Genomic DNA, 144,179 nt, shown 5'->3' on the forward strand with positions numbered 1-144,179 from the left:
TATTTCTTTTTCGAAAAAAAAAAAAAGATCATTAGACTTTAAATGAGCTTTAAGAGCTGAAGAAACTGTTTGGAAGGGTAAATCAACCAAAGCAAGACAGCAGAAAGTAAAATTAAAGCTTAATGATAGCTGAAATAAAGTAGCAAAATATATTCATTTCCTAATCTAAATTTTAATACATAAACTGCATAACACATTGCACGATTAAGGATCCATACAGGCGGAATAAAAGCCTCAAGTGTTTTGTATGGCAAGCTTAAAAGGTCAAAGTGGCCTCAAACGAAGGAAACCAAATGCTACTGTTTGGAAGGAGAGAGGAACAGCAGCGTCGGCGGCAGAAACCGACAATGAGAAGAGCTGAACAGAAAAGCCAGGCCTTGGTCTCCGCTCTAATAAACATGTTAAGGGAAATAGAGGACCCGAACAAGGTGCTACTTCTTATTCTTGTTAATATTCCAGGTATATGAGTGAGAGATTAAAGAGTTGTTTTCCACCCCTTGAAGAAATGACCTTGGTCATACAGGCAAATTGCTCCTGGTAAGTCTCTGAGAACAAACGTTCCTGCTTGGAAATTAAGAATAAAGCCTGTGTCATTGACGTTCCTTTCACGCCATTCTCAGGTCTAGCAGAAGCACCCCAGGGCAGAATTGTATTTCTTTTTCAAAAAGAAGAGAGAAAATAGCACCTCCTCATCTTATTTTTGAAGTATTCTTATAAACGTGAGAGAACTTTTATCCTCTATACAATATTTTCAAAGATGTGGGGGACCTTTAAATCCCCCCCACAGCAAGAGTTTAATTATGAAGTTTCAGAGATCCAAATCATTCCCATCCTAATTAAGCAGCACAACATTTTTCCATCTGCTTATTAACTCTATTTTACTCCTGCTTAGTTCTTACCTTGTGTTATTACAGTCCCTCCCCTAAAATAAATGTCACAGACCCTCTAGAACTCTTCATCTCCAAAGGAGCACCTGTGCTTTTCTCGCTGTACGCGATACAGCTTTCAACAAGGGGTCTGCTCTGGCTGAACACGGCAGCTCAGCCTTCAGGGCAGCCGACCTCGTCTAATCATTCCCACCATTTCCATATCAGAATAATGAATTTCTATTGGTTTATTTTGAAGCAAAGATTCATACCACACAGCTCTCATATTGTGTGTTTACTTCTCCCATAGATTGTTTTCAAGTACTTAATCCTTAAAGGTGGCAAGGGGCTGCTCCTACAGACCCTGTCCGCCAGCCCAATTCCAACACCGACACGAGGACAAGCTGGCTGCCACAGCAATATAACCTGGACGTTATCTTGGAGCTACTGCAGCAATTATTGGGGTTATGGATGTCAGGGGACCTCAGATGGATCACCTGACACACTGAATTTACTGACAGGTTCAGCACAACAACCATCTGGGACTGCATAGTTTCATGCTGGGGAATTTATCTCATACCTTTTATACTGCATGTTTTTGGAGCTTACCGGGAGGTGCCCGGGTAAGCGGGCTGCTGGGCCTGCTGGGTGCTGGGCCTGCTGGCCAAGCTGCAGGAAGGGGCTGCCGGGAGTCCCAGCGGGCAGATGAGGGATGGGAAAACATAGAAGAAGAGGCATCTGTGCAAGTTCCCTCTTCCAACGTTAGGTCAACCGAGCCCTCGTAGCAAGTGCAGCATCGAGCCCTGAGCCGTGAAGAAACAGGGGTGAGAAACCCCTGAGAGGATCTGCAGTCACAGGTGTTATAGAGGTGTAGTCATAGGTAAGAATGCACAGCCCTTGCCATCAGGGATGCTGCAGGAGAGAGCCTCTGGCTGAGGGTTAAGGAGACTGATAACAAAGCAGACGTGGTGGGTGTCTGCTCTTCGGCACCCACTGGAATGAGCTATTCCATAGGCATTTATAAGGAAGGCAGTGGATATAATCTTTCTGGATTTTAGAGAGGCCTCTGAGTCCCTCACAGCACCCTTCCGGGGTCCATTTGAGATGAACAGGTTCACGTTATGTCGGGTGATGAACTGGCTCAGCAGCAGAGCTCAAGGGTCGCAGTGAGTGGGGTACATCTTTCTGATGGATGGTCACCAGGGCTGTTCTCCAGGGCTCAGTCCTAGGGCCAGTTCTGTTCAACAATTTTATCAATGACCTTGATAGAATAGCTCAATGCATGGTAAACAGTTTGCTGATGATACTAAACTCTGAGGTGCTGCTGACCTGGAGGGACAAGAAGTCTTGCAGAGGGATCCAGATACTTTGGGGAACCAATACATGAGGGAACAGCACAGAGCTGCACCAGGAGAGGGTCAGACTGGACATCAGGAAAAATTTGTTTCCCATGAGGACGGTCAAACACTGGAACAGCCTTCCTAGCAAGGTGGTTGGTGCCCCAAGCCTGTCAGTGCCATGAGGCATTTGGATAATGCCCTCAGTAATATGCTTTAACATTTGGTCAACTTTTAACATGATCAGGCAGTTGGACTCGATGGTCTTTGTAGGTTCCTTCCAACTGAACCTATCCATTATATCACAAGTTTTCAAATTTTCCTTTTTATGGTGGTTGAAACAAAAATCTGTCTTCCTGGTTAATTGAGCTAGGTACTTACAAGAAACAACAGTTTTCAATTTTGTCATGGACTGCAAGTATGACTTCAAGCAAGCCATTTAATGTGTCAGCATTTTACAGAAATGGCCATCACTATCTACGTTTTATTTACAATGTCAGCTCCTGAGGTGAGCAGTCCCTTACTACATGTTCCTGGCATAACACACCCATATTTTCAATAGAGGGTACCATGATAAAAGGTGTAGGTTACTATTTATTAGGAACAGTTAAAAAACAAAACTAAACAAAAAAAAAAAACAACTGCAGAGAAGGAACAAAACCAAAAAGAGAAAATTGTTTTTTCTTTTAACATTGTTCAACCAGAATAACTCTTCTGTTATCTTGGGTAAATATATATGTATTTGCAGACCGTCTCTCTCTTTCACCCCTCGTCACAAAAGCTCAGCGAAGTTGTAGATTACAATACGCTTCAAGGTTTCATGTGGTCTTAATGGAGATTTCCTAGAATACTACCATAAATATTTAATAGCTGGAAACCAGCAAATATATTACAAGGCCAAAACCTATAGTCCATCTATCATACAAAAAAAAAAAGAATTCACCACTGCGCTCATGCATGTGATTAACTTCTGGGAAACCTTCAAAGAACATTGCTTATACGGTAGTTTAAGATCATCACTTTGAATCAACACAGTGTTGTACTTCTATTTTCTGCAGTTCCAGTACAGAAAGCTCTTTAGAGTAATCATTACCGCAAATAAAGAACTGTTTTCAGCATCTGCTCACATCTGCAAAGTACGTGTGATATGCAGATAGATTTAGATATAAAACCTAGCAAACAACACACTAAATAACCTCTATTTTTCAAATAGTTTCACTAGAGAAAGAACCTCTGCTATTCTAAACTGCCTGTCCACCCATTCTCCACAAGCAATTTCTTCACGGAAAGCTAACATAAATTTGAAGAAGGCACATTAAAAAAAAAAAAAAAACACTTAGCAAATCCTAAGAAATTTGAAAGTTTCCCTAAAAAGCTTCTAAATTACCTCAGCCTGTCAGTGCTCTGGTCTAGTTTCCAGCTTATACACATGGAATATTTTTTCATGACTAAATGAAAAAGCCATTTGTCACAACGAAGGAACTGAATGGGAACTTGGTATTTCAGAAGCAGCACGTTCACCCCCACCTTCTACCCTCCTGCTATTTCAACCATATTTGAGAGTGGGGGATGTTGGAAAACAACAAAAAAAAGTTGAGACTTTTACAGCATTTTAGATATTTATGTGGTTTTATTTATTAAGATCCAAGCACTGATGTCACGGTGCATTCCCTTTGCTATCTAACAGTTACAACCCTACACCCTGAGAGCTGAGGCTGGCAGCACCACAACACTCACTTTCTTCCAGTTAACTGAAGATGACAATCTAGCTAAACTGAAGGAAGAAGACTTTACAGACAAGAGGTACTTCTTTGCCTCCTAGCCCCCCTAACACAACAGCGCTTGCATATAATGCCATAGGATAGGAGAAAGCCCTCCTTGGGAGCAGGCAGCATCGCCCCTTTGCAGCTCTGCTCCCACCTCCCAGCATGGCACCCTGCAACTTGTCTCACTTGGTACTTCTGTGCAACAATAGTTTTCCTAAAAGTGCTTCTTTTTCTCTCTCAACAGCCTGAAAAGCCTTGTAGCTTACACAACGATGAGCATTTGAGTGTCAGCACAGCCCTGTGGCAGTGGTATTTGCACCTACTAACTGCATTTCTCAACACAGCTGAAAGGCACTTTGATACTGCTGGAGGTCTGGGTCAATGGGGGGGGGGGGGGGGGGAATTTGGGATAATTAGTACAGAAGGTACCTGGTCCAATTATTCGAAACAAAAGGAGTGCAGAAGAGAAGGAAAAGTACACAATTTATGTGCAAACCTGTGTAACCAGACAGCGCTCCTGCTCTGGATCTGAAATGTGCTATCAGTTATTTGTTTCAAACTTCTCAAACACTGGCATTTGTTCACTTAAAAAATAAAAAGGAACAATAGTAATGGGAAGATAAATATACTCCGAAGTATATCAAATCAGATCACAAATGGGAAAAAATAAAACCATCTGCAGAGTTCTATTACAGAGAGTGATTATTAGCAGATACATGGGCACTTAGGAAAGTCCTTCATGTCGATCAGAGGGGTAAACAACACAGATCTCTGCAGAAATAATGCCAGGAGGGATTTTCCTCTAAGCTTCTCCAGGAACAGTGGGCACTGACCCTTCACAAACTATTTGTTTGGGTTCACACGTAGTGAGAAACGAAAGTCCTAGCGACATAATTTCTGATTTCACTGCTAAACAGCTCGAGACATGCAGAAGGACGCTGGGCAATTTGTTCGGCTGAGCAGTAAACAACCCTTACACGCAGCAGGAACATGTGCAAAGCAAACTACACCTGCACGTTCCTCTCCAAATTGCCAAAGGCTGTTAGAACAACTGCATCTCATTTTGGGGAGGAAGAAACAAAGAAGCACAAGAATATTGCATCATTTGCCAGAGCAAGTTGCTAAAGCTCCACATAAAGGGAAGTATCATCTGATGTACCATCAATAACTAAAATTAAACTCACATTAAATGTGACAATAACAAAGCAGGCAGCCAAGCCTCTGTTTGGTCTTTGCAGATACGCTTAAGGTTTAAGCTTGTTCAGGTATTACACCCCATGGCGCTGGCTGTGGTATTGCTACCAGAGCCTGAAGGCTTACCCTGCATGCCACTGTTAGCCTAGGGCTGGAACCAGAGCCCTCCTGCACATTTTTCAGCCTCTCCAGAGCTGCAGCACCAAACCACTTGCTCTTGGAGCATCGTTCTGACTGTGACACCTCGCTGATCCATATCTAAGGCAACACAATGCCACTGCAGAAATAAAATGCTGGAAAAATGCACTAAAAGCTGAAATCTGCTCCCTGGCAATAAACTCTCTGCCTGCCTTCCCTCACCTCAGGCAACCTCCAACCTTGCAAGGAGCTCCTTGCTGCTCCCCTGGCATCATCAGGCCCCACAGCATCCCCGGCCTGCTGCCTGGCTCACTGGGGAGCTGCACAGGCCCCATGACCTGGAAAAAACATCAGAAAATTCATCTTGTTACATGGTATTGACTTCCATTCAGAACAAGATGGGGAAACCATACAAAAGCTACAGAGCAGAAATGAAAAACAAAACCACAGCAACCTTGCGCAGATGACACTGAATTGCTCCGGTAAGGAAAACTGCAGGTGCCAAAGGTGTAACAATTCAAAGTAGAGTTTTCAGGTCACTCAGAATAACTTGCATTTCTGGGAGATATTTATATAAACCTGGGACAACCTATGTTTGGCACTTGTCCTCTTCGGTGAGCCTTGGCATTCGCAGTAAGTACAGAGCCTGAGGCTGCAGGAGAGAACTGCAGGTGTCCTTGGGCACAACACCCTCCCCCCTTCAAACAGCACTCGTGCAGCTGCCATGTCCTGGGCACCCATGGGAGCACACCCAAGCTGGCCCTCAGACATCAGGTGTAGTAGTTCTCTCAGACACAAAACTTCCTCTTTCATTTCTGTGTTTTTGGAACAGCTAACAAGGTGTCTGTTAGGAGCTCGGCACGCTCACAGGGAGGGAGCTGAACTGCAAGACCAGCAAGAAGAGCCAGCTAAGAGCCACATTTCTCAGATCCCTACCAACTATTTTCAGTCTCAGTCTCTCTCCACTTCCTTGGCATGGTGTTGCTGATGGCTGAGGAGCTCCTATTTGCCAGTGTGTGGGGTCATCCACACGGGACACACCTTACTGCTGACATCACAGCTTTTCTTAGGATTCTCTAGCACAAACCTCTGGCTCCTGCACCAACACTGCTGAACATCATTTGAAATCCCCCTACCACAGTCAAATGCTCATCTGTTGATCCCTTTCTTAAATTATCTATAGCACAACAAGCGGATTGGGCATACCCCAAGGTAATAATCCCATCCCAGCTGACTTTTGAGGAGGAGCGAGGTTCAATTTATAAAGCCAGAATTCTCCAAATGTCCCTGAAGGTGTCTGCTGACCTCTGATGAGGGAGGTCTTTACTAGAGTTCATGGACCCTTTCCTTGCCCTAAGCCTTCGTTCTGCACACTTCCCTGTTAAATAACTGAAGAAATGCAGTCACTTAAACATGCTTTCTTGGCTCTGTGTTTGTAAGTGTTTTTCAATCATTCATCTTCCTGCTTAACAACATCTAAGGGAATTTTCAGTCTACGGTCTCCCTTTCAAAGCAATTCTTTAGGCAAAAATCTGCTAATTATCCCATGATCACAAATGATTTCATAATATTAGCAAGGGAACACACAGACAAGGGCAATTTTTCTTATTCATTATTATGACTCTGTCAACTGTATGTTTTACAGAAAAGAGACGTGTAACCTCTGTAATCCATGCATTTTACTGCACCTCACAGGAGGAGATCTGTATGTGTGAGCAGTGACACAGCAAAATGAGAAAACATTTTCCTCTAGGTGGATTTGTAAAACTTCTGAAGGCCACTTGTTGTCCTGCAGCAATAGCACAGACAATTATCGTAAGGACAATAATCCCTAGCCATTGTAATAATAATTTAATTGTTGCTCTTCCAACTAAAATTATTCTATTGCTGCTCTCTTTATATATGTGCCTTGCACAACCGATGCACAGCACGATACAACTCTGGCAAAACAAGACCTGCAAGTCTTTGCTACCAAGATGTGCATTGGGAAACCCAAAGACGCTTTGAAAGAAAAATATCTAAGGAGAATTCTTCCCAAGACCATTTTCTTCCCAAGACAATATAGTTCATTTTCATCTAGTCTCATTTGTGATTGATGAATTAAATGCCTAAGACATATTTACTGCTAATTAGTTTTTGTGCATGTTTTTTTTTAGCCATAACTTCCGTGTAACCTAGATATAAGTTTTATGTGATAAAATTATATTGGTACCTCACATAGTAAATTTCATGGGACAGTCTGATGGCTGGTTAGCCAAACAGAATTTAGAAAGAAAATACACCTATTTTATAGAACCAGAATACATTAAAGAACCTGTTTTATAGCTGTATTCATTGTGTCGCAATTTTAACCTCAGGATATGCTGAACTGAAGGACACTTTATGTGAAATCAATGCCTGCTATGTACACACAGGCTTTTCCAAGTATTAGCATGCAGACTGCCATGTGTTTTAATGGAAATGTCATTGACTGTAAGCAGCCAGACCTAACAGTGTTGAAAGGCACGTTATATTGGCACTGGTAATAGCGTTATGATGCTGCAAGTGTCCCGATGCGCTTGTAAATACCTAAAGCTGTAATGGCTTAAGGGAACTAGTCTCATACAAGTTGAATTACTAGGGACTAATACTCAGTCAATACCCCTCTACAAATTAGGAATGAGACCTGACATCTCTGTTCTGCTACATCACTTGGGGTAAATCCCCTTGTATATGGGCATTTCACAATGCAGTGACACCAAACTCTATGCAGACGTAATTAATGATTTCTTTGCATCATATTTGCTATTGCTTACCTATATGCAGCAGATTGTTGGCCAGAACAACTGAAATGACTTAAAGGCACCAGTCAGTTTGTCTGGTAAAGCCTCAGGAAAAAGGAGTAGTCGCCAGGCTAAATGCCAACCTGTTAAAAACCTTCTTAAACACAACCTGCACTTGTAGCTCCACAACCTGCTGCCACATGCAAGCTGCCTATGAGAAGAAACCCCTACCACTTGCCCAGTTGCCTTCAGGAAGGTCTTAATAATCTGCAGGATGAGCTAATTAAACCCATTTAAGTACTGAAGTGCAATCTTAAATCAGACACAAGTTGAATGAGGTTGAGAACAAATTAAAAGGTCAGTATTTAGCTATATGGTTACAGAGCTAGCTGTTCAATGGGAACAGTAATAAATTCAACCATTTTATTTTCTCCTGCAACTGCATCAAGCAAAACATGCATGTGTCTACAAGGAGAGATCCTGGGAGGTGCCCTGGGAAGGACGGTGTTCAAAAGAGATCAGCACTACAAAGAGACAGGCCTATCTTGCAAAGCCCATGCTTCCCAAACTACTCCTTTTAATTTGCACAAATCTCCACGTTTCTGTGTTAAATAACACACAGTAGCAGAACAGAATACAAGGATGTGCTTGTGCCACTATTTCTCTGTCTCATTTACTTATTTGGGGCATGCTTAACCATAATTAAATCATATTGATGTAACGTTTAAACAATTTCTGTGTGAATTTGCCCATAGGGCTGCCAGTGAACAATCTTTTCCTATTCAAACGAACAAAACAATTTAACAGTTTTCATCAGAGACATATTTAACTCTCTTTTAATGACAGAATAATGAATATTTTATAGTTGCAGTTTCTGGTTTTAGGTGAGTTATTTTTATTGATGTTGGGATTGTCATGTAATGGTGTCTATTCAAATCTGGTAGGTCTGTAATTAGGTATTTTTCTAAATATTTGGTACTTTTTCTAATAGTTCTGATAGGTACAATTTTCTGATACTTTAATATCCTTGACACTGAATAAGCCAATCATTAAAATGATTCAGTGGTAAAGAAAATACACCTGTCAGATCAAAATACAGTATAACTATTTGGAATCTTTTCAAAATTGCTTATCAAATTTGTATTTGTACCATTGAATATACTTCTAAAACACACATTACAGTAGAATAGGCAAATTTACGTTTTGAAAATCATGCTGAATTTTTGTTATATTCATTAAAATCTATTTTTTAATGTCACGAAGAAAAATAGAGCAATTTTTTAATGTTAATGTACAGAAAAGATTTTGTGTGAAATGACAGCAGAGCCAACCATCTGGAAAGAAGCATACATTCTCTATAAATCTATTTAATTCTGGAAATGGGCGAGTTCTAGACACTGAATTTTTCTCTTAAGAATATAGTGTTCTAACAAATTTGCAAGAAGTGAGTATATACATATGTTTGTCAGGAACTAACAAGAAAGTAGATTGCTGAATACCGTTGCACTGAGACAACTGGCCAAATCCCTAGTTTTACTGGGAAAAAAAAATCACATTATATATCACATGGTAGAATCCCCACTTACTGTCTTAAGGTTTCATGTAAGTATTATTTGCTCAGATCAGCACACGCATGTGGATAGTCTGTACATGTTTACTCAGGTAGAGATTCCCACTGCCATGATCAAATACACAGGGAAATAGTTAAGCCTCACACTCCCTTTCCACTTCTCTCAATGTCCCCCTGTGTATGTGATACCTCACTATATCCTTTTTCCCCATCAAGACACGTAACAAGCCCTTCTGAAATACGATAAAAGAATTATTTAGGGGCATAAAAAAGATAATGAACCTGTGGAGCATATAAATATATAAATACTCAGAGAGCAAGCTAGTTCTTGGCACTAGTATTCAGCATGTCCAGATCCGTTAGTCTGGGTCCCTTTACCTAGGGAATATGTTAGTGCCATACTTTTAAACTTACTTGGGCAACACATAATATATGCAACCTGTGAGACTTCCAAAATGGCTGACCACGTACCTTAGCGGTGCTTCAGAACTGGTCTACACGTGCAAATAGTGTTTAACTGTTCACCTTCACCACTCTTTACACAAGCAGCTTAAACTGATGAAGCAGTCCAACCTGCAAATGCCCAACACCCAGCATCTCAATTACCTGCTAATTTAATACCGCTTGGAAAAAGAAAAATTGGCCTGTGGCCTAAGGTCTTAATTAAAAAAGCACTTTGTTATTTAATCTGTATCATTCCAGGACAGTAATTGCAGAATTCCACATAATAATCCTTCTTTCAGTAATTGTTTAAAGCTAGAAGCTACAGAGCACAGACGGGAGGCACCTCTGCAGAGCTCACTGCCTCGTCCACTCCTAGGGCTGTGTGACAGCACTGCGATGGCATGCATGCCACTGCTGCTCTCAGCAGGAGCTGTGCTGATTCTCTTCTGCACCAGGCTTTGCATTCTTCTTTCCATTAAAATAATAGCAGTCCTTTGGGACTGGAGCGGGAGTGACCATCACACCTCACAAAAAGTTGTGCCCTACTCTCAGTAAAGAGCTGCAATGCAAAAGCCTTATAAACCCCAGCTCTAATTAATTCCATAGTAATTATAGGCAAATAGGATGCAGACAAGTCTCAGTGCACACACAATGTGTACACGCACTTCAAGAAAGAACCTCAATACACGTTATTAGAACAGTTTTTTCTCCAGCTACATGCTGAAGTAGGGACCCCCAGCTGCAAATCACCACCATGCTCATCACTCTGGCTGTAAATCATCACTGAGCACCTGAAGGCACCAATTTCACTGTTAGCATCAGGACCGATGGCCAGGTACTGCCCTGTGCTTTAGGAAGAGGTTGAGATAAATGGTAAAGGTGGAAGAACACGGCCTTGGTTCCTTCTCCTTCCTCAGAAGCTGTTATTGCTTTTCACACCCAAGCAAAGCTCCCACACTGCCCCATGCAGGCTGTATGGATGTGACTGATTCCTTGGGACTGCACTACAGGCACCGAGGAGGCATCAGTAATCCCCAGGACACTGATGCTTGAAGTTTGATGTGGTACAATTCCAGCTGCTGTCTTTGGGATCCAAGAGAGAATGAAGGGTTCATACTACGCCTGAAGTCCAAAGGGCCTTGTGAGAAAATGGCATGGCATACAAAGGCGATGCTACAAGATGAATTGTTAATACCTAGTCCCCAGAATGGGATGTGGGAGAAGGTTAGTGAGGGGTACGACCTGAGCACACAGCCGTGGCTAATAAATACCAGTGGCAGTAGCACTCATTTCCTGGACAACAGCAGAACAATGCGGCCTGTATTAATCCTACCCGCATTAGCACCATCCATTGGAAATCGCTACTACAGTGGTTATGACAAGATAATTAAAATAAAATAAGTTACTAAAAGATCCCATCAAGTTTGACCTTGAATAATTAGCTTTCTAATGCATAGGAAGGCCACTAATAACAAGACACCATGAAAGCAGAAATTCAAATATTTTTCTTGCAGGCAGCAGGCAGAGCTGAGAGGAAACACATTGTATTGAAAATTAAAGACACTGGAAAAACAGAGTCTGCAATGAGCTGCTAATAATCATACACTGTGCCATCAGGGTTTTTTGCCTATTTACATATAAATAGTTCTGACCTGACTTGGCTACCAACAACGGTTAATTTAATTTATTGTCCTTTGGCAAGTGAATAGTCATTGGTTTTCTAGCACTTTTAACCTTGGCAAACCCTTGGGAAATAAAAATTAGATTGAAAGAAAATTACTAGTGGTGGAGAACTGTAAGAAAGTGACAGTAGTATATATAAACCTCAGGCAGCAGTGGAATAAAGTGTCATATTATTGTATGCTGTCTTCTAAAGTTCAATATTACTTTTTTGATTTACACTTCTGTAATTTTTTCCCAGTAATTCTTCTTGCTTTGGGGACTCTTGCACCTACCTTCATGTTTTTCAGCTGGGAAGATGGATTAGCCTATCTAGCATAAAAAATCCATCAGAATTCATAAGAATAAACCAGTGATGTGCAACCAACAACAGCTAAATGAGGTGACAGTTATTGACCACTAATGACTGAATATTAGAGTAAGATTATTTGACCATCACTGCTATGCCACTTGCATGATAACTCATTTGAAGTGCTGCCTTTCAGCCCTTGGAGTCTGGTGAGAAAATACAAAGCCCAGAAGCACTGCTTTCCTCTTGCAACACATACAGCTGCCTTCTGGCTTTCACTTCAAACATGAAGTGCTCGATTGAGTGCACACATGATGATTCACTATTGACATTGTTATCGCAATGAAGTCTAGAAAATGAAGATCAGGAGTGCAATAATAGGAACTGACAGTTCTACAGCTTGCTGGGAGTGCTAATCTTTGGAAAAACTTGAGTGAAAGTTTTTATGGGCTGAAAGAGGCACCATTTGTAAAAAAAATAACAGAAATGAACACAGGAAAATGTCAGATGAGTTCAACACAAGCAGCACTGCCTCGGGAAGTGCATGTGTGCCTTGCTCTCCTCAAACTGGTGCTGACGTGCAGCGCTGTGGGTGAGATGGAGGGCGCTTGGCAGGTACCAGAGAGGATGTGAGCCACCTCCTACCCTCACAACACTGGCTCTGGGCAGAGTGACGGAGGCAGAAGTGTGGGGGTAGAGATGGTTGGAAAATGGATTTCCATGGATTTCTTTTGAAGTCCTCAAAGAGACCCACATGGTTGTTGCAACGTGCTTTCTCAGCAACCTTCCTCAAAAAAGGAAAGTTACGTGAAGTACATCCCTTGTATGATGTACCTATCTGTGCACCTAGCTACAAAGCAAAAATCCAATAAAACCCAACTGCACAATTAAAATATTGCATGGTAACGGTTGTCTGAGAGGATCATTCTTGCTCTTTATCTGAGATCACTTTAGGAGTAAATTAATAATCAACACTGCAAATAATGACAGACGGTGCTAGGTAAAATCCAATAGCTCATAAAAACTGTCGCAATGACTGCACTGTGCATTAAAAACAAGCAAAAAGACATTTTTTATGCCAGGGTTGAAACAGATATACTGATGTTTGCAATACTACCAATGCTGTTCGTTTAAGGGTACATTTTAAAGGGAGAAAGTGGAAAAACTAACATTTCTAGATCAAGGCTAGCTATAAGATTTGTGTCCTATTACCTGCAGAGTTCCCAAGGCAGAAAATATGGTTTAATGAGATGCCAGAATGATATTACTTGTCAACTTTTGGTGTTAAAACTATCTTTTGAGTACATGTTGCTTTCAAAGGGATCCATTAAGGATCCTTTGTGCTTTCACGTTGCATGCTATTTTGATGCCCTTTGCAATAACCTCATTGTGTCACAGTGTGCTGAGAGTTCTCAGCTTCCCTACAATTCCCCTATGAAGACACAAAACTAAAAGAAAATATGTTTAGCCATGTAGAATCCACAGTGCTTGATTTTAGAAGCCCCTAAGGGGTCTGCATTTTTAAAAGGCACCAAAATCCCATCCTGCTGAATCCAGCCAGAACAATGTCTCAGGTGGGCAATACAGCACCAGGCACTTTTGAAAACAGCCTACACAGGAATGCAACTTTCCTACAGCCACTAACACAGTGGTTTGGGGTTTCGATTTAGAATAGTTTTAAGAACATTTACTTCACTATTTCTACAAAAAGTAATTTGGAAAAAAGGTAAGTCTGAGGTATTACTGGCAGTATGTATGCACATGAAACTGCTGCACAATTCAACAATTGAAAGTAGGTGGACGAATTCAGATAAGAAGGAAGTTGGAGGTATTGTCTGGCACTCTATGTTACGTTGTCTGTCAGAGCCACAATTTCTAAGGTGGCCAATATGCCACAGAAGTGACACTCAACCGTGGTGCTAGTGGGTAGACACACGGGCTTAATCTTTTGGGGGATCAAGAGCTTGACTTAGCTGACTCTTTGGCTACAGCTGATGATGAAACAAACCCTGCCTTCCTAGTATTGGGATCAGGGGAGCCTCTGCAGTGCTTGTTTGTGGTGATGGTTGTTAAAGTTTCCTGCCACGGGCTTTCACAAAATTGATTTGTTTCTTCCCAAGGTGTTTAATCTTACCCTGTACTTAAAATCACGCTAACAGACGTTGTAAGGCAAATGTCCTGCTCAGATGATATTCTCCCATTTTCAGAGGTTCCTCTTGCCTTACATGGGCGTTTTACAAACACATGGCTCAAGTATATGCATTTGTCTTTAGCTATACAGCAGCTAAAATTCATGGCACGCATCAACAGGCCCTACTGAATTCACGCCCCAGGGAGTATGACCTTACTTGTCAGATCGGGCTTATACCTTGGATTGTTTGACATGAAAATTGACAGAATCTATAAATCCTCACGCTACAGCTAAAGTGACGGGCAATTATATGAGGGAAATCTTAGTTATATTTTAGTCATCAACACTGATTAAGTGGTACACATGTACAAAATTATAACCACCTTCAAGTGATTAAAGAAACCCAAAGACTTTCCATGTTTTCAGTCTTTTGACTTCAGTACTGTTCTCTAATCTGGGATTTTCTTAACATTTTGTTCTAGTGTTACATTCTCCAGCCTGTTTCTTTTCAGGGTCTCTGCTTCAGTATTCCTAGCTGTCTGCAAATTTTCAAAATCTTCTGCTCCTAAGCCACCAGCCTTCTTTCAGTCCTAAGTGTTCTGAGACCCTTTTTCCATTTTTTTTTCCATTTTTTTGTATCTTCTCTTTTTTATTTTTGAATTGTGCCTGCATATCTCCAGCAACCCCTGATGAGTCTCTGTTATTTATTCCCACAACTCTCAATCTCAGTGCATTTTAAAAGTTTTACATCCCATTACAATCCACCCGGTAAAGTTCCAGCTAATTCCCAAATTAGTTTTTCTGGATCACTTAACCATGTATTGCAGAGTACTTACAGTTGAACAAAGAGAAGACTGTGCTGACAGAAGCTGCCCTCCAAAATCCCAGGGATTTCAGTTATCTTTTCATCACTAATTATTACGATCAGAAAAAAACACATTTCTCCATAATGGCTTGATCTGGAGAACATCTGAACTTCACAAACGTGACTGCAGGCTCAGGAAATGGGAAGTCCTGAAATGTTGAAAAAATGAATTAAATTTTTATGCCAATATGTTTTAACTAAAGTATTTTTATGTCAGACAAGTGTTACCAGCAGTGCCTTTTTCATCTCTCAGGAGATTTTTGTTTAAAAAAAAAAAATCAATACCATTGTGCCAGAAAATAAATTCCATTTTCAGCTTGGAAAAAATTTCCTTTTCTGTACCTCTCTAAAACCGTATTTTGCTTCTTAGTCAGCTCTGGAGAATCATTTTGAAAATAAACTTTTACATTTGTGATATTAAAAGCACAAACGTATTGTAAGCACTTGTTCAAACAGGCCAGTGTTATATGCCTTAGCACAATCTTACTGGTTTGTCTCAGGTACTGTCCACTACTTTATCAGAGGTTGACTCACAGTGAAATGCAAATGCTGTTTGATATCACATTAGTTATAATTCACCATCATGTTCCTAAGATTTTAGCACGTTGTCATTTTCTGCATTAGGTACTAAAGCTATTTGCTTCGATAATACAGCATCACTTCGTGACAACTTCAAAGTGATTAAAAACCTCTGCACAGTAAGAAAATATTGACAGTTCCCACTCTACTGATGGGAGATCCAAGAGACATTCAGGAGAAATGATGGTACTTCACCAGGAAGAACTGTGGAGCACCAAGGCCCATGACCTCCATGGAAATCAAACACAAACACAGCATCCAGGCTCTTTTGAACACCTACCTGATGCAACTTGGGGTCTTCAGGTAATTTTGCACATTTACAAATAGAGCCTAAAGACAAACTATGCCCATGCAGCTGAGACTGCTCTCAGCATGGTGCAATTTGTTCTGCTTTTCAACATCCAAATCAGACTACAATATCATCCTGCTGCAATTTTACTATGCCCAGCATCCAAATAGCTGTACTTTAAAGCTAGCTTGGCGATACCTACACAGTACTCAAAGCAGTGCTTCGACTATGGTACAAGCATGCCTAAACAGTAAAACACGTACAGTTCCTGTGTTAGCATGGAATGACAATTTACCATTCTAACAATTTCTGACTAAAAACAGTTTCTACTGAATCAACTGTTTTTCAGAAAACAATCTCTTTCAACATAAAGAAAATTTTCTTTTGGAAAATCAAATTACTTTATTTCACCTGAAGCTAGATGACAGTGTCCTGTTGTTGAACTAAACCAATATGCTTAATATGTGTACAACACATAAAGCTACACGAACAAGTAATCTGCTACTTACGACAACTGAATTTAAGTATGAAACTAACTTAAAATACTAAATTTGATTTCATTTAAGAAAAATCATGCTATTTCCAAATCTATTTTTAAACCTTTGCATTCTATTAGGACAAAGAAAATCATAAATTTTCAATCTTTTCAAACAATTTGGGCTGAAAGTACACATTAAGTATTGACATTGCTTCCAGAAAAAATTTTAAGTTCTGGTCAACTCAGGCAGATTTAGGCCAGTCCCTTTTTGAAAAGAGTCTCAGGAGTCCAATCCTACTGGAAGTAACTGAGATAAGCTCCTATAGTCTGTGTCACTTTTGGAAAGGGAAAACAAGCTCCTATCTGACCTAGACATTTTCAAAATGGTCTTTAAGGTCCCTTCCAACCCAAGCTATTCTGTGATTCTATGATTCTATGAATTAAATCAGGTTTCTTGTCGTTTGCCTATTCTGAAATCAATAAATTATACCTCATCGCTCAGGACTATCCTCTTTTTAGGTCTTCATTCAGCTGAGCTGCTGGTCACAATTCCAGTCATTCCTTTTACTAGAAGAAGCTGTTGCATATAGTTTGACAACAGGAAAGTGAATATAGATTAATTCTCCCTATTGAAACAAGCGTAATAGCTGTTTTTGATTACACCAATTCCTTAGAAGATAGCAGTCTTGCTACTATTTTGGCCGTAACACAAACAGTATCATGAGCCACAGCAGCTTCCAAACAGAAGATTTACTACAAATTAGGATCTGAAGGGAAAGAGGCAAATGGCAAACTGAGGGGATTATGAGTCGGTGGCTATATTCTGACATGTATTAGATTATAAGGATTTGCATTCATTAGGGAAGCTGGAGTGGCATTTGTTGAGTATGATATATTGTGTAGTACAGGAATGTCCCATAGCTACTATAAGAAAGGTAATTGCAAGCTTACTCTTTCTGATGAACAGCTATAGATCTTCCACACTATTTTAAACATAGTGCTTATGGTTTGTTACACCAAGCATGGCTCTGATCCTCCACAGCCTCTGAACCCACAAGAAACCAGTGGAGTTTTAAGAGATGTAGGAGGCTGCCTGCTCTGTTTCGTAGAAACTAGCCCCTGTGAAAACTGCCAGCTTTCATAAAGTATTTTGAAGGTTAAAGCTGAGTTTCAGCTAAAATTCTGTGTAAAGTTCTATTCATGTTGAGGTGTAGGGATTGCACTGCTGTAATGATAGGCTTTGTAAGCTGAAGTGATATGCAGACTATCTAAATTAGTTAAATTACTGATTCAATAAATTGGAATCTTTAAGAGAAAAAAATGTCCTACTCTTTATCTATGCGTTTTCTAAATATTTGGATAGACCATGGGAACTACTTACATGGCCTCTAGGGTCCTTAGCTATGGATATTGTTAAGCTTGATTTGCTCACAAATTAGCGGAATTCAGCATTGTCCTAGGAACTCAAATACATTAGTCTTCAAATTAAGGTCTGATGACAATGATGATTTATAGCCCAGAAAATCCTCTCGCCACCGCTGTGAGCTGCCTGGCAGGCAGGCAGACTCAGAGCTCCTCGAAGAGCTCCGAGCCTCAGCACCAGCCCTGCTGCACGTCCTGCCGTGGCGCTGGGGAATCCACTGCCACGGGGCAGCACAACGTAGGTGGGAAAAGCAGAGAGCAGAAGCCAAGTTCTGCTGAAGGCTGAACATTGAGGGTTAGACTGCTAAATGCACTTTCATGACAGGTGAATAATGAGCTCTTACTGGTGAGATGCTGCTCGTTAGACTTCAATATTTAAAAGGGTTTATGAAGACTTATTACTAGGGACTGCATTAATAGCCTATGTGGGTCTGCTCTCCCTCAGCCCACCTCCTGGTGTTGACGTTTTCCTTCCTTTCTTTCATCAAAAGTAAAAATAAATAAATAAATGCACAGATACAGACCTCCCTATTTGCTTTCCAGAGCTGAAGGAATAATTAACCGTGTGAGCAAGAGGTAAGCAGGAAGAGCCCCCATGCTTTGGTTATTTGATTGCAGAGAGAAGCAAAACTATTAGCATCATTAATACTGAGAGATCAGAAGCCTTGCTGTGAAGGCACTAAAAATGCACACAATACTGATTGACAGGTTTGCCATAATTATGTGGCAGAAGCTGAGTCAGCTGATGGCGCTTTCAGACATGCTGGGTGACGTATCTCCCAGCTCATGAAATGCAGTCTGATGGCATGAGCACTGACTGACAGCTTCATTTTAGTAATTTGCCATGGTACACTGGCATTTTATTAGAGCTCAGTAGAAAATACATTGAAATTAATGGAGGAAACTCTCTTACTTTTAGCTGGCTTTGGATAAACTAACAGGCTTTATTTCTCGTAAAATGACAGGAGACCCTCATAAAACCACAGTAGCTTCAAAAATTTCAGAAAATGAAAACCAGTGGCAGTCGTGTGTCTGAGTCCCATTTATGCTTTTGAACACCTTTCTTCTGTATAATTACACAAAACATTTGTCAGGATGGAAAGGCAAGAGAGAAGCACGCCTCCTTTCCGATACATCTCTCCACCTTACTTTGCCCCCTCTTTTCCCATTCACTTCCCTTTTCCAGTCTCCTTCTGAAGCAACTATTTTCTCCAATCCCTCCTCTAGTTTTAACTTCTCTGTCAAGCTATTTGATACTATTTCCATCAGTGCAGCCAAGAGCTATTTCCCTGCTAAGCAAGATGATTTTCGTCTTTAACCATCAGTCCCATTTCCTAGGCTCTTTTCCCAGACTGTTCAGCTCTTCTGAGCTGGCTTTGTCTGTTCAGCTTTTAAATAAGCACCAGAAAAGGAATCACCAAGGGCAAAGGAGAGACAGCCTCCTTCACCTGATCCATCATCCATCCAAACTTCAGCCTAGAGCACCTGGAAAAAGGCATTACAGGAAAGTGACTTGGTGTCCCACAGCCCTGGGCAGTACTTTGCAGAGATGGTGGGTCTCTATTCTGCCCACCTGGAACAGCTGTGAAGGGCTGGAGCAGACTGTCAGGGACCTGAGCAAGCCACAAGGGCTCTGCAACCTCTCCCCTTCCCTGGGGTTTGGCTGCTTGTGCTCCAAGCCAGCTCAGATGTGGTGCAGTTGTATAACCTTGGGTCTGACTGCTGTGGGAAGAGCTGTGCAGGAAAAGTTACGAGATGCTTTCATGACAAAGGTCTCTCCAGCTTTGCTTGAGAGCTGCATTTAACCTCAGCCTCTTGGTTCTCCAAGCCTTATTGCAGGCAGACCTGTACCTGACTTGCTGACTGAACACCCCAGCTTGACCTTGGCCCTGCCTCATCACCTCTGATCTGTGACAGACCCTGGTTTGTATCACCAGACCTGCTCTGCTCTCCCTGTTTGGGTACCAGGGGACTGCACCCTTGCAGGAGAGGACCCTGTCTCTGCCTGCCCAGCATGCCCAGGCTCACCTGCCCTGGCAAAGCAGCCCGCCCAGACCTGCACAACGCTGGCTCTGGAGGAAAGGAGAAGTTCAATATATGGAGCAACTTCGGGAGATGTAACAGCCTAACACTCATAGAATTTATAAATCAGCCCATAGGGTTGGGGTATGGCACAGATTAAGCGAGAAGAGGGGAGACCTTGACAAAAAGCACAGAGCGTGACAAAGCACAGGCTGAACACAAGCCCTGTCAGGAATACGAGTTAGCTTTCCACCCCTATCTGGTTCACAGCTCAGTCTAAAGGTATTGCAACTCATGCTCTGTCTCGATATAGTCATTGGCCAGACTCACCTTTTGTTCCCTTTTACAGTGCAGATCTGTGGTTTCGAAGGTGACAGCTTCTGATCTGCACATTCACCTGCTCTTCACGGCTAACAGTACTGTTGGAGTGCCACAGATCCCTCCAATTCAAGCAATTTCAAGGCAGAACTCAGTCCCTGAACCAGACCTATAGGCCACTGAAATCAAAAGAAATACTGAGATTAACCCCAGTGAGGGCTGAATCAGTCTATTAAAGAAAAGTTTCAATAGATACTAGCGTAGGATTGACTCCCTTATCAAAGTGAAATCCCAAAGCACATTTGTTATTAATCCTCCTTCCTCCTTAATCCCACCCTAAATAGCTTCAGTTTCACTTCACTTCACTCTACCCTCGTAAAGTTAAACTTCCCAAGGTTTTACGGACACTGTTTGCCAAAAGATCGCTGGAGGGACCCGTGGAAGTTTAGGAATTGGGGAGGAGGACTAAAAGAGGATGAAGTGCCATTAAGAATTGCCCATCTGTGAGTGTTAATTCAGCAGCTACTGCTGTTATTTTTCTCTGCTGGGATGGTATTTGGAAAACAAGCTGAGAAAATAAAAGGCAGAAGAAAGCAAGAGGGGAAAAACACTATGAAGCTTATCAGGAGAAAATGTTAATTACACTGTAAAGTCCTTAGTCACCCAAGCTTCTATTTACAATAGAAACAGAAACAGTCCAAATTATCTCTGCATTTTTAAACTGTGATTACAGTTCTATTTACTACTTTTCTCTCAACGTCTTTATTCTAACTGGGAAAATATCAAGCTTTTGTAATTTCTGGATATTGTTTTGTCACTCCTTATTGAATTTCTTATGTGTGACAGACACCCAGAGGTGTGTGCAGCCATGGGCAGTTGGCTGCAAGGGTCACTGCTTGCAGGCTAAGGCTAATCACAGGTGGTGCCACCACAGCCTCAGGCTACAGGATCCTGGAAATGAATCCTGTCACGCCCTCACCTAAACTTCATTGCAGAATCCTTCATTGTCGTGAGCTGTGCTGCAAAAATGGCACAAACCAGTATCACCTCTATATCTCGGTAATGTACAATTTATATCTATGCTTGCACTGAAATACATCAGAATTTTGCCAATGAATTCACTGGGAACAAGATTATCCCCACAGCCCACAAAGCTGGCAACAGCTGTAAGCAATGCAGTCTGCTCTCCAGGGCTGCATTCATATATGCCAGAGATAACAACAGCCCGTCTTCCTTTAAATAACACTGTGTTCATTAACAAGGAATACTTAGCCTAAAAAAAGCAGTGACCTTTCTAAGATGCACCAAATCCCAATTCCTAAGCGAGGCAAGGCCTTTGTCTTTAACTATGGTCATTTGTTTTCTGACTTTCCAGTCTGAACGCTGTGCAAGACATCGTGGCGTTCAAGGCTCCTGATTTCACAGCTATGTGTAGTTGCAATATTCTGATTCTTCACTTTGAAATAATTATTTGGTTAAATATTAGGAAAAGGTAACTTTAAGATGATTTCACAAACCCTACAAACACAAATCCTAGCGCATTTCTATTCAAAAGAAAGCTTTTGATATGAAATTATGTATTTACTTAAATAAGAAAAAGTATGTTCATTGTAGGTTTACTTCTCAAATTTCTGTGGGCTTATAACAAAACAAAAAATGCTAACACTAAAATGTCCTTCACCACTACAGCTATCAGTATGGTTCTGTCTCTCTCCCCATGGTCCAGGTCTTTGGGTGTGTGCTCTCTGCATGCCACTGTTTAAGAACAGCAAGGATTAAATGATCAAGTAAAATTTAACGTATGACAAAGCCAGGAACTTCAGTTTGAGATAGGGTATGTATAGATATACATGCCAAGTGGTCAGGAGCACACAGTTCGCTTTCAGATGTTCAGATTTATTAGTGCACATGCACTGGACAAGAGACAGACGTGCAAAGCCCTAAAACTTGAGACACTTCAGGTTTGATTTATTCAATGTCTTGATCTGAGTTTTGCAATGCTAGATGCAAACTCATTGGATTTTTCTGGCAATAGTCATAGGCAAGGCAAAATGAAATTTCTCTCTAGCTATGAATGCATCCTAATTGCTTTACTAAAACCCCTTGCTAGAGGAAATGACTTCTGGCTTTGCAGCCTATCAAATTTCTCGAGAACATTGATTCGTAAGCAGAACTCCTGGCTGAAATGAATGGCACAAACCTTGGTGTGAACCCTGATTTTTAATATTCTGCCTGCTTTCCGCCCATTCTCCTCACACTCCTTTCTTCCCCACTCAGCCCTACTTCTGTCGAACATCCGATCCTTGCAAACATCCTTAAGTGCAAGAAGTAATTCATATGTATAAAAAGAATAGATGCTGAAGTATGTCCATGTAAGAGCACATCATCACAGGATCTAAACAAACACTATTAGCAAAACTGCATTACTGCTGGAAACAGCTCAGACTTCATGTTCAATAGAGCAGCCCGTCCCTCGCCAGGGAGTACTTCCGTCTACATGGAAAGAAGGGGAAAACCAGCCACAAGCCCTAAGCAGGGCTGCAGAAGGCAGAAGAAATAATGCCTCCTAACACTGCAGGTACTCACCCCCAAGGACTGCTCCTGGCAGCTCCAAAAACCACCATGCTAACGGGGCAAAGAGAATGCTCCCACCCACCTGTGTGCACAGAGGTCTGAGCCAAAATGTATCCCTTCACTGTACGGTGGGCTTTACTTTGTTGTTATTGTGGCTCTCATTCATCTCCCTCGACGCAGCTGTTCTGGTTTGCCTGATGCTGCCACTGAACCCTCCTATGGGGACAAAGGGAGGCCTCGGTATCACCTCTATCCAGCTCACTCACCTCCTCTGGGAAGGGCTGCTGGACCTCAAGAAGCTAATACACATTTGATGATTCTATACGATAGCCTTGGAAATGAATATTTCCGTAGCAATGAATAAAAGGCACTGTATGTGTGCACCAAGTGAAACCAAAGCCCCTCCTGCTGCAGGCTGCTGCGAGGATTGGGCATGAAACATTAAAAAGCAGCCTTCATGCCTGGAGTCCTGACCGGGTCACCGCAGCCTTCAGCTACCCTGCCAGCTCAGTCCTCTCCTTGGAGTGCAATTAAGTAAAGGAGAAATGGTATGAACCCACTAATGGTTCGCATTACCTCGAAGGAAATCACTGAATTACCCTGGGATGCTGGCTCTGATTAGGAATAGCACTCGCTTGATTGAGGGACTTCATTTGGCAGCAAGACCAATAGCGTATAAGCAGTGAAAAAGGAGCCACCTCAGACTACACTCTTGCAAAGATTAGCAAAGGTTAAAAGGATCACAGTCTGTACACCCACATCCTGTCTGAAAGGCCAGCAGACAGACTCCGGTTTGAAGTTGTCTGGTGCAGGTAGCTGAGCTGAGTGCATTACCTGGAGGTACATCAGCATGGCTGGGACTGGGGGTTAGAAATTAGAAGTTTGTTCCATCAACAGACTTTGACTCAGAAAGTATCTTCCTAGCACATGTCAAGTATTAAAAAGGTTACAAGAAGTTCTCTCATTGGGCAAGATTATTTCACCTCTGCCTACTGTAGGATTTCTGGAATTGTCTTCTGAGGCCGCTGGTGCTGGGGCACCTTGCGGAAAGGAGAGAGCATGGGATGAGTGTAGCCCATCCACACTCATGTTCTGTGCTTGGAGCGTGGTGCAAGCACAGGCAGAGCTTGTCCCTGCTGGAAAGAGAAGATTTATTTTAAAACCCCATGAAAAATAAGGGAAAGGGTTTTGACGGCCCTTTTTTCAAATGCAATTATTTTCAAAGTAATTATCTCTAGAGGAGTGTAGCTCTGCTCTTTCATTGCATTACACCAACTTTGTTTTTTCCTTTTCAGAAGCAGCCAAAATAAAGAGTAAATTTTGATTTTAAGGACCATATTTAGAAAGTGGGGATGCCACAATCTGTAAGCATTACCACCACTTCCCTGAGCTGGATGGATCAACTGCTGCTCCACACTGAGGTCATAAGAGATGAGTTAGAGCTCAGGCCCTACTCTGTGGTTTATTCTCCAGGTCAATCTCTACTCTCTCCTCTCCTGCCTTAAATTATAAGCAACACAGAAAGGTTCAGCAAGTTAAGTCCATCCATACACTTACCTCCTAAAATAAAAAAGGGGCCGAAAGCCTTGGAAGGCTTGAGCACATTAAATTGTTTTGCCTTATCAAAATCCTTAAAGCCCCATGCGCAGACACCCGGAAGCTGGACACCCAGCAGCTTGCTGCAGCACATCTTCAGCGCTTATATCAAGAACTCAAAAGATTCTGCTATTTCTGAGCCATGTGAAAGCACAGTTTATCATCAACTTTGAACCACAAAACCACTAAGGTTACATACACAGCAGGAAAAGGCCCTGCTTGTATGCGTACGAACGAAGACCCATATCTTCAATCTAGATCGTGAGCGCTCCTGATCACATCTAATCTCTGCAGCTTGCTCTCCTGTGGCATCTCTGCCCTTCTTAAAGCAAGCTTTGCTCTCCTCATCCAAATCTCTTTGGAAATCACTACCAGGCACTGAACCCGTGAGCCTGCTGTTTGTCCTTAACCCGCACACGACTCCTGCTTTTGGGCTCCCCAGCGCAGTGACTGTGTGCCTGTACTTAGCCCTGCGCCCCGCAGCGCTGCCACGCCAGCATCGCCCCCTGAAGCCAGTTCCCTGCCGGTCGCTTTCCTCCTCGCATTGAACAATTCAGCTCACCCTTGTCTCATCAGGCACAAGTGGTTTTCCAGGCCATTAATGGTGGAATTTGGTAATAAAGTGCATGTTATTTGAGTCTGAACAGGCAATCAGACTTCTTCATTTCGTTTTTAAGGCTTTAACCGCCTGACACTAATGTGAATTAACCAGCAGCCCACCCTGCTGCACCACTGCCATTAATGCCAGTGCAACGTGCACAGTAACGATGACATATTGTGTCACTGGCAGCTCATCTCCACATCATTCACCTCTTTTTGCTCAAATTGGTCTGACGGTAGGATCACACATTCCCTAATTAACACCTTCTTTCTGTGGTTTCTAATGAGTCTGTTGATACCACTTCTTCGGGCTGCCTCTATTATAATAAAGTCTTGTGGGTATATCCGGCTCCAACCGTCCGCTTTAATTAAGAGACAGATGTCATTGACTCGCTTTCATTTAACACTTAACAGACACATAGCCCCCTGGACAGTACCTGAGCAAGGGAAATGCTTCATCTTTTGACTCTTTCCCCACCTTATGGGGCAGGACTCTGGGAGATGGATTGGGTGAGGAACTGGGAAATGAGAGTGATACTTGAAACAGCCCAATCTGGGAGAAGGTCAGCCTCAGACTTTTTTCTTTAAAAGAAAAAAAAAATGGGGCTAAGGCAGAACACAGTGAATTTATAGAGGGAACGGGTGGAAATGATTAATGGAGAAGGTTTAACCAAACCTCAAGAGAAAACACCTCCCCCATTTAACATGACCTCTCAGGTTCTCCTATGGCTCTTTTTGCAGGTTCACTGGAAACCAGGAACAGCCAGTTGGGTTCAGTTACTATTTTGGGGACAACTGATCTGATCCCAAACCTAACAAAGAATGGGAGCTCATTTAGCTTTGTCAGGCTTTGGCTGACCCTGGATCACAGAAGTGGCAATTCTCTATGTCCATGCTGGTTATAAAACAAGGACAAAAATTGGAAATACAACGCCTGCTATGGAGCTTTTTTCAGTAAACTACCATAGTGCCTTGGCTTTTGAAAGCAATGTTTAAGCTAATCCTTCAGGAGGCAAAAAAGATGGAAATCGATGGTATTTGACTGCATTGTTTTAACATTGAAAAAGCTACTCAGGATGCAGCATTCATACGAAGCACCTGGACTATTCCTTTTAAACATCTTGTATCTTTTGATTGCTTGCTTACAAAGGGGGGACATGTAGACAAGAAAATACACCTTTCAGAAGAGCAGCCATTGGTTTGTGATATATTTCTTTTGTTATTCGACGGCATTATTAGAAGCACAGTGGTTTATTACTTCATAAATGTAAAATAATACAAATTCCAAAGTCTATTTTACAGTTGAAAAACAGAAATCAGAATTGAAATCACAAATGCTTATTTTATATTTTGGTTGCTTTTTGAAGTAAAATTCCAACCTTTGAACACAATGACGTTTTGAAATTGTGCCTGGTTTTGAGCCCAGTGCTGAGCTACCAGAGGGATTAAGAGAAGGGTTAAAGCCAGTCCTGTCGCCACTTTCCAATTCAGCAGCTAAGCCTTCAACAGCATTTGGTGCTCAGGTTTGGGCTACTTCTGTTTCCTCTGTGGCACTTAGAATCATTTCCAGCATCTCACCTGCACACCGCCTTACTCAAACGCACAGAGACTCACAGCTGCATTTCTCACAGCCCCAGATCTCTTACTAGATACATTTTTGTAAAGAGGAGTGAACTGTAAGAGTTTACAGGTACTCTGATGTAAACAACTGTTTGATGTAAGATGCAAGGGAAAATCAGCCCATGCTGATCCCATGTTTAATCCATTAGAGAAATAAACGATACCTATGTATCTTTTAACGCTAATGAATTGATTTCCAAGGGCTCAGAACTGAAGCCTTGAAAAAGACTTTCAAATAAGGGGCCCAGTGGAGGGCGAAGGCAACACATTCGCACATCTGGTGTCCTGTGGTTCTTCTTCTCCCCAGCACAACAGGCCTGAGCCTTTGTCTCCTTGGCTGTGCATAATGAAAGACTCCCAGCGGGAGAAAATGAGTTAGGTGGGAAGACATGATAGTGCTGGAAAATTATTAACAGGAAGTACAGAGAACACAAAAAATGCTTACTCAAGCAAAGCAAAGGGGAAGAGTGGGAATCTGTGCCCCAGAAAACCCAGAAGAGTGGGTGATGCCCTGTGAAGTGCACTATCCCTCATTCCTGCTTCAAGTCACAAAGCGCCTTTGTGCACAAGACTTTTTATAACAGATAAGCTCCTTACAACTACAATGCAGGGATGCAGCTTATTAGTTTTCTATAAAAAGAAAGACAATTCAGCATTCAGTTTACCCCACCTCCGGATTTAATATCAGGCTATTGTACTGTTGCATGTCTAAGTTTATTGTCTTCAGCAAGAAGAATATAGGTGAGGATCAAAGCAAGATTTCCACTGATGCTGCTCTGAAATAATAATCAATTTTAATAATGATGAGGGAAAGGCTTTCACACTTGGATTTAAGATGCTGACACATTTTCTTGAAGTGGACATGTTAGTAACTTGTTTGTTTAGTTTTCTTCAAACACCGTGTTTTATTTCTCCATTGCAGGCTCTCAGTATGATTTGTGCTTATTAAACCAGTGCCCAATTACAAGAACGTGGCAGCCAAGTATTGTTTCTGGATACACACACCGTCAACTTTCTCCCTTTTTTGCTTCAGGTAGCCAGCACACTAAAACACTTATTGTCCTGGCCTTGTATCCAGGTAAAGCACCCTCTTCATTCTGCGGTTTTGTTGTTTTTTTTTTTTTGATTTATTTAAGTAAATTGTGGCTATTTACCCACAGCAGACCAGTCTGAAAAGTCATGCCTTATTGTTAACATTTGATCAGATTAGAGCTTCACCTGGGAAATACACGGCTAGCTGCTTCCTTACCAGCTGAACAGACAGTACCTGCTTATTGGACACCTCCAATCCATCCATTAAACACAACCATTTGCTGTTAGTTCAGAATTTGTGAATTGTGCTGGAGTGCTCTTCTCCAGAGGTCCAAAATAAAGCAGATATTGTCCCACTAAGCTATTTCATGATGGTTGTCAAAGAGAACATTAGTTGGTTGGGTGGGTATCTCCATGTCACAGTCACATCTTCCTTTGCAATAGCTGCACAACCTAAGCCACACTATGGCTCTGGTACATTCATTTTTGGAATAAAGATATTTTTGTTTGCAGAAAAGTTCAAGAGTAAAATTGCTCTTTTAGTGACAGCGCAGCAACTGTCTAATATATTTATTCCCCAATGATGGGAGTTATTAAATCAAGAAGTCTCATTCTTCTCCACCCTGCCCTGGCAACAGAAATATTCTGTAAGTGTGCAAGTTGGCTATGAGTTGCATCGAGAACAGAGAATGCAGATCACAGGCAGCCTTTAAAGAATTTGCACTGAAAGCATCTGTAAGTATAATCTACAACAAAAGATCGTTTTTGTTGAAAAGAAAACAGTACAGAAGGGCTAGCTGGGTGGCTGGCAGGCTCTGCCCTCTCTCCCACTCCAAAAGGGACAGGCAGAGAAAGGTCGGGGGGTTACAGGAGCGCCCATTTCACACTGCACCTCTCCCTATATCTTTGCTGTCTGGCAAATAAAAACCACATAGTGAGCATATCATTTGCTACCACACTTCAGAAATTGTTACACCAATTTCTATGGAACCTTGCTAATTACATAGGCTTTCTAATAGTAGAGGAAGATAATAGTTCCTTTGGGGACAAAAATAAGTAAATAGGCCATTATACACACACAAAATATAGACCTTCCTTTGTATATTAATCTCAAACTATAGAACCCAACTATCTCTGCTGATGCGATGACATTTCCTCCTCAGGAATACGACTAACAAGCCCAAATGATACAAGCCTTCAGTACAGAAAAAGCTCCAGAAAACAGAAAATTTCTTCTGACAATCCATCGAACTTCGGGTGACTTCAGACATATTCTCTTGATCGCAGGAAAAAATAAGGGAAAAAGTCTAGGGCTCAAGCCAAAATGGGAAAGGGATTCTGCAGACTCGGTTCTGCCCCTGTGAATGTTAGCTCACGTGGGGAGGTGCAGGGCCCAGAGCAGGGCTCCTGGGGCATCAGACCCAGTCCTCTGGGCCACTGCGTGGTGGTGAGTCAATGAATAGAGCTGTCATCTTCCACCGGGAAATCCTAGCTGCCACACTCACTGTAATAGTTTTAGGGCATTCTAGGAGCTGCTGGGTCCATCAGCACCACATCCCTATGGTGCTCTTCCCCAGGCAGCCGAAGCAGGAGGCTCTGCATGCCTGTTTTCAAGCACCTGTGTTAGCTTGCACCACAGCAGGTGCAGGGGCTGAGGGATGATCTGTCTCCAACTTTAAGGGACAGACCACCACATCCTGACTTAAGACAGCAAGTGACAGAGGCTATAAACTAGAAAATAAAAGATTTTGTGGCCTGAAGTCCTATAGACAGGATAAATCCTTCAAATTACACAAGATTCTGGTTAAACACATTACTTTGCTGTTCACAAGTCTTCCAGCATTTTTCATTCTTTGCTAAAATTATCACCACTAAATCCCTTCCTTAAGATCAAAGTCTTTGGGGATACAGAAGCTGAAAGACTTAAAAGAGCTCTGATCCAAGGGGACTCTATGATGAAAACAGGCTTCAGTAATACAACCTCTTAATTGTTCCTGTACCTCAGCACGATACGCTATCTCAGTGTCATCGGCGACAAAAGACTTCTCAACAGGAAATTCTGATTTAGGGGATGCATCTGGCGTCTCACATGCATTTGTAAGTGTCGCTGAGAGAGGCAGCCTTGTTCAGAGGTCTCAGAATAATTAATTTTAAAAACACAGTGATGAGATTTTTCCCTGGATCATCTGAATAGAAGTTCTTTTGCAGTACATCTCACCTCCAGTACCAGAGAGAAAAAAAAAAAAACAACAACACATTTCTCCATATGCATTTGTCTTCATAGCAATACTTCACATTTTAAATAGGAAGGCTTGCTTTCCAGTGGAGGTCCAGTTCAAAAATCAATTAAATCAATTGGAAATTATGGAGGAGTTAATGTATTTTTTATTTTCCCTGGTTGTTTTAGAAACATTCGAGGAATACAGTATCAGCCAAGGGGAGAGAGCAGCACTCACCACCACAAAACCCAGCCTGTCAGTCCAACATGCTTCTCTATCGATCACCTCCATAGTACCCAGACAATATGCTCAATACCCAGCTCAAAATACTAATTCAGTTAGGCATTCCCTGGTTTTGCTTTCCATTGGGGTGCATCACTGGCATTTTTAACAGACATATTAATCATCCAGATTTTGCATGACTTCCAATTCCTCTGTATATTTCAAACACGAGACAGAACTAGACAGAACACAGGTTTTGACTTCAGTACAAAAAGGGGCAAATTTCAAGGTGGCTCATTTATTTCCCTGGAGAAAATTAAGTGTATTTGGAACAGACCTACCAAATATTTGCTTCCCAATCTTTCTGCAAAGCTACTCCCTACAAGTCCCCCTCCCTTCCCACTTTGCCTCAGTCAGCTCCCCAGGAGCCTGCACACCTCTGCGGACCTGACACCCGACCTTACCAGTTTGCTACTCCCAAACTGCACCAGTACGACAGTAGAGAATAGTGACTGCTGCCTATGTTGTACAATTCAACTCTTTGTCAACATGAAATAAATGTTTCATTAAAAAAGCTAAAATCCATAACAGTAACAAAAATGCTGTCTTCAGCCGTGTTCTGACCATACTCTTGCTAAAACAACGGTTTCTATACCAAGTCTGTTGAAGACAATGTTGCAGCACAGGGTTTGATGGACTTGGAAATCTCCAAAAATAACCTTCTGCCTTTACTCAGGATCAACTACAGCTATGCAAATGATGGTCTGTTCTGACAGGCACCCACGGACTAACTGGAGGTGCGCTGGGCCCCATTGTCAGCTCATGTGAAGAAGCAAACTTACTGGGCAGCAGCTGATGTCAGCCAAAGAATCAGTTCTGAGAGTTCTGCTAATCAGTTCTCGCTAATTTGGAAGCTCGTACAGGTGAAGTCCCTGTTCCCAGTAACCTCCTGCGTCAATCAGGATGGACCGCGTGGTTGCTGGCACTCAGGCAGCTGTGCTGAAGGCGTACTGAATGGATGCAAGCAGCGTGTGACCCTTCTGCCTTCCTGCCTGCTGAGTATCCGCAGCACTGCATTCTTTGCCTTCCTGCTGAATGTGGTGCAAGTCACCAGGGGCTAGAGGCCTTGGCTTTTTCTTGGCTTTATCCTGGCTCTTTCCAGAGGTCTGCTGGCTGTTTTTTTCCTCTCTCTTTTTTTCTTCTTTTAACCAATATCCGTTTCTGATGGGATTGCTAGCAGATGATATTCCCCATGCCTGTGACTCATCCAGGTGCATATACAGAAATATCTGTGTGTCAAGCTAGGCTAATTATGCCACTATTCCCCAGTTGTGGATTAGAGCAAAAATTCAATTAAAAATCCAGCCCTTCTTCATGATACTTTAAGCATAATTTCTGAACCACGGTGTTACCCCAGTAAGTGCCGGAATTTGATAAGAGCCAGGTGGGAATTACAAAGTGAATTCTCACTACGCCACAGTGGGAGTGGGAAACCTAACTTTTATTAGGATTTTGTTAGGATTGTCTGCGCTTTTGACAATCTCCTCCTCCATTACTAAATGGCAGCATCTAGAAACAATGCCTGCATGGCAGCTTCATGATGCCAGAAGGCAAGCAGCTTTGCATTGTGTGAACGCAGTGATGGAGATAAATAATGCAGCGCTGTTGGACCTCTATCAGGGCCTGCACATTTACAATGAGCTGCGGTACCCTGCAGAAAGGAGCTTCCACCCAGCAGACCCAGCCCTGTGCCTCACAGCGCTGTGTACTGGACATACAATACTGAGGTTCTTGGATTTGAACCCATTTTCCTGCCAATACTTTCTAAATTCTACAACACAGGTGATATTTTTGTTGTTTCTATCCAGCCAAAGATGGTTGTTGTGAACTGGTTCAGTCCAATAAGGCCTAATCCCCAAACCAGTATGGAGAAATAACACAGCTGAGATTTGGTAACAACCTTAATAATGATGTACTGGTGACAATGGCAAGTTGGGACTCAAAACATTCAGGATGCTTTGGTAGCAAGAAATACTCAGTTCTGAAAGTACTTTCAAAGGAATTGTTATCCCAGCTGTGGGTTTGGGAAAGCAAGGCATTGTACGAAGCAACAACATTTGCAACTTGGCTACTGGATTTTGTGGTGCTCCTGTGTCTGAGTGCCCAGCTGGAGCTGAGGCCTCATCTTACAGAAGCACCAATTCCACCCAAGTCCAGCCGAATCACTGGGAGCTGCGGGTTATCAGTATTTCAAAAAAATAATTAAATGGAGCTAAACGAATTTACTGCAATAATTTGTACATGCAAAAGTAAGCGATTGCTTTGGAAAAACCATGGCCTACCTCTCACCGAAGGTCACACAGTACATCTACGGCACAGGAGGGAGCTCAGCCCAGGTCTCCCAACGGTGCAGAGAGCAGATTATAACACAGCTGGGTGGAAACTGGGCTAATGAGTCAGCTGTGGGCTCTGCAGCATCACATCTCCAGTGCCTAATCTGAATGACACTGATGAAGCATCATTATCATTTCATAATCATCCACACCAATGTAGACTCTGGAGTAACGAGAGATATTTATGAGGCCCGTTAGGAAACACACACGGGCTCCTTCCCTGTGGTATGAAAACTCACAGTAACCACATACTGTTACTTTTTTCTTTATGGCTTCTTTGAAGCATGAAAAACAGACAAAGAGGAACTACAAATTCTTAAACTGGAATGAGAAGAGAGAAAACAACATAATTTATATACACAGGTATGATTTTCTGGTAACTAGAAAAAATCTCATATCCAAGCATCTACAACGACATGTTTTCCCTTTACTATTTTTTATAATATCCATGTCTTGATAAGCCTACTCCAAGCATACAGAATTGTTCCTGCATAAGCACTGCTGTAAAATAAGCTTGTCAATCAGACCCCTGATGAAAACCAAAGCAAACTTTTTTTTTTTTTTTAATCAAACCTGGTGTTTTCAGACAAATATCATGGAAATTCTGAGAGAACAAAAATTGACACTAAAGGTCAGGCACCATGAAGAAACACTAAGAAAACACTTCCTGAATATTGCCAGAGCAGCCTTTCCACAAACTTGTCCTTTATAAAGGAGGAAAGGACATTCAGTATCCTAGAGAAATGCCTTAAAGAAAGGCAAAAAGAGCAATAGTTATGTATTAGGTACTTGTAAGAAAACTACATTTTGTTATGCCTACGTGGTATCTGATTATAAGATATCACTTTCATAACTCCAAGTAATAAACCTAAAACCTAGAGAGCAGGAAGCTTTTAATTTAAATAAATAAATGAGAGGTCAATGTGGTGAATGCCTTGAAAACCTTCTCCTCTTCTGTTCCTCTGCTTCTCTCACTCAGAAAATGTGTGTAATGGGTCTCCAACAAATTACATCGAAATTTAATACAGAAAAAAGGACATGGTAGTAAAATGTATTTTAATATATATGCAAAGGGTAGAAATTAAAAGTGTTTCATGCTCACACAAGTTAATCTTTTGTAGGACCCACTGCTCTTTTTGCTCGTTTAAGAACTTCTGCAACTGCTATGAGGCGAGGGCTAAAGTGCTAATACTATAAAGCATATGTGTACTGCTGAAATTCTGAACAGCAATCATTTGTAATGCAAATTATCTCCTTCCGACTGACATTTAATATTCTGTAAATAGATTTTAAGAGGCTTCCCATTTGGAAACACTGAAATATGATTAAAGAAGAAAGGAATGGGTTAACTCTCTTTTTAGTTGCCCTTTTCTATTATTCATAGTTCCTCTGCATAATGCTGTTTAGATGTAATTCTTTACAGGTTTTATACTGTCTGCCATTAGTATTAAAACTGAAATTTATTATAGGCCACATGCTCTTCTGATGTAAATTAGAGTAGCTACTGAAATAAAAGTTACAGTCGGCAAGTAATGCTAAAGACTAGAGCCATAAGGTCCTCTATCTTTTCCTGACTGAGAACAAGAGCTGTAAACTTTCTTTAAAAAAAAGATAATAGAGAATATTTATTCACTAAATATGCTTCTCTTTTCCTAGCAAAAGAAAAAATGTAAATTTTCTTCCGCAGAATATATCCACTGAAAATAAACTGCACACAGCAAGCAAATAAATGCTACATAAAACTACCTCTTAAACCTTGGGTATGCTCACAAAAACAAAGCCAGAGCAGCTAAGAATGTAAAGTTGAACACAAAGCAGGTATATAACAAAAGTCATCAGACTTTTCTTCCAGAATCTCTGAGAAAGCTTCTCAGAAATTCATTTCTAGAAGGAAAGTGTGTATGCACCAGTGACTCATCCTTCTAAAAACGTCTCAGCTTTTCTATCAAACCTCCTAGCCACCTGTTGCATTAACCCGGCTTACACAGACAGGAACCTTATACAAAGTAAACCAATCTGCCTAAAATCACATTGTCTTGGGGACACAGCCAAGAACCGAATCATCCTTAGTTGCCATCCAACTCTGAAGGAGAAGACAAACTCCGCTCTCCAGCATTTGGTGGCTCCCATTACTTTCAGCCATCTCTCTTGCTGAGCGTGAACTCACCCCAATAATTGCACCAATTGCTCACCAAATAATGAACCTGGCGGTGGATCAAGACAACATCACGTCATGGCTAACACCAAACCTCTGACTGTGCTCTACTAAAGACCCCATGCATTTGCTGCCACTAAAAATGGAGCTGTGGCACCTGAAGTGGAAGAGTTTGTTTAATTTAGCACTAAGCAGCCGCAGTGTGCCTTGCCTCGCGGGCAGGAAGCCTTGGGCCAGTGAGCCCTGCTCCAAGACACTATGCTGAGCTGGCTTCCCAATCCCATCAGCAAGGTCCAAGCTTCTCAGACTCCCCAACGAGTATCAGGTTATCTGTAACTAATATAGGCAAATCCCATTTCCTGTATAACAAACACCTAATTCCCAGTCCTAATCTCAGCTTTAATTACCGTGCTTGGACTTGAAACAACACAAACAAACGGTGAGTCCTCCGTGCAGGCTGGTGCAAGCCTCTATCTTTGTGACATGCAGGAACCCAGTCCTACAAGACCTGTTTTTTCTGATGCTAAACTGAAACCTGATTTTGTTTGAATTAGTTTTCTGTGCGGTGTCAAAATCCATAAATAAGAGATTAGACCTTCATGCTGTTTGGAAAGGAGCTTCAATTTAAATTAGGTAACACTGCAATATTCAGGAATCCACTGGTCTTGCAGCTCCTGCTTTCCTGGAAACTGTTCCTCACCCTAGCCTTATCCTGAGTGATCTTGGCAACACAAATAATGTCCTCTGAGCATATGGTAATCCTCAGCCCCAAGAGGGCTTTATTGTCCTCTCAGAATGGGAAGCCACACGACGTCCAGCAGTTTGCATGGCCCAGCTTTTCGTTGTTTCCCCTTTATGCATGTCCCTAAGCCTATCCTGAATTCCTGGATTTATACAGGCAGAGTCAGAGTGCACACACAATTATATCTCCATCTAAAACCAAAATGTGTGTAAACCATTTTCAGTTTTCAAGGATGAGTGACATTTCATCAAATTTCAGGTCACTTTGCTCTGCTCGGAAATGAGGCAGTATATCTACGCTTTAACAGGAGGCAGGCTCAGGCTTTTAAATGTAGGAACCAATGTGGTAGAAAACATCACAGCAACCTGAGCAGTAAAGTTAGGGACGAGATGATAAATGCATCAACCTGCAGCAAGGCTCTGAAATAAGTAGTCAGATCTTTAGAAATAATTGTACATTAAAATAGTGATATTAGGGCCTTAGCAATAACATTACCATTCATGCCATTATGTATTAGAGAGAGCTAATGGAAATAAAACCGATTACATCTTTTGCCTGTGTGTTCAAAGATGGGTTTTTCAGCAAAATAGAGAAGCATCTGATTAGCTTTAAGTGTTTTAAAATATTTCAGTACTTGATTTGGGAATTAGCACTGATTACCAAGACAGCCATCTCAGGTAATCTTCATTTCACCTGATATGCTTCACCTTCAAGTTCAAACACAGAACATCCCTTGCTGAGGACGTACCTCCACGCTAGGAAGCTGCCAAGTACTGGCTGTGTGCAAAGCCAGCCGCTGACAGCTGGAGCCTCAGAAACATTCCCAGATATTCATACAGATGTACCTCATGTATCTGTATCTCATGCTCAGAAAAGGACACAAGAGAACAAGCCATGTCCTGGTCAGTCCCTCACAATTGGTGTGCTGCTATGCTATGGCTGCTTCCATGCACAAGTGCATTTAACCTGCATGAAAGGCTGTGTTGCCAGAAGCTGTAATAAAACATATTGTGCCCTCAAACCTCAAATATTCATCACGATTATTCTCTTGTCTCATAATTTAAAGAAGCTATGATATTAAAGCCAATGCCACACACCATTTTTCAGATTTTCACACGACAGGTAGCGTAATTAAGAGCAGTGGCTGATTAATTGGAGGCTGTGCTCTCCCATAAATAGGGAATACTGAGAGAGCAGTTTGTAGGAATGGCTATTGTACTTGTAATAGAGAGCACTGCCACAAAGAGCAGCCGTGAGTCACCCTGCAAACTAGTTCCAAAATGGTCCTTAACAGGTTACACATACTGAATGTATTTCAGGGTATTGCACTAATAATATTACATTTTACATGTACAGAGGGACACAAAACATTGCAGATAGCCCATCCAGGTTCTAAACTGTACCTAAATATGCTTTGTTTTCCTGTCTTTGGAGAGCAGAAAGACCCATCTAATGAAAAATTTCATCTAAAAAATTACACCTTTTAATTTTTTAGTCATTTGCATGAAGCAAATTTCTACTTCCAAATAAAACTTGATTTTTAAGTATCAAATTCTGTTCATAATTACACTCCTAGATTTCTGCAGAGTCCTGGGGTCTACAAGCCTATGGTACTAGAGATCGATCCCTTATTCTTCTGAAGTGCTACGTGATGTCCCAGCTGATCAGAGAGCCACAGGACAGCTGCTGTAGGCTCCTGGAATAAACACATTAGGAGTCAAAACGTTTCCTGCTGAGCATAAAGACACTGTGACGGATCTAGGTCAGCCAGCATCAGTTTTGATGTATCGGTGTGGCTTCCTCACCAGCACACGAGCTGGGCATGTGCTGGAGTCCCAGATCTGCACGTCCAGCAGTCCCAGCCCTGGCACTGCAGCTGTCAGGGCTCGGAGCAGAGAGGAGCAGAAAACTCCATGGGAGTTTTGAATCAGAAGGGGAACTTCCCCTTTTACATGCCATCTCCCTCTTCTCTTTGCAGCTCTTAGCCACAGAAGGAGTGTGCCCAGCGAAGGGGAGGACAAGCAGCTGGGGAGGCAGAAGAGTCAGGAAAGGGATGAGGCACCATTGCCTCGAGCTCTCAGTTATAGCACAGCTGCCTTAGCAAAGCCTGTGGCGCCTCCCAGACTCCTTCAGCACTCTCCAGGCATGGGTTTCCATAAAGAAAGACTTGCACCTGTACCAGGCAGAGAACGGCAGCAACAGAGATTTGCTGCTATTCCACCAAGAAGGATCCAGCCCTTGCCCCAGGACTCAAGAACACCAGCCCTACCCTGCCAAACTAAGCACATCTTTCCACCGACAAGGCACCCCTGGCTTGGGTGTGCTTCCAGCCCCGCGCGTTAACAGCAGGCTGCCTCGCCAGGCTGCTCCTCGTTTTTATGTTGCTGTAGCAAGAGCACAATCTGGAGGAATAGTTGATCCTAGACTTGTGTTCTGTTTGGGGAATGGGTAATTGGTTTTATAGCTTTTTATGAAGTCTCATTTATAATGGCAGCCAGCTGCTTCTGCAAACACTACATCCTCTCGTGCCCCCTCTATACACTGACAAATTTTACTCTTGACCCCGACTCCGTGTTCCTGAGACACATTCTCTTATGTCAAGTCTCCCTCAAGTGCTGTTTTCACAAAATCCTGCATAGCACATGATACTCTAAAAGAAGAAAGATCACAGGCTCAGTAGCAGTCCACTACCTGTGTTTCCAGAAAGCCACACCTGGGTTACGGTAACACATTCTCCACGGCTACAGAACTGCAGTCTCTGACCTTTTCTGCTTATAAACTGATTTAAGCATCACCTGGAATTTGAACTTCCCCTTCAGAGTCTGTCCCCAGGACAGTGCACACTGGGGCTCAGCACCGACCACGCAGCTGTGAAGCTGCCTGCCCACCTCCCTCCTGTCTCACATTGCCCCTTGCTGAGACCTGCACTGCAGAGCTGAGCCTGGCACTTACACAAAGGCCCGGGATGGCCTTAGGTACGTGCAGTCAGAGCAGTGAAATCAGATTGCCCAACTCAGGCCACTTGTTGACTAAGTGAGCTGTAATGTTTATCTTGGGGGTGGCATCTCCTCCCTCTAGTCGCCTTCCTTGCTTTCTGAACACAAGGCGCTCTTTCTCCCCAGCAGCCTCGTGCAGATGCAGAGATAAGGGTGGCTGTTTGTTTGTTTGCTTTTCCTGGAGGAGAACATTAGGAAAAGCTCCAGCTATTAATTTGATGAAAGAGGTGCTAGAAATTACAGCAAACGGCAACATCAATCCATGTAAAAGCTCTGCGATGGTTTTATTCCAGACTCACAGAGCCAGGCAATACAGAGCATGTGCATTTTTCACAGCCGCTCTCTTAGCCCCTCAGTTACCTCCTGTCAGGTGCTAGTGGCACCCATTTCCCATGTCATTATTTCAGGCGTTGCTCACATTTTGTACCACTCTCTGGAGAAGGACAGGCCGTCACTCGAAGCTTTAATATGATGTCTGTTTGTCTAAGTAATGAGTACCAAATACCTGCCTGTAAAAACGGACCCAATTGTGTGATAGGACACAACTGCACTCAAATTTGAAAATAAGCTGTTATTAGCCTAATAATAGATGGAATCTCTACAATGGAGGATCTTCTCTTCTGCTGCAACACAAAACTCTGAAAGCAATCGGTCATTCTCCTTGGTTTCTGTTTGGAAAGGATAAATTCCTTGGGCCCAATTTTGTTCTTATGAGGCCAGAAGTCCTACTCCAAAGAAAAGGTAATTGTTTCAAGCTCAGAATATTCTGTAAAGTAGTGGAAATAGTGGTATTAATGGCTTAAAAAAGAAAGAAAGAAAAAAAGGGAACAAATAATAGATGGAAAAAGAGGGTGATCCCTGGTAACGGAGCCACAGATGCAGTGCAAGCCAAGAATCCTGAAATGGAGAGTTGTTGCTCTGATGACACACTGCTTTAGCTGGGTAAAACATTCGCTGACATCAAGTCCTGATATGCCTCCACACAGGCACTAGGGTCATATACAAATCCCCCAAATTCCCACCTGGCGCCCACCAAAGGGCAGCATTAAACATCTGGATTTCTGTGGAATTAAGGCCCTGCACTGCCCTGCCCTTCTTATCTCCTGGTTGAACACAAACCTTTTGGTGAAACCTGGGAACATTTGCAGTGGGTCCAAGGAGTTAACTCCTTGGTAGGCTCCTGGCACTGATGTTGCTGCAGGCGACGTCTCTATAGAAACGGCATGCAAGGATAAATGGTCTGGACAGTGAAAGCTTTTGCTGACAGATCTGACACCAAAGAAAATTGTCATTAAGGGAGCATGTAAAGTGCTTATTCGCAGCACAAGGTCTCTTTACAAGTCAGTCTCACACCAACCAGACGTGTTGCACAATGAGTCTGCACCACCAACCAAGGATCGATTCTGTGGCCATGCAGAAGCACGGCAGCTGGGGTGGCCAGGCACAGGCCTGCCCCCAGCTCATCTGACACAAAATCCCCGAGTTTGTCGGAGGAGCTGGGACAGCAGCGGGCACGTGGCAAGGAGCTCCTGGGAACTGACACAGCGCAGAAACCACCCCATTGTTTCAACTCCCAGAATCACCATGCCTGAAGACCTCTGCCCCCCACATCGATCAAACAGTTTATGCCCAGCTAAACTGTACTTGCTAGGGTAAGTCTGGAGGCTGAAGATGTATGAGTATTAAATAATTTATTATTATTATTATTTGCATCATCAATAAGAAAGGCTAACGACGAGAGACACAAAAATTGAGGGAGTCTCCCTTGCCAGGGTGAGTGCCACTTAGGAGGGGACTGCAAAAGGGAATAAAATACAATGGCACTGCATGGGTGTAGCACGGAAACTGCTTACTGGGAGCTCATGGCACGGAAAGTTAGAGATTACGGACCACAAATGACCCCATAGGTCACAGCAGCTTCCAGCAGAAACACTTCCCAGGTCATCAATAATACTCACAAGCAAATCTACCCATGAGGACATTTCCCAGCTCAATCACATTTCAGAAGATAATCTTCAATGATGACAAAAAGCTCTCTCCTTCAAGAGCTGACACTATAGGAGAGTGCAGGTGGGAAGCCAGGCTGCACCCATGGCACCTGGGTGGACACACATGTTCCCCGCAGCACACACTGCTCCCTGCAGACACAGTGTTCAATCAAGCCCTACCCCCAAAAGCAGGGAGACCAAGTTCTGTGGTCACAGCTCCTTCCCTGGCAGTGCCTGGTGTGCTGGGGACCCCTCAGCCTCCACTCCGCCACCACCGGGTCTCTGCAAGCACCTGAGGCCCCAGCACAGCCCTAGAGAAATTTGAACGTTCACAGGAGATTTTCCTGCTTACCAAAGAAATTGGGACATAAAAAAGGAGCTCCCCAGTTCCTTATAAGCAACTCTTTTTCAAGACTGTTGCCTGCAAAAAACTTTAAAGATTCAGACCAGAGTTTTGAAAAGTTTCCAAGTTGACATCATTAAAAAAAATAATCCTGAAATGCAAGAACAGCTTTATCATATAAAATGAAGGTTTACTTATTAGGCTGTCAGTGCTATTTGCCTGTATTTGGTGGTGTGGGTGGTTATCTATGTGAGAGTTCTTCCTGTGTGCAGAGAAAGAGGGCAGTGTCTGCTGTCAGAACTGATTAACGGCAGCTGAAACTTTACATTTGTTTAGGGACTTCAATTTTCTTTCCTTTTAATTGTGTTTTGATATAAAATAAACATATTTTGGTGCTTGGAAATATATCTGCATATACTGAGGGTAGTCTGACTCCAAGCAGAACACCTTTATTTATTATACCCTATTTATTCCTGTCTGTACCATCCAGTTCCCTTAACAACCCGATGGTGTTTTCATGGTGAAATGGCATGCACGTCATCTCTGCTGTGTAAGTTTTATCCAAAGTTCTACTTTGTTTGGGGCAGTTGTTTAAGCTTTGCTACCCAGACTGATGTAATTCCTTGTGAAATTAAGTTCTTCCCAGTTTTTAGCCCTCCAGGATGCTGAGAAAAGGTTACAAAAATAAGACGTGTATGCAGACTGAAAGTTCAGGAGCAGAAAGACTTACCATGACCAGGTGAGCCTTAACCACTGCCTGTAATGCCCCACATTCACAGAGTGCTGTTCAGTTTCAAAATACAAATTTAGGCTCAGCAGAGCTGCAGAAACCAGAGATTCCTGAACCGTGAGAGGACAAGGGGTGCCAAAGCCTATTTAGCAGACGAGCTGATTGCAAATGAGCCTTGGAATTTGAGGGGCTGAAGACTCGGCCATCCCTTCACTTTCTTTTGCCCTTAGAAGTACCTCAGGGCTCTTCTTTGATGTTCTGACAAAGGTTAGCCCCTCTACAAATAACTGCTGTGCTGCAGCTGTCTGAGCAAGTGCTATGGTCCCGCCAAGGACTGCTGGAAACTGCCGTTACTGTGATGGCCTCCAAGATGTTTGCTGTGGTTTCTCCATTCCAAGTGGATTCTCCATTCCATTCCTCACTCCCTGACTTCTGTGTTCTCAGTCTTTGCTCCCTTGCTATTTATGCTCACTTTTCTTTGCCTGCCAGACTGCTCCCCCTCCAATTCTTCAGTTTGCTACAGATATTTGTACATGTGTGACTAGGACAGTTCCTCCTCCAAAGACGACACCTTTCTTAAGCACCAGTCTATATGATGACTCTGAACATACTTTAAATAATTAAATTTCTTATATAAGTCAAATTACCTGTGATGAAAGATCAACATAAATTCTAGAGTGAATTTTTCTGACAAATCTCAGGGTCTTTCAGAAGTTGTTTCACTCTTCTGACCTCTCGACCTTTCAGATTTCATTATATTATGTTAGTCACCTCTCAGAGGCATCACTGTTCACTTAATGCTTTGCCATGCTCTAAAAACCGTAACAAAACATTGTAAATCATCCTTAAAATTACCACCATGATACCTGAGGAATCTTGTTACCCATTTTTTCAGAAGCCACTAGCTGATCTTAGGAACCAGAGACAGACAGCCAAATTTCATTGCTACCCGGTGTAAGTTGAGAGGGTAACACTGTCTCAAATTTCCTTAGAAGAGGTCCTGAGAATTAAAACACACTCACTGTATTTTAGCTAAGTTCTCTGGCCATTGATCAATGATAAATCTGCAGTCTTTCTCTGTACAATACATCCAAACTATGAGCCAAACATGAGACAGGCTGGAAGCATCACTGCTGTCATCAAGACTGCACCCATACTGGAACGCGTATTATTTCAGCGACGTGCTGCAAGCTCCACGAGCTGGCACGTACTTGACAACTGCTCTACAAAGTGTGACCTTCAAAGGATTCAGGTAACCACTCTCACAAGTGCCAGGTTTCCAGATCCCAACTGCATCCCTCTTTTAATTGTGTTGAGTCCCATTTCACTGCCCCAAAGCCCAGAGGCCCTGTGACTGTGCAACAGCCCGAAGGCAGCAGATGCTGCTACATCTTGCTGGGTAATTTTCTCCCTTTTCCATTAAAAATAGGATATGAAATTTTCTTACACCTTCTAGTATTATTTCATCCAAATTATTTTTGCCATTTGGAATACAACCTTCTGTGACAGGCTCATCAGTTTGATGGCAAAGCCTGCAAGTTAAGAATAACACGACACAACACAGCACGTGTTGCTTTTCTCTGCAGTTATTTCAAAAATAAGCAACGAGAAACTAAATCCTGACCCCAGTGTTCATTGCAAATTAGCTAAAGAAATCTTTCCCAAGTTCAAGTTTCCCAAGTCCCCAAGTCCAAGTTCAAAGATCAAAAGTTCTTTGCTCAGCCTCTGTTCTAGCACTGGACCATAGCAGCTGATCAGTAATTTCCTCACTCTTTGTGCTTCCTCACAGAAGAGGCCAAGAAAAACCCAGCAAATGCTCAGAAAGACATCGTCAGCCTCAGGCTCGACCTGCTCAGCACCACCTTGAGGGACTCCTGTGCTGGCTCCCTCCCACTGCCACAGAGCTCCGCAGCAGAAAGGTATTTTGCATTTAAACTGTGGAACATTGCCACTGAACTAGCACTATATTTTACCTCCTAAAAATATTACAATGTGAATGGCTCCAGCTGTCTGATGATTTGGCTTGGCTAGCATGGGAAGTAGGATAAAGATACAAGCTCGCTTGAAGACTATCAGAAAAGTATACGCAAAGCAAGAATATTATGGTAAAAAGGGATTAGATAGCATCCTTATTAATTACAATAACACCAATTCAATGATTCATTGACTAGGCAGAAGCAGCATTTAAAAGATCAGAGATGTAGCTTATCCTCAAGAGTTATAAACAATCATTACATCTGTATACAGGTTTTTTTAACCCTTAACTACAAAAAGGGGATACAGCATATTACCTGTAGTTGTGGAGACATGGAAGTGTTATAAATAATTATCTTAACAATAACTATTGTTTCCATCGTCAAGGTGAGGCTGAGGTTACATCCCTCATTCTAGCCAGCCTGTCTGACTCCAAAAGTAACCTGTAACCATTTTGCTGAAGGTCCACCTAAACTTGCAATCAAACTGGAGATGTAGATAAAGAGATTTAAGAGAAAAAAGCAAACATGCAAACCAACAGTCTAAGTTTCTAAAAAGGAAACAGGACATATAGTAAGTCAGAGTTGTTTTGGCAGAAAGTCTTTACTATTTCTCCACGGAGCATGAGAAGAAAATGCCCAAGCACGGACTCAGAGTTTCAAACTCCCCAGGTTTTCCTACCTGTTCCCCGAGACCACAGAGAGAAGATTTGCTAACCAGGCTAATGACTATAACACTCTTCTTATACAGACAAACAAAACAGTTTCTTCTGCATCCCTCTGTGAAAATAAAAGATAAAAAGCAGAACTGGTAGAACTTCAGCTGCCAGGAGAAAACAAGCCCAACTGTTTACTTCTCTGGCTTCAGTAATGAGCAAACACTGTCCAAGGAATAGACTGACTTACAAACATAATCAAGCTTCAAGATACCTGAAGTCAAAGGAAGGACTCTGGATGTTGGTGACCTTTGGCTCAGCCTTTGAGGATATACTATTCTAAAGTGACACCAGCGTAAAAGCAGCAGACAGGAAAAATAAAATAAAATCCCAAAGCTTTGAAGTAATGTTTTATGTAAGACACACTATTCAAAGAAGTAATCTGGACTTCTTCAGTTTCTAACAACAGGTACTGCAGATGGACAGGACTAATACTTGCACTGTTTGACTCACAGTGTCGTTGCATACCAATACATTTTTTACCAATGTCATTTTGCAGCTGGCTAGTAAGAAGGTCTATGCGGAGTATTAGCAACAGGCAAGTGTAGCAAAATTCCAATCTTCAATGAAAGTATGAAGCTCTGAATCAAGGACTCTGCATAACACGATGCAGTGCACATTAGGATGTCTAATCTGCATGTACTTGGTTTCTGATCTGTTGTGCAATGGAGAAGCAGGCAGGTAAGAGCAGGGGGAGGACTGCCTCACTGCTGCAGCACCAGTTCAGGTTAGAGGAAAGGCAGATCCAGACACCAGATTTCACACCTGACCTTGAGCAAGACCTTCCTCTTGGGATTCTGCATTCTTTCCCACCTAACTGGGATTGCAGGGAGCACAGGCAGCTAACAGATTATTTGGAAATTTCTCCTATGGGCAGAAGGGGTTTTCTAATATGATTTACTGCAGCACTGAAAACAATAAGCTTGCTGTCAAGGAGAGGTCTCGTAGGTGCAACTTACACTCAATACAAAAATAATCAGTTGTGATTTAGCTTCTGTGCTCAACTAACCAGAGAGTTCCATGGCTTCTTATACATTATCTTTAATACAAAATATATATTTTCATTCTTGCTGGCTTCCTCCGCAAGGTATTCTATTCATATGGGATTTTTAGACTTATAATTTAATCATACAAACAGCTTTTGCCAATTGATGTTCAAGTCCCATGATGATATACTTTTAGATTGGAGCTTTAAACAGCTTCAAGAAATGTTTATCCTGTCAATGAAGAGTTTAAGCAATGCACAATTTATTTTTATCTTCCTGGTGCAATGAGGGCAGGTGAAGGGGATGATAACCATTTTCACATTAATTATAAATACTGCATTACAAACGCAGGCTGCGTCTTCGGCTTTTCAGGGTCGTTAGATCTCTCTGTGTGCCTGCAACCCAGAAGTTTTTACTTGCTTTATGTTGCTTCAAGCCAACCTTATAAAACTAATCTTTCCTGCTTTCTTGTCTTATATAAGCTCCAATCACTCAAGCAAAATTGTTTTCTTTTAGTTTATTCTTCACCACTTACTGTATTCTGGCAAACTCCATTTGGGTTCAGATTCTACAGCTAGGACATACTGTCTAACCTTACAAGGCCAATTTTCTCAAAATCCTTTTCTTATTGGAAAGAAAAATATATATGTTTTATCCACTCTTCATTTAAGGAAGCTTAAATATGGGTACGTTATACAATAATAATAAAATATGCCTTAACAGATACATGTTGCACAAATACTCTGAAAGCATTTATTCACCTCTGGCATTCACCGGTTCCGACTGCAGTAGTTTCTTCCAGCCGGTCAAGACCGACATGCTATCAGCATGACTAAGGAAAATTTGTGTTCGAGACTGGTGGGACTAGCAAGATGCCATTTTTTAAAACATGAATTGTAGTTTCTTTCTACAATAATTTATTTCAATCACATACATTAAATAATTGGAAAGAGATATCCCAAATTGTAGCAGTTTCATTTTGTGTATATAAGCAAAGAGAATAAAGAATATGAGCACCGATTTACAGAAACGACACAATCTACGTCATGAAAACATGTTCACCAGTCCTAATGCTAATTCTAATCCTTCAAGAAACAGCAGAATAGACTTAAAACCCCTTGTAAAATCCTCTGTAAATACATTTGAACGGTTCATAATAAAGGCAAGATAAAGGCTGATATTTCTTTTCATCCACTGGAAAAATACCTACTCTGTTTCTGAAGGGTTTGACTGAACAAGTGCACCTTACCAGGACATAAAACATTCACAAGGTATCCTGGACAGCCTGGGGATCCTGCAGAATCTGAATTTTAATTTTATGTTGTTAGTCTCAGGATTTATTGCATAAAAATGTAATTTGCACTGTACTTCATATCTAAAGTTATTTTGATGCTATCAAGATTCCACTTAAAATTGAGAACTGGGTATTGCTCTTCCAAAATCTGTTTCCTTATGCATCGCCTGGCCCACACCAGGTTTTTGGAAGATGTGCTGGACTACGCCAGGGACTGGGCAGATTTATCTGCTTGAATATTGCTAGACCAAACAGAATGCTCTGAGGGAGCATTACGCTCACAGGAATCACTCGGATTCCTCTGCAGTACTCAGAAGCACAGAGCAGAGGTCCCCCAGTGACTGACCTCAGCAGAGTGGGGGCAACTAAATAAAGATGACTGGGATGATGACATGCTTTTATTTGTAATTATCCAGGTACGGTAACTTGATGAAAAAGCAACATTTCCAAGGACAGATCAACTAGATTAAGTATCTGAGACTAGAAAATATACACAGGTGCTAATAAAATTAGAGAGGAGAATTGGACAAAACCTAATTAATAGGAAACAAACGACTACATAATTTAATTGTAGGCCCTTTGCTTGCACTTTAACTGGTAGAGCATCTGAGGAAGTATTTGCAAGTACAAAAGCAATCGTAAACTGGCTACAGCACTATAGTAATAACTTACATCTCCCAAGGAACGCAGGATGCTCACAGATGTTTCAAAATGAGGCTTTTTATAGAAAATAATTTGAGGTAACTGCTATTAGAAAGATAGAAATCTCTTTTTATAAGTCATACTGTGTATTTTTTGTGGATGGAATTCAAAAAAACTTTTGCAAGTCAAAAGATCCATTAAAAGTAAGAACACAGGGGAGAAGAATAAATTATCTTTTTATAATATGAATCCTATAAAGACAGGACAGCTGTACACGTAACTTGTCAAGTAAATCTAAGTTAGTTCACACAAGGTAAAACTATATGTACCTGAGCTCTAATAGGATGTTAATGTATACATTGAAAACAGAAAATAAATATGCTTTTTTGGGTCTTGTTTTCAAGAGATCTTTGATAGTTTTGACAATCTTTCTCTAATCTTTTGTTTTCAGAAGAAATAGTGTTTCAGTTTAAACAGAGCAAAGGGATTGACTGACACCCTAGCATATTACTGCACAGAAGACACAAGACAGTCACGCCTAAATTTCAATGACCTAAGGTACAAGCACAGCATAAAGGAACTTCTCAGATGAGCCAGATGATTGAGTTTCACTTATAAAGGACAATAAAGCATGTAAGCATCGATTTTTTTTTCCTAAGAAACTCACAATCCTCCTTGTGAATGTGTGATCAGCAGTTTAAATTCCATTTTATATTGGTCATCTAAAGAAAGAGCTGGTATAGATTAGAGTGAAACCTAGTTTCATAATGTTGGAAGAGATGAGAAAGGGGTTTTGTTCATATCATTCATTCTGAATTGCAATTTAAAAAAAAAAAAAAAAAAGCTGTGCCTATTCAGGCTGTGTGTATAGTTGAGATGGTTCCCAAATGAACACAGACAGAGGTATTCTGAGCTCCTGGATACGAATTTTGTTTTTACTTCTATGGCTCCTCAAAGGCCATTGGGGCAGACTAAAATCAGCACTTGAGGACTGTTTAAAAATACTGTTTTGGAGTCCAAAACACCATACTTGTTTAGCAGCCTTTAATAAATCAGGGCTAGTTCAGATTGATCTCACGCAAGGCTACTTTGGGGAATGTGTTTTATGAATCAACCACTATTTATCAGATAGCCATACATGTAAGATTTGTAGGACTCTCCAGATTTTCAGAGAAACATATGGTTCAATTCAGTGGATGCAATAACATCCCATATACAAAAGACAGCTATATAGGTACATAGGTAGATTGATATAAAAACAAAACACAGTTGTACCAGCCATCTAACTGAAAATGCACAACCAGCTCAACAAGGATGCTAATGTGAATGCTTGTTCTGTTCCTGAGAGGAGATTTGTGGTGCCTTTTTCTGCCAGGTGAATTTGACCTGGTTACACCTGAGCTCATCCACACATTCAGCCTGTCGGCCATGAGCAGAGCAGGTCAGGGTCAAATCCACGAAACACCACTGCAGCTGCAAACTGGGACCATTTTTCAGAGCAGAGAAAAAGCCAGACACCTTTCAATAACACGTAATTTTGATTTGCCTTTTTTAAATATAATTATTATTCATTTGCTTTTTTTATTACTCATTATTATTAGAAATTAGCTTGATTCCTTTTCCTTTATGAACTTTTACTGCCATTTTTTGCAATGGGTGGTTATGGACAAGCACAGAATAAATCTGAGGATGCACTAACTGCTTAAAAATAGAAGCCCCCAGCTATTAAAAAAAAAAAATACAACAGCAGATGTTTCTGCTCCGGGCCCAGCAGTATATGGCAGCAAATTTTCAAACTCACCAATAAATCTCTCCTCATTCACAGAAGTCAGTGAGGTCTGAAGGAAACCTTAATTCAAAAATGTATTACACCATCAGAAAAAAATACTTTTAAGATTCAGAAAATCTAGCATGAGGCAAAAATGGTTTTTCTACTCCTCTCCTTCCACATGTCATCTCTCTCTCTTACACGCCAATGCTTCCAGGCACTGCTGAATCAAAGCTCCCCTGAGTGGCTAACATGTGACTGAGCAAGGACCTCAATTTAATTCCATGAGAGCAAAAAGGGATAAAGCTGTTAAAATTTCTGGCATCTGCAACTGCATGAGAGCACTGGAGGTTGACTGAGCCTGCCCAGGACAGCTGTGCTCCTGCAGAGCTGGAGTCGGGTACCCAGCGCTGCTGCACTGCTCCTAGCAGGCCCCCTCTGTGCTCACATCCAGCACTGAGCAGAAGCTCTACAGCTAATACAAGGAAAAAAATCGATGGGAAAGTAAGAGGGATACTTCTTTGTATATTGCTATTTACTACTGCAAAAATGCTGGGAGCAGTAAGAATTTACAGAGAGAGAAAGAGAGAGGGGGATTTCCAGAATCAAAGGCAATCGTTTTATGAAGTCTTACCATCTCTGTAGGGCAACTGAGAAAGTGCCGCAACCAAAGCAGGCTCACGAGAGGGCCAGCACCAGAGCCTGAGGTCCCTGCTACATGTCTGCATCATACTGAACCATCCCCACCAGGTAAATCAAACACCACACAACCAGCTCATCTCTAGACTGGAAATAAAACCTCAGAGGTTAATGCTAACGTAACTCAAACATCCCTCCTCCCAGTTCCCTTTTTGCTGTCCACCTTACTTGCTGCAGGATGCCCAGCAGGCCCCAGATAACTAGCATTGCCACGTACACAGCTCTCCCCAGATTTAAAGGATGAAAAGCTGGAGTCGGCGTTGTTCAATCTGTAAATGGATTAGCCTTGACATTTACACCCTCAAAGAAAAGGAGGTGTGGAAGTTGCAGGGGAAGACCAGCCCGTGAAGTAGAGCTGGTTACAGGCGCTTCTGGGCCCCGCAGGGCTCTAACCACAAGCCCTACCGCCACAGCAGCCACGCCCCTCCCCATCTCCACAGGCCTGAGGAGAGCCCTCACCTCACGGGGAGCCCAGGGCTGCCGGTGGCGCAGGCCGGCCCTTCTCTTCTGGGACAGCATCGAGCACATCCCACCCACAACCCGCCTGTCACGCTGAACGTCCCCAGATGCTAAGGGTAACTGCCCTTCTGCCAGGAGTTCATGATTTACCTGACTTCTTCCACCAAACCACCTCAAAGTCTTCCACCCCAGCTGCTGCTGTGGAGACCGCCGATCTCCCAGTGCATCACTGACATTTCAGATGCAGCACAAAGTTTCCTAGCAAGTTCAAAGCTCTTCTCCCCAATCCCTTTGAAAGATGCATACACTTCAGAAACCGCCAGGAAGGAAATGAAAAAGGAACAAGAATCAGCAAAAATGCTTTATGGCGTTATAATCCCCAAAGTTGTTTATGTTTCTATCAGCTCCGAAGTTTACATTTACATTACTTGGGAAGACAGGTCTGTAGCACAGTAGGTCAGGACACATTGGAAAATAAATACATCCTAGGCTTAGTGCTGATACGAGAAGCAAAGTTTGATACTTCTGTTATTACTTTTCTAGTTCTCCTAAGGTTTACCTTTAGGCATATGGTCCTCACACTTCTCACCCTTACACATATGTAGTTGAAGTGTTGGCTCTGGAATTATATTCATATCTTTCCATATCCCACTGCATAGCTAACAAATAACTGCAGCAGAAAATGTATATATTCTTTCCTGGGTTGTTTCAAAACCTCAAGCAGAATGATTATTTTCATTGTTTCTCAAATTCCTGGCCTATAAAAAGGAGACAGTATTTGCCTGCTCCCAATGTAAATGATATAGAGCTTCATGAATTAACTCGTATAAGGCACTTTCAGAGTTCTTCAGCACCTTCTGGCTGAGGATCTCAAAATATTGTTATTTTTTCCTCTTACCCTAATGTCCCCTTTGATTCAGGAACAGGCTCACATCTCTCATACTTTAGCAGTGGTACTGGTGTATAACCTTGCTAGATACCATGATGATATTGTCTAGGATAAATTCCATTATTGTTTTTCCTGAATTCCCATCTCCAGTACCAACAGCTCAACATATTTATCAATTTTCTTTTCACAGTCTGCTCACCTGCTCCAAAAGAGCACAGACCCTGCTTAAAGACCCTGATCCAGAAAACCATTTGTTTTTGTTAAATTCAAACGTATGCTTTAATGCTTCCCCAGAGGAAGGCTAAATTTCAGTGGTCCTGGAGAAAAAAAATGGAAGATTTCTAAAGAGCTGTTCTGCTACTCTTTCTCTACTTCTGCTTAGAATGGTGCAGATTAAAAACCCCACAAAGCTCACATGCAACCTAACAGGAGTAAGTGTGAGGCCAGAACCAGGCTGCCAGACCCAACAACAGTCACTACCTCATATCTTCTTCCTCAGACCACCACCACCAATCCACTTTAGAAGTGTGGCATACACGCTCCTTTATTGTCAATGGACAAATTAACTAATTGCCAGCTGTGAGCCAAAATTGATGTCACCCCTAATTGCACAGTCCCAGCCCAAAAAGAGAATATCAGAGCAGACAGACCCTCAAGTGAGTCTCTGCAGCTCACAGAAGAAGAAAACCTTCAAATTTTCAGTGTACACTGACCTGTGGCTATTACTATTGCTCTCATTATTTATTAATTTGTTAGCAGTTAATTACTGCTAATTTCATCCTAAGGATTAATGCAAGGTGCTGTTAATACTAAGAGCTCGTTTAGTGTTTTTCATGTTGAAAGCACTTGACAAGTGCTATCTAAGCCTCACTTGAACAGTGTACTACCAAGACAACGGAAAATACTTTTATCTTCTTATGCCCCATGCTGGGAATTACATCAATGATTCCCACACGCTGTGAAGGCCCCGACTATTCTCTCTGCTTTTATTCATCCAGTCAGCTGTCTAGATACCTGTTGTCTCTGGTCCAATTCACCACACTGTCAGCACCTTGTGTTATCAAGTACAAGCATTCTGAACCTACTACTGTTGTACGTGCCAGAAGATATTTTTCTTGCGTTTGCTTTATGATCTCGTCATTCACTTATCCAAATATGATGGCTGACACACCATTCTTCCACTGGTGTTTATACTACATTCAACCCCATGCCCCTGTTACTTCAGCAGAAACATTTCAACTCTGCTGCTTCCAGTGCTCTCCTTGACAAGAAAACAACCCAGTTTCAAGTCCCTATTTTCCAAATGCTGTCCATGAAAGACAGCTTCACAAGACTGCTATCCACAGCAGGGATACAGGAGTCCTGCATTTAAAAAGACCCCAGCACATCACAGCCTCTGAAGTCTAGGAGCTGCATCATAAATGAGACTTCGGGGTCAAAGTCTACCATCCTCTGAATTAAACAGTTTCTTTGCTGAAACAGAGAGGGAAACATGTCTAAATCTTCCAGCATCTGTGTTGACTGAAGCTGATCAAAAAGTAATTCTTTTGTGAAGTTCCCCCTTCCTTTGGAGCAAAAGGAACCCATCTTCTAGCAGCCAGTTGACCACTAACAGTTTCTCTCCAAAAGCGCTACCAAGTGCAACACACGACCACACTGCACCCTGTCCACGTCAGCTGCTTCACTGGCTCTGGCACTGGGAATGTGCAGAAACAGCCTCCGAGGTAAAAACCTGAAGCTCTGCAACAGGTCGTCCTCATGCACCTCTGCCAGCACAGCGGGAAACTCATCAGTGCACGCTCAGAGCTGTGACAAGTGCGCGTTGGAAAGGCCTGGCGTTTAGGCAATTTCTCTTGATGTTAATACAACTACTTTTCTAAATCACACTCTTTGTAATTTAGTGTCCAAACTTTATCATCAGCTGATTGCTTTCACAGAGTTCTTGATGAAACTCTAAATGGTTCATGGCACAGTAATTTTTCCTTGTTAATATTCTATTCTCTTCTAGAAACCAGACAATGTTTTAAAAAGAAATTGGTAGAACGATTTATAAATTCATGAGTTAAAGCAAATCTTACTCTTTGGCATATGGGGAATAAAAGGAGCTTGCTAAATCAAAGCTTTAATTTCATATGATTCCTCTCTGTGCAACTTCTGTCTGACATTTGTAATTAATGTTTGCTATTCAGCTATAACTACTCTAGTTGATGCGTCAAAGGCCTCCATAGCATTCATACAACCTCCTCCAGGATTTAGGATATTTCCCCTGTCATAAAACTACAGCTTGCTGCAGAAGCATCCCAGACTCTGATTGAGACTGCTGCCTGTTTTTAATCAGCCTGTCCATATTTCCACACCAGATGTGAGTGCTGGCAAAAAAACTCATGAACCACTCAGTAACTGGGCACCAAACAGGACCCCAACCGCTGCTCAATGTGGGAAATAGGACAGACTGGTGAAGGAAAGAAAAAGATCCCAACAGACTCAGACGTGAAACTAATGAGGAAAGGTGGGAACCAGCTTCTTCCTTCACCTCTGCTTCCCGTGTAAATCATCTTTAAGCTAGATACAACTATAAATCTGCAATAAAATAAGGACTTAAGAACAATTATATGGCAAGATTTAGACATAAATGTGATTGATGTTCCACATGAATCACTCGGTTTCCACAAACACCTCTTTTGCTCACTCTCTGGGCTTGAGCGGCCAACCTGCTCCTCATACAAGGAAGAAGATAATATTCAATTGGTAAGAAAAGAGAGACTACTGCCCCACCAGCACTAGGTGGTGAGGAAGACATCTAAAACGTATGATGTAGAAGACAACCCACCAGAGTGCCTAGATTGTGCCTAACCCAGTGGTTTGACATAGGAGGGAACCACACTGGGCTACCCTACCTACAAGGGCTTTCAGAGAGACGGCCACAGCACTGGTCCCACCAGGGAGCACAGACATGCCCACTTTTGGAGGGGTTGGGGCAATGCAGCAAGCCAAGGGCAGAACGGTTGATACAGGCACACTGCAGCCTGTAAAGGAAAGACGCATCCTGTAAAGCTGGATTCCAAAGCCAGTGTGTGAAACAGGATTGCTAATAGCAACAGAAGACCCGGGTGCGCAATTTCTGTAGATACGTTTTATTGATTGAATCAGAGAGGCCAACAGCAGCAGTTCACATGAAGCAGTGCCCTTCAACAGCAAAAATATCTCCAAAAAAATGAAAAAAGCAAACTAACAGCCTGGCATTGCAAAGACATCATGTGTCCAGCTCCACCACCCCAACAGGTCCACTGGCACAGAAAAAAACGCACAGCAGTGCTTCCTTCCCAGTGATGGGCACAAACACACTACAGGCGTAGTGTATTTGTGCAATGCTATTTTAAACATCCTTCTGCTTTAAAAGTGAGTTTTGTCTGGAAAGCACGTTTGCCTGCACTGACTTTTCCAAATGGCTTTTACTGAGTTACTGGTGGGAGTAAATGCAGAAGTGATTGTATCTGTACAGACACCTAAAAACCTGAGCAAGTAGCTTGGAAGACAGATGTATTGTTATGGTGACAATCTAGATTAAACAGAAATTTGAGTTTTCTGAACAAAATAAATACAAGTTAAAAAAGCATGGGCAGTAATTACCTACCGCTGCTGAAGTCAACCACTCTCTTTTGCCCTCTCCTTGGACTGAAAACAGAAATTATCCAAATAGTTATTCGAGAGGACTGCAGACAAGCAATCTGACCCATTCATTGTAAACCAGATGAGAACAAAATAAAATAAAGAAAAGCTGGCCACAAGTTCAAGGAAACTATAAAGCTTTCTGACAACTGAATGTTTTTCCCGATTCCTCAATACAAGCACTGAAAAACATGTATTTTGATTTCCTTGTAAGCAGGAAAAGCAAAGCAAATAATTATTTAATTGAAGTTTAAATGGTCACTGCAGTAAAAAGATATTTTAGGTACGAAGCCCATTTTGTGTAACGGACATGGGTTTTGGCTTTACCTATGCTGTTGCATTACAGACCCAGGTTAGAATAAGCTTGGGACAGAGATGGGATCACCTGCAGGCAGCAGGGCAGCAGCTGGCATTTCAGCCCAAGTCCCGTTGCTGGTGACACAGAACTTGAGTAGCCATGGAAACTGTCAGCCACCCCTTAGTAATCAGTAATTACGGGACTCTGACATCAGTAATGAAGATATGTGATAACACACCAACACGTATTAGATTGCACGTGAAATCTAGGATCCAAAGTCAATGCATTCTGATATTATAATTTCATCAGCAAATCGTAAGGACAATGATATTAGGGGAAAAAAAAGGTTTGCACACAGGGTAAAAGCAAGCTGTATTTTCTGAAATTAACATCTCAGTGAAAGGAAGAAATAAAAGCAGTAAAAGGGGTTGGGCTTCAGTTGCACACACAAAGCCTTTGTTTCTCTTAGTTGGCAGCAATGCATATAATTCCAGCTCCATTTCCTTTCCAAGATAGAGACTGGTCCGTAATCAAAGTGAGCAAACAACAAATACATTCAGGGCCATTTCAGCCACTTAAAAACAGTTTTGCCCTGGCTCTTTTCTTTCAGCAAATATTTATGAGCATTATGTTTTGTTCAGACAACTGCTTGCTGAAAGCAAAGCCCAAGACTGTATCTGAAACTCACTTAAACAGCAAACAACTTGTTTGCAAAAAAAATTAGGCAAAACTAGTTTGCAAAATATGTATCATGAACAGGGCAGCAAAACAGCAGCATTAGTTAGCAAATGCCCAGAGGCATGAGGAGCTTGAGGCCATTTAAAATAGGAAGTGATCCTATGAAATAGGTGATTGCCATTCTCCTTATCGATGTCATCTCTTTTCTGAGACAGAGCAATGACTTTTACGGATTTAATTCTCGAGAGCCAGCTCAAGACTCTAGAGAAGCACGAGCAAAACTCTGCAGACGCTTTCCCCCTCCTCCAGCCCTAGCAACCCTTTATTGGGGTGGTCGTGTGGGGGAACAGCTGCCCTGTGCTGCCAGCTAAATGTCACCCTGTAGGCAACAACAAGCATCGCTGCATGCAGATGGGATTAAATACCAGGTCAGCTATTTGCCGCTAATCCATATCTGCAATCGACACCCAGGCTCGCATACCTGAGTCCCTGCACACACACACACAAAAATAATATCAGCCTTCTTTTCTTGGCCTTCTGTAAATTAGACATTGGGCTGGGATTTTGACGTTCACTTACTGCCAGGCCTCAGCGCAGTGCCCTGCAAGCAGCTCCGCACCCAGCCCAGCCGCTGGGCACCGCTCAGCCTCTGCCAGGACAGGAGTGGCAGCAGAGCAGCAGAATTTGCTGCGTGTCCGTTCGATGCTGGCATTTTCATTTTTAATATCAAAAGCATTGTATAAAGCAGCCAGGGGTCACCTCTCCTCCACACTGGGCTGCAGCTGCTCTGAAATATATAGCTGGCTTGGCCAAGGAGAAGGACCTAGGAGCAGAACCACTACGTGCTTCGAGTTGGTGACTCCCAGTCCATGCACGGCATACTGAAAAGCAACAGCCGGGCACGATTGCTCACTCTGATCTAACAAAAGGCAAAGCTGTGTGGGGAGGAACACGAATGCTCCCACCACAGCCAGCTGTGCCACAAGCTTTGCTCCCTGGCAAGGCTGCTGAGAGCCCTGTGAGGGCACCGTGGTCCCCAGGCACAAGCCCTGGGGTGGTGGCCGTGCCAGTTTTGGACACGATGCCCACGCTATTTATGTATTTATTTAATATTTTATCGTGGAGCAACAGGGAAGGAGCTGTTCAATACCATCATTAACAAATCATCGATCCAATTATCTGCCTTTCTATTTCATTTCAAATTTACAATCTCGTTACTGCTTCTGTGACAGGAATAGATTTTCAGATGATTTCAGAAGTAGTTAGGATGCCATTAGGACTCAGTGCATGTGACAAAACGTCTTTCTGAATGATTCTGTTGGATTAATGTAGCCATTCAATGAATTAAACTTAATATTCCTGTAAAGAGCAGATGACCATTTCAGAATGGGAAAGATTTCTTTCACACGTTCCGGTGTTTGCAGTGTCATTGAGTATTAGGGACAAGTTCCAGTTCTGCGAGGCTCTGAAAGCTGACACACAAGGGGGAACTCCCTGGCCATGTGGGGGACCCGTGCCTAAGGGCTGCTTCCCCCAGCCACAGCCGAGAAGGCAAAGATACAAGGTGGGTCACACACCACAACCTTAACCCACACCTAAAGCTGAGCCCTCAGATTCACTCAGTGCAGCGGAAGGGACTTTTTGGACAGGTTTTATTCCCTATGAAATAAAAGCTCCAGAGCTGAACTGTCTGAATGTGTTGACTATGTTATTTAAGCTATCTTGTCAAAGCACTGTGCTGCCATATGAAGTGCGTTTCCAGAAAGAGAATGAGATTATAGCCCCCTCTGATGTCCTTAAAGCCATAGTGACAACAGGATGAGCCAGCCTGGGCTCTCTACAGGACTCACAGTAACTCCTCTAACTCCTGAATTTGGGAACATAAGGGCGACTTTCAGATCTACTGTGGACAAACTCAGGCTCTCATTGCGTTTTGCTCCCCAGTCAGGCAGTCTGCCCTCCCAAAAGGCAAACACAAAATTTGCTGAAGCAACTTAAATCTAATACACGTATGTGTGAAAAAGTATGCAAATATTAAGTAAAGATCACACAGGTAAATGATGGGTATCTGAGATAAAACGCACAGGATCCTGACACTCATCCCGCACTGCTTTGTCCTGGTGAGAGTGAAAAATGAGTCTCTTTGCTCCCAGGAACTGTGCGGAGCCACGACATACCACCTCTGCTGTCCTTATACAGCACCACCCCCAAAGCAGAAGTGAATACCCCAACACAGCATCAATGTAGGAACAAAGTACTACACAGCAATTCTCATCCCTGGGTTGCATCAGATGCTCCTATGCTTTTACTGTTTGAAGTGCCTGAAAAGAGAGAATACTTGACCTAGTAAGGATTTACAAAGGGTTGCAGAAACTTGACAGGATTGACTGATTCTATATCGCTCGGCAACATCTCTTCAGAACCACTTGATATCAAAACTACTTCAGCCACACTTAGGAAAACATGCATGTGAGCAAACCTCCTCTTAAAAATAAAAAGCTCCCTAGAGAAAGGAATAGGAGGTATTTTCACCTGCAATGTGTTCAGATAAACTTTATAGGTATACCTTAATGGGATACACACACCAATGTGTGTGTACATAGCATAAGTACTCCTTAACTCCAGAAATCTGCGGGCCACATCCATCACATGCTCCTCACCTCCCCAAGCTTGCAGTTGTACAACGCTACCTGCTGCAGGGTTTGATTTTAAAGCCTATAACAACACACGTTTCCATGTTCCAGAGAAGTAACAAAAGTGTGAAGACAGTGATTAATTTTGCCCCAATTCACCCATAACTTCACCCACCCACAGTGTGCTGAAGTTAAACGTAGGCCCAGCCCATTTGAATAACCCAGGAATCTGAACGCTGCATCCCCAAAGGAACTGATTCTTCAGTTTCCTGAAAGGCTTTTGCAAATATTACCCAGAATGGAATTAACAAGCACAGCCATTAAGAAGCAGCAGCAAACAACATTATTTGGCTAGTTCCAACATCAATCACCACAGGTAAGGGAAAAGTGAGGACCTGGTTCCGATCATCTGACCAACTCCTCAGCTTTGCATCAGACCAAAATTTTATTAATACAGGAGATCAAACGCTACATTTTTAATTGGATGCATCTCTTCTAAGCCTTTCAAAGATTTTGATTTTTTTCTTAGATGATTACATAAGAAAGGACTTTAAAAGTTTCTCCCTTAATGCACTCTGGTAATAAAGCACTTACATGCACATCACATTCCATTATGATTTTGAATAAGGACAAAAACCCTGACCCAACTCACCGTTCACATCACTGGGGTTTGCTAGTGTGTACAGCATGTACTTGATTTCAGACACAGACAGTACAGATTTAATTTGTCTTCAACTATTTTCTTATACTCTGTTGTCTTTTTCCCTTTGGTAGAGGTGAGCCGAGATGAACCAGCAAGTTTTCTTGCCTTTTAGTGTATAACCATTGTAAAGGCTTGGGCATAATATATTTCATATTTACAGCACTGTAACATCCCTGCATAGTAATTAAAGCTTATAATAGAAAATGGCACACTAACTAAAATTACAGCAGGCCTGAAAGGTCCTTTCTATGTGGATGGTTGTTTTGTAAACGCAAAAATGAAGATATGAGCTCAGACAGCATTAGCAGAGGAAATGCTGAAAGGTGAGGTGCGTGTCCCTCCAGAATTGTTTGAACAGCCTGAATTCATGCCCACGCGAGCAGGGACTGAAATCACCACTGACTAACGTGCCATCGGATATACCTTACTCACAAATTCTATTTTGCAGAGAAGAGAAGCTGCAGCGTGTTGTCTCAGGTGTGTTGCTGTCCATTTGCTCTAATTGTATCCCACCTGCAATGTCAGATACAGTGTCTAATTTCAAACCTGTGCTTTGAACATCTTCAAGCTGCCCACCCAGAAATCAGTGAATCCTGCAAGTTCCTTGAATGTGGAAGTTCCCAGGGTCAGATCCTCAGCAAACCGTCACTTCAGCAGCTTCCCAACACACTGACTTGCAGTCCAGGAAACAGAGGCAGCCTTGGAGTAGATTAAAGGTGCTGCATGAGGTCCAGCATTTTGTGAATGCCCTGTGGGCTGCTAGGAAAAAGTACAGGCAACACAGAGAAACGGGGTGAGGAGGGCAGCGTGGGGAGCATGTAACTCATGGTGCTTAGGGACATGGCTTAGTGGGTGGTATTGGTGGTAGGGGGACGGGTGGACCAGATAAGCTTGGAGGCCTTTTCCAACATTAATGATTTTAGGATTCTATGAAAATCCCTACTTTTCGCCAGACTAGTCTCTTTGTAATTCCAAATACACATATTGTAAAGATCTGGTCAAATCTGTCCCCCTGCTAAAAGAAACCCAAAACTGAAATGGATGCTTCAAGGCTGAGATCTGTGTTTCTTCATCAGGATGGGCGGAATGAAAAGATCCGACAGTTGGTAGAGTTTAAGCTGTTTGTTTGAAACTCAGGGCATACAGCACTGAGCAAATCAAATGCAACATTGACAAAGGTGCCATTTAATGAGTTTATCATCATACCACAGCCTTCCAAACAAATTGCAAAGCATGAAGAGCAAAATGCAGTCATAACACAGCGCTGCTGCGCTTAATTACCTCTGAAGTGCAGAGACAGGAAACTGTTCACATTTGCAGTTGAATTTTTTTTTTTTTTTGCTTAGCTTTAACTTAATCTCTTCCTAGGAAAAAAAAAAAAGAAAAGAAAAGTAACTGTATTACCAAGAAATTTCAGCCCTGTGTGAAAGACAAACACCTGCTTTTGAGGGCCTAGTTGGACAATTTTATTAAGTTTTTACCTCCTGTACCTTAACCTGGATCTTGGAAGATGGAGCTGAACTAAAGAGGTAGTGACAATTCCATATTTATTCAGGATAGGGAGACTACTTATTTTTCTCTGTTTCTGTATGGATGTTATTTCATTGCATATTAAAAGAAAAAAAAAAGGCTTTTATCCATATACCCATGTAGATAGATATTAAATAAAATGATGTTTTTATTAGATAAGTGGTTTTTTTAGTTTCTGTTTCTTACTGTAATGCTGATTTATTTACCATATTTGCCACAAAGTCAGTCATAGAAAAACAGCTGAGTTACAAAATAATTTGGTTTCTTTTTTTTTTCTCCCTCGCATTTTTCCGTAGCGTTTTCCTCCCTTAGGATTAAAAAATAAACGACTGGTGTCTCTTATTCCTGAAGTTAGCAGGATTTTGGTATATGGGACTCTATCTAGATACGTTGAAAGAAACCCTCATTTGATGTATATAACCTGGTTGAAATACAGAGACAGAAAGGATCTGGCTTTATTTTAAGATCAGCTCTACCACAAACAACTGGACTTATTGATCTAGGCACTAAAATTTAATATAGAGTTTCTCTTGGTGCTGAGCTACATTTCAGCTGCTCAGCTGCCTGCTGCTAACCCAGCTGACAACCCAGGTTGCCTTTTGGTGTGTACTCAGCAGTTTGGACATCTAATTCTGCTGGTCATGAGCCTGGAAATAGGATTATTAACAACTTCACTTTTAATTTCCAAGTCCAATTTGGGTTTTCTGTATTTGATGGTGCTTAAAACAAGAGTAAAATCCCTAAGGGAAGAATTTTTCTTCTGCTTAAGCCCTCAAGGAACTGCAACAAAGCAAGGTGAGCAGAAGGCAGGGAGAATCACACCTTCCAGAAGGTTTGAGAGACACACAAAAGATAACCACGACGCCAGGGGCGGAGGCAGCTGTCACATAGGACCACACAGCTGGTTTACTGGACTCTACCTGAGTTTCAGGTTAATGGAGAAGCACTTGTACAATCAACTTAAACACCCAGTTTAGCTAGCTAGCCAGCCTTCTTGGACATTTTCTGGAGGGAGCGGGGCTGCTCCAGGGGTCATTTAGGATGAACAACATGCGCAAGCACTTGGCTTTGCCTTTTGGAAGAACATCCAGGTCCCTCAGCCACAAAGAGTTCAGACACTCTAGACACTCATGTTACACCCCCTATTTAGACTGTATTCATAACCTCTAAAGGCTGTACAAGGGATGGACCCTTCACAGTGCAGAAGTTGAATTACTTAGCTGATGGGTGCTAGGTGACTGGTGTTAAGGTCAAGCAGAAATCTGGTGACTGTGCTAGGAACACTGCCCAAATCTTCTCAGGTATAAACCAGCTCTTCAGGAAACACTGCATCTTAACTACAGGATATGGACTTCTCCGAGCCAAGTTTCCTCTGACCTCTGCCTGCTTTGCAACACTGGCCTGCAACTGTCTAGAAAAAGCTTGGTCAATCAAATCATTGGGAATTTGTGGTTTGGTTTTTTTTTTTTCCAGAACAGACCACCACCACTGTTGGAACTTCAGTAAATTGATTATGCTCTTTAACTAAGCTCGTTTTTTCTTTCCTCCCTGTTTTAGCATTTGAAGCACTGTTTTCTTTTGTGTCTGGCTATGTTAGACTAATCAATAAGAAATTATACTTTTGCCTTTCTACATTCCAAGAAAAGCAAATGCAACATATTTCTCACTCATTTGTATCGATTGCAAAGCAAAACCAGAGAAAACTAATGGAAATTCCTTGCAGTGACCCTAAAGCTGCCATCCTAATGCTACTGGGGAATTGCCCTGTCAACGCTAACTTCATTTGCAGAGAGTATTATTTTTAACAATGTATACATCTGCAGTTGTATACAGCTTTTTTTGCTTCTCAGTAAAATTAACTATCGTAAGATTAATTTCACTTGAAGAGACTTGCTCAATTAGGACTCAGCCCCGGTGTGCTAGCTCCTTACCCCGAGGGCTGAGCCGACCGGCTGTGACTGCTGGCTGCTGCTCCATATAGGTGAGAGCATCTCCTCCTTACGTTAGGTGACTGCTACCACCTGTAGCTTGGTGCTCGAGACAATAAATGTGGAAACTCAATTATTTTGATATTTTGGGATAAAAGAATCCAAAGTAAGGCCAGAAGCAGAATGACAGGCATGACATTTCTAAAGGAAGTGTTCTGTAATGAGAATGTTCTCCTAACTCTTTCACGAGTCAGATTGCTAAGCTGGTACTGCAAACAGGAATCCCCAGTATTAAGCTCAATGGTTTTATTGGACCTCCAGACTTCTCAACTGTCCTGTTTCCACAAAATAAGGTATTTTGTCCCGCTTTAACTGCACTGAGCTACTTGTCTTTCCTCTGAGCCCACACACCTGCAGCTGTGCAGCCCCCTTGAGCCCCTGGCTGGAGGCATCAAGCTGCTCCCCAGGGAGCTTCCAGCTCCCCCTGCTTGCTGGACAAAAGCTGCTGAGTAGCACTTTAATATATTTCATTCCTTTCCCTTTCCTGGACTCTATTTTCTTCTAAACTCTTTTTTTAGGGGAGGTATTTGCAGCTGGAGAAAAAGCTAGGTCTCACCGTGCAACCAGGACACCAGCAGGCAGAGATACATAGTGCTGCTCCTATCCAGAGTGCTCCTGAGCGGTACTAACACACCGCTGGAAAAATGACTGTCCATGGTGAGATTGAAAATGGGGGAGGACGAAATGAGAGCCAAAGAAATACTCTTTGGATGGCTTCCCCAGCAATGAATTCATTGTCAAATGCAGACTCCATCCCCCTCGATGGATGCACCCAGCTGAGTGTTAGCCTTTGAGTGGCTCCGTTCACGTTAGCGTTAGAGAGCAGAATTCATCTCAGAGATAACGAGAAAGTAAAGAAAGCAACTGGTTTTCTCCATCAACGTCACTTCAGTCTTTTTTACAATAATAAAAGCCTCACGAATAAGCAGGAAAAAATAGCAACAGTGAATTTGCATCCCAGAGAAAAGTTAATGTTCCTACTTGGCTAATTCATTGCTGAATATTGATACACTGACAACACTGACAGAGTATTTATATAGCTTAAAATGCAAACATGCTGGGCCAGATTTCCAATAGAGCTGAGGATACTGGATGCCTTTGGAAAGCTCTCTGTGCCTTATTTAGTGCTAATTTGGAGCTCAGCTCTTAGAAATGCAGACCCATTTATGGACAGTCAGCGAAGTCCAACATTGATTTCTTTTCCAAGCTTATCCGTAAGAAAAGAATGCAAGGAATTAGGAATTTCCCTCCTGTAATGAGTGCACCGAGTAACAAATCCATCACCTGGCCATCTATGAGTCCTCCCAGCAATGAAAATCCTAAGATACAACACAGGGAAATTCACACAAATACCAGAAAGGTTTACATCAATGCACTGAGAGTGATATGAAAATCGCTATATAGCACTATTGGTGAGGGTTTTATTTAAAAATATTAATAATGTATAAAGTACAGGGGAAAATCTTTGGTTGCAGAAACGGTCGCTAAGAGATGATGGAGCAGCATATTCACAGCAGAATAAACTCAGTACCAGCTGTGGACACGGGGCAGAGTCTGACACACAGGCAATTTCAGTGCCTCCCTTCCTCCTCCTCCTTCCTTCAGGGGTGCTTTTAAAGGATTCCTGGCAACAACGTGGTGAATAGTTCAGGAAACCCAATGAATCAAAATAAAGGACCACAGCTGCACTGGGGGTGAAAGTCTTGCCTGTATAAAGCACAACACCTGGGCACAAGCACATTAACGCTCCCAGAACAGGACTTCAGGGAGATTTAGGCAGCGAGCAGACCTCACGATTGCCCCTTGCATGGGAGGACAGCCAGTACTGTCACAGCCAGTATTGTCCCAAGGGGTCAGCCACCATGAATCAGGCTGCAAGGCAATCAGATTTATTTTCATTTTGTTTTGCTTATTGTACACTTTTTAGCCACACAGCCTGGGCTGTTCCAGGCACGGGCAGCGTGGCCTGGGCCCGACTCCCGCTGCCGCTCACCTGCTGCAGCCCAGCACAGCTCTCTGGAGCAGCCCTGTACTGCAACAAGCCTGGCAGGAGTCTCTGGGAGAAAAGGAAGAGGCTGTGCCTTAGTTCCTCCACTCAGAAATAGGCAGACAAGAAAACCTTTTACCATTAACGCCAGTTAACTCCTATTCCGAAGCAAAACAATGATCCGAGCCTCATCAATATACTCACAGCAGAGAAGACCACAACAGATGCCAGATATTCCAGATCAATAATCCAGCTACAATTTGTTACAGCGTTCTGCAATTCATTTCAGGCTGTCCATATTCATTTACTCTACGCATCATTTTATGCTTTTCCTGGTAAGCCTTTTCTTAAGCAGTAGATTTAAATAATTAGAATAAAATATTGGTATAAACATCATTAAAGTTTGTACATCAGTAATGTATGACCTGTACTGTAATTAAGCCTGTAACCACAGTTATTGCTACAATAACTAATTGTATTTCATGACAGCCAGTAACAGTTAACTAGCGCTAAAGCCTTTTGCAGTGGTTCAAGCATGGTCCAATTCTGAGTTTCACATGTATTTTATATTTAGTGTAAAGCTTTTCTGTTTCTAAAGCTGTATTGCTCAGGACCGTGCATTATTATTATTATTAGCATTAACATTTACTATAAACATCATACATTTACAACTACTACTGTTGCCTGGAAGTTTACCTGTTTTACCTGGTTGCATTGGTTGGCCCAAATACACAACCTCACTGTGCGAACATCACATCTTCTACATCCTTAGAGCACTGCAGCTGCAAAGCCATTGCAACTGATTTAAAACACTGCTAGGGCAGTCGTGAGCAGAATTCAACACAGCCTGGATCTCCTTGTGAATGGTACCATAAAATTACATAGAAAATGACATTCCCTGCTTCCATCTGTTTTTATGATTAAAAATTGGCTCTAGTTTGGACCACTGGATTTTGAAAGCAACCTTAGACTGACAGAATCATTTTAAATACGGCCCTGTCAATGGCTTCATTTCTTTCCAACCAGGTGTGCTATAACTTAAACCATCTTGAGACAAACATTAAGTCACCGCTTGAAAAAATAAATGGTCTTTCAGGTGCTCGGCACCTAAACCACGCACAATTTGAAAACCCCAAATCATCCCCTTAAGTTCCACTGGTTTCTTCCAATTCAGATTAAAAAGCACTCATGTAACATGAGGAGAGAAGGCAGTTTTAGGAAAAAGTGTTCCACCATCTTCTGGAATGGCTCTCATATAGAGATTAATGCTATAAATGATTCACAGGACAGTGAAGTCAAAGCGTTCATAAACTTTTACAAGAGTGGAATTAGACCAGAGCTGAGTGTCACAGGACATGTCACCCTGTCCACTTAACATTCCCTTGGGACCCACTCTATAATAAAAGCAGAAGAGAATATAGCATACGTGGCGATGTATGTACAGCGAGTCATTGCATCCAAGGATCTCCCGTCATATTGCCAAGATATTTCGGTATCATTACCCTCGCCTTAGTAATGGGGAGATTACTGACAGGCACACAAGAGGCCACAGACTTGCTGAAGGTCACACGCTAAGGCAGCAGCAAGGTAAGTGCAGAGCACACACAGAGCACCCCGATCAGCTGCCAGACTGCGCTGAGCTCCTATTAATGCAGGAGTGCTGTATGTGGTATTTTCACCATTACTGAGTTATGGAGATAAATGAACCTTTGAAAGAACTGGAGCTGGTTAAACAGTCACATATCACACAATAGGAGTTCTTTTACAGAGGTGAAGCCTGATTCGTATGGAGAGAAATGTATTTAATAACACTGGAAAGTGGGAAGGCAAAGCTGAGTCCTTTTACATGCAAATACAGAGAAAACTTCTCAGCTAGCATTTCCAAAGTTGTTGTTGCATATGCAAAAGCCATGATGATATTTTCAATTCCGTGTTACTCATCTTTCCCACCTTAATGCTAGGTTGTTAGAAACTCCGTGCAGTGGGAGGAAAGAGAAAGCTGCGAATGAGTACATTTTGCAAAATATCAGCCCCAGAAATAGAGAATGTTTTTCAAAATTTGTCTGAGAATGAAATATGTCTTGCAAGATCATAATCAATCACCGCAAGTACTTCATCTGGAAATCCTAGTGAATAGAACCATATTGCAAAACCTTCCTACAAAAAACAACGTCTGCAACAAACCAGACCATGAAGATTTGTGGGGATGCAAAACAAGTCACAATATGTTTCCTGAATTCCTTCCATCCATCTTTTGATGACATCTCACTCCAAACAGGGCAGTCAGGAGTTGCACCACACCCTCTACAACTGCACGCAATGCAGCAAGGAAATATGCTGCACCAGCAGGCTTTTTTCCCTTTTCTTCTATAAAATCGGGGGGGAGGAGGAAGAAAACTTCTCTAAGCACCCTGCTAGGAATGTATCACTTTCGTGCTCTCCAATACAAGGCTGTACATCTTGGGCTTGATACCATTACTAAAATCAATGGGCAGCTTCGTATTGAATAAGCTGCATAATTAGATGTGCAATAAAAATCTGCTCGCAGCAGAGGTACCATTCCGAGAGGTACTCCGAGGGGGAGGCTCGGGAAGCCCTGCAGCACACCTTAAAGAACGGGGGAAGCAACATATGCAGGTGCATCCAGGAAGGCAGATGTGTTGGATCAAGCGCTCCCAGACGGGCTGTGCGCTGCTGCTTGCCGTGCTAACCCTGCCGTGCCACATCCCCTTGTGACACGTCGGTGTGCACTCCTGTAAAGGACCCACACATGCCATATGCCTCCCCGAGCAGCTTACAAGAACAACATCGCGTAACACCATGCAGGCAGCTGGACTGGTGGGGCTTCGCATTATCTTTATGCTACACGGCAGGTGTGAGACCTGCACGTTGGCTAAATCTATATTGTACTCTTTTGGTCATACATCATTAGCTCAAATAACTCTTGGAGTTGGCTTCTAGTGGTAAATGAACCAAAACCTTCTCTTTTATTGCTTGTTAGAGCTCTTAGCAGATGAGAACTAAGAATTTTCTTTGCTGACAAGGTCGTATATCATTTCAAGATGAAATGTAACACTGAATAACCACCATTACCATTGCCATTTTATAGGAACCTCTTTGTTTTCCTACAATCTTATTTATTGATGTATTTCTACCATAGTGTTGAATATTCCACTTAGGTTTTCATAGCTGTTTTTCTAGAGTGAGCATATTTTTCTTCATTCCCTATGCAAAACTATGGGGGGTTTAATACCTCCGACTAATAAAACATTAGCACTTTTTCTGTAAAATCAAAAGCAACAATGAAGTCACCGGACTATATGCCTTTGTGAGATGGACATGGATGTGTCCAGAATTACTCTCCTGGACACGCTGGAGCATGGCTGATCCTCTAAATTAGGAAAGCAAACACATGCTGAAATGAAATTATTCAGACTTTTTTTTCCTTGTGGCCAGTTAAATCTTTGGGTACCGTGAGCATGTTGTTAAATAACAAAACTGGACTGGATCAGACCAAAAGTATGTTCAGTGGCATTTTTATATTTACTAACCCCTCATCAGTTTCACTTCCCCCTTCAGGAGTTTTAAGAAAGACTTGAAAAGCATGTGTTTACGATCCTCAGCACTTCTAGATTTCAAGAGTAAGTCTTGTAAATGATGTGAAGTGCCAGTACATTGTCATTCAGGCATAGTCTGATGAGACAGCCTGATCAAAACATTATGAACCCACTGTTCTACATCTCAGGTACTGACTGTACTGAAAGAATGATAATACCAGTTACTGCATCTGCACTATGTAGGTACTGTGCTCGCAGCACAGTGCACAAGAGATATATATTCACGTTAACCAACTGAGAATTAAATGCATCCATTCATGGACACAGCAATTGTTTCCGTAATAATCTACACTCTAAGGCAGATGGAAAAAGTAAATTTTCATAAATACTTCTGACATTTGGTTTCAAACTCAAGGAGCTGTACATGAAATGCTACCTGTGAAGAGCAAGTCAGAAACATCTGTTCAGAAGCCACATACGGATTAAATAACCAATTACTATCAATAAACTCAAACGTTCCAGTTGGTTTTTGCATGGCTTATACATTGCTCAGTCTTCAGCTTGATTAAGGCCTTCAGGAAACTGTGGAAGGACTCGTCCTGTAGTTGAGCAGAGTGATATGGACAATGTCCACTTGTACTGAGATACAGTTAATTAGCTACCAGATGACTGTACTTCAACATGCAGCCTGGCAGGCATACAGTTAATGAGCAGCTCCTGTCAAACACAATTCTTTCCAGTTACCAGAAAACGCACTACTTTTCCAGCAAGCTGCTTGGCTACTTTGCAAGTATCTACAATCTAATAACGTCACTTTTTTCTCTCTCCAACAGAAAACGCATTTGACATGAGATTTGCATTAAAAAAATACATATCCCAAAATAGAAACCAAGTGGAATATTCTGACTGTTCCTGCTAAAAGACATTGAAGCAAAGCTCCCCCTTTTCTCTGCAGGAGAACAGCCCTGCTGACAGCTCCAGGAACCGTGTGCTTGTCCCAAAGGTTACAAGTCACGGCCAGAACCTTCAGAGACTGGCACTCAGCACGCTACCTTTCTGGCAGAGGCAGCTCTGGCAATCAGAGAAGCAGGACTCGAGGATTTGGGAACCATGGAGTATAATTGAAGATAGTCCAAATCAGACAACAAGCAAGAGAGAACATATTACAGTGACTCTAATCCATTGAGCATGACTTCCAGGGAACTCATCTGGGACAGGTCTGGTGTTGGTGCCAAGGACATTTTTGTCCAAGGACACTTAAAATGATGCTCTCCTTGGGGAGATGCCTCTACCTTCATCTCAGCTCGCTTTTCATTTTTGTCTCTGATTCATATCAATCCTGTGTTACTTTCTGAACAACAATTTTACCTGAAACGATGGCCCAGCTGAGGGATGTTCAGAAAGCACCGGAATTCACCTGAGTCAAATCCTGACTCTCTTAACCACTCCACTATTATTCAAATGTAGCTGGGGGACAAAGAAACTTCACACCCTAGTATGTTTTAACATCATCAACAGCCTCTTGTGGACAAAAAACAGCCAAAGTGCCCAACTTCAATACAGCAGTCAGGAGTGTGGATCCTAAATCCTTGCTGCCTTCACCTGCTTGCTTGAGAATCCCAACAGATGTTTCCCATTTTTCGTGTCACCTAAGCAGTAGTTCAGGGCAGTGGCTTTCACCCTGGGGACAAGGTGCTTGTGTCCCTCTGTGGATACTGTTTTTATTTTAGGATCTGCTGATATTTTTTCTCTTTTGCCTTCTGGTGATAATCACAGCCACTCATCTCACCACTTACCCCAAAAGCAGATGGAACTTGGTGGTCCTCCTTACACATTTTATGAAACATTTACTTCAAATGCTGACTAGACTTAAATACCAGTTTCTAAAGAAGTTGTAAGCCTAAAATTCTGCCCAGCAATCAATAACCTCTTCTTTTAAGGTTTTTTCTTCTATTTTGAGGATGGGTAGGAAGGAATCAAAATTACACACTACAGTGTAACTTCCTCTCAAGCAAGAAACGCTGTTGATTTTTGGTAGGAAACATGGAGAAGAAGAAAATAAGGAAGAAACAGTTTGATACCAAAAAATGGTTATGGAAAAGTTGTAAAAAATAAAATAAAATAAAATAAAATAAAATAAAATAAAATAAAATAAAATAAAATAAAATAAAATAAAATAAAATAAAATAAAATAAAAATAAACATACCAATATTGCCCAAAAAAGATTAAGACTCCTACCTTTGCCATTGATGTTCTCCCTTACATGCAGAACTGAACAACAGGTACAATGGTGCCTTTCATTCTCAGGCCAGCAGCTCTGCTGGTGGCAAAATGTGATTGTTTGTGAAGTGTAATTGATTTTTCTAAAGGTCTGAAGGTCTGTTGTTCCTTTATATTATTGATGGGTGCACTTGGATTACTGTGTGCTCACCGCTGTCCTTGATACAGGCTGGACTGAAAACTGTGTCTGATTATCTGTGCATCTGAATGCCTCTGCTCGGTTAGGTCACTGGGGTCCCTGGAGGCACCTTCCAAGAGCACTGGGTTCTCTCCCCACTCCACTCTCCCAGTTCCCACTCCACTAACAGCGTTCCAGCTCTGTAAATGCTCCCCCCTGGTTTCAAACAGAGAAGGTCTAACTGCAACCTGCTGCCAAGGCTGACACCAGCTGCTAAATACCTGTCATGCCTCACTCCCAGGAGCCCAAATAAAACATCCTGTGTGCCTCTAAGTGCACCTCAACTTGTTCTACCTGGAACCTGGCCAAGGTCACTCCATTTCAGAGGCTCTGAAGGGAAGCATTACTATTTTTCCTCATGAGCATCAAACAATTTTAACCTCTTACCCATCATCCAGACAGGTAGCTAGCAAACTGAGCCCACGTGTCCCAGAAGGAACCTGCTGTCTAACTTCTTTTCAGGCATCTGGTGCCCGCTGAGACCAGCGGACTGTCCTGTCCCCCAGTGAAGATGTCTGTATTATGTATAAAACATGTAGTACATGCTCATAGGATTAACCACGTAGGAGCTTAAAGAGACGGGCAGACAAGAGGAAACTTGTCAGGCAGGGCTATGAAACAAATAAATTGGAGGAAGAAAGAAAATTAAATCACTAAAGGTTTTGCCTGGGAGACGGAAAAACTTTGCAACCTAGGTTATGTAGAGAGCTTCATTAGAGGCTTCATTAGAGTCAGCTGAGAAGATTCAAAGTAAAATCAAATTAATTAGGGGGGAAAAAATGATTTGTAATTGTTTTGTGGAACAATCCAGTCCAATCCCTCCTGACAAAGCATAATGTTACCTTGCAGGAGAGCTGACCCATTTGAAGTCTTGGTCTAAATCTGATTCAGCTTTCAACTTTCCCTCTCCTGGGTTGGGCAGACACTGCAATAATGCCTGGCAAAGATGACACTATCCAGAGGATGAACTGCACCTCCTTTGCCAGGGACTGCTGTGGGCACCGCTGTGACTAGGAGCAATTGTTCCTTCACAAGTTATCCATTTACTTTTATATTAGACTCTGTTTTTCAGATTTACCTTCAAGCATATTAAGAACAGGATCTGTTTTCTTTTCAAGCTGGAAACATCTGCTGAGAAACCTGGGTAGCTGATCATTTCTATTTGCAAAGTACCTAACAGTCTTGGTCACCCAGTCCTGCTCCCTCTCACACACTCACCAGGATGGGTAGCATGGTTCTGCTGAAAGATGAGGAATTGGGGAGGATTCTAGGGAAACAATTTCTCCTGCTGTTCATGTTTTCCCCCATTTTCAATCTCACTGTTCAGACAGCTCTAATAAACTCAGTCTCCCTAACCATGTGAGTCCTCCCTTCTGGAGGTGGAGGTTTGATCCTACTAATAATAAAGACGTCCCCATTTATTCTTTTATGTTTTGATTCCTTTCACACTCCTCTGTGCTGATGGTGACCCAGACTGCCACATCTCTGTGCTTTGCTTGCAGTTCACTAGGCGCTATATATCAAACAGCCCTGGAACAGAGTTACAGCCAAAATGGTAAGCTTACTACAGGAAGGCTGGTGGTGCATCAACCTGACTGCAGAACTTCCACACTGGGAACTGGTGTAAAGGGTGCTACAATGTTAACCTGCTATTGAGGATTCCATTTCTGTTAATAACCATAAGATCCTGCTATAATTTTCTTTCCAAGTGCTGGCATTTCAAATGAGTTGATTACAAAGGTCAGCTATGTTTTGGGAAAAAATAGTTTAATTGATTCTATTATTGCAGAAAAAAATAGAATAAACAAGGCCACTTTTGTTTAGGGGATAAAAAAAATTATTGGTTGAATACAGCTGAATTAAGCACTTAAAGTTCAGTCTCTACAGAATGCTGACAATGTAGGCTCAGATCAATACAGAAACAATTTACACTTTAGGAGCACTGGCTCTAGCTATTAACTTGTAATTATACCAAGTTTGCTCTTAAATTGTTTTAACCGTTTCCAAGGTGCAACTGAATTATGGCAAAACTTGTTAACTTTGTCAGACTGGGAACTCACCTCACTGTCCTGAGCATGCACTTTCTGCAGTCTCAGCTTTGACTCATCACAACTGTTCCTTCCATTTCTTCTTCTACTCTGCCGACCTACAGCTCTACCCCAAACTTCCTTCAATTTCAGAGCCTGGCTCATCAAAACAAGAAGAGCTATTCAGCAGAGTGAAGAAGGAACAGGCTTTGTCTGGGGAAGATGCTGCAACCAGCACTGGTCACGGCTTAGTCCCACATTGGCCTTGAAATAGCACAGGAGGCGGTATTGCTGTAGGGAATGGGAACTTGGACTTGGACTCTGGACTTGGTCTCCAGACTGCAATCCCTTCCTTTCCAGGAAACAAAGCCTAGAGCTTGGATTTGGCTCATGCAGAAAAAAATTGCTTTCCTCTGTTAGCAAATAAAGTTCCTAAAAGACAACATGAAGACACTAACATTTAGAGTTTATCTATAAGCAAAATCTAAGACATCACCACTTTGTGAGGTCGCTTTGTACCCTGTATTTCCCCTGCAACAGCTGCTGAAACAGTTGGAACTTATCCCTTCTGACATGGAAGGACCAGTTCCCTTCTTCACATAACACCCATGTGGGGATGGGTACAAGCATAAAAACAGTTATACACAAAGAAAGGCAACAATAGAGAAATGTGCGAGTGAATCTGCAGTTATTTGAGTGGGACCAGCAAGACCAGGTAGAGGACAACTAATTGTCTATCGCAGAACGTGCTGTCTGTCCCCCGTGTCTGGCTTTAACAAAAATACATTGCGACACTAATTAGTTCTCAATATTCAGGATACCAGCAAGTAACTGAAGAGTTTGCTTTAATAATATACAAGTCAATGTGTACCAGAGACTCACCTGAGCATATCGCAGTGCATGGAGGAGACACTATTGTCTCCTCTAACAAATGGCTCATGCTGTGGACTTCACCTCCCTCTTCTTTCCACAATATTTCTACCTCGAAAGTAGCCAACATTTCACATATAGAACACGTACTTTCAGAAGCAGAGAAGTATCTTATTTTTATACTTGCTGATTATCTGCATAGCTATATATGTGACTTGATCATATTAAAAAAAAAAAAGCTGATGAGAAGAAACATCCCCAACACTTTATACACATCAGATCCTCACCCCCATTTTCCCTCATTTGACATGTTAACATTACCCAGAGCTGTGCGTTGCTTTTCAACAGCTTAGTAAAACCAGCTCTAAACAGTCAGAAGCAGCATAAAACACATCGAAAAAAACATTGACTGAAAGGGGAAAAGAGCCTTTGCCCAGGTTTGCTGCTGCACTTAATCTGGATTATGGATTATGCAACTAATAATGGCGGCCAAAAGACACCAAGCCAGACAGAGCTGATATATTCACTTCCTACTATAAATAAATGCTCTGGTTATTACAGCCGTATATGACCATTTCAGATTTTATTGTCTGGAAATGTTCATTTCCCTCAAGCACTGCATACATGTCCGTGAGTCCCCATGCTGTAATGCTAATGACTCTGTGAGCGCTTTCATTACCATGCAAATATTGTCCGCGTGGGCTGGCAAGCATGCACACACATACAGCATAAGCATCCTTAGCTACACAGAAGGTAAAATCATAGGGAAAATAACAGTCATGAAAACCCACATCTAAATCCAACCCCACAGCCCTCTATGAAGCACCTACATCCACACCTCCAGCTTTCAGTCTGGCTTGTTTATAAAGACAGCGTATTTGCAAAATACCGATCTAGGTTTGAATTTGGATAGGCGGGAAGAGAAAGGAGGGAGGAAAAAGTAGCCCAGACACAGGCTTTCAGTCACACGAGAGCAGTATTTAATTCATGCCTGGGATGGTCACCACAGGCCACCCTGCTTACACATTAACCATCTCTGCTGCAGCTGTTCCTGGCCTTTTTTCAGCAGAAAACCCAATCGTGCAGAAGAGTCTGACAGTCTACAATGTCATTCCCGGGCTTGTTCCTTGGTAACACATTTTACTTTCATTTGCTGCTAGTGCTGACATTATGCTTTTCATCAGGAAACAGACTTCTGATCTCTGCCCAGCTTGCAGCAGTAACGGGCACCACACGCGGATAATGGAACTCGTGGTTTATAAACGAGCATTCGTAGCAGGTAAGCGTGCGCCCGCCCTGTCGTGCCATGCAAAGACACGCCAGAGGGCTCTGAGCAAGCGAACTCAGACTCTGGAAGACTGTACACATTATGCTGGGCTTATACAGCCTAGGACAAATCTCCACGTTCGCACCAAAAGGCTGAATTATCCCTGGGGGAATACTGTGCTGACCTGTACTGCCCCCAGCTCCCCTTCTGCTTTGGGGATCGCTCAGAGGTCACTGTCTGATGGTCCATTTCAGCACCTGGACCAGTCTCTCAAGCTGTATCCTTAAATATCGTGACAAGCATTTTTCTTCTCAGACTTCTCCTTTGCAGTCTATTGTCGTCTGCAAACCACTGGCACGAACGTTCAGTGGCATTTGCTATACTTCTAGGTGATGGCAGCCTCCTCCTAAAAAGAAGGCCAGGAAGGAAGACTCAGGCTCTTACCAATCCCCAGCGGAGTTCTTTCATCCAAAGACAGAGAACAGATTTTAAAGGCCCAACGTGATCTGATGTAAGGATGGGCAGTGAGTGCCATGCTGATCCTAGAAGCTGCGGTGCCAGACAGGTTTACACACTATTTTTATGGCAAAGCATCCTTAAACCTTAGGTAGGCAGCTACTCTTTAGGCCACAAAGACGTACCAAGAATGGAACTGTAACAAGCACCATTAAAAAGAAAACCACTCACCAACAGAATTCATATTTTTAAGATCTTTCATTGATAATTTTTCCTATTTTGGCTATAATTTCATGACTGAATGAATATGAAATGTGAAATCACAGCCTCTGAGTATGATTCAGAAACTGTTTATGCAAACTAAGATAAATGTTTTTACCCTAAAAGTCCTTTATGTGATGTAAAATTTTATGTGTTTAACAATTCAGCCCCAAGATTGCACAAAAATAATGATGGAAGTGTAAGATTAGTAGAGAGGGGTGGTACATTTGTTTTTAATTAAACCCACTAGGACACTTAGGAAAAAAGTAGATAAATTTTTGGTTAAAAAAAGTCCTTAATGTCTTCAACATGTCTATTGCTTCCAAATCTCTCAGTTTGCTTCACAAAAATATTTCCTCTCTTTCCACCTTGGGCTACCACAGTAAACCAAAACTACCATTACCACCAAAACAAAATAATGGCAGACACTTTGCTTTAAGGTACGTGCTTTAAGTCCACTGACTCAGCAGCTGTCGATGTGTGGATAACCACGCAGATGAGCTCCAGCAGATGTCCATCGGCCCAAGCATGGCAGCCACAAAAAGGATCCTTGCTATTTCATGACAAAATGGAAGTAGAGCCAAGGGCACAGATTTCATACAGGGCTTGGGCTTGCCATTTCCAGGTCTGACTGACCACCATGTGTGCATTGGGCCAGCTTTTCTCAGGGTAACAGAAACCACTCATGCAAGCTGGAGGACAATTGCAAAAGGCACACAGTTGGGCAAAAATCATAGGCTGCTGCTCCCCAACCCTTAAAAAAGCTGAGCGGTGAAAAAAAAAAATCCTAGCAGAACCAAAGTGTCCCAGTCAGAAGCTGGCAGGTGAAGTCGCTGTGCTGTTTTCGCACTCCGTGATGCCAGCCGTGGCTGTGCAACTCCAGCACTATGGGGCCATGCCCCAGACCATGCACTGAGTGTGGCAGGGGTATCATCAGCACCAGGAACACTGAACGTTAGCTTGAACTGTACGTTGGGGGATGCATCATATTACCTCAATATCTGGATCTGAAGAAGTTACAAACTAGATCCAATTATACATCTATTTTAACTCAAAATATGCCTGAGGCCATCTTCCAAGAGTATTCACAGGCATTTGCCCCGGAGGATCCTCCCAGCAGGATGGATGAACTACCTGCAGCACAGTCCCAGGCAGTCTGATTCTCCTTCACCTAAACCAGGGCAGACTGCACCGCGGTGAAGAATTTCGCCAAAGCTAGAGAAATTCATTGAGGTGAAAATCCATGTGAGAGAGGAATGGAGCCTGGCGATCCAGCCGGCGGGAGCACGCACCAGCATACTGATGGGGCTCCGCAGCCACATGCCACGTGTGGTAATCTCTGATGTGGCCACAGGCATTTTTTCTGTGAACATATGGAGGAAGAGCATCAATCTTAATGCTGACAGACGTTTTACGCTGTGCTCGGCCACAACGAGAGCCCCACCGGTGTGCGCCGCACCAGCTGGAAGGGGATCGGCTGCATCCCCCCGCACAGGCAGCAGCAGGGTGCCCGGCTCACAGCTCCCCTGACTGATAAATGCAGGTATTAACTCACCCAAAAAGCCATGAGGACAGCAATAGATTCCAGCAATAAAATGTCACTGAGCACAGGTGGCTTCCCCCTCTTGAAGCAGTTCCTATCCTTTGCCCCTAACCTGTAACTGCCTCATACCGGAGATACTTGGGGGAAAGAGAGAGCAGGCAACATACAAACAGGTCCACGGCAGACATGAAGCAACATGATTCTCCCCTGGGTGTGCTACTTACAGTAAATCTGTTCTATGAAAAAAAAAAAAAAGCTGGTATTTTGTGTCTGCTGGGACATAATACGCATTTCATTACAACATTAACACGACATGGGTGAATGCTCTGGTGCTTAAGGGCTTGGCGCAGGTCCCAGGAGAGGTACAGATGACAGAGCCTCTCGACATCAGATGCAGTTTTTGCCTGGGCCTCAGCTCCCCCCGTTTCCAATTTACCAGCATCCGCTGCACGCAGCATCTCCAGAAGTGCACGCATCCATGCACGGTTCCCAGCACAGCAAGGGCCCCAGCTGTGAATGCAGCTATAAACAAGTAGCACCACCTAACATTAGCCAGTGATTGAAAATAGCAGGTACATAGACATCTCCCTGTTCATTTTAATTATTTCCCTAGGAACATTTTGTTTTTACAGTCCATTAGCTGTTCACTGGCAGAAGCAGAGGCTTGAGCTTCTTTGGGAGTGCTCTTGGGAACAGCAGGTGCCCAGGAGAGGAGAGGAGGTGGCTCACTTGTACTAACCCAGCATACAGAATGGGCTACCCAGGTTAGCTTCATCCCTGCCTTTATGTACTGCCATGCTGCGTTTCACTGTATGTACCAGAATTCTCATGAAAATGGTGACATTTGGGCCATGAAGAGGTGGCTGTGGCCTTGCTCTGCTGAAGTGCTGAGACCTCCAGGCTTGAACAAGATCGATAGATCCACCAAGGTGCTCAGGACCTTGGAAAATGAGGAAATTATTGCCCATCAAATCCCAAACCTCAAAATATAAACCTCAGGGAAAAAATACAAGTAAAAACTCGCTGGCGTGTCTCAAAGGGCAACCGGCAACTCTGATTAAATCCCTTCCAGTTTTGCCACTATATGTACCCCCAATAAAGCTGCTATCTCCTGGCTTTTGTGGAACATTTTGACTGTCAATAGCAAAGCCAGAAAAATCAGAAAATTCCTCCCTTGGGGCTTTTACAGTCATTTACTCCGAGGAAAAATTTAGAATAGCGTTATAACCTTCTGATAATTGTAATATACACACTTCCCAAGCAAAAAATATTTCAGGCATTCAAGAAAAAGAAAAAGCAAATACACTGTCAAAAATGTCTGTTTCTTGGGCTGATTTATTTCTTAGAAACGTGACCAGAAAGTCCAAAACCCAGATTGCTAAGTCGATAAGAAACCCAAATCCTATCCACTAAATACTATAAATTGGACACTTACTTGGGCTTCAAAGATAAAAATGAGGGTTTAGACAAGGCAGATTAGCTTTGCAAACTAAAATCCTTCCTTTACATAAAATAAATTATTTGATGAAAGATTAGGTTGTTTACCAAGAAATAAGCACTTGCCTTCAGCATTCTCTTGTCTGCGGAGCGCTGCTGCAGCCCTGCGGAGCCAGCCGGTGGGCGCCTGCTCCAGGGCCCCATCGACACCCCCTGAGCATCCTTCCCCCACGCAGATCTGCTGCGCTGGGGCTGCCAGGTCCCTGCTCTGACCTCTTCGGGGTTGGGGCTCTCCTAACACCAGAGTGACACGAGGATCGTGACCACTTTCTCTTTAGAAAGACCTCTCTCGCTGTTCTTTGATATTATAAAGTGTGGAGGGGCACCAAAGAACACACAACAAGGTTATTTTTCAGCAACAAGCCTCCCTCCACCCCTTCTCATGTGGCATTGCTCTATTGCTGTAGATTGTGTCTTCCCCTTGCCGCTTCTTTTAATCCATGCAGCACTTGAATGCTGAAAATCAATGACCAAAAATCAATATAATTTAATAAATATCTGCTAGGGACAAGATGCGGTCTTGCCCACTCCCATCATTTTATCTCAGCTTCCCAAAGGCTGGGCAATCTCTCCAGAGTCCCAAGCCCAGGAACCATATGATGAAGCTGCACTTTCTTAAAAACTACAGTAAATTTCTAATTATAGAGAGACACTTGCAAACAGAGCTTAGTCTCAAACACTAACAGGAAAATAACAAGTGCTTTTAAGGATGTGCTGAGGGCGAGGGAGGATGACTTCATTCATGACCTTTTATTGTTAGGACTGGCAGCACTGAAATGACTTTTCTGACTGTGACCCTCATCACCAAGAACAGAAAGCAGGTGCATTTTGCTGGTTTTGCTCAAAGCACTTCTCTTTTGGCTAGAGAAACTGTATTTCTCCAGTCTGGTGCTGTTCTCCTTCCACATTTTATTATGCTTTTTCCTACTTTTTCTTCATATTATATATCCTGTCTTACCCAAAGTAGACCAAGGCAGTCCCATGTCTGCATATAAGCCTACATAACTCTTGGTATCAGGGAAAAGCCATCTCTAGGCAGAGATACTCTATAGGGGCCTAGCATGAATAAATCTTCACGCTGGGCAGATATTTTTAGGTGGTATTTAGGACCTCGCCTGCATGCTGCAGATTTACAAAATCAGCCAGGCAAGCTCAGGAGGAGGAAGATTCTGCCTGAATCCCCCAGAGGGAATAAAGTTGTGGGGAAGGAGTAATTCATTCATACCTCTTCCTCACTCCATACCATGAACAACTTGCCAGAACTGCAAATCCCAGGGTGCTGCTGCCAAGTTGTTCTTTCTTGGGAGCAATTTTCATGGTGGCTTTAGGACAAGCAGCACTCCTTCCCTGGCACCAGCCAGCGCAGCTGCTTGGAGAGAGAGAAATGCATAGCAGGCCTAAGCAGGGTGCCAGAGACGGCTTTTCAACTCGAGCAGATCTGTCGGGCAGACTGTCTCCCTGTGCCTCCTCCAAGGAGCGCCTGGCTCCGCACCACCCGCCTCCGCAGCGCGCAGTTCTCACCTCTCAGGCCCATCAGCTGTGACCCCAGCACAGAGCCGTGCCTGCTTCCAGCAGGGAGCGTGCCATGCTCTCAGCCTGCTCTAATCCGATAGGAGCCCTTCTCCGCCCAGAGCCCGACAAGGCTGGAGCAGGGGGCTCGATGCCAGCCTGCAGCTCCTGTGCGTGTTGTGCTCCAGCTCACTAGAGCATGCGAGAGCCGCAGATGCCAACAGCTTCTCCCTGCTCCAACAGCTCCACTTACCTGTTCCAGCTCCCAGCTATTCTGTCCCAAATTGCTTTTGCTCAGCTGAGCCACACAACAATACCAAATCCCTCGGGAACACGACAGGGACCCATCTGCACCACCACCTCTGCAGGGAAGCACGACTCCAGTCACAAGGGAAGGCGAGACCCTGGCAATGCTACGAGGCTGTGGGCTTGATCTGCCTGTGAGACCGCCTCTGCCTCCTGGGCACTGAGAATGAACTGAAGCACCTGGGAGACCTGCAGCAGTTAGTTTGGCTGAATTATTCTGGGGGCCTCTCACAGCTGGCATCTTATAAACCAAGCTCACGAGAGATGTTGTACGAGAGGTGAGTGCACCAAGCCACAAGACGCGGCTTTCCAGCAATGCCACAGGTTACTCGGGGTTGGGGCACATCACAGTGCACTTTGTGGCTGCTGAGCTGAACCGCCGGGGCTTGGCATTGAGTGAACTTTTTCAATGAGCAACACATTTAACAATTTGCTTCAGCAACAATGCTGCAGCAACTTCCTCACAGAGAAGAGTCCTGGAAAGGAGATTATTCCAACTAGGAATACATCCATTGCTCTTTCCTGTCTGTCTACTGCCTGCTGAAGCCCCAAGATAAAATCTGATGCTAATGAAGCAAGTGAAGCCAGGATTTTGCTTTTAGCATATACAACCTCTGAATTTTCTCACCATAAGAAAGAAAATGCTTACATACCTATGTAACCTGGCTTTGTGCTTTGATGGCAGCAGAATGGACTTTCACTGCAGGTTAGGGACTGGGAACAGCATCCTCAGAACAGTAAGAGCTCGCAGCCCACAGGTGTGGAACCCCTCTGTTGTGCAGGTCCCAGCTGCCTAATGAAACAAACCGATTTGCAGACACCCAGAAATACAATCCCATCACTGCTTCACCATCCTCTGTCATCAAGCACATGAAATCCCACAGTTTTTGTGATACACAGGATATTCAAGCAGAACTCAGCTCTTGTAGTTTGGAAGCTTTGCACTAATGGTGGCAAATGAACTGCTCCCAGACGCAAAGATCTGTGAAAACAAAGGATAATCTGGTGGCTGGGTGTTGGCCATGCCAGAGCAGAGCAGCTTTTTAAGCTATGCTCCTGCCAGCTCATCCAGCTGGCCAGAACTCTGGTGTCACCTGCCAGCCCATTACCTTCCATCCATCTTCTCTCCAAATCTGGAGGCTGCTTGGGTACAAAAAGCCTCCAAGATCCCTTGTTATAGTGAAAAATCACCATTTGAGCAGTTGGATTTGTTGGAAATTGGCTGAGAGGAAAAAAGCCCGTGCTGGAAACTTACCACAGAGAATACAGAAAAGCACGATCAGAAAAAATTATTAAAGGAGGGTCAGAGATAGTGCCCCAGCTGTGCTGAGGTGGTCATCTACAGATAAATTAACAACATAACTTTGGAAGTCAAGTCTGTAAACACACAGCATGATGGACAGGCAAGTCAGTTCCTGCACAGAACATGTCAAAAAGCCAAAGCCTTTGTTGTTGTTGTTATTTAGCATAAAGAAGATTTGGCTCTTGAGGATTAGATGCAGTTCATGATACTGCAGCGGGATAAAGTCTGTGTCTAATATGCTTAGAAAACCCTCTCAAAATAAATAAATAAAAAAATCCTTTGCCACACGTGTATATTTCTCCGCTGCTTTTCCTATGTGTTAATGGATAGGGATTGACTTTGTGAAATTGCTGCAGCAAGCCTAGAATGATGTATGAAGTGAGAAATTCTGCCCAATGCACAGGGAATATGGATGTGCTGTGTTACTTGCTGTGCATTACACAGATACACAAGATTCATCTCAGTCACAGCAGCAGCTGGTAAAGCCTCCAAAGCCCAGAGACTTGCACACACCTGATGCAAAAGCCCAGCAAAGCTGAGGGCTAACTCCCCACGGCCTCCCCTGACAGCATGGGAAGGGGGTAGACAGAGGTATGAAAGTGGACAGGGGATGAGGGAGGGCAGAAGAAGGGAATCAAAAAGCAAAAGCAAGAGTATCTCTTGCAAGAGTATCTAAGATCAAGCCTCACCATTACAGAGACAAAGTGCAGGAGGGATTAGGCTCCAGCACTGCAAAGGCAGCACTGCTGTCTGCGTGGAGGACACGGGTGTGAGCAGCAGCATTGGCAAGGCAGGAGGGAAGCATGTGTAAGCCCCGCCACCCCAAAGAGGCATGTATTAACACACATATATACACACATGTACATACATTCATATATAGTTAGGTAGGTAGCTCACTGCTACCATTACCGTCTCCAGACAGCTTGGCTTCCTGGAGGAGTCCTCACATCCCTTGTTCTCAGGGCTGGCCAGGCATTTCCCACAGAAAAGATGCACTTATTTTTTCCTGAGCAGTCAAAAATCCAGACTTATGGAGGAAACCTGCCTGTTTCAGGGAGCAGACAAGCTTTTCCAAACAAATGAGACCATAATTTAGCAATTGTGTTTTCCAAATGGTGTTGCACAGACTCCAAAAGGGGGTTGAAACAACAGCCTCGGCCTGGCCTGGAAAGAGAGCACAGCTCTGGTATTTGCAGTCTGAAGCGCTGCTACGAGGGCTGTCTGGACAGGTAATGTTTCTCTGCTCTATTTCCCCCCTCCCCACACTTCACTGCATTTCAGTCCCGGCCCAGCAAACCCCTTCTGTGCTTAACTCACGTCAGGAAGCCCTGTGCCTGCCACGTGCCCGAAGAGTGCCCGCTCCCTGGTGCCATTCCACCACTTCTCCCACCTGCGCTCACCTCCACCCCAGACCTTACAACCTCCCCGATGAGGTTTTCATTCTAACAGCCAAGCTCCAGCCAAACATTGTGACTTCTACCAACTGGCATCTTCCCACGTGAGCATAAAGCCCTCTCCTCTTGACTGATTTCTAGCCAGCTCCGCCCTTACGTAGGAGCACACGGCAGATGCCCACTTCTATAGGCAGCTAGCAAGCAGTAGTAGCAGGGCTCCTTCCAGTAGCTGTCAGGACATAGCAGCACCACCCACAGGTACTCAAAAACATAACCTTTAGCAACAACAGAGGTACCGTTCAGGGAACCACCTCACAGCCAGCTCAGAGCTACCCTTGCTGAGGCTTTTAGCCTCCAAGGACAAGATTCCAAACAGTCACCAAGAGAAGAGATTTTGCATCAGGATTATGTTCTGTGAATGCAGGCAACTGCTGCACATGAAAGCAACTGGAAATGAGAAAGGAGATGTGGACAAATAGTGCAGGGTGACAACAACCTAGAACAAAGTCCATGTGAACCTACAGCTGACCTTCCTTGTCTCAGTCACAGAAGTGAGAAGTCCCTTTGCAAAAACCACTTGTAAGGGAGCCACAGAGGTAAATCAATGCTCAAGTACTTTATTTTTCCGGATCCAAAGAAAATATCACGACATTTAAAAAGTTAAACCAGATCCTTCATTTTTTTTGTTCCTGAATATGGAGAACATACCCTTCGTGTCTTTGTTCAGCCTTCTCCAAAACCATTTGTGAGTACGTGTAAATTACCTTCACGTTACCCTGGGAACGTGCTGACCACATTAATGGTTTTATGCTTGGTGCCAGAGGCTCCCTGCCCTGCATTTCAGAAAAAAAAATACTCATTCCAGAAACTCAGGTCATTAAATAGCACCGCACTAGTAGAGATCTACGAGCAGTTCAGCTCCTAGGACAGAGAGAAGTCAGTGATATGCTGCTTGCTGGTGATGCTACGATTCTTACGGAAAACTAAACCAACAAGAGGCCTTCAGGAGAAAAAGAACAAGAAAAATAAACAACTTGAAGAAAATTCTCTGTGTCTCTGCTCTAAACACTGCTAAAAAGTAGGAGATGAAAGTATGGCAACTTTACAAGTTGCACTTTGAATCCTCCTTTCCCAAACCAGTGTATATCACCCTCCAGCTCCCTGTAAGGACTACCGGTCCTCCAGCATTCCTCAAGTATCTGACAAGACCTTTATGGAAATACTAATGTGCAACATGGCCCGTTTGGGTACCTCCTCCCTCCCTCTCCATCCGTGCTAGCTGCTGTCTCACAACGGCATCGTGCCTGCTCAGGGAATCTGCTCCAAACTCCTGGCACTTCTGAGCACGTTCACACAGCACAGAAACCCTCCGGCTCCTGCCTAACCTCTCCCCAGGGGCTTCAGAAGATGGCCTGACTGCTAAACGCTCCTCAGAAATACTCCAGCTGCCAGCACAAACTTTATCCAAACACTCCTCTGCTACCTTTTCGGTCAGGACTCTGAGGACACAGACAGACACTTAAAATGATTTCCACATACTCTGCCTCCGCTAAGCTTTTTCATTTAAAAAGTTCACCTGTGCAAACATTCCCTCATGGACGCGATGACTTGAAAGCAGGATGACAGACATTTACTGTCAGCTCACAAAAACATATGCTAAAGAAGGCAGCTCGTACAGATGACCTCCATGCACATGCAGCACAGAGCTGTGGAAGAGCCGTGTCCTTGGGGGGGACAGGTGTGTTAACATCCCCGAGCTGAGCAGGGAGGTACTCAATATGTTCCTGTTCTTCAGTTTTTTAAAAGTAATTTACCAGTGACAAGCGTGTTTCGTTGTAGACTTCTGAGCCAAAGCAATTGCACTTGGAAGCAGAAAAGCATATGCTTTAAATACTTCATCAAGCAGGGATGAAATGTAGGGATAAATTTAAGTGACTTACTAAATTAGACTTCCATCATTGTTAGCAGAAGACAACAAGAGACTTTAACAACCCAAAAGAAGGGAAATAAAGATGAGAGATTGGGAAAAGAAGGAGAAACAAGGAGAAAGGGGCATCATCTGCTCCTCCCGACACCTGCTCAGGGCAATACTCGGTGCAGAAGGTGCTCTGTCCTACCTGTATTCTTTTTATTCTCTAATGAGATTAGAAAATTGCCAGTATTCTGTCGCTGATTTATTTCTGAATCCTTATTTGTTCATGCCTTAAAGGGCAGTCTGCAGGGACAGTCTGCATCTTCACTGTTCCTCTGGGAATAGGCAATTAACGGTTGTGGCAGGGAATTACGGTCCTCCTGCTTGAAAAGCGGTTTTCAAAGCACTGAGCATCTCTAGCTCAGAGCTAAATCTCTCCAGGGATGGAAGACACCAACTGGGACACAAGTTTCTCTAAGGCAGCAGAGGGAACACTTCAGTGCTGAGGCCCTCTGAAAGCCAAGCAGAAGTGGTCAGTGCAGAACGGAGAGCCCTCCAGACACATGGGCTAAAGGAGGGGGGAAGTAGGACAACAGGCAGGTTTGCTTCAAAACCCCTGCTTTATTCCACCTGACAAAGCCATTTGAATATATTTATTCGTACTCTTAAGGGAAGAAACACATTCAAAGTTCTCTGCACACTGCCTCTCTCCCCTGCAGTCCCATCAGGGGCAAGCACAATACAGTTTCTGAAAACTAATCCCACATTAGGCTTTCAGGGAAGAAATCATTCTGACTGGTTTTTTAATAGCTTAAGGTACCATGTAAAGGAATGCTTTAACACCTCCAGGAGGAAAGGAACACAAGTTAAAAGCCTTTACTTTTTTCCTCTCCATTTCTGCGCCACGCACCTTTTCCCAGGTGTGCACGACTTGTGCCCAGCAGTTGGCACAGGCACCTCTGGGGGAAGAACACAGCTCCCTAATTTCCTTGGCTGAGGACGCAGCATTTGTTTTGTAGCTGCGTTCATTCTAGGATTTGAACACACTTAAAAATCACTGCTTTCTAGAAGCAAAACTGAAGCTGGGCTGGGAGGGTTAAAATAGGAGCCTCGGTATTAGGCAATAATTTTTGCTTCAGTTTTCAAAACATTACATAAATCGTAAATAATCCCATACTGAGGAGATCATTTCATCATATATGATTAGCTATTGTCTAAAGGGAATAGCAGAGCCAAAGATACAAAACGACAGAATTCTACTTTCCTTCTCTAAAATCTCATGCATTCATCTCATCCTCGTGCCCTCCTAATTATTGCACTGGGGCAGTGTGCATCTGGAAGTAGTGCCAGAGAAATAGCGCGTGCATTTCCACTGCGAGTGATGCAATCCTCTGACATCAAACTGCAAAGTATTTGTGGATCAATAAAGGATAGACAGATACCCAATGAAATAGATAGCAGCAGCTTGGATGTTGACAGAGCCTGAAATTAAAAACCCAGACTAAGTGCACAGCAGCTATACGGAGATGAACAGCTGAAGATGACAGAGCCTCATCTTGTTGTTTTGGTTTTTTAAATTGTCACTGTAGGCTGCTATCCGTTTGCTATCACCAGTGATAGCCACAGATTTTTAAACAAAAGTTACTTGTTTTGGATTCCTCTCATTTATCTTACAGGGCTCAGAGGAAGGAGTTACAGGTTACAGCAAACTGGTGACATTTGGAATGGAAACTGTGCCCACCTGTTTAATTAACAACACATACTACTGCCCTTGCTTAGCTAATTTCCCACAGCCTGCTACTGGCTTTGACAGGTTTTCATAACAATAAAACACAATAAGTGAATTAAAGTCCTGAAGGATTCTAAGCTGCAATGTAGGAAAGCCATAAAAGATAAATGATGTCTTAACTAATTTTATGATTTATTATTCCCCCAACTTTGCTCATCTTGTGATGCAAGAGAACTCATTTTTCTATGTGGCAGAAAGCTATGTCAACCCCGTTAATAGGCACTATTACCGTCACATAAATATGTTTGTGAAAATAAGTGTGGTTTCACTCTGAAGCTGACCTCAGCACTTCAATTTTATTACAAGCACAAGACCTGTCAGTAACAAAAATGGATGCACTTATACAGGGATTTGGCATGTCTGCCACTAGCATTTTATTCATTTTTCTCCCCCAAAAAGTTCATCTTTAAGCAAGTGCAGATTCATGGTTTAAATTGCTGTTTTGACACCTCATCTGTCGTTCTGTGAATTCTTACAAAAAACATAATTGCCAGTCCTTTAGGAGATAAAGGACCAACATTAACCATCACTGGGGCCACTGTACTCATCTGAATTTAACATGGACTACGTAAACCTAAGCAGACTTAAAACTTGCTGCTTGGAACATTTCCTCAGCAAACATTCAGGCTAAGAACGATCTTAAATAAGTAACTGAATTTAGTACTGACAAGATGCTTTTAGGTGGCAGGCGGACTCATCAGGTGAATTTTAGGGTGAGACTTTCCAAATCTCAACTGTTTTAACTAAAATTGTGGACTTGCAGTGTTTGGTGGACCAGGTTTATGCCAGAGGTCAGCTGTGCTGAAGTTCTGCCTGCTCTGCCTACATCGGTTTCAGGAAAAGTACAGTATAAAACACAATTCAGCACTGCCTGATTTTAAACCTTCATCTTTTAGCACTAGTGACACAGGGAAGGGATGTGCTTAAGGTCCCTGTGAGCATAACTTTGTACCAACCCCTGCAGAGCCTAAAGCAGCCTCAGGACTGTCTCAACCTCATCGAGCAAGTGCTGATGACCAAAGGGCACCTCAACAGACAAGGGTAAGGAGACTGCAGTGCAGATGGTCCACATTTCTTCCCTGCCCTCACACTCAACAGTGGATACACATGCCTTAAAAACCTGCTGTCAGGTGTTCCAATAATGTGATGCCTTCTCATCTGGCTCTATCTGAATAAACGATATTCAGAAGAGTGTGGGCAGATCTTTAGGTAACAATAAAAAACTGATTGCTTTCCAGAATTGCAGTGCAAGTGCAGCAGTAAATTGATTCTGAAATACTCTGACACTCAGAGTGTTGACATTTAATTGTATTATTTCCGAACATGATTCTCATTCCAGATGCCTTTGATTTGATTCAGTGTTCCTAATATGTTTATATATACCTTCAAGAATTTTATCCATTCTTGCTATCTGTCAACATGGTTGGCTTCTCACATCCCAAAGTACTCAGTTAGTTGTGAGCAGTCTTTTCTGATCATCCTTTCTTGCCAGGATATTTGCTTCTTGAATAAGTCTGCAGAGCTGAAGTCTGGCCAACCCTTCTGACCTAGTCCTGTAGCCATCTCGATTCAGTGACCAACTAGTCCCTCCAGATCCAACGTTCCTGGCAAAACCCCAGTGTTTCCTCTAGGCAAGAAATAGCTAAATAGCAAGCAAAATCCTCTTGGAGGTGCCAGGCATTCTACCTCAATCCGATCACCCCTGTGCATCATATTTGTCAACTTTTTTTTTTTTCTGGGGCGGGGGGGGGGGGTTGGATAAGGAATAAAAGCTGTAGTAAATCAGGTCAGTTATTTTCTTTGGAGGCAAACTCTGTTATAAAAAGTCAGTCGGTTTTATTACTTAGAGGCATCTTTTCCAGATACATGCATATAACCAAAACAGCAAACAATAGCAAGCTGTTTAAGCAAAACAAGGTATTTTACAAGCTGCACTTCATCTGGACTGTATTTTCAAGATATAGCTATGTTAACAACTACTTTCCTTTTTAAACCACTTTCGAAACCTTTCTAATCTCCCAGTTTGTTTGGAAGGTGGCGTGAGCTGCCTGCTAACACAGCAGAGACACCGAGAGACTGAAGAACAAAAAAGGCCAGGAGAAAGCCCCCTTATCAATGTCATCCCTTTAGGACTTTCTCTAAAATAAAGGAAACAGCTGACCATCGAAAACCCTGACTACTTCTTTCACGAAAGTATATTAAATTTACTCTATGCACATGCAAGCCAGAGCAGCAAGTGGGTGTTTAACTGCTTTACGCTGCATTCAGAAGGTCACACGAAGAACTGCGCCTTCCCGGTTGTTTTGCAATCCATCCCATTTTGCCCTGTCATAAACACCTGCTGTTCTGACAACTGCATTTCAGATGGACTAAAACATCACGCCATCAGTCTTAAACTGGATCCCGAGTTGGCCCTGGGGAAAATAACCTTACCAGACTGTGTCAGCTATGTGAATTAGAAAGGAGGAGGGACGATGGGGAGACAAGGACAGGAGTCAGCACTGTCTGAACTTGGGCTTGTTGTTTAGATGTGTAGGCTGGGAGGAACATAACCCAGTGGTCTGGAGAGAGATGGGACAGGGGAAATTGCACACTCAACATGCTCCCAAACTGGAGAAGCCACTCTGCAGTGCAGGGAACCTCCAGAGATGGAGCTCCCAGTTAAGGCACCAAAGCAATGCCTGGAGCTATGCATTTACGCCTGTCTACATTTACAAAGGCACCTAAAGGAAAACCAGTTGTTAAACGAGGGTGAAAAGCACAACTCATCTGCATGGCAATGAATTGCAGAAGCCCCGCTAACCTCCAGGACTTGGGGTCTGTGGAAGCAACGGACAGGTTAGCTCTGGTTAGGCAGGGACTAAGCCCTCTGACAAGTCCTCACAAGGATCGGGGTGGGCAACAGAAGCCAAGCACCCAACACAACTTCTCCTTGGAAGGGAAAGATGTCCTCCCGCCTGCTGGGCTCCCGAGGGTCGGTGGTGACAGGTTTTTCTGACTCCATTTCCTGCACCACCATCTAGCTGGGACTGAGCAGCACATCTGTTCTGTTTAATGGCCGTTCTGCTGCTGTAAAAGATCTTTTGTAGTCTTGCACAGCAGAAATCATGTTAAGCCTAGACTGACTTTTATGGCAACAGCACCTTGCTGGATAAAAAGCCTTCTTTTATCATGTATCATATTAAAAAATAAGTATTAACATCCACTGCAGAAACGCGAGGCTGGTTGACACCTCCTATGTGAACTTGATTCATGTTTGTGCTAAACCTGGGTACAGTCCAGCTGACACAGTCAGCTAAATGATTGCACTGCCAGTTTAATATTTTGCCATCTGCTAACTGAAAGCTCTGCTGCCTGCTGGGTCCCATAAAGACTTTTATTTATTATATTACACATGGCAACATCTGCCACAGGATTCAGCTCAGCTCAGCTTCCTAATTAAACAAACAAACACTACATCTCCAGTACACGATTGGGTCTAACTATTATTTAGAAAATCTGATAGGTATTTAAAAGATATACATTGTCTGTTCTAGGTGATCAAAAACCCATCCCGCAGCCGGGAGGTGCAGGGGATTGTTAGGACAAGCTTGAGCTTCTCAACTGCACCATTTTGCCATCGCAAAGCAAATAGAAACCGCTACATGTATTAAGTGTTTGCTCTTATTTTATTTTTTAGACTGTTCAATTTATACTAATTAGAAATATGAGGTTATTTCAGACCCCTATTAGTTCTCCCCAAGTACTGTGTGCCTGTGCAAGCAGGGGAGAGCAGTTTCCCCTGGCACTTGATGGCATCTGATGAAAAGGGGCACCTGATCTGGGCGATACTGCACTGATCAGCTATCACAACAGACACCATGAGTGCACTGCCCAAGTCCATTTCTAACTTCATCTTAATGGAAAGAAATCACTGCAGAACTATCACTGGCTGTGTACCATATCAAAGCTCTCCCATCTGGGCTAGTCACCTGCAGTTAAGTCAGACTGGGAGAAAAACTGGATGGCATCCAGGCCTAATGAATTCGGCGGCAATGCCACCAAGTTCTTCGTGATTTTTAAAATCAGTCCTAAACAAAAAAAAAATAAATTGTATTTAAACTTTAACCCTTCTTAGACCACACAATTTTATTTTAATACACCTCTCATTTTAAGCATTAAAGGAAAGATGTCTTCCGTTTCAACCATATTCCCCCCCAAAAAAATCATTTCCAAAATCTAACTTTCCAATATAAAAAGGACAAAATAGCAAAACTAGAATTAAGTTTTCTACTTTGCCACTCTTGCATCCGGTTCTCATTTATTGCATTTAGTTATTCAGTTATAAAAAATATAAAAAGAGAAGTAAAACCAACCATCTATGTGGGGGAAAATACCAAAAATCCTTGCTGAATCTAGCTCTGTAAAAAACAAATAACTTCCTAAAATAGGTACCTTGGTTCTGTTTCTAACCAGCTATATTTTTAATTGCTCCTAGTGCCTGTGCCACACCAAGACCACCTTTCTATTCTCGTCAAAAATTGGTCTCCTTCCTCCTTTAATCACCCATCAGCAATCCTTTAATTCACACCAGTGACAGGTGTGTGCTGGCTGCCACCATCCCCTGTCCCCTTGGGGTAGGAAGTCAACGCTGGCAAGAGGAAAAAATGTTGCATTTATGAAAATAGCATTGATTTTCAGCTAAAATCATTGTGTTTAAAGTATTTTTAAAACCACCGATGCCCTGGAGATTTCTCAGCCCACCTGCTGCTCTCCTTCCCCTCCGCCAGGCTATGGGCTGGGGCACCGCCCCACTGCGCTGTTCCCTGCTCAAGGCAGCAGCTTCACTCCGACATGCCAAAACATGCACCTCTGCAGCCGTGCTATTGCCAGAGAAATTAATCAATATAATACAACACAGGCTGCCAGATCACCCACCACTAAAAAGCCCCAGACGCTGAGTTATTTGTGAATGACTTGACAGGCTCCCTGCTTACCTGGCTCTGTCGGTGTTAGAAAAACTCCCTCCCCATCCAAGTATACAGAGCTGTGTGCTACAATTCCTTTGTCACTGCACAAATAAGACAAGGCAAGGCCATATTAAACAATTTATCTCCTCCATGATCCACAGCACCTATATACACGACATTTATAAAAAATCCTTTTATTCCTAAGGTGAACCAAGGCTGGAACCTCTAACAGCTCTACATGTCCTGATTAAGCAAGATGTGCTACAGCGTATGCTTGATATAAATTGCTTCTAATTAATTTTGGAGTGTAACATTTGGATATTTACGGGCTCAAAGAAGTTATGAATCTTCTTCCATTTCACTGATGCCTGCACTATGAATTATTTATGACTGAGTCATCACGCACAGACAAACCCCCAGCCATATAGGTGATCTCTGCCAGCTTACTTCTCCAGCTCAAACACAAAGTCTGCCATTGCCTTCCTGAAGACCCCAGAGCTCCGCACAAAAGGAGGTGGTGACAAAGAGGCAGAAACCTAATTATTTGCACATAAATGATGAACACGGCTGCCAGGTGCTGTCAGCACCAACAAAAAGCAGGTTCAATTGGCAAAAAGTTTCTCCGTAAAGCTGCAGTTCCCTTGAGCCCCAAGCTTAAGGGCTCACTGGATACCTTCCCAGGTAACCTTTAATTAGTGACACTTTCTTACCTGCCCTGTCTGGCCCTGTCTTGTTCTGGCCTTAGCCCCGGCTTTAAGGGAATTTCATCACTCCGTCCGGGTGCCTGCTTTCAGCGAGAGCCCCTCAGGCCCTGCTCCCAGGCGCGGAGCTGTGCAGGCATGGAGCCGTGTGTCGTGCAGGCATGTCCAGGAGCCAGCCCTGCGCCATGGATATTGTGGCACAGCCCAAGACCTGCACCGGTCATTTCCCTGACAAGTGTGGGATTCTCAGGGACAGGGAGATGACAGGCTGGATCCCCAGCGAGCCCCTTCTCCCTCTCCCGGGCACCTCTATCAGTCTGTTTGTGTCTGGAGGCTCAGAGCACTGAACCAGGCACGTCGATGCTGGAGAAATTTGGGGCAGGAAGTGAATGCCAGTCAGTTTGCTCCGTTAAAACACCTCATCGTGCACGGAGGCAGAGCCTCTCCTTCCAGCACAGTACGAACACAGCTTAGTCTCTGGAGGCAGTTCACCCCTTTGTTCATCCACCCGTTGAAGCAGTGCTCCTTACCTTCCACAGCTTCAGGACACAAACGCCCTGCACTTCAGCCTCAGACATACCCTTCATTTTTCATGTCTACACATAACAAATACGGACTACTGCTCTGATATTTATATACTTACAAATAAGCAGGTTGGCAATCCTGTCCTGTTCACGTACATGTTTCTCTCCCCAGTGACAAGTTATCTCAAAAACAGCTGGCAGACACCTTACAGCATGGCATTGCTCCCCGTCAAACATCACCGTGCTCTTCAGTGTTCCACTCTAGGTATTGCCAATGCCATACATTACTTCCTCTTTATACAACGCTCTGTGCATCAGGTCCTAAAAATTAGGTCCCATAGCATTAGTGTTTCTCAACACCTGCTCACATATTGTAGAGGAGCAGGAAATTTCAAATACTTAAGGAGATGTGAATGGAATTTGACAATGTGCATCAAGCAAGAATGTGTCCAGCCCTCAGCAGAAGAGTCCCAGGAAGAGGTTGTGACAGCTCATACCGCTGCTCGCAGAGAGAGGCTCAACCAGGAGAGAAAATTATCTCGAGGCCTTGCCAATCAGCCGTGCACCTCACCGCAGGGAATTACTGATTCCGGGCGACATGAGCTGTACTGCAGTATTTGTCAAACTGACAGCTTTCCACTTCTGCGTAGTTGCTTTTTCCATGCACGTTCCAGCTGTGGCTCCTGCAGCCGTTCAGTTTAGCTGAACTGAATCCTGGCCTTCGTGTAAGAATCAGAGGATTTCACCACTGACACAGCAAATCCTTCTCTATGCCACATAAATTCGTGGGCTCCTGGGTCACTTCCCGACTTGATCGGGAGCATGTCCCAGATGTTTCCTAATGCTGTTACAGGCAACATTTGGTTTCTGTTCAGGATCGTTGCAAGGAAATGTCCTGTTTACAAGATTATCCTCTACTCACAGAAAAAACATTCCAAGAAGGACAAGTGTAATTGACCCTAATTGTCTCCCGCACAAAGCATGAGAGCTCAGGAGTCGGTCTAAGGATACAAAAATCCTAGTCCAGCATTTCAGCTTACATCCTTTCAAGCCAGTGGCTCCTGAAGATGGAGTGACCATAAAAGAAAGAACTGAAAAGTGGAATTGAAAAGAGCTTTAACATCAGCAGAATGCACCTTTTTGCCACCTAGATTATTTTATCAGTACACCAGGTAGACTGTGGTCCAAATTTTTTTATTTATTTATTTTTGGAAGCCAGCACATCTGCCTGTAGGCATCTTGCTATCTGCACCAGAACGCTCAGAGAGGCCCAAAGTCCAACCCAACTCTTGGTGTAGACTAAGACCCCAGTAACGCCATAATAACCAACCTACCATCAGCAACTGCAGGTCACAAACAAATCCATGTGCACTACAGGTGATTCTATTAACTGATGGTGACACAATACACCATAATATCCTATCTGGCCCAGATAAATACTTATTCACTGCTACTCTGAAATTACACCAATTGCTAACTCTTTCTGCAGAGGCTTTTCAGGAGCAGGGCTCAAGCCTGTGCAGCCACCCCCATGCCACCAGAGTACAGAAGCAAAGCATCTATGACACTGCAGAGCTGTTCAGCTCTGTCGCTCCTTTCACTAATAAAGTCTAACAGAACTTGCCCAGAAACAAATCCCTCAAATCCCTTGCCCAGAAACAAATCCCTTTGCCAGTGGCAAAGGACATCGCTGTCTGCCTGTTTTTAAAGGCACTTTTAGATTCCTACTGATTTTTGAGGAACTACACTCAGTAGAACTTTTCCCCAGAAATCTCCCTCAGCTGTTGTTCACGACATCCAGTCTCCCTTTTAGTTCAAGTAATAGCATATGATCTCCAGGCTCTCCTCAGATCCCAGGAGCCCCAAAATCTGCAGCTTTCTGCACTTCTATCTGAAATTTTCCTTGAAAGCACTGACCCAGCTTTTCCTTGCCAAAATACCAAATTAACAGTGAAAACACAAGAAACAATCCTATCAAAATTCATCCTGATAACTGCTGGGATGTTCCCTCTTGAAGACACACCAAATATGACTCAGAAAGATTACAAGTGAAGCTTCAGCCTCATTAAAGACAGAATTACAGAGAATATCAAAGTTCTCCCTGAAATGACTGATTCGGTATTCATGGAAAATTTCAATAAACATCGCATGATCTCTCTGGACCCTCTGAGACATAAACAATGCAATTAAAAGGAAACATTTACTTCCACTCTTGATGGTATTACCTGAGGGATAGCAGATGCCAGATAGTTCAGTGTTTATTAGAAGCAAGTAGCAAGTTTGGCAGTCGGAATTGGCTCAAGCCTCTCTCACATTTCTGTAATTTTATAACACCATATGGTCACTACAGATTTCTCTGACTATCTTCCGGTTGAAGTTCAGCTGTTTCACAGAACATTTAAACTGAAGTTAAGCATATTGAAGATATAATGATAAGCAACAAAGATACTTCAGCGGGGGCTGTAAAATTACTAAGTAGTGCAGAATGCTACTTGGATGAGTTAATATTTGTTAGTAAGATGCTTACTACCCTTGGACATTGGGGTCTGGGTACCAAATGAGGCATACACCAAATCCCAAACCTCCTGAGCCCCCAGGACTGCTGGGCTGAGCTGAAGCACAACCCTGAGAGAGAGACAAACCTCCTGGAGCACAGCGACCCACCGTGCCTGCTGACTGCACAGAAGAGGGGCACGTAGGTAGATTGTATCCAAAGCTTTATAAACCTTAACAGCATCCTGTGCTGCCTTCAGAAGTGAACTGCAGACTGGCGTGATGTGCCCGATACCATTCACTTAGGTGAGAAGTCATTTCATTTTCCTAAAGCTTGTAACAATGAAGAAAAGCCAGTACCATGTGGGCATCCTAAGTCTGTGCTGATATCATCAGTCACCGGCATTAGGCTTAACGGCCACGTAAGACCTAGCACTGCAGAAGCATGAAACTGCTTAGACCTTTTCCTAAAGCACTTTCGGGTTCTTGGAGCTCCGAAGTTTGTCACTGTTTGTGCCAGAAGCAGCCACTAGAGCCATCTCATAGGACCACGGCTCCTACAACAGCCTCTGTTCGGAGTGCTTAAGTTCAGCTGTTGCTCATCTTAAAATATGCCAAAGAGTAGCTAACCTTGCTGTCATTTTTAATGAAAATGTAATTGTGGGTCTTGACTACTATTCAGTAGTTCAAGTCTCTCTCTCTTTTTTTTTTTTTTATTAAAGATTTCCATACAGATTTAATTGGACTAGATTTTGGGTTTTCCATACAGATGTAATTGGACTAGATTTTAGGTTTTCCATGTAGATTTAATTGGACTAGATTTTGGATTGGGATTCTTGTGTTTCTACTTAAGAGCTTCTCCTTCTAACTTCTTCTCTCCCCACAAAAATACCCACACCTCCTTCCACCAAGGAAAACAAGCAATTTAGAATTAACTACACCTCTCTAAGTATGTAAACAAATATCTGCAGAAGTCAGATTCAATTTCCAGCTTCAGGAAATGGCCTCAGCCCCATACTGATAGATATCAGCCGGACCTCCTCCGCTGACAGCATTTACATTCAGTCTCTCAGTCACTGCATCAGGAAAATTGCCTACATGCTCCTGCTTAACCACATCGGTCTTCTCCTAGCGGAGCCCTGCTCCCCCAACAGAACCCGAGCACGGATGCTGGCGAGCAGGCAGGCAGCTCAGGGCGTGATCAATGGACAGATCAGTTGCCAATCAAATGTCACAGACTTCCCAGGGAATTGAGGGCAACGAGAGCGCCGGTTCATTAAGTCTCCCATTTACAGGATTATCTGCAAAATATATTTTCTAAAAATGCATGGCAGAAACATCAGAATGACACAGCAATCTGTTTTGTTAATAACTTATTTAACCGTGTAATTTATTGCTGATCTCTACAGCAAGGCAAGGCACTCACAAGTTCTTGCTCCTCCATGGCAGAGAGCAAAAACATATAAATCATATAAAATAGAAAAACCCAAGAGGGTTTTTAAAGTGTGCTCTTCTTTTAGCTCCACAGACTTAAACAATGAGTTCAAGCCTGACACTATGGCAATACAACGGGTCTGGGCCTCATTAATTTTTAATCAACCTTTATCCACCATAGCTTTTGAAACGAACTGTTACTAATGACTAGTCATATGTCAGTCTAATGAATGGAATGCAGACTTCCATTAAAATAATGAAATTAGCTTGTTTGGACTTTTGTTCCAGTTCCATGGCACACAGCCCCAGGTAATTACAGTTAGCACTACTCGCTCATATTAAAGTCTGTTTATTTACTTAAGGTCTTTAGTCAGGACATCCCAATTTAGCTCATGTCAGCTGTTTTTTATGAGTCTAGAAGCACTTGTCTTATTACCAAAGAGATAAATACATGCAGGCAGTGCAAAGTGCTAAAACATCAATTATGTACACATGGACATGCAAGAATAGAAACCGTGTGCCAAAAACTAAGTGCACAATCCCCAGGCATAAAAACACATCTCTGTGTTTTCCTGGGATGGCAGTAATTACTTCCTGGAAACTGGATAAGGTTTCAAAGGCAGCTTTACTAAGTACAATTTGGCCCCTTTGGATACACTCTGTCCTTTAAGACCTCAAGAACAGGCTAAAATAAACTGAGCTAAGTTTTCAAATATTACTATATTCTAGACTGCCCAAATCGTGACACATTGTGATGAGCTGAGCTGTAAACACGACTGTCCGGCACCTCAGCGTGAACCCTAAGAGTGCAAGCAGCTTCAGCCTGCCTTGAAATGAGAAGATATTGGTATGTGGTTACAAAATTATGCTGCAACAAGAAGAATGGTGTGAATAGATCACACCCAGGACTTCCCAAGAGTTTCTTCCGAAGTTACTTGAGCCCGCATTCTGTAATTAACATCCTGTAGTCACAGATTACCTCCCTAAGGGATGTAGGTGACTTGAGCTTAGCTCTGCTTACCTGGAACAGCCAGGCCAGGCCAGATGAAAAGTTACTGTGCACAGCCAGAATTTCAGCTAATGGTAGTTTCTAAATAATAGGCACTATTCTATAAGGCTAAAAAAAACTGCAAAAAATAAGCTCAGGTGCCAAAACAAGATTTCTTAAAGGGAAAACAACTTAACAGCCATCACTAAAAGTACCTGCCAAATGAATACGTACAAGTCTCTACTGACTCAGAGAATGCATTATATTCTCTTGTATAGCTTTATGTCATTTTATGTCTTCAGTGAACTTTTCTGATCTGTACTGAGTCTTGCAACGACATCCTGCAGCACTACTGTTCCCAGAGACAGAGGCTGTTCCTGCCTGTCCCCTCATAGCCTGGGCCCCATGGACATGGAGCAAGAGCCAGCAAACCCCTGCGGACACAGGGCCCGCCTGGCCAACAGCTTAAAGGGTTTCCTGCTCCCACAGGTCAAGAGGCAGGGCTAGGACAAGCCAGGCTTCCTTCTCATAACATGGCAGGAAAAGCCACGGCCATTTCTACCAGTCCCAAAATACTTTACCTGAGGTAGAAGGCCAGACAAACCAGGAATTTTGCAACAGAAGACATCTTCCTCAGAAAAACAGTGAGAAAACAAACAAGCCAAAATAAATAAAGCAAGTGTTTTCCCAACACTTTCTTAGTTCCCCCAAAGCACACAAAATATTGATGCAGACCTCCCCAGTACCATGTGCACCTCACCTCTGAGACAGCCCGGGGACGATGGGGCTGCTGGTTTGGGGTGGCACCCTGCACAGCAGGGACATCTGCTTGTCCCGACCGACAGCCCCTCACCTTTCCTCCCCCAGGTCCCTTCAGAAAACTCTGGGGAAGCTTTTGTCTCATTGCCCATTGAAAAATACACAGGTGGGGAGAAAAAAAAAAAAACTCTTTCCTATTCACATGTTTATGAATTAAGCGCTTGCAATAGGTTATGTTTATGAACAAGTCCATCATCATCCAGCAGTCCCCACTTTTTGATGTCAGTTGAGTTTCAGATCAGGGTATTTTCATAGCCGTGACGTGAATCTCTCAGAAATGGAAACTAGTTTTTTCCTCAGACACATTCAGCCCCTCTGTAAACAGACTGAGGAACGCAAGCCAGGGCAGAACTGTCGATTTAACAGGATTTAGCAGGAAAGACCCCGAATTACCCCAGCTGATGGCTGCAACTGATGCCACATCACTGCAGAAGCGACTGGAGAAACGGAGGCGAGCGCAAGGCCCAGTTCCAGTCACCGTGTCAGAGCTGACATCCAAAGCTATATCCCACCAGCTCAAAGTCCCACACTTCAAGCTGACAGTGCAAAAGACAATATTAAAACGTATAAAAGCCTACAATTTAAGGGACAGTCTGTGTTTCCAAAGGACACGCTAATGCAGGAGAGCTCGAGGACCTTCCTGTCCTGTTCGAAGTGTAAGAGACGTGATGACACTGACTGCTGTAAGTCACTGTTGACGAAGTATTTTATTTTTCTCTAGGCTACGTAAGCATTGACAGAAGAATTGTGAAAAGCTGGAAGAAGGGGAAAACGATACCAGGTCAGCTTTGTTTTCTATTGTTAGCTTCCCCCTGGAAAATGAAAAGCACCGAGTTTACCAGATAGTCCTGCTGGGAGAGCCCGGCACAAAACCAAGGCGAGCTCACATTACTGCTGTGTGCCTCCCACCACGAGCCAGAGGACACATCGATCTCAGCTAAGTTGATTTAGCTCAATCTGCAGTCTTTCTCCTTTTATATTACATTAGGCCCTGATCCATCTTTCAAATTACCTTTGGCAATTAACTGAGGTGGCTAATTCGGGAGTCTAATTGCTCTCTGTTCCTCATGTAATCAATACAGACAAACCACTGTATTAGCATACTAGGTAACTCAAGTATAAAAGTTCGAAGTTTTATGGTTTAATTTGAGCCTGAGAGCCCAACAGACGTACTAGAACCAAGCCCAGGTGCCTTCCCTGTGCTCACACAAGAAAAGCACAGCACGGCAAGAAACAGAGCTCCAACACCCAGGGGCCTCACCATCACTTGCAGAGCATTTCTGCCCCTTTGCAGAACATCAGTTCAGAAGTCCATCAACTTCCTTATCAATTACCAAAGAGAAATTAACCTTTTAAATGCCTTTTTATATTTTCCCCATCTCCAAACCTTCCCCAGTTCTACAAGAAATCCAATGAGAGGGCCACAGCTGCAGCTCACTGGGCACCGGCCAGGCAGGACTGCTTGGTCAGTTCTGTCCCAGCTTCTGTGCTGTGCTGTTATTTGCCTGATTTCTCATGCACAGGAGAATTGCACTTGTTTTTTTGATCACAGCTGCGTGTTGAGTGGCCCACAGTGATATCTCAGTCTCTCTCCTGGACTGATACAGATTATTTAGATCTCAATGTGGTGTGTTGAGTAATTTATTTTTTTTTTCCCTTGGATATGTACTAGCAGCAGCTGCATTTAGCAGCGTCTATCACTTGACAGTGTGTTACAAGTCCCCTTGGTGAAATCCTCAATTCAAATTAGGTCCCAATTAAAAAATTTTAAAATGACATTTGCAAAAGTGGCAGTATTTTCAGAGCGACATAAAACCTGTAAACAATAATGACAGCAAAAACAAACAACTAGAACATGGGATTTAGGGAATGCATTTGCAAAGTTTTATGAGGTCTTCTGTAGAATATGCTAGCAGTTAGAGTTATAAAAACTGAGATGAAATAGGAAGAATACTTACTTTCTTCTGGCAATGTATAAATTGCCTGTATTTAGAATTACTGCCATAAATTTTCAGCACTGTCAAACAAGCCTGTACTGTTAACAGCATTCAGTGATTACTGGGACGAGTAAGACTCATTTCTAACATACCATAAAGACATAAGGAAAATGAATTTTTAAATGTCATTAAGCTGTATCCCACAGCTATCTAGCCAAAAAAAAAAAAAGAAAAATTATTCCTTTCCTTGAAAGCTGTTCTGTAACATTCACTTTATGCTAGGTCAGATCTAAAGACAACTGAACCTGGCAAGATGACTCAGGTGGGCTTCAGATCGGGCTCTAACATTCAAACAATCCTGGATTCAATCACACTTGGAGTGCAATGAAACCCTGCTCTGAGCTCAAGGACTACACCAGCAGGCACAGCTCACTTAAACAGAGTTTCACAACTGTGTCTGTGCTATAAACCTGTCTCCAGTCTTCACTGTCACCTCTCCCACATAGATCCGGGGGCAGTGACACACAGCTGCACCACAGCTCTCCAGCACCACCCTGCACAGAAAGGCAGACCCAGACTGACCTGCATGCAGCATGGCAGGAGCATGACAAGGCAAGGGAAGCCCTCAACAGACAAGAACTCAGAACGTGTTCTAGTGTTAACAAAAATAGGGGCTTTCTTCTGTCTTAAAGTCAGGAGAATCTTTCTACGGGTCGCGACCTGGCAGATATTTTGGCTTCTAAGCAATTTCTTCATACGCATGTAACTGCAGCACACGCTGTTGGGTGCTTGATTGCAGAACTGTCTCCTGGGTCTCCTTAGCTGTGTCCTGCATACACGCTCAGCTGATTCAAATCATCACTTCCACGTGACAGCACCCTGTTTCCACAAACCACTCCTTCACACCAGACGCCCAACGCAGATTTTATCTCATACTGAGCTCGTGGGTACTGATGCACTGAGCAATAGATACTCACCGTATCCATAGTGACCTGTGGCACCAGACGGGGTGAGAAACCTATTCATAATTTGCTCGGGCGGCTTCTCCCTGAAGATAAAAGCTTGCAACAGCCCAGTCAACAGAAATACAAGTGCTCAAGACTTGCCCAGACCAACACAAAAAATATATTTAAGTTTTTCAGGTAAAATAGATGCACACAGCAAGGAGCGTTGCAGTGTTTATCTTCTCATGGCACCATAACAGTGCCTACTGGTTCGTGTTGGCAGATCCATCCACGTGTCATTTGGTCCATACTTGTAACGTCTCAGTGTTGAGCCTGTATGATCCCCCATAGCTGTTACTAGATTTCTCTTGTGTACTGCAACCCCAGTGATGGGAATGGGGAAGTATAGTGCCTGCATCACCATATTTAACCTCTTTCTCCCACCACGGTACAGGTATTTTCTCAAATTGATTTTAATTGACAGTGACACACCATGAAAATCAGCTGTAAACTCAAAGCAGCATGTAACTGTAAGCTACGTTTTGCGATGCTTCCCAGCCACAGCTGCCTCAGAGGTAGCTCATTTCTCTGCTATGTTTTGTTTTACCATTCTTTCACATAGGAAAAACGTAACCAGGAGTAGCCTCCTATATCAAAACCAGTAGGATTGTACAGAAATGGAGTGACCTTTCACGGGGATCACCTAAGCAACCTTCAGCATTTAATTCAGCCAGTGTGCTGAGCATACCAGGCAGGTGTAACCGCAGATCGTCTCAACAAATATATGAGAACTATGTCAAAAGTTGCTGCCTTTTTTATTATTATTTATTTATTTAAAGTAGAAGCCGATGGTACCTTTCCTCACGTCCCCACCCTGCACTGAAGTGGTAGCCCACATCAGTTTTAGGAGCTTCATCAGAGAGGTGAGGTAAGCGTGGGTGCGTGCGGAGCCCATGCTGTGATGCCCCGTCTGTCCCCAGGGACATGGGACAACCAAGAAACCCCGCTCAGCGAGCAGCGGTGACTGCCATCAGTTAGCAGGGCTGGGGCAGGCCTCCCAGGGTTTCCGGTTCACCTTTCTTGGCAGCTTTAACTCCCCAAACGCAAACCATAAATTTGCTTAACAGGTTGCAGATGTCATCTGCATATTTGCTGACTCTTCCAGAAGTTCCTGGGAACGTAGACAGCATTATTTTTATAGCTGCAACAAATAACAATGAATTTTCGGTGTTCCAAGAGTCTGACTGCAACTGCTGCAGGCACGCAGGCAGGTGTGCGATCCACAGGCAGCCATCCTAAAGCTCTCGCAGCTTTTCTCAGCTGCTGTCATCCCAGGCAGTAATTTCCAAAAGGTATTAGAATATTCATAGCCACTTCCAAACAGATTAGGCGTAGGCAGTAAATCATATGAGATTAACTTGGCAAAACATTTTTATCCTTTCATGTGCAGCTGTTCAAATTCCTGTAGCAAAGGAGATTGTTTCATTCTGCTCTAATATTTGGATTTACCTTTGCTACACAGAAATGTGGAAGGTGGGAAGAGAGATCAAGAACTCGACTTTACCCAGTGAGCGAAGACAGCTTTTTTTCCACTGGATCGTGGGTCTAGATGCCTGCCATATGGACATCCTCCCTGAGAAACCTGGTGGGAACCTTCCCACCAACTCCAGAGTAATCAGATAAATAATCACGTTGACAATAAAAAAAAAAAATAAAGTGCTCTTGTTGCCTTTTTTTGTTATTGCTGTTCATTTAACAATCCACACCCCTAAAAGAGGAAAGGCACAAAGCAAAGCAGGAACAGATCCCACCTGCCCTTAGACACCAAGCAGCATCACCCAAGCATGTTGCAAATTTGCATTCTTCAGACATTTGCCCACCTGGTCTAAATGAAGTGGATTCAACTCAAATGCTATTTATAAGTCAAAGTATTGACACACTTCTGTGTTTGGAAGATCAGAAGTGGGGATATTTTCAAGCCTAAACATTTCAAGCACCTTTCATACTTCATATGAGTTGTTCAGTAGAATATTCCTCAGACAATTTAACCACCAAAAATACTTGATCAAAAGAAAAGAAGTTTAAAAAGAAGATTTTTTGGTGATACTTCTTTAATTAAGGTTTCCATCTTGTAGTTCTTTTTAATCTTAAATTAAGTCCTCTCTGGACACGTGATGCTCTGCAGCTGTACTGGCTCACACCAGTGCGTTTTGTGTACAATATAAGCCAATAAATATATCAGGCACCAAGAGCAGTGCAGAGAACTTTTGCTCACGTATCATCCCAGGCTTCCCACTGCACCCAACATAAAATGTGCATGAATCTCTGGTAGCACATACCTCACGACAGATATTAACAAAACAAACCAAGCAAGCTCTGCTGCAGCTGCTTCGATAACGACCTCTGATCGCGCTGTCTGCTGTTCCTCTGCATTTCCATGCCCTGACAAAACATCCTTGCTGTCAAGCTTCTCAAATGTAAAATTCTCGCACAAGCCAAAATCAATCCGCATGAGAGTTTACAGGGGTAATTCCTGCCCTTCTCACACTTAATAACGCAAAAAGAGGAATGAATGGACATGAAGGCAACAACGGGAGCAGATGAAACATGCAGGCAATGCTTTGTTGTTGTCCAAAGTTGTTCATCTGGAGGAAAGCACAAAACATACTTTCAGGTGGCACAATGCCACACAACGCTTCCAGGTTAGCCATCTCAGCTCTCCTCTAACCTTTCTGGGTATCAGTGTGTTAAGCAAACTCATGTTTGCGAGCTCCTCACACGTTCCATGGGTTATTTGAGGACACTCACAGACGTGTTATATTCCTTTAGAGCAGTGTGGAGCAGGAAACATGACTAACTCCACGCTCCTGAAGAACCATATGGTTAACATCACTTAAGCAGAAGCCTTTCCATTGACTTCAAATATACTTTTGCTCATGCCCAAAAGGTTGAACAGTACCAAATTACCAAGAGTTCACTAAAAATAGAAGTTTCTGATTCTCCCATCTTCCTCCAAGTCCTCTTCCTTCTCTTCCTTGCTGTCCTGCAGCTATTGGGATTGAAATAGGTAACCAAACTCTTCCTCCTTGACAGAGCCAAGGCCCCTATTATTTATTTTAGTTACTTAAATGCTACAACAAAGGTGAACTTAGACAAATGATTAGAACTAAAATACCACATTCCAAGAGTAAAAGGCTGCCCACAGGATGGAAAGCTAATGGCTTTTTCTCTACAGAAAAGGCAAGCTCATCCTTTGCCAAGGCACCCCTTGGGGCAGAGAAACCAACACTCTGGAGCTCCCGGGTTTACTTCTCATTGATTTCTCAAATACAATTACCCAGCTTCATCCGTACAAACAAGATTTGTACCAATGAACAGGACAGCTCCTGAAGTCTCTGATTCAGAGCAGGAGTCTCCCAAGTTTAATGAGCTTTGAATCAAGCCAACATAAAGCACAGCTGAAGAGCTCCCTGTCTTGTGAAGTCCCTGTATACATCTGTCCAAGCAACTTAATACTGTCCTTGTCTCCTGCTCTGGCACACACTACATCAGCTCCAGGACAGTTCTTGGACTCTGATGGCAAAGGCTGAGCCCTACAGGCCCAGCTGCTCCACACGTGGGCAGACGCTGGGAGGTTTGGGTGCAGACAAGTTGCTGCCCTTATCAGGGCCACTCAGTGAGAGCATGCACATGAGGTGTGTGCTCAATCTCTGTTAGCCTGGCTATTGAATTTATTTAAGGAAAAGGAGCTGCTTCCACTTTGTTTCCATGACAACAATCCTAAGAATTTTGTCTTCATATACATGAGTTATTGCTTTTTGTGCTTCCATAGTCTAGGCAGGAAAATTAACATAATATGGTCTCAAGAAAGACAATCACATCTTCCTATCCTCCCAGTACTCCTACGGGCAGCAAATTCTTAGATTTCATTAACAGAGGTATAAATGGGTTGAAAAGCAATCCTCATTCCTACAAGTATTAACACTGGAGAGATTTAATTTCAGAACAACTTCAATTAAAGAAGATTCCTTTGATGTCCGTGTTTCTGTACGCACTCACAGAGAACAGCCTAGCTTAGAATTGCATATCTTTCCATTTTAGCCTCTAAAAGCAGCTTTCAGATGTTTATCCATCAATTATGGTCACTATTCACTCTATATTATTTCACCTCTTATTTATTGATGATGTGTTCAAAATGCTTTCAGTGCTACAAAAAATTAACTTTCCGTTGACCGTAACAGTCAAAAATCTCCCCAAGATGGACATTTCAAAGCAGACAGGGATGCATGGAGCAGAGAGGAAGTACTTGGGATATGAACACTGCTAGCTAAGTCTTGCAATTAGCTGAGCTAAAACTGTATGCACCAAAAGAAAAAGAAAAAAAAAAAAAACAAAAACAGAAAACAGAATAAGTAGAGGGCTAAAATTATCATTATTCAGCCCACACTTAAACACTTAAGAGCTGCTAACTGAGCAAAGTAAACCACTTTTACAGGAAAAAATAATATATATATATATATGTATGAGCATTCTTTTCCCAGTCTTGCCTCCTGAATTACAGAATCAGAGCCTCACAGCTATAGTGCTGTTAGCAACGCACAGAGATTATACCACAAATCGAACAAACACTGCAGCAATTTCACATCACAGCACAATGGGGACGCTTTTCTCTTGAAAACAAGTGACATGATGTGGTGAGTCAGATCTCCTCATGTGGTATGAATGGTTACAATTCCGCTGACTCCACTGGAAGGCTGAAAATTTGGACTCCCTACCAGACATTTTCATGGCTTTGACTAGAGTTGACTAGTTGACTAGTTTGACTAGAGTTGACTCACAAGGCGTAGCTGCCAGCTCTGATGGATTCTGGGTTCCTTTCAGCACTTCAAGATAGATGGGTTCATAAGCATGGCGTTTATGCTGTTATCAATATGCAAGTGAGCATACTAAATCAGCCAGAGAGCAATGAATTTTTTAGGGTCAGCTGAGCTGGAGAATCCAATTCTGTAAACAGGAGGGGCGCAAAGCTTTTTCTTCAGTGAGAAAAGAAAAAAAGAGGTGGGGGGGAAGCACCTGTTGAGCAAAGTATGGTCAAAATACTGCAGACACAGGAGAGGACACGGAGGGAGAGAAGCCCTGCCAGGTGCCGTGTGGCGCTTGCATTAACCGTCCTGTGTAACACACAGCTGACATGCACGGCTGGGCTGGCAGCCAGGGAGCTGGTCTGGGAGGTGACACTGTGAGAAATCAAGGAAAAAAGTATTCTAAACTAAAACTAATAATACGTTGTAGTAGTATTTTAGGTCAGCATGTTGCACCTTGAGCATCTTGCTCACAGAGGAAGAAAGCAAAAAAGGAAGAAGAAATAAAGAAAATTGAGAATAAAGACAAGGAGTAAACAGCCTCAAAGACCCCAAACAATTGGAAGAAGAATTTAGAAAACCCAGCTGGGGAGAGTACTGCACCCCAGATTCCACTTTAAAAAAAAAAATCAACAAGGAAAAACCAAGGCAAGTGCAACATCAGAGGAACATCAGCATCGGCGTACCGGTACTGCTGCTGGAGCTCCTAGGAACCCTTGTGGAGGATTAGTGTTCCTGCACCCCGCAGAGAATGACTGTGGGTGCCAAGGGAAGAATCCTCCCCAGGGGTCTGGTCTGTCCAGCGGTGTGGGCTGGCAGAGCAGAGGATTTGTTCTCCATTTGCAGGATAACCCCAAACCTAGCTGACCCATAAGACTCCACTGAAAGCCATGTATTCACTACTGATATCAGCATATTCCAGGACTTGGTGAAACACCTCCCCTGGAATGTTAAGACTAAGCAGAGAAGGCCACTGTGATCTTTATCACTACCAACAAGAGTTCATAAACACAAATTAGCGATGAAGTTAACCAAACTTTTCTGTAAATTACAAATACACAAGTCCTTCTTTGACGTGAGAGATGGAAACATTTCAGACAGACTGGAACACAAAACCTGGACAATTCCTGTGTTCAGACACTAGCTTTTATGGTCGGAATATATGTAAACAGAGTTGTCTGGGGTGGTGGTTAATCAGAACGACAGCAATCTGTGGAAAACATCAGAGCTTTCCAGTAACAAAAATAACAATTTCAACTCCAAAGCAGCAGCACTGGAGGCCACAAGATCCCTTCCCTGGATGCCGAAATTTCTAATCCCTGCTAAACAGCAGACTGGTGGCAATCACTAACTCATCATTAAGTCACTTTTTAATCTGATTTTAAAAAAATCGTAATAATGTAATCATTATAACTGAATATTCATCTTCCGGTGCACTGCAATCATACAGAAGATAGGAGATTTCCTTGACACAGTCTGAAAGATCAATTTGCAATTACAAACTTCTGATGGTACCAGCTAGGACATTATTTGTTTAAAAACACAGTTTTAGTTCAGGACACAAGGAAGGTCTCGAGTTAATTTTCGCTCCAAATTTTCCAGTCTTTCTAATTAGACACAAAAATGTGAGCACATCTTATAACTCCACTTGAGCAATTGAAGAGCACAGCAGATTACGCTGTAGTTAATCTTTAGAATAACTGTGAAACAACCGGGAACCATCGGTCTTGCATAAGAAATATGTAATTATTCCTCCCGGTGTGGAGTAAATCACAAGAAAAGAGTAAATGAGGTTCAAATAAAGAATCTGGGTCATTTACACAGCTGGGCCAGCAGATCCCACAAGGTCTGCACATGGAGAAATATGCGATTAATATCCCACTTAAGAGCAGAAGAGATTTGCTACAAAACAAGTCATCACTCAGAACACCGAGGAGGAAAGAACTTGGCAACCACTGCAGAAAAGGAACTGAAAACACAGCAAATGAGTGAGAAAGTCCCATAGGTTGTATTGAGAGAGGTCTGTTCGCTCTAACTCAACCTTGGCTCAAGTCCATGGGCTTCAGCTGGCTACTTCTGTGCATGCAGACCCTCTGCTAAGCCAGGCAAGCATGCCAGAGATCAGTAAGGCACTCAGGAATTCATTGTTATCATCTCCCTCTCTTTTATTAATTCGGCACCAATATTGATTTCATCCATCTCTATGCTCTTCAGAGAAAACAGTGTCTGAGTAAACAGTATTACATTTTTTAGAGGGTATGATTCTAACCTCTTACAGGAACGAGCAGTAACCTAGCCTTAAAGCCCACTTGGCTATAAAAAAAAGCAGAAACAAGAGATTATATTTGGTGATAACGCTCCCCATGGTTTGTCCTTGCTCCCTAGATGGTGATAAAAGCCTTCAGAAACTGCTCAATCTGTCCTGAGTTATCTCTGTCAAAATATCCCCCTCTGGTTATTATCAGAGCAAGGACACCAGCTTGCAGGAACCTCTGACCCCTTTGGTACTTCTCAGTCTTACAGCTAGGGGCATAAAGCACCAAGCTCATCACCAAGCTAATAAGCAAGTTAGACCCGCTGCGTAAGTCTGTATCTTCAAACCCAATGGCCAAGCAATCCTGGTTAGCACAGGGAGAAGAGATTCTTAACCTTCTTAACCAAGCACATAGACTCAATCCCAATCTAGCCTTAAAAATATTGGTATATCCTGGACAACACCAATAATTTCAAAACACAGGCAGCATGCTCTTAGAAGGAGTGGGGGAATATTAGGAATCAACTGGGAATTTATACAGCAATAATAAATGCACAAGTCATGAACAGGATCATCATTAGAGATCATTCTAGTCAGAAATGTAGGCGAATAAAACCATGCAAACCATCATTCTGAAGAGCAAGAGCCAAGGTATTTGGGATTTAAAAAATGATTAGGAAAACCAGGAAGAGGCAGGAACAGCTGGGCTTTTTTAAACTTCACTCAGTTCTAATCTATAGTTCTAATAATTCCCACTATTATTTTGAGACTGAAGAAAGTTTAATATTCAGTACATAATTGCCAAGCTATTTCCTATGTAACTGCAAGTTTTGCCTTGTATCCTCCATGAGGATGCTCCTATGCTATTTTCCTTTTTATATACCTTACCAAGACTGATTTTTCTGTTTAATCCCTTTGCAGTCTGCTATTTTGCTGTACAATGTTGCCTTGAGATGATCAATGACACGTTTGACATTTACATTTTATTGGAAAGAACGCAGATTGCATCTTTCTTCTGTTCCTAAAACATTTCCCCCATTCTCCCACAACACAGTTTTGGGGACAATAGTTGCATCCCCATCAATTTTCTTCAATTCATTATATACTTCTTTGAATACTGACTTTTCAAAGTTTAATATTTTTGTGCCACTACTCTTTGTACATATTGTAGCCTCATGAATATTTCAAATCCAATCGCATTATGATCACTCAACCTTATAAGCTCACCAGCATCTATCTTATTCATCATACAGGCCCTGCTTCATTTCCTGGGACTATGTCCAAAATATCCTCTGAGATTTTTTTTATTTTTATTTTTTACTTGCTTATATAAATTATAAGAGAAAACAATCTCACGCTACCACATGTATCTTTTCCCAGACATTAAACAATTCTTATTCCAGGCAAACTTGAAGTAATTGAAATCCTCTGTGATCAGTGCTCCATCCTTTTAATGAGTCTCCACAAGTGCATAAATATTTCTTCATTTTCCTGCTCACCCTCTCATGAATAACATGCTTATGATCATATCCTTAACCATTTCTAGACTGTATTTTACCTCCAATATCTGCTTTTTTCTTAAAATCCAATCATCCTACAGGCCCTTCTGTTTTTTCCCTTTGTCCTGCTGCTTACCCCACAGCCAAGCTCTAGCCATAAAATTCTGCAATACCTCATTAACTTACAGTCCTTAGAATTTCTCAGCCACCTAATTTGCATAGAGTTTCACCTCTGGAAACCTGCAAAATAAGGATGCAGATTTAAAGGTCTCTCCTCTTATCACAGAAAGCTGTTTAGATCATTCTGAATGCACTACAAGTTTTTGAAACGTCGAAGGGCAGGCAACGAGAACATCCTGCAGTTCTTCCAGCAGACTCGAATAGTTACTGCTTGCCACAGAAACTGGTCTGATTTCAGTCACTAGCGTGACTTGCAGAGCAGGGGTTGTTTGGTCTAGCCCACTAAACTGTCCTTGAAGCAGCTGCAGGTGCTAAGGAACCTAGCAGGTGTAAAGGTTGCCACATCCTGGCTTTGCACTTCTTTCTCACCTCCAGGAACACAGGCTCCTTCCAGCAGTAGAGCCAGGCTGGGACTGCTGCCATCCCTAGCGTCTGGCTGGTGATGTGAAGCAGGAACCCGACTGCTCCGTACATGCATGGTAAAAGGAGCTCAAAGTCTCTTTCATCAGGCTGAGAATCTGGCCACAGCAATCAAGTTCATACGTGAATAAATATGCCCACAGTAAGATCAAGTAGCACATCAGTTATTTCCAGAAAATGACGTTATCATACCCATCTGCCAAAGTCTCTGTCTGTTAGCCAAGAAGAGCTGGCAAGAACAGATGAAGAACTGGCCAATTAATGAACTTCTCTGCACACATCTGGTGAAAAAACAGTGAATATTTTACCGCCTGCACAGCAGAGAAACAGCTCCACTGGAGAGCTAACCTCAGCCACGTGAGCAGCAGCTCCCAGCACAGACCGTCCAAAGGACGGGGTGCAAAGCCCCTCTTTGCTTGAAAATATTTTTCACTCCTTTATTTCTTCTGTAACTCGGAGTTAAGATCCAGCAGCTCTCAAAGTTAAAATCTAATTGTAGCACATTAGCTTGGGATTTTGCTTTTTATGCTAAGTGACAAGAGCCCAAGTCCATACTTGCATCAAAGATCTGCTCAGCAGGAGGGAGCTGCAGAAGGGAGCCCAGAATTTCAGGATCTAATGTTTTTATATGGATGTCTGAAAAAAATAGCTCAGTCCACTATAGGTAACAAAGCTTTGGAATATTCTCACCTTCCAGAGGAAACAGGCAATGAAAGCTGAAACATCTCCTCGCATGGTGGCTGTGCAGGAAGCTAGTAAGACAACAGGGGAACTGCTCTCCTTTTATATATGCTTTCTTTAAGAGAAAGACAATGTCTCATCTTGAACTGACACAAAGTAAAACCCTCCAAAAGAACCCTGATCCAAGTAATGGAGAATAACGTCCGTTTGTGAACAGTACACGCTGAGGGCAAATAAAACTATTTGCTTAGATAGTTCCTATAGCTTCATTTGCAATTTTAATCCCATTGGGTTTCTCTAATTAAAATCTGATGAATTTTCAAATGATGCTAACATCCTCGACAGCTCATATTCACTGGGGGTCTCTGACTCTTCCACACAGCCCCCAGTCTGTTACCCCTCAGTATCAGTCATTAGAAAACACTCATCGAGATCCAAATCTCCAAGCTTACATATAAAATTAAGGTCAGTTACTCTCAAAGCTCTTGGCTGTTATCCTAATATGTGTGAAGTCACTCCTCTCCAGAGCTCCTCCATTCTGGGGAGGGAGGGAAGTAAGAACAGGCAGCAACATGGGACTATTTGTAAGCTTTTCATTTTCACATCACAACATTTCCCAGTCCAGGGTGAGAGTTTTCTCACGCATCTCTGCAGCACCTGCATACACTCAAATACACAAAATTGATGAGAAATAATCACCCAGATGTCCTTTTTTAGTTACCACATTCCCCGCAGCTCAAGGTCTCTCTTTAAGCCTCTCAGCAGAGAAACTACTGTTCACTTTGTTTCTTTTCTTAAATAGCACTCAAAGCGTTAGCCCAGCCTTTCTGATATGCTTTATTTGCATACAGAGGTAGTTCCGTTTCAGCAGCACAGAAGTCATCACTGCACATTGTCTGTAAAGTGCTTTCTGGTCCTGCACGATGAAAGTCACTTAATGGCAGGCTATTAATAACAACAACGGGTGGCTTGTGTCACTGGGGTTTAATCTCGCTCTTCTACGTTCCTCCTTTAACAAAAAATAACTAATCCAATCATTGTTATAGAGGCAAGATAAAATAAGAAAAATTATGTTTGGGGAAAGACTACACTAGATGCAACAATCTCACAAGGTAAGTGAGGTAAGCACTTCTGTGCCTGAAATAAAAGCACAGGACAGCCCTGGGGATCCACGTGTAGCCGAACCACATGTAACCAAACCAAACAAGGCACCCTCCAGGCTCCTGCCTTCTGAAGGGCAGCACAGCAACACACAGCCTGCAGTCACCCTTACCAGGGGCATCCGCACCACATTTCACTCACTGAAGCTCGTGGTGCTGCTGTGCAGACACTGCAAACATAATGTCCTATTTAAACATTAATAATAATAAAATAAAGTAGAGATTTTAGGTAAAGTTTGTGTTTGAGGCTGTTGGACTGGCTCTCTGGACAGCAGTCAATTTCTCCATAAGATAGCATACAGCATAAAAAAGGCAGCTAGACTGCAAAAAGGTATTTGTTGGCTCGCATCCAGCTGAAACTAGATTTTGCTTTGGCGCCTAACATTCATCTACTGCAAACAATTCAGATAAACAATTATCCTACACATCTATTCCAGTTCAGGTGTCTGTTCCGTGTATATTTAGTCTAGAGGCTGTGCGAAGAAAGTTATTGATCCTTTTAATTGGTAAGGACTTTGCTAAGCGACAAAACTGTCCACCCACTTTCCCTAATTAAGAAAAATCCAATTACCACACACAAGTGTAGATTGTGAGACTGTAAATACCACCCATCAGTCTTCAGGAATTGGTACAATTGGCATATATGTTCCCAAACCATCTGTACAGCGAAGGAGTCATTAAAAATGACTTGTCAACTTATGTGCTAGTTTGTAGGACAGCAACTTGCCAGCAAGTACAAGCATTTGGTTACAGACCGAGCCAGAATTAGCTACTTCCTCATCGCATGAGTGATTGTGGCCGTAGAGAGTTTCTTGAGTCAGAAGCTGACAGTTCCCTATATTCAGGGGAGCAGCCCTGCAGATCAATCAGCTCCCTACAGCCCTGAAAGACAATGAAATGGAAAAGCTCAGAGGGAGCTGGAAATGGAGAACAGCACTGCAGAACACATAGGGTCACCAGCAGCTGCTAGAGGGGGAGCAGAGCGAACAAGTCCTCTCCCTGACACTGGAGATGACTTGAACATGTCACCTGTTGGAAACCATGTCTCTAAAATGACATGCAGTGGGGAAAAAGCCATGGGGAAGGAACAGATCTGCAATATGAAATCAGGGTTTGGGGGAAGAAGCAGACATTGCATTCCCGTGCAATGAAAAATATACAAAAGTCATGAAAGAAAGAACCTTAGTTATTGGCTTAGGTAATTTGTTAAGCTAACATGTAGATATATCTCCAATATTGATGGCGGATGCCATGCTTATTCTACAGTGATTAGCCTCATTTCTTTTGCAACAGTTAAAATTTGAACCCAATTCATTTCCTTCAAACACTGCAAGACTGTTCCATTACATGGCTGAATTTATCTACCTGACTGAAAAAAAGTACTTATTAAAAAAAACTCACCCCACATGGGGGATGCAGCCCCCCCACACCTCAGCCAAAGTCCACAGACACCAAGAGAAGTCCAGGCAGCGTATAAGTAACTCATGGGGCCTCATGTGCACTGTCCCCAGTATTGTTTAAACCCCTTATAATACATGTAATTATTACTCAACATATGCTGCTGTTCAAGGATGGTCTCAGGAGAGTGATTGGAAGTCAGCTGGGCAGAGGACTCTGGTGGTTGAGGTGGGCACCCAGAATCATAATTTATTTCCTTGCTGGCAGGCATTAACTGTTCCTTCTGCTGAAGAAAATATTCAGTAATGGAAATCCTGCCACCACCTTAATTATAACATCTCCAGCTTGATGCCAGATTAATGAATAGCAGTGGAATAACAATTTTTAAGTTTGACTGATGATATAAAGTAATGACTGAAATATGAAGACACCTGCACCCAGAAATGCCCCGGGTTTGGACAAAGTCTGTCCTACTACGTCTAACAAATATGACAGAGAAAAAGGAAGAGAAATCATTTTTTCTCTTCTCAAGTCACAATTTTTATTTCTTTATGATGATAAGGCATGGGAAACCACCAACATTTAAAAGAGAGTATTTTTAACCTGAAAATTGTTTGATTATCACGTCTTACTAAGAAATTGCAAATAGAGGACTGATGACACCAACAACCAAACATAAAAGCAGAGAACAATTATGCTAAGAGTGAAATAAGAAGGACATTTCAGACTTCACATTATAATTCTGGTTTACTTATTTGTTTCATCAGCACCAGCTCCTGCCAAAGAATGAAAAATGATTCAAAAAAAGGATTATACAGTAGAAATGAACACAGGCACACACTCCTCTCCTTGAAGTAAAATCAGACAAAGACAACATTAAAAAGCTTTTCCATGTTCGAAGGACAAGTCCAGCAAAACTAAGGAAGATCAACTACTCCAGATATATCTATGGTCAAGAACCAGGAAAGGAAATAAACAAGCCCTTCCAGCTCATCTTTATGCATCATAAAACAAATTAAATTAGGTTTTTGTTCACTGTGTTGTGCAAAAAGTAATTTTGTCAAGAGTCATCGTGATAAAGTCAGGCTGCTTCTCAATCGCTGCACAAACAACTTTTTTTCTCAAAGGTTATCTTCCAAGGAGATTTAAAATACAAATATATTTATATGAAGATTTATATGAAGTTTATGCCTTTCATACCTAACATGTCTACTTCAAATGTGCTGGGATGCTAAATCTACCAATAGTGTTCATATTATTCTGTTTTATACATTGTATTAAAATTAAGGCTGCAGGAATTTTCTCACTGACTTAAGACCAAGAAAAGCAGTATAGTGCTTGTGACTACAAGCAAGATTAAAAAGACACCTTGCAAAAAAAATAAAAATAAAAACTAAAAAATCTATGCATATAAATGAGATGTTTGTGTATTAGCCTGTGTTTTTGTGAATATGATAGAATAGCAGATATCAAAGGAATACTTACAAGTCTTCAGTAAAGCCAGAATACTAGAAGTGAAGGTACTCTGATAGTGCTTGAAAAACTTAAATTACAAGTTTTTCCATTGCGACAGACTCCTCAGGAAATTCTGCTTCCATGTTCACATAATGAAACACAAGCATACAAAGTTATGCCTTTTCTCCAGAGAATAACATTTTCAAAAATTTGCTTCATTCTTTATGTAGATACATTTTATGTTTATAGAGTAGACACCTTCTCCTGACAAGCACTAACTGCTATTCTAGCCATAATCAGAGGGCTAAAACAGTTGTCACGTTTTCAACAGAAATGTAATATTAGATGCAGAAATGCAGGACCAATTTTCAAGATGAAAGCTATGCTGGTAGAAATGGATTGGCCCACATACATACATATATATATGACTGTAGACAAGTAAGATTGATGGATCTATATTAAGCCATTGCATTTTGATGGTAGAATAGAAATATGCCAAATGATTGAGAGATTACTGGGAAAATGTACTTGCAAAAGAAGCTTGCAAGAGAAACTTCTCTCCAAGAGAAACTCCTACCATGTAAAGGTGTCTGGGAAAAAGTTTAAAAGACAAAGTTGAGTAAGCATTACAAAAATTAACGTGAATGAAGTGGTTTATCAGCTTCAGCACAGACTATGAATTAACTGCACTTCAGCACAATGACCTAGCAAGCCTTCCTTCTAAATCAAACTTCTCTCTTTCAAAGGGATATTCTTGTGCAGACTTTTTTCTAACCAAAGTCTTTACTAGGTTAACAACAGATGTTCTTTAATATGCTAAACATTAACTCCATACTTTACGATAACTCATTTTAAACAATGCAATTGGAGAGCCAGGGCATACATGTAAGGAAGAACAGCAGCCAAACTCTCTCCAGCTGAAACACTACTAAAGCACAGCAGAATCACCCCAAGGATGCATGCAGCCCAGGTGGTGTTTCTGCAGTCTCTCATCCATCAGCTCAGTCCCTGTGGATCATTTCCTAGGCTAGATGGCAGTCTACTTACTACAGGAACAGAAATTGATTTACTTTGTTACCTTCCTTCTCACAGCTAGGCAGCACTGGATTGCTTCTCACAGGGGCATTAAGAAAAGCTTCCTGGGAACAGAAGACCTCAGCTGATGATCACTCTTCTCTGATCCTACAAGCTTGTAAAGGCGAGGCACCACACAACCTTTCGGAGGAACTCTCACCTGTCACTTAGGATGTTGCTTGACAAAATGTGAGGAAAAGAAAGACTCAGCCAGAAATTCAAGCGATACTGACAGCATAGCACAAATTTACCCTCTGAGAAGATATATGTTGTCAATTGAGCAGGAGTCAAAAATGCTACAAAATATAAATCAAAGCTTACAGCATACCTAGTGCAACCACTGAAAAAAACTCCAAATGCCTCAAACAACCCAAAAGCATCTGGAAGGTGCCATTACCTATATAGAGTGAAAGACCTTTTAACGAATATACTGATGCCTTTACTAACTTAATATCAACTCATGACACTTTCCAGAAGAAAATTCAAGGCCACACTTTCTTATTTTCTGTCCAGATGGGTGGCACAGATTTAGATAGACAGATCAAAGACCTAAAAAAATTATATTAAATGATTTTATGCAAGTACCATATATTTACGTTGACTTATAATATTGAAATAATCACTAGAATACTACGGGGTCATTTAAGAACTTAACACGTTCACCATAGTGAGAGAGAAACTGACCAACACCCATCCGTACCAGCTCAGGACAGAGCTGCCTTTAGCTGAGCTGCACCAACTCACGCAAGGTACGTGCAGCCCCTGGCCGTGGTTCTCAGTACCTGAGCTGCACTAACACTGGTGGCGAAGACAAAACTCTTTTCAGAGAAGTTGCAACAAGCACCAATTTACAGGTTCCCTTTTCCAAGGTCTTCACACCATTACCTTCACATTTCTGCTCTCCACTTTTGCACCTAATTATATCACAAATGTATCTTTTCCCAAATCCAAATTTGATGGGAGAGGATTAACATCTTCCATGAAAGCACTGCAAATACCTCAGCATGTATATATTTTCCTTACCACTAATGGCCATTCCTGCTACAGAACAGATTCAAAACAAAAAGTTAAAACCACTTCAAAAAGTCAAAACCATTTAAACTGTAAAAACAACAACAAAAAAATAACCCCACAATCCTTACAACGTAAAAAGCACGAGGATTTGAGACCTCTGCACAGTATCTCAGAGAAATGCAGTGCACATTTTCTGATTCCTCCCTCACAGACACTGGAAGTGAGAACTCTGCTGCCAAAGCCTCTCCTTGTGACTGCAGCAGCCGGTGCCTCCTCTGGGTAACATTCAGCCCAAGTGAAACCAAGTGTCACAGGTTCTGACCTTCAGCAATGCTTCTGCTCTAATTAAGAGAGCATGATACTGGGAAGCAGAAAGTATTGTTTTGTTTGCAAGAAATGAGCTGTTTCCTGAGAGAGTAGCATTTTTTCATCTCTCTACATCTAACAGAATAAACTAAACTATGAGCAGCATGTTTGTAAGGTAATTGCAACTGACGGTTAACAAGCAGAGACAGACAAGGGTTAGATTTATCATTTGAACTACACATTGTACTTCGCATACACAAAGCCAGGAGGGCCCCATGTCATTCCCTGGCAGGAACTGGCCTGCCCCCAGACTGAGCAGTTAAGTACCCCAGTGTCTGTTAACACTATTTTGCCTTTTTTTTTTTTTTAATCAACAATTTTTCTACTCTAGTCCAAGATATTTTTGCCTCCAGCTGACATTCAGTTCTAGAGACTTCTCTCTTCAACAACCCATTCCTGCCTTGCACAACACTCCTGCCATTATGTCTGCTTTTGGCCAACAATAGGAAGAAGTACAATGCAATATAGATGATGCAATCTAGAGGTTAATAACTCAACTTTCATAAGAAGACTATAATGCCTGAGATCTTTCTTCTGCAATTGTGTTTTGGAATTAGATCATTTAATTCAGTAATTGTTTGCTGTAGGATCAATAATACTGGAAGGAGTGATGCATACATGTAATTTTTTTCTCTTTACATTTGCCACTATTAGTAGGTCTACTGTTGAAAGCTTAACAGTGAAGAGACAAAGAGACAAGGGAGGTGAGCTGAAGAGAAAAGAAGTTGTAGCATTCCTGAGGGTCTGATTTTGGGAAATGAGCCCTGAAATCCCACCGGTATGCTGGAATACACAGCCCTGGTTTTATTTGTACAGAATAGTCGTTACCCAGCTGAACAGACAGAACATGCAAAATTTGCAATCATCAGTTACAGGCCCATCTAAAACTAATGGAAAAGACTTAGGATTATTCAGAAGTTTTAGCATTGCTTCCCTTGAAACCTGAGGAGAGTGTCCTGTAGGTTGTTGGGGAATTACTGTGCTTCCACCACACATGCAGCCAATGCTGGAATTCACACGATGATTAAAGTGCTGTGTAGGTTTTTCCAGCTACGGAAAAACCTACGTTTTTTCGTAACCTATGGTTTTTCCAGCTATGGAAAACCTATGTGTAGGTTTTTCCAAGCAATGGCTACAAGGTGTCTTCAACAATTACAAGGACTGCAAAGAACTATTTAAACCCTGATGATATTTAAGGTAACAACGTATAAAAAAATAATAATCTAGGTACCAAAGCTGAGAGCTCCTGCTGCTGATGGTTTCTCCTTTTTCTTTCTCCCTCATCCCCATGTACCCCAGTAAGCAGCAACAATGTGCTGTTCACCTGGATTAAAAATAAATTGCTTACATCAAGTGTGGAACGGAATGGTAAGCATTTCTCCTTTTCCTTTTCTTCTCATTTCTTTCCTGCTTTTAGTAAGACTAGAGTTCAGAAATGATTCTAGTACCAAACCTTATGAGCCTTTATTACAAATGGCAGACGAATTTCTTGCCAAACTATACCATGCGCACCTCTTGATAAGCATTCAGTTTTTGCTTGGCATTACCTTATGTACGAAGCAGCTGACAGGTACCATTTTTATTATCCTGGCCTCAGTAATCTAATGAGATAGATCACCACCTGCTGCGGTACACCGCACCAGTTGGAATGAGACCATCCCTGGTCTGGCATTTTTGCGTGTTCAGAAATTAGATAGGCGATATTGTTCCGTATAGAAAAACAGAAAGCAAATTCAACATCATTATAGAGCATTTGAGGAGGATAGCAGGGGGCGTGAGGGGATGTTCCCTTTCCTTTCGAAAGCTTTCTGCATAAAGCCAAAACAATCAAATATATATTACATTAACTTTGTGAAAAGAACCCTCAGAGATCCTTTTTTAAAAAATATCAATTTTTAAAAAGCAAGTCACAAATGGAACAATTATTTTGATAACTTCATGCAAACAACAAAAATACAGCACTACTAATCCACAGCTAATACAAACTCCAATAGCTCTGCTACAGACTTTAATATTAGGGAATTTGAGTTCTTCACCAAAAGAGAAACAAACAGAAGCATAGAGGAATCTCTACACTACATGACAGTACATGGTCCAGTCGGGTTTCCCTGCAGGAAACTGAAGACAGCTTGTATTAATGAAAATAATACCTCTGGCTGACTGATGTGCCACAGCTTTAACGCCCCAAGAGCTGATTTGCCAGTCAGACCCAGAAAACTGCCTGTAGTGGTGGCTGGGCTTTACTGCAATGCTCTGCATGGGCTTCGTTTTCACCCACAAATCATTTCTCTACCTTAACATTTCAGTCTCGCTTTGTGGTTTGCTTCTACCAAAATCAAAACCAACTTCCTGGACTGAGTCCAAACCAGACCTCAGGAAGTTATTACCTTTGTGCTGGAATACTGTCCATTGCTGAAAACACTTTGAATGAAAGAAACAGAGAAGGGATACTGCATGCAGAAGGCTCTTTGTTTGGGAAGAATGGATGTTGAGGATGGAAACAAAGAGCTTGGAGTCAACTTTTACTGGAATGGTACAGCCATTTTGTTGTAGCCTGGTCTGCATCAGCAAACAGCTTCTGTCTAAGTGACTATATGGATGCTGGACTAGTACACATTGCTCTGTGCTGCCACAGAAATGGGTTTTCTGTGACGGTGATGGTTTGGTTCTTCTGAAATCTTTAACACTAGGCAGAAGGCACAGAGACAGTGTGTATTTGTGCATACACACACGTTTTTCTGAGCTGTTAGAAGGGGCAGCAAGTAAGGCGCTCAGTGACATCTTTCATCTTGACCAATTACTCATCCACGTTTGTGAAGCTCCTTCAACAAATGCATCCCTGTGCACCCTCTAATGGGAATAAATGTAACTAAATTACATTATCAACTAAACGCAAGGGCTATAGACTACTAGGAAAAATGAAACACAGATATAATAATATTAGAAAACAGCAATGAGCTGTGGAGATTTTTCCATTCAAGCTGTAGATTAAATAATAAACTCAGCCATACAGTTTTTCATCTTTCTTACCCCTGAAGTCTTCCTGGCCCCTAACTCGCAGAAGACCAAAGTAAGGAATTCAAAAAGCCAATTCATAGGCTGCTCATCTGTACTCTGAAAGACCAGCAATGAACAATAGCCTTTTTTTTTCTATCTCAGGTAATTTTAAGCTTGTAACATGCTTCATTAATGATAGTGGTTAAAGCTGTGCTATTGAGGGGGGAGTTCAACCAGCTCATTGAGGACATCAGTTTCCACCTGACAGACTGGCTCCTCCACGAGCACACCACAGCTGAACCATACTTGGCAGCAGCAATCCGAGTCTGAAGATTTGGGCTTGAATCAGAATAAAACACGCTAACAGTCTTCATGGTTAATCCATGAAAGCCCTGCACCGTTAACATTTTCAGCACAACCTTCCTTCTGTTTAATCACTTCTTTCTCATCTCTCCTCTCTTGCAAGTATAAATATTGAGGAATAAAAACTAATGTTATAAAATAATGAAAGCACATTTCTGTTTCCCTGCATTAGTGTCGAGCCTTCAGTAAGCAAAAGGAGAGATGGGAAGACCAAGAGACAGGCAGCTGGTGTGAAGCACTTTGCAAATTTGGAGAAGGGAACCTTGTAGCCCTGTAATGGGCTGTGATACGACAAGAAAGAAAACAGGGAGGGTAATTCAGTTCAATTTGGAAGAAGAGGAAAACAAAGCACAAGAAGAAAGATGAGCTTTGCTGAAACAGCATGGGGCTAATAATGAACACTTGTTCTATTCTTTTTAATTTAAATAAATGCAGAGCTGTCCAGTCCAAGCCTCTGAGGAATTCACGTGCAGTCACCACTGAGATGAAAAGCAGACATCCCTCATCCACGTACATATAATTCTAAGAATGCAAATGCATGGCAGGATTTCTTGTGGCAGGAGCCCCACAGGCAACACTGGGAGGAATGGATGGGCAACTCTCCAGCGCTTGCCAAACATCCTTCCATAAAATAAGTGATGTATTTTTTATCTTCCTGTGGGGGCAAAATCTGTTGCCTGCTATTGATACTGATATATTGCCAGATCCTCCTGTAAGCGACACATTATGTCACAATGCTGTGACCTATTGCTTGCAGATATAAAGTAAGTGCCAGCAAGACACACACAGACTGGATCTTCAGATACATTTTAGCTTTAAATTGACATCAGCATGTTGCTGTGCACATTAATATGCAATCATTGTGGCAATTATCTTCCTCCAAGGGCCTAAAATTAGAAGCAAACACTACCAAATGTTGTTTTCATACAGGGTTGCTACTCTGTCTCCTCTGTTTATCTTCCTGTAGTGAGATTTACGCTTTCTCAAACCCCATGGCAGAAATCCCAGAGGGATTTTAAGAGCACAAGAAGTACAGAACAGACTGAACTGTCTGATGGAAAGGTGATATGCAATGCACTGAAGCAGATTTTCTGGAGCCCCTTGTCTCCCTTGATTGACAGCTGGTGAAAAGTATACCACAGGCAGACTTACCTTTAAATCACAATTGTCTGCTCAAGCAGAAACAACATTGACTTGGATCATTATGCGAATCTGTCAACTTCTGTTTCTGTATTTTCTATTTTCCACAGCTAAGTTCAGGTTTCCCAGTGCTGTCAGAGTCTACACCATTAATACAAATAGCTAGTTACTTTAATCTTTCATCCCATAATAGTTGTGATGTTGGCACAGTTTCACTGTACACCTCAAATTTCAGTGACACGCTGCATCTTGGCCATCTTAGGCCCATTGGGCTGAAACTGAGGAAACAAACCGCCAAACTCCAGGCAGTTTGGAAGGAGTCTTCCTTATTGTGTTTTGATTCATTTTTAACCAAACTCTTATTTTGCCTTCCCTACAAACCAAGTCAGGGTGGGGGGAACACTCCAGCTAGCAAAAGTATGAACAGGAGATCTGCTGCTTACAGCGTGGAGTAACTGGTTTTAATATTTTCAAAAGCATGAAGTTCATCTTCAGCAAAATAACTATGGCACATGCAAGAGAGATACCAAGCATTATCCAGTATGGACAGCTCCTGTATTTTAAAATAACTGTTACAGACTGCTTTACATACAAAAGTTGACCCAGCTGTAGGGCAGCTCTTTTTGTAGAGGGACAGTTTTCCCTCCCTGGCAGGTAAGATTCTCACAGCTTATTTCCAGATTTTTGCACAGGAAAATCATCACTGTCTTCCTATGAATTATCAAAAGGAGAGAAAAAAGCTAAAACATAAACCCAGTCTTCATTTACAAAACACAAATTGTCTTTTGTGTTGGAGCGCAGGCCAGCTCCCAGACTCACTTCCTCTAGACTTCTGCTTCATCTTTCCTGAAGTTACTTGTACTGCTTTATCCATTATTCATACCACTTCATCACCCCCAGGCCCAAGTTACATACAAATGTTGAGTATGACACAAACACATGGTCTCTCTTGTGAGTAAGAGACAACCCACACCAAAACGAATTTACACCCGGAACAGACAAGAGCAGAGGAAAAGAAGCATCTTGCCTGTGCAGTTCTAATTGTACAGGTTTCTAGTGCATTTTGCTCTTCGTGGTTGTACACTGACCTTTTCCACCTTTTTTTCTGTACCTCATCCATGCACCTGCAGTCCAATGTCAGATGGCATCAGAGCAGAAGTCTCTTTTTTCATTTTGGAGAAAAAAGATTATTAGACTAGTAACTGACCTTCCTACCCCTGTGCATCAACCTGCTAGAACCTGTGGCAGGCTGCAGGGTGGTTCCGATATCCTCCTTGCCAGGAAAGCACCAGTGCAAGGGCCTGGTACAGTCCCACTTGCATTCACGTTGGGTACCACGCTGCTCTAGTATGCTAGAAAACGGGACTGGAGGTCAGAGGAGGAAGGAAGAGGGCACACGAGTCTTAAGGGGCTGGAGAAAGAGGTTAATCAAAAGCCTACATGAAGTGCACGTCCGCTGGCTGACAATAACTGCGATGAATACAAATATTTGAAAAGTGTAATCACCAAGAAAAAGGAAGCAAAGGTTTGTTTATGGTGATTCATGATGCTCAAATACCAAGGCAAAAGGACTCTCTGCAGAACACATTAGGTGGGCACAATTTGGAAGGAAAGGATGAGGTTAATGGAAAAAAAATAGGACAAATTGAAGAATAGAAAGAATTGAAGAAAGAAAGGTAATTAAGTCTCATATAGGCAATGAAATTTAGAGGTAGAATAGCAAAGTGGTAAAGGTGTTCTTTTTCAAGACAAAGAGTAGGTAAAAGAGTGCCTACTTGTCCATCCCCTCCCCAAAGTATATAGCTTGGAACTGTTTCACGGGGGCAGAAGATGATCTACGGAACATTTGCCCTCTCTCCCTTTTGTAATGCTATTAACTTCAGAAAAGCAACTTCCCAGACTTCTTCCCCCAGAGATCATCGAGCTCGCAGCCATGACACTGAAGTTCCTTCTCCGCTGAAATGAGAGCCACATGATAGGCCCAGTTCTGGTCTCACTTTACGTAAAGGAAATCAAAGCCAGTCCCTTTGAGATGCAGAGGAAACACACTGGAGCAACAGCAGAGCCTTTTGATTTCAGATTCCTTGCAGCAACCCCATACATTCCCCTTTTCCATAGTTTCTTTTTGCCCCTCCTAGACATAGAACTACTTACAGGCACTGTCAGAGCTGCGGTAAAAATCACTAACCCTGGGAACACAATGTTCAATTAAAATTAAAAACAATGCAAATGTTAAGAGCTCAAGCTAAATTAATTAGCCACTTCTTCCATTTCAAATCTACATTTAAATATGTAAACATTGCAGCACTCAAAGATTTATCTGATATAAAATGGGAACATCAGCAATTTCCTCTAGAGGGGCAGATGTTAAAGTCGTTCTTGTGATTTTTTTGCAGATGTTCCCCTCCCAGCATGTTTAAAATGGGATTTCGATCTCATTTCTGAAAACTCCACATTCTCATACCAAAACACAGACAGCTGATACAGGCTGTGAGCACACTGTGATAACCATACCAACAGCTAGGAATAGAAGAGGAAAGGACTTTTGCATCCACAAGTATTCACAGCAGGTTCCCACCATGCTACGGAGTGGGCTATACCACACCCCAGCTTCTGTAGTTGTTCTGGTGTCTTTAAGGAGATAAATTTATCACCTCCAAACAGATTAAGTTCTGGGGTTTATTTTTCACATTACAAAAATGTCAAAAAGCCTCAGAGTGCAAGGTCTCCTCGCTCCAAGTGCTGCAGTCTCTCACTAGGAGCTTGCACTTGCCTCAGGGAGCTTCCAGGATAAAGAGATAAGAAGGTTAAAGGCATCCCCATAGGGGAAAGGGACAGGTTCTTGCAGATTTCAGATTGCTAACCAGAGTCAGATAATGTTATTATCAGAGCCATTGCTACTTAACAACACAGAGCAAAGGCAGCGGCAAGCAGCCCATCCGTTATTGCTCTTGCAGTCCAAAACAGGGAAAACAACGACCTTTTGAAGCAATGAGAGTGTCCTAAGCAAAGCAAACAGCACTCGAAGAGACGTACTTCTCAGCAGACTCAGGGTCTGACACACCTGCAGCTACATTCACCAGGAATATTATTGAAGTGCAGGAAGGCAGCGAGTGGAGACCAGGTGGCAAAGCTTTGAGAGAGGAGAATCCACAAGATCATTTGTTTGCTTCCCATTGCCTAGCAGCTCCCAAGCACTGCAGCAGTCAGAACAGGGCTAGGTAAGACATCAAGACAGAAATGTGTACAGGAGAAACTACTACAAATCTGAGAGAAATAGGACTGTGCATTTCCTAAGGGGAAGTTCAGGAGTGAAAAACGGTTGTCTGTTGTAGTAAAAGTCTGATTTTCTATAACCTCCTGTGTAGCTGGAATCAGCCTGGATCAAACGGTCCTATTTGGTCTCCTGTGGGTGTTTAACAAGCAGATGAGGGACACAAACGGAACAAGAAGCAGACTGGGAAAAAGACATCCTACCAAGTGACATCTTTCCTCTCCTTCTTTGTTGCTGCTTAAGCCTGCTGGTAACAAGCTGATGAACATAATGGAAGCAACAGCACTGAAGGGAACAGAAGAAATACAGCAGTTTTCCTACAGGCACAGAAAGACTTCCACAGCTCTTGCCTACAAAACCCAGGACTCCAGCACCCTGTGACAGCTTAGTATTTTACAATCATACCACACATATTGTGCAGACAAGAAGTGTCAATTTATTAGAAAATTAAAAATGAAAACGCAGAAAGGTGAAAAGGACAGACAACTTCATATTAATCTCATTTCTCTACATCTTTTCCTAAGCCTTTCTTCTTGCAATGTCACGAATGGCCAGGAAATTGGAGACAAGGTGAAGTGGGGGGTAAAACATGCTGGAAGATGCTCTGAAAAAGATCAGTTTAATATTTTGGTATCCAGAGATAAAAGCCTACAAAATCCACTGTGGGATCATCTCAGCAGGTAATTACAGGCAGAGCTGCTGAGACAGAGGGGTTTAGTAAGCTAAACAACTTTCTTCTGCTGCTTGCCCTCCAGCCAAAAGTGGGTAAACGGACATGGACCTCTAAACCCTGGGTGATAAGTTTTCTTCCCTTTCTTCTTTTTTTTATTTTTTTTGTAAATTAAAAAGCAGACATGGTGTATTTTTTTTCATTGTCATCAGTTTAAAACGGGACACACGTGCTCAGTGCACACGAAATGGATCAGATGGCAATCACCCAGCAAACTGGAGTCCTGCTGCAAGGCAGACGGAAACCAGTGCCCGGAAAAAGAGGAATGATGTATACCTTTTGTCTTTTCTTTTCACTAACATGGCTGGCACAGTTCTTCCAAAGAAGTGTTATTTTCTGGGCCATCATTAAAAACTTTCTTCCAGCTGAAGAAGAAAAAGGGGAAAAGGTCTGTGGACTCTCACAAGCTCGGCAAGGCCTCCTGCTTCACAGAGCTCGCCCCCAGGAGGTCCCTCCCCTCCTACTGCTGCTCATTAACACCACCGCTGGCATTTAAAAAAAATGTTTTCCCCTCTAATCTCTGATCTCATTTATCTTGGGACTGAAGTTCTAACACGGAATTTATCACATCAGAAGCCTTATTTCCCTGGCAACACACTGATACAGCTACAAATATCGAGGAAGAGACAATAAGCTCTGACTGGAAAACAGAACTGTATTTAGAGAGAAGCGGTGCCCTGCATAAAGCTTCCCCACCTGACACCCAAGCACTCTCACTCCAGCTTTAAAAAAACTTCTCCAAACTCATTTCCTCCCTCTGCTTTCTTTCTCTTTGCCTTGAGCGCAGCAGGTGCGGTGCAATTTGGGAACTGGCAGCCTGAAGCAATCTTCTCAGGGAATCCCCCGTGGCCAGTCCCCAAGCACAGTCCTTCACCGCCACTGCAGGGTGTGGGGGGAGCTCGCTGCCGGCACCGCCTGAAAGCATCTGGAGGTGAACAGGAACATGCAGTGTGCCTCCTTCATCCGTCTCCCCCTCAGTCCATCAGTGGATCGAGCCCTTGATCGGGTACGAGTGACAAGAAATTAATTTGTCAGGTCAGTTCCTGGCCATCCGTGACACCTTGGGGACCAAAGCGAGGTGGTGTGCATACCCACCCTGGCAGCCATCCTGCAGGAAGGGGTGTATAAAATAGCTGCCATACTGAAACTGAGGCTTTGCCATTCAGGTTTCAGAAACTGCTGTTTCTGAAAGCACAGCCGGGGTGGGAGGGATGTCAAAAGCTGTGTAGAGGAAAAGGATCTGGGGGTGCTGATTGATGCTTGCCTGAACATGAGCCAGCAGTGTGCCCAGGTGGCCAACGGCATCCTGGCTGGTATCAGGAATAGTGCAGCCTGCAGGACCAGAGAGGTGATCGTCCCCCTGTACTCACTCTGCTCTGGTGAGGCCTCACCTCGAGTGCTGTGTTCAGTTTTGGGCCCCTCACTACACAAAGGACATCGAGGCCCTGGAGTGTGTCCAGAGAAGGTCCACGAAGCTGGTGAAGGGCCTAGAGCACAAGGCCTGTGAGGAGCGGCTGAGGGAGCTGGGGGTGTTTGGTCTGGAGAAGAGGAGGCTGAGGGGAGACCTTATTGCTCTCTACAGCTACCTGACAGGAAGGTGTGGGGAGCTGGGGGTCGGCCTCTTCTCACAGATAACTAGTGATAGGACTAGAGGGAACGGCCTCAAGTTGTGCCAGGGGAGGTTCAGGTCGGAAATGAGGAGACATTTCTTCTCAGAAAGAGCAGTCAGGCACTGGAACAGGTTGCCCAGGGAGGTGGTGGAGTCACCGTCCCTGGGGGTGTTCAAGAAGAGGTTGGACGTGGTGCTGAGGGACATGGTTCAGTGGGTGACGTTGGTGGTAGGGTGATGGTCGGACCAGATGAGCTTGGAGGGCTTTTCCAACCCTAATGTTTCTGTGATTCTGTAAGAGAGCTGGCTGTCCAGCTCCTGTGGGGCTCCCAGGCAGCCCTGGGCCAAGCCCCCCAGGTGCAGTCAATCTAAACGGAAAAATAAATGAGACCAAGGCTGCCCGAGTGCCTTCTCTGGAGTTTTACAAAAATAACTCAGTTGTAATTGGAGAAACTGAGACTCGTGGAACATTTTCCTTCCCACCAGGCAGATGAATCTATGATTTGTATTCTCTGATTTTAAATGAGATTCTCACACATCTTCAGTGGATTTGATTGATACTACACACAAGGCCACTCAGTAAAATGACACAGTGTAGATCAAAGCATGAAAGATAATTTTCCCTGAAATTTATGTAGCTAAGGGTAAGTTATGACTCTTTGTTTCACAGTTTATGGAACACAATTTCATTTAAAGCCTAAATCTGTCATTTCAGCATTGTTTATCAAAATGCAACCAGTACCCTGTCCCCCTAGAAGAACAGCATCAGGTCAAAGGTAGAAAATCAAACCAGTACAAAGACATTATTTCAAATATCTAACCATAAAATAAACTCATGGAGAATAGCTTGTGATTTGCATAAATTTTATCCACACATGATGCATTTAATACAAGCAAAAAGTAATTCATCTGCAAGTTAAATACCCACAGTGGCAAATGGTGCTGTAAAATTTATGATAGAAAGACTGCTTGATGTATGCCTAAAAATGCTACGAACTGCCTTCACCTGCTTGTATATTTCATAACTTTGTTTTATTCATGCAAGAGCTGAAAGATAATCCCAACAATGACCATTTTTAATCTTCTTTCTTCATTACCTGATTTTTGGCTCACAGGCACTTTGGGAGTAGATTTTTCTTCAAAATCATTTCACTGCCAAATTATTCTGTGCAACATAATTAAAGCCACACCATTTTTTTTTTTATTACTACAGCAACACCAGGTTGTTTGGTTCAAAGCATCATTACAAAAGCCCTGGCACTTTTTCTTTTGAATACGTGTGTGAAGCTGCATCATCACTTTGAGTTAATGTTTACAAACTTAATATGCTAAAGTGAATTTGGGAGAGATTTGAGAAAGAAAAGCAGAATAGTCATTAAAAGTGTGTGGGAAGAGAAGGAGGAGTGGAGACAAAAAAACAAAGGCAAAAGAAAACTATTCAATGCTCATATTTTAAGATTATTTCTGAAAACATTCCTGTAATTTTCATTAGGGACAGCTTTCTGGAGAGCAATAAATGGTTGTTACGTCAGTCACCTCAGCCCCGATGTCACTGAATTGGAAATCACATGCCAAAACCTGTCCTCCGTTATACCCACAGACACTTCAGTCCTGTGGGATTATCTCTGTGCTCAGCCCAGAGCTGTTCCACTAAAGCACACACCAGTCACATACATTAAGGATAAAGGTAGTCATTCATGTTCTGTTCTTTCCTAAAAGCAGGGCCTTGGATCACTGCAGGATGCCTGCAGATCTTCGTTGCATTTAGGTCATTTTCATAGCTGTTTGATTTGCTTTACATGGTGGTTGGGAGAATCATTTCTATAGTAGTATATCATTACATATATTACAGCTGCATCATGTGAAGCATGATATAGAATTAGAGTCATTTAGGTTGGAAAAGACCTTCAATATCACGAGGTCTAACCATCAACCTGACCTACTGAGTCCTACCACTAAGCCATGTCCCTCAGCGCCACGTCCACACGTCTCTTAAATGCCTCCAGGGATGAGGACTCCACCACTCCCCTGGGCAGCCCCTTCCCATGCCTGACCACCCTCTCCATGAAGAAATTCTTCCTAATACCCAGTTTAGCCTCCTTTCCACCACCACCCCCACACAACTTGAGACCATCACCTTGTGCCCTATCACTTGTCACCCACAAAAAGAGACTGACATGCTTCTTGCTGCAAGCTCCTTTCAGGTAGTTGTAGACATCCTTGTCCCCAGACTAAACAAGCCCAGTTCCCTCAGACGCTCCTCAGAAAACTTGTTTTCTAGTCCCTCACCAGCTTTGTTGCTCTTCTCTGCACATGCTTGAACAACTCAGTATCTTTCTTGTAGTGAGGGGCCCAAAAGCAAACACAGTATTCAAGGCAGGGTCTCGCCAGTGCCACATACACCATCACTTCCCTAGCCCTGCTGGCCACACTGTTCCTGATGCAGGCCAGGATGCCATTGGCCACCTGGGCACACTGCTGGCTCATGATCAGCCAGCTGTTGACCAGTGTCGCCAGGTCCTAGTGTCATATGATAACATTACACACAACTATCATTGAAGATATAATATGTGATCTCCTGCTCCTGTCCTGCCCACCATACATCATTCTCTTCCTGGATCACCAAACCCAAACAGACAACAGCTAAGTGAACAGGATCTGGCAGGTGGTCCCCATGGGAAAATTTATGCGTTCAAGATCCATCTACACTCACATGTTCAGTTAAAACACCTCCTCAAGTTTTCAAACTCGAGAGCTAAATTCTGAAGATGACGTTAAGCAATTAAGTTGCCATACAGAAGCAGCATTCAGGATGTAACAGGATGGAGGACAGATGCTGTAGAGAAGTGCAAAACAGTTCAGTGCGCTCACATTATTACAGCTCACAGAAACTCAAGGATTGTACAATTCATTCTTGAAACATATTGTCTAGCTGCCAGCCTTGCAAGAAACAAGCAGGCAGAGGCTCGTGAGACCACGAACCAGATTATTCCCTCTCCTTATACAGAATGCTGCACAGAGCTGGGGCTGGATAAGGGGAAAGCCAGGCGGCTCTGCCCTGACACCGCTGTCTCATAGGCTGCTCCAGCACTATCACCTCCACCATTTCCACTGCTCCCACGATGCTTCAGGGAAGTTTCCATGGGGTAGAAGGCTTTTCACAGAGAGTAGGCTTGAGGTCCTTGAGGAGAGTGAGTACAGAGGAGCACAGCCAGCTCCTTATCTCTTTCCAACGATGGAGGAATGGCTTGGAAGAGCCTTGGATAGAGAGGAAACCAGGTCCCTGCCCAGTCATCTACCAACAATCACTACGTTTTACTGCAGTCCAGCGTCACACCAGAATACACCTCGCCATGAGCACCAGTGACACCATACAACCTGTATGCTCAAGGGCTGCCCTGCCTGCTTCCCACAACCCCACAGGAAACTTCATGCTGAAATCATCTCTCTGTGGGCTTTGACACCCAGTCGTATGGAAGAAAGCCAGATAAATTACTGGTGGAGAATGCTGAAGCATTTATTGCCCTTATAAGCCACGTGGGAGAAGGAAAGGAGGGTAACATGACTTTAAAAAAAACAAATAAATCATGCTTTATACAAAGTTTCTGCTGTAAAAGGACCTCCAGATAACTAGAAATTGACATTATCAATGGGTTATCTTAAAACACTGTGGGGAAGAAACTCAAAGGTTTCTTGTTTTAACAGCACAGTGGGTCCAGTTCTGAAAAATCCCAGCCTGAGCCTGTCCCTGGTAACATACAAAAGTATCTTAACTTTTCATGGTTTTGTTGTTGTTGCTGCTTTTAAATACATCTTTGGAAAAACAGTATCTATAACTTGCAAATAAGAACCTGCTCCCTGAAAGTACGGAAAAGCAATGTATCAAAGGTTTAGCATATAAATACCAAGAGATCCTTTTCTCTCCTCTCATAGAATACCCTGAGTAAACTACAGCAAAATCCAATAAAAAAAAAATCAATAAAACGTACTGATGTAACCATTAACTACCTAGAGTAGGGGAATGAATTACAAGCTGCATGGCTCAGAGGTTACAACCCTACCTTATCAGGTCAGTCTGTAATTTCCACTGCCATTAGGGAAAGGAGGCAGCGTTACCCTGGTCCAGGTGACTGTTAGATGGGAGACACACCCACAACTCCAATTCCCAGAGCAGAGGCTCCCCAGCCATCTGCAACCCCACTCGCTTCAGTGCCAACAGCAGTTCCGAAACGGCAGCACACCCTCATCTGGAGCCAACTTGCTTCAGTTTTGCTGTTCCCTCTGTGCACGTAGCTTCAGCACCGTAGTCTGATCCACGCCAGTTTGGCTGTCTAGAAAGGTCTCCTTGCCTGGAAACATTTTGTAGTCCTTTTTCACACAGGAGAATTCAGTCCTGCGAAATTCCTTCCCTTTAACAACAGCATTTACATCAACAGGGTTGTGCTGGCCTAAGAAGAAAGTCCAGCCATGTATAACAGAGTTTATTTCTCAGTCAGACTGGTAAAATGGCTCTTAGCTGGGAGACAATATTCAATGTAATTACACTTCAGGAAGGCTCTAGATGCACAGTGTCAGCCCCAGTCCCATGGTTCTTCCTCCCCCTACGGCAAGTAAGCAGCTCCCGGGCTGCAGCATGAGAAGACTGCCTAAACCCACACAGATCCATAACAAAAACAAATACTGTCTTGCAAGAAACTTTCAGGAGGAAAAGAAAGCAAAATTGGATTCACTAAATACTGTGATTAATATATTGGCAAACAGACTCTTTCTCCCCACAGAGCAGCCTGTGGGGGAGGCAGCAAGCCAGTGAATTTAGGTGAGGTCTACCAGAAAACATGATGTTTTTCAAACAAACTTCCTCAGTGGAATCAAATTCAGGTTATCACCAAGCATAAAACCCTACACGAAGCTATAAAAGCAGGGCTTTTGTCGTGCTGCACAGGAGGAGAAACAGCATTGCTTATTACCCTGTAAGAAATGCCTACAGGAATCCTGCAGCAGGCATTTTTTTTAATGACACACTGCTTTAACTATCAGCAACAGACAGAGCACCTTCATTTCAAAACTTAGACCTAATATGGCTTGTCAGATTTTATAATCAGATAAAGCAGTCAAATGGCCATGGGTTATTCAGCTACAGAAACAAGAGGGAATTTTTCCTTGTCATAGCTTACTAGCAATAAATAAATTAATTAATATGAGAAAAAAGATAAAAATAAAGCAAAATAGTACAGATTTTCACTCTTTTGTTCTGTTAATGAAAATATTGCAAAAGATATTACAAAAAAAAAAAAGAAAGATAGCCATACTTCCAGACACGACTATTACTTATTTGTGGTGTGGAACTAGGTCTGTTTCAAGTCTCAAGTGTTGGATGATATCTGACCCAGTGTTCCCCAGGACTTCGGTTAAAATATAGCTGCTTCTCACCTACATATGCAGCCCTACCCCGGCTCCCCTGGCAGGCAGGAAAGGTGGGATGGACGAGCTGCATTGAAACACAAAATCTCTGCAAAGATCTCAAGGAAACACCTGTCCTGCATGGAGGCAATCCAGCCCTGCAATGAAACAACCACCCTTCCTCAGAGCAGGCAGCACAATCTTTAGCACAGATGTGTGTTATATGAACATCCCAAAACTTACATAACATTTTGACTTTTATTCTAATCTTGAGATGTTTCTACTTCTGGCCCTTGCAGTAAATAGGTTTCTCCTTTCTCTCTTCCCCCAAAATACATACAAATAAAGGTGGAAGCATTTTTGGTTTTACATCTCCTTGTTAAAGTCTTGTTAAAGACTTGTTAAAGTCTTTGGAAAAGCCCCTTTTTATAACTGGAGAAGTTTTATAGATGTTCTTGGTTACTGACCATTTCAAATCTCAAATGCATCGTATCTACTGAAACAGCTGCTCTGCAGCGGTAAGAAGTCAAAAAGGACAACATAATGCTTATCCTTCTTTAACACATGCCAGAGGTTTAGGGCCAAACCACCTTGCACAAATCCTAATACTGTTCTCCAGCTGGATATTCCACATATCTTTGGTCTAAGATCTCTGATCTATTTCCGCATATTACATCATACAGATATACATCTGCATGACGAGCATCAGCTTATGAAGCCTATATTATCTGACACACAATATCCTGTGCCCATAGACTTCCAAGCAAAACCAATTATGTTTTCTTCTTAGAACACCAGGCTGTACGTGCCAGCACGGGTATCTACATCACACCTGACAAAATGTTGCAGCCGCTCCTGGGAAATCCAATGATCTAATTGAAACAAGCAGGCTGTCTTGGAAAGCATTTATTATTCATTGTCGCCCCATTAATATTGTATGGCATGGAAGTGATCGCATTGAAAGGTTACTGTCAAACGAGTAAGGAACTTCTCTGCCAGTACAGGAAGGTCAACATCCAAGACCAAGACAGAAGGCAGCTAGTCAGTCATTTATACACTCCATGATGAAAAATGACAGAGCTGGAGACAGACCCACCACTACAGCTTCACTTGGAACTATTCAGTAATCCTTTTGTTCTTCTCCATGAAACCTGACAATAGTTTGCGTATTTTTAAATTGCCCTGATAAGGCCACAGGAAATGTTCGCCTGATAGAAGTGCTGAATACAAATTGGAGCTGGATTTACTTAACTGCCCGCAATAGATCATCCTGACACACTTTCCCCCTTAAGCAACAACACAGAGAAAAAAAAGAAGCAAGCAAGCAGCATTTCGCTTCCAAGTGTGCATCAGAAAAATGTTTCTATTTCAAACTAAAACATAAGACTCAAGGAAGAAAAACAGGGACCTAGCAGGAAACCTTGAGTTGCGCGAATGCATGTGTTAAAAAAAGATCAAAATAGCTTCATTTTTTACATTAGTTTTTCCAGTTGTAAGAAATGACAACACAGCCCGATGAAAGGTGGATAAAGCTGTTTGAAAGGGTTATTCCTTTTTTGATTTTCCTCTACATCCAGCTATTTATCTGTCCAACATGTTTCTCTCTCACTGTTATGAATCCCCAGAGACTGATTCTACAGCAGAAGTTACTAACCATTAAAGCAAACATGTTGCATTATTTTTTTCTTTATGCTAAAGGAACAGCAAGTCCTTTATCGCAACTGCTAGCTGTAACTGAAGTCTGGAGGCTTCCCACTTCTATCCCTGGGATTTGGAGCAGCACTATACCACAGCGCAAAGCAAAATCACATATGAGCTTGCAGAACTCATCCCCACCCACCTGAAGCCTTGAGAACTGGGGAATAAGTTGCACCAAAACCAAACCAAACCAAACACACACACAGTTTCTTCAAAAAAGTCTTTTTTAAATCACCCTTACTACAGTCTGTGCTTGGAGGACAACGGGTGGTTTCTTTATTAATGGCATTGAAATGCACAGCATAAACTGCTGGCAGCAAAAACAAACTGGGAAACCAGCAGAGGACTGCCTCTTCCTCCCTACTCTTCCCCCAAGGAGATCCACCCGCATTACTCAGCTTGAGGTCCTGCGGGTAGCTGTACCTTCCTGTGAAGCTCCAGCTGGAGGCAAACGAAACTTGGTTCCACCTCTCTCCTGCCTCTCCATCGCACGCTGCCCGCTTCCCAGAGCTCCTGTCACAGGAGCAGACTGCACCATCCACCCAAACTGGTCTAAGCTGGAACTCGACCAATCTCACCCTTACCAAATCTGTGAAACAAGAATGTTGTCAGCGGTGCATTCACTGTAATTACCTCCCAGAAAAGATCGTATTCCTTAAATTAACATTCTCTGACAGCAGGGAGTGGAGGAAGGGAAACCTAGGATCTTTGAAAGGGATAATAACTAACCATCTAACTTTCTGATAATTAATTAAAATGTTAGCAGTTCTCTAATTGAAAAAAGTTGAATGTATTCCCCAGAACCTTCCGTTACTTTTTCCAATACATTAATCATTAGAGGACAGCTATTACAGATTACCCCTTTCAAACACAATCTTCCTGATTTCAAGTCAGGAATGCTGGTGAGGTCAAACACCCAGCCAAACCCCATGAAAGCAGGCAACCAGCAAGTACGGTGCTCACGAAGGTTCAAAAAAACATCAAACTACAACAACGACAAATGATAGCTTCCCAAATCTAAGGCATAACAAATGAAGGGTAGTACACAAGTCGATACTTCCTATGAATAATGTATTTATCTTGTGAGGTGGTCCCCATACTGACCCACTATTCCCCTACCATCTTAAGAGAATTAGGTCAGAATAAACAAGCTTTAGATAGGTTATATTTATACAGAGTAAAGAAGGACGTTTATTTTTTTCTTCTGTAGGTGATACATGTTCCATAACACCTCAGTGCTCTCCTTTAATTATTTCTTGCTGGTTACAAAGATTTTATGGCTTATTATTTACAGGGGCATTAAATATACAGCTCACACTTAACATTGGTATACTTTACTCCTTTTCAGATGCACAGAATTCATCATACCATGAATTGGTAATGGCCACAACAGTGAATAAATATTTTTCATGACCATAAGTTATTTTTGTAGATGCTGCTGTACAGAAGTTGCCTGTGGATTGTCTCTTAATTGATATCTTTGGAGATCAGGAAGAAAGGAACAGCCTGGTGTGAACTATGTTCCATCACACCCAGGAGACTGCTGACATCACTGATTTTTCTTCTACCTGTTTTATCATTTTGTCTAATAAATATGGTCACGCACACATGATAGCATTATAGGTACCTGGTATCTGCTCTGTACTCTGTATCAGGGTAGTGCTCACCCTGATACAGGAAAATCTTCGCATATACAGAAGTCCGCAACCACAATTTAGGACATGCAGAATACGGAAGAGGTGTTTATGACGAAGGAGCATCCACACTTTGCCAAATGGCCAAGGGCACGAAACATGAGGTCTACAGGAGATGTAGTTTGGGGTCTGGAGTCCTAGATGAGCCCCCCACAGAAGTTGAGGTCACCCCTTTAAAGAAAAAGTGCTCGGACTGGTAATGAGACAATTCATCCTTAGGTTTTGTGACAAGAACCTCTGCACAATGAGACTTGCTGTAATTATGTAGTGAGTATCTATAGACGTTAACAGAGACCAAAAGGCTGAATCATTTCTGTGTAAATGTTTATTAAATAAACATCACCAGGGACTTGTGGTAAATTACAGCTTTATCTCTCTTGTTCCCAGTAGCCACTTGGAAACCTAAAGGTCTTATTAGGATCGTGCTAAAGCAGCTAAATGTGAATATAGCTCAGTAGCAGTTTACCAGATTTATGCATCATCTACTACTCAATTTTCTTGAGTATTTCCTACAGCAGAGGATCTAATCTGAGAATCAACTAAAAGCCAAACCCTACTCATGGGTACTTCATACGTGCACATGAAATAACCCCATGGTGTTCTATGGTGCCAACGATGTTTTAATTCATTAGCTAATGGAGGAGAAATGTAGCCTGACAGCTCCTGCTCTAGCTGTGCTTTGTTCCAACTGTGCAGGTAGGCAGCAGATAGAGGCGTCTAACCTAACAGGAACTCAGGCAGCCCTGCAGCAACCACTTGCACAAAGGATGCTGCAGTAGCAATCGCCTCCACTGGGAGTTCTCCAGGTAAGGACTGGGAGAACAGGCTAGGTGGCCGACCAGCTGTGGGAGCTGGAGCAGGAGGTCATCTAAGGAAATCCTATAGCTCAGGCTACTCTAAAGGCCAGACTAAGTTGATCTGCCTAGGCTGTTGGCTATCATCCTCAGGCCACTACAAACAATGCCTTGGTATTTTCTTTTCCAAAAAAATATGCATTCTTCTGTGTGTATAGAAGAGCCTTCCCAATCATTTGTTCAGTCATGCTTTTATAAGTGATTGTGGATTATTAGCGCTCCTTTTCACATAATGCCTCTACTTCTTACATCATAATAGGGACTTCACCACTGAAGTCAGTACAGGTTAAGATTAAACCGTCTTTCTTTATCGTAAACTCTCTGCCCACACACTCCCCCATGCTTTTGGATGCTTTGTGCTGCCTGCTGGAAAATGGTGTTTAACACTTTCCTCGGAAAGAGTTTTGTGAACAAATAAATAGTTAACTCCGTTCTATGGAAGAAGTCGCTCAGGTGTGCAATACTCCAGTCTAGCAGACAGTCTAATGGCAGATATCCTCCTTCCCATACAGATGCTGTCAAGGGTGGAACTGGGTGTTAGTTCGCTTGAGCACTATGACACAGCAAAGCTAATCATGAACTTTGGCATCCTGCCACAGCAGAGCCTTATTATTCTTATCTGACATTTCTTGCTTGGATGGGCATAACTATGTTATGCCTTTGAAGCAAATTATTGCCTGTCTTCATTGCTTTAAAATCATCTTGATCCACGGAGATGCTTTCAACAAGTCAGAAATAAATAAAACAAGTGACAAGCTGTAAGCATTTGCTAATGGCACTCTTCCGATCACAACAGGGTCCCAGCCCTTTGTGGTACTTTCAGCTATTAAACTATATCTAATAAAGAAAAACACAAACAGGAAATCAAATGAAGATTCATGCTGTAATGTCTACAGATTTTCTTCAAGAAGTATAATGATTCTATTAGGTAGCCAAAAACATTTCCCCAGATAATGTGCTGTTTTGAAGATACAACAAAAATGAGCCTAGATTTACATCTTTACACCACCAGCTTTATCCACTGACAGCCCAGTGCGGAGGTTGGGTACCTGCTTGGATTTCCCGATTCAGTCCCTCCTAGACCCAATACCTACAAGTACAGAACAACTCCACCCTAGCACAGGAGGCATAGTGTTTCGGAACCAGAAGCAGCACCTTATGGGCCCTGCTGCAAAGCGGAGAGTGCACAAGAAAAGCACCACCAACTTGCATTTCTGTGACTACTTCCAAACAAGTCCAGGTCTTCAGTTCAGCACCCTCCAAACTAAAATATCAAACAGGCTACTTGACAAGGAACAGTGAACGGAACTCTGTAGAACTGATATCAACCTGGTAAGTTAAAAAAAAGTACAGTTGCTATTAGTTCCCTTTTCTCAACTTTCCTCAAAAAAAAAAAAGTCTTACAGCCATGCTTTGCATATCAAGCAATGCCTTTGCTCAGCAATGGTTTAATGTGTAAACCTGTGCAACTTTCTGAACTGTGATTACAGTGATACATTAGCATTTTCAATCGCTAGCTGAGTTTATGGCCCTTGCACGTGTCACATAATGTACTGCTTGTCTTCCACAAAGAATACATTAAAACTGCTAACACTTGCCCATGGGACAGGCTTCTTTATGGCTTAATGTGCTCATGGCTGTAATAAAATAAATTTTAGGAGAAAGAGTAATAAAACAAAATTCAGAAAGTAGAATAATGGGATAATTATGCTCTAAAACCAAGTGTGCTTTCTTCATGTCACTGTTTCATGAAGTCAAAGCAATTTATTATAGCAGTGCCTCAAAAGCACCACTATAGTTAATGGTCAGTTGCTACGTCTAGTACAAACACTGCTTTTCAAGAACTCCCTACAATTCAGCAATTCAAGCTTGTATTAGACTAGCACTTGGCATATCAACAAGTTATCAGCGCAAATAGCTCTCCACAACTAAAATGTCTAAAATCCACTTTTAAGATTAAAAGTGGATAAAGTCCCTTTTTAAGATTAGGGAACATTTTGGGGGTGCAGAAGAAAGTTCACTTCCAGGAACACGAGTGAACAATGAGCCAACATACTCTTTAGCTACAGAAGAACACCTTTTTCGTAACCTTGTCAGAGCTTTTTTCTTGGTGTCTCTGGCATTGCAGGGATAAGGAACAGAACAGATCCTTAGGAAGATTAAAGTAAAGCCCACAGGGCAGAGGCTGAAAAAAGTGCCCTGTTATTTGTGTACTCAGAAAAGTACCCTGTATTTTACAGCTTACACAGGGAGAACCTGCTTGGAATTTCTTGTGCATCTTAACTTTTTATCCACTGGAATTTTGCAAGGTAAGAAGAGGATCAAATGCAGATTCTCACATAAAAGGAGAGACAAAAAGGTGGTGAAAATTGTTTAGAAACATCAATGGGTTTTCAGCTCTACATCACTAATAGCATTATAGGCAATTTTACCTGAAATTAATAAGGACCAAGGTTTTTCTTGAGAAAATCCAAAGGGGGCATTCTGTAACACACCTGGCTGGTACTCATGAGGCAGCAGTAATACACACATTCAGGTTGAACATTCATCAGGCTGCAAATCTGAGATGAGTCTTATAGACACCGGTCCTGTCCTTTCTCATTCTTCCTTGCTCCTGCTTCCTCCAAAAGCAGTTGGAGCATCAAGGTCAGTTTTGGGATGCCTCCCTCAGCCCCATCCCTTTTCCCTCCCTATTCTGTTGCTTAGGCAGAAACGCAGAAACAGCCCAGCCGATCAGCCTGAGTACGAAGTCTGAGTTGCCCTACGCTGCTGAAAAGGCCCATTCTGACCTTGGAAGACGACACTGCTGGTAGTGCCAGCGGTGCTGTGTACCACCAGTCAAAGGCCAGCCACCAACTGAGCTGTGCATCTGAGAGGAAACAGAGCCCCTGGAGTCAGGGATGGGATCAGCTTCCTAGGTTCCAGCAGCAGAGCAAAGCTTTGAATTGAGAAGAGATTATCACTCAGCTTCAGCAAAATAATTTGGAAATTTATTCCCATGTATTATCTGTAATCTCATGCACTCTTCTGTGTTTGGCCATTAAAAGCAAATTGACATTAAGCATCGCCAGTGTTAAACAGAAATTAGTAATACTGTCCCACGGGAGACATTCTAAAGGGAACGTACCACCGGGTCATCTGGAAAATCACTATTTCTTTCTCCATGCAGTGAAGTTACTGCAGGAAAGTCCACATAGCCTAAACTTCCATATTCTTTCCAATTTACCACTTCTTCAAATCAAATATAGATTAGTTTCTTTAATCGCCCTATATGAATTCATAGCTGAAATGTTTGACTTTCCCAGAACTAATTGTCTGTCAAGAAGATACTTTGCAGCCAAGCAGATAACTTAATTGGATATTTAATTTAACTGCAGGCTTTATTTCTTCATATTCAAGCCTTATTCCTTAACATTTGCTAAATTATGCTCTCTGAACACATCCTCGATCTGTCTTTATGTGAGTGTTCTGTTGTTCTTCAAGAATAAACATGTTTCATTATTAGCTTCTAGTTTCCTGCCACTTCTGACATGATTTTCCCATATTCCGAAAAAAAACCACAACAGGCAGGTCCCTTCAGGAAACAAAAACACAGATTGACTCTGCTGTCTCCAACCAGTTAGCATTTGGGGAATTATAAACAGAATCTAGAAATATTTTGTTTATTTGCAGAGGAGGAACGTCTGGTACTGACACAAGGCACACCTCCTGGAGGCAGCAGTCCAGTGAGTGCAGGACAACTCAGGCTGGCAGATAAGGATACTGCAAAAGTTTTCTGCTACTCAAATGACTCCAGACTCCCTCTGACAACAATGTATATTACCATCCACAAAATTTGCTCCAGAGCTTAGTAAATACACCAGCTCCACCACCTCCACGCAAGAGCCACCTACAGAGCCAGTGCTCTGCACGACCAGGACAAGTGCATACCCTCACACAGAAGTCAAGCCCAAGCAAAGACAGTGACAATCAGTATTTTGTCCTCTCTTCCCCCTCAAAGTTTTCACACAAAAGGAAAAAGGTAGTTTCAGATCCCAGCCTCACCTTCCCCTCACTGCTATCAGGCCTACAGTGCCATTTATTGGCGAATTATTAGCCCAGCATAGTCCACACAACATACTACCATCATAAATTGCTGAACTCAATAGCCCATATTAGAGACAAAGGAGGAACCTCTCAAGTGTCCTTGCTCTCACCAGATCCTCAGCATTCTCCTGATGAAGCTTTTCGCATTTTAGAGTAACGATCAGAATATAAGAGAAAAAAGAACACATACCCAAAATTTATATCCCATAGCATATGGCAAATTGGATAAAGAGCATAGTAAACTGCATAAGTTACATACACAGGGATGCTTACAATTTTATTATCAACCTTGTATTTGGGCATCTGTCGTTCTCTTTGAAGCTGCGCTACTTCTGCTGATAATAGCCTCCCTCCATCTGATTAGCACAGCGTATGTGATCTCCATTGTGTAACTGATTAGACATTTGTTTGCTAATAATTTTTCAACATCACTTACTCAGACACTATTGATGTTCAAATGCATCTAATTACAAGACACTCAGAACTTGTTTGTAAAAAGATTTTAATTTGCATGAGACAAGACCAAAATAATGGCTTTAAGAGTCCAGCAAGAAGCAGTAAACCAACCTCCATAAGGCTGATATGCATTTATAGGTACGTAGTGCTTCTGCTCTCCCAAAGCCAATCAGCTCGTGAAGCTGCTCTGAATGCCACCCTGGTGTTAGATATTGGACCTAGGTCTGTAGTCAAAGCAACACAGGGTCTGCCCAGGAAGAGTTATATGAAATCTGTCAGGGATATGAAAGTGCAGTTCACTGGGCTGACTTTTCCATCTTTATTCCTTACTGTTATTAACGACAGGATAACCTTCAGGAATATTTCATGATTTGCCTTTAAAGCAGATCTAGGTCAGATTTCCCTTTTACCTTATTTGATGACCAAATTCTGTCATGAAGTTTACTGCAACACAATTTCTTGTCTTTTCATCAAGACTTGGAATACAGATTTCTGAAAACTGAAATCAGCACACAGCAAAATAAAACTATCTGCTCTACAGAGCACGATGCACAGGCCGAGCTTTCAGCTTAGGGATAAAGGCAACTTTAATTTAGCTGTAAAGCTATGTTGTATGAAGCTTTGACAAAAAGCATGCACTACAATATAATACATTACTCAAAACACTCAAAGTTACAGCAGGAACAATAATGGTCCTATCAGTTCAAAAAAGATCTGATTAAATGAACCAGTCTTTAGAAAAAGTTATGATAGAAATGTGTAACACACCTACAGAAATCAAGACAGAATACTATATGGAGTAGATGGTGAATGACATATATACGAAGAGCTGAGATGCTGCCTTTCAAATAGTTAATGAATAATTAATGGTGCACTTGATGAAATGAATTTGCGTATTTTCATAATTTCCATACTGTCAAACCCTTTGCATCCACATCAAAAAAGGGACAGGAGGAGGGAAAGAAAATGGCAATTTGTTTGAAAGCTTGCTTCATTAATATTCAAGTTCATCCATTTTAAAGCAGCCGTTTGCAAATCAAATACAGTCCATGTGTGCCACTTTGCATATCAACGATATTTTAATATGAACAAACAACATCAAATTTCAATTACAAGCCCATGAAGCCAAAATCAGCTCTCAAATGAAAATAAGATAGATGAACAAAAATGCTCTAAATTTTTAGTGTAGGAATTCATAGAACTTTGAAGCATTCTCTCTGCTCAGCATAAATTATTCCTCTATCCCACAGGACGACATAAAGAACATATTTGGTTTAAGTGGACCTGATTCTCTTCCAATTTACACCAGTTTTATATCAGATGAAAGAAATCAATATAAAATCAGCTCAGCAGCCTGGCAAGTGCTCTTGCTCAGGTTTCACACACACACCTTTTGTCCTACATACTATCAGCAGTGAGATCTCTTGAAAATATTTACAGCAATCATTCTTGTAAAACCCTAGTATTAAATGTAGGATGCAAGCTCTTCACAGGTAGATACACAGGAGTATCCCTGATTTTGAAGGAAGTTAACCTTTGCATTTCTTTTGCTGCACAGACTTAAATACGTAGGCAGAAGAAAACACTCTCTCACTCTGAGGTGCTATTCTTCATGAGAAATGCTAGTGCTGAAGCTCTTTATGTTTGGAGGCAACTTGGTTTACCTCAAGTTCTGCACAGAACCAGAGAGCACAGATGGTTTCCTCAGTAGCCCTTTATTTAATGGGTGATCAGTGCAAGGCAGCACAAGTCAAGGAAAACAATCCTTTCTTCTCCAGCAGGCAGAGCTTCTCCCAGTAGGTATAAACTGTTTCGGCACTCAGGCTGCCCTTTTCTGTCCTCTTCTCCTACCAGTCTACACCATTATCCTAGGCTGGCCCCTCTAAGGAAAAGGCTGCAGTAAAAGCCACCCTAAGGTAGCTTCCGCCCTATAGTTCCGTATAGGGCGTGTTAGGTTGATGCCACTGCACTAGCTATGATCCAAGTTGCATTTCCAAGCAGTGAAAAAGTTGACATCATGCTGATATTACATCATTTTGGCAGATGGGCTCCTGAGCACATACTGTCTTGTAATTTGGCCACAAAAATACCCATAACAAATATTGTTTTGAAGAAACATTGCCAGTTAGTAAGCAAAGACTCACGGTAATGCACATTTGTTGGTAACCATTCGTTTGTTTTAACATATTTTCCAGCATCCACAGTATTTGGTAGTGGATTAGTAAAGAGATTGTTGTTTCTAAGAATGCTTCTGTAAGACAAGAAATCTTGGATTCAAATTCAGATGAGAGAAAAAAAACAAGT

The 144,179-nt window shown here is 42.5% G+C and overlaps 1 long non-coding RNA gene across 1 annotated transcript; it reads right to left on the reverse strand.

The window, feature by feature from the left end:
• Nucleotides 1-58,419: 58,419 nt before the first annotated feature.
• LOC310882033 lies at nucleotides 58,420-120,702 on the reverse strand. The gene is made up of 3 exons (XR_014572788.1): nucleotides 120,605-120,702; nucleotides 60,049-60,131; nucleotides 58,420-59,526 (listed from the first exon to the last, which is right to left on the reverse strand). It is a non-coding gene; the product is annotated as an uncharacterized lncRNA (long non-coding RNA).
• Nucleotides 120,703-144,179: the final 23,477 nt, after the last annotated feature.

Source organism: Anser anser (assembly GCF_964211835.1).
Source record: "Anser anser genome assembly, chromosome: 15".
NCBI lineage: Eukaryota > Metazoa > Chordata > Aves > Anseriformes > Anatidae > Anser > Anser anser.